Genomic DNA, 107,297 nt, shown 5'->3' with positions numbered 1-107,297 from the left:
GGGAAATCCGTGAGGATGTGAACCACAAGCCCCTCCTCATACAGGCTTGTGGTTTGACCTCACACTATCCACACAGTTCAGAAAACCACCCCAGAGCAGAGGCTCTGAAGTGGTACCCAGGGGCCGAACAGAAATGACTGCAGCCCTCTCTGGGAGAGCCTGCCTTCAATTAAGTAAGTTGCATCCCAGCTTTAGAGATGCTAACGGAATGAGCAGCAGAGAATCAGTCAAGTAGGATGGCTCTAATTTATAAAGCGTTGGAAAGCAATAAAATGTACCGAAGATTAAAACTGCTTGAGCGTGTCTGACTGAGTCAGATGGTCAAGCAGCCCCTGTCGGTCTCCCAGGGCCATCAGTGCCCTTACGACCAGCAGTGGAGAGCAGTGCAGGCCAGAAGCAGAGAAAATAGTTTTCCTTTTGAATAGATGTAACCAAGGGAATTCCTCTCTCTGTTTGATTTCCATCCAGAGGCTGGCAGAGGAGAGAAAAAGCAAATGGCACAAAGAAAATACAAATACTGAGAACTATTGAATAGGGAGAGAGGGGTGGGGTGCGATACGAATACTGAGAACTATTGAATAGGGAGAGAGGGGTGGGGTGCGGGGGGTGGAAAGTGGAACCATCAAATCCATGGCATATCCTGCCCACCCCAGGACTTCTAAAAGGGGCTCCTCTGCGTCTCATATAGGTAGGGGAATGAAGCTCCCCAGAGGGATCATATCTGTCTGGGAACCCATAGACAAAGCTCCAAAATGATTAAATGCAAGATGGTAGAGAATTGTAAGCCACCTGGTCTGGTCTAAGAGAGTCGGAGAAAAGAGAGTCCCAGTTACGCTCAGAACTAAGGAAGGGTTGCCCTCCCCGTCTCCTCCTCCTTCTTCCTTCTCCTTCTTCCTCTTCCTGTTCTTTTCTCAAAAAGAGTTTGCATACAGGAGGTGAACTCTGAGGCGGGCCTCAAAGGTCTCTGATGCCCACGGTCATTAATCTTTACTTCCTGCTTGGTATGCTGTGCCCAAGACTGCAGGCTTCTCGTCCCAGCCCTCCACAGCACCCTCGCTCCACGCAAGGGCTCACTGTGAGCCTGGCCACACTGCTTCCTGGTGGCCCCTCTGCAGAGAGGTGTGGGTCTCAGTGGCACCCCCTCCAGGTGCCAGCCCCGGGGAGCACCAGGGCAGGAGGCGGAAGCACAGAACACACAGGTCAGGTAATGGAAGCCCAGTGCCCACAGCGGGCACAGGCCCCTCAAGAAGCCAGCTCTGTGCTCCCCCCTGGGGCTCTTTCTCCAACAATGAATCCTAGTCCTCCAAGTCCCAAACATCTGCCAGGCCTCATTCCCAGATACTTAATGACCATCTTCAAGTAACAATAAAAACCAGAAGGGGGGCGATTATCAGTAACATTCCTATGAGTTAAGTTCATTCTAAAGGAAGAAAAAATAAACAGTGTACACAGATGCAGAGGCTATGAGTGACCAGGAGGGCCATGTCAGAGACCCCCTTCAGGGTCCACACGGAATTCCATCGTTGGAAGCCTGGAAGGCCTGACCCCCACCCTACATGGAACCCTGAGACCCAGAGAAGGAAATGGTTTGCCCAAGATCATGGCTCCCATCAACAGCTAAGCTGGCGAAGAGCAGCTGCCCTGGCTTGCAGGCTGTAGGCAGGGTGGTCTCTCCAGGCACTGGATGCTATTCCAGAGGTCAAGCCCCTTGCAGGGGTGGTATTTTATTTTTTTCCCTTGGTGTTTTATAAATTCTCAACGCTAATCTGCTGACCTCCCAGAATGCCTTTTACAGCTGAGCAAAATAAGCTGAAATATAGCCCCGGGTGTTCCTAAAAGGAATCTACAGAGACCTCACTCCTAAAACCTCCCCAGACTTTCCTCCCCAAAAGCTCCACTCCTGGGTACCCTTCTCTCAAAACATCCTGACTCAGACTTGTGGCCTTAAGAACTGTCAAAGGTCTGTCTACTTCTGCACAATCCTGACCCCGCTCCTCCCAGAAAAGTCAGCCTGATTTCTGTCAAGCGGCAGGAGAACCTAAGCTTATGTAGGTTTCTCTTTGTGGTGGCTAGCTCAGGGTATGTCACATTCACGTCACCTGGGGGTGCCTTGCACCACTGAGCTAGTAGCCCCCAGCCCCACCAGGCTCCGGGGCCCCCCTGCATCCCGAGGCCATCCCTTGGAGGCCGAGGCGGGAGCCAGGGCAATCTGCCATCTGTGAGGACAGAACAGGACGAGAAACTCTGGGTCTTAGGTCTGCTTGTGGAGGTGGGGGAGGAAGACATGCAGAGAAAAGGGGCTGCGGAGGGGGCTGGCAGGGCAGGGAGGGGGAGGGAGGGGAGGAGACCAGCGGGGCAGTGAGAAGGCCACACCACCCCCACAGGACTCGTGCCAGGGGAGCCAGCAGAGATTGGCCTCCACCATTCACCCCGGAAACCCGAGCCACCCTGAGGGGCTCCGGACCCAGCACAGAGCGGGCGGGGGTGGCGCCGAGCCGCAGCCAGGGCCTCCCGAGCCTCCTTACACCCTGCCCGCCCAGCTACCTGGCTGCCCAGCCTTGGGTTTCCTCAGAATGCCGTGGCCTCCATCTCCTCCTGGTGGCAGCCGCTTTCCATGCCCACCCTAGTCCCCAGCCAGCACCCTGGAGCTTCACCGTCCCGGCGCTTCTGGCCTCAAACAACCAGAGAAACCTGAGAGCAAACCAAGAGAGGCCCCCAGCGGCCCACTCTCAGGGGTGCTCTCAACTCCTGCCTCCCTTGACCCACGAGGGGCTGAGAGTAAGCCAAGAGAGCAACCCCCAGCGGCCCAACCTCAGGGGTGCTCTCAACTCCTGCCTCCCTTGACCCACGAGGGGCTCCTGAGAGTAAGCCAAGAGAGGCCCCCAGCGGCCCAACCTCAGGGGTGCTCTCAACTCCCGCCTCCCTTGACCCATGAGGGGCTCCCACCTTTGACCCACGGGGTCAAGTTTTCACCCTCAAAATAATGGCACAGCTGGAACTGGAATGCTGACCTCCTGAAGCCCCTTCCCCGGCTTTGGGTGACCCTGACGCCCACCGGGGCTGTCTTCTTGGGCTTCCACCGTCTCTGCTGCTTGTGTGATGTTCTCGGGACTCACCCACTATGTGGCCTATTGGTCCAGCCCCAGCGGGGCTGCAGTGATGCTGTGACGAATCTGCTGTCTGCCCCGGTGCCTGTACGCACACCGAGGACCGGTTTAGAAGCCCAGCGGCCTTAATCCGAGGATTTTTTCTCACGGGAGATTTCCGGACGTGTGGATGGCAGCGTTTTGGTCAACGGAGCCTTGGGGCCCCTTCAGATCCTCCTCGCCCAGCTCAGGGTTGCGCCAGCTTCCAGAAGCCGCAAGAGCAGCAGCGCCTCTCACCTCTCTTCTGGTGTCCTTCTCCATGGGCCACTGGTCAACAGGACAGGGAAGAGCCCCGTGGTGTGAGTGTGTGTGTGTTTGAGTGAGAGAGTGTATGTGTGAGAGTGTGTGTGTGTGTGTGTGTGAGACAGTGTGTGTATGTGTGAGCATGTGTGTGTGAATGTGTGAGAAAGAGAGTGTGTGTATGTGTGAGTCTGTGTGTGCATGAATGTGTGTGTGTGTGTGTGAGTGTTTTTATGTGTGAGTGTGTGTGTGTGGGTGTGTGTGAATGTGTGTGTATGTGTACATGAGTGTGTGTGTGTGTGTATTGTGAGAGTGTGAGTATGTGTGTGTGAGACTGTATGTGAGTGTGTGTGTGCGTGCATGTGTGTGTGTATGTGTGAGAGTGTGTGAGTCTGTGTGTGTGAATGTGTGAGGCTGTATGTTGTGTGTGTGTGTGTGTGTGTGTGTGTGTAGGGAGCCAGGGCTGAAGCCTGCCAGCCTGCCCGGGGAGGCTGCTCCATCTCCCCTGCCCCGCTCATATCAGGCAGCCTGTGAGAAACTCTTTCAACAAAATACTTGCTTCTTAGGAAGCGACAGACCTGAAGCGTGAGGCCTCAGGAGCGGGGCAGCGGGAGCTCGAGAAGAGCTGGAAGTAGCTGGAGCCTGGCACTTGCTTCCCAACCACGTCGTGCCCTGGTTTCTACAGTGGTCCCTCCCTCAACTGCTCCACGCGGGCCGACTCCAGAATGCCAGGGAGGAGGCGGCTGCTCTAAAGGTGGGAGAGAAAGAAAAAAAGGGTTTGCAGGAAAACAATAGCTGTCATTTCTTGATGACTTCCTCTCAGGCCCTCGGAGCTCCTCCCACCACCGGCTGGGGCAGAAACTATGGTTATCATTATCCCCCATTTCAGATAAAGAACAAGAGACACAGAGAGTGGAGGGTGGAGGGGACTTGCCCAAACTCACAGAGCTCTTTGGTCGTGGAGGCAGGTCTTGAACAGGAGGCCAGACTGACCACCAGACCAGCTGCCATTGCCACCAGAGCCTTGCACCTTGGGCCCCTCACCCTTCAGCCCCGTGCCTGTCCTGGATGGACTGTCTACTAGAGGACTCCAAATCCTCCTGAGTGGGACATAGATGGGCCCCAGACTGAGCCGCTGGAGTTCATCCCCTGTGGACAGATATTCCAAAGTAGTAGGAGAAAAGGGAAGCTGAGCTCTGGCCAGAGAGGAGAAAAAAGACCACATATTCCTCACTGTTGAAGTAAAGGAGACCTTCCCAATTGTATACATGCAGAAAGCCTCCTGGAAGGTCAAAAAGGGACACCACCCCATAGTAGGTGATGTCAACCTACCCAGAGGCCTCTACACTAGAATCCGTCTTGGCTAAGAGATGCCCATGTAAACATTGGAAGGACGCCGAGATATACCAAGTACAACTCAGAACCAGGCAAAGCAAGATGATTGGCCAAAGGAAACTCGGAAGAAATGCCCCATAAAAGTGATTCAAATGACCACAAGGATGTGGCTGTTTCCGAGCCCACCCGTGTATCTATCCATGTGTACTGTAGTCCTTGCCTCCTAATAAACACTCTACTTGCTTCACTACTTTCCGTCTCTATGCGGAAACCCATTACTACACAGCGGTTGGGCCAGGGCCTTGTCACTGGCTCCTGGTCCCTGGTGGCCTGGTGGCTAGGATTCAGCATTCTCATTGCTGTAGCCTGACTTAGCTCCATGGCCTGGGAACCCGCTTCAAGCTGGCCAAGGCTGCCGAGATCATTCCCCTCATCCCAAGTGCCTCCCTGCCCCCAGACGCAGCTCCACACGGTTAATGTGAAGGTCAGTTCTGTCTCTGGCCAGACTGTAAGCTCCTTACGGCTGGAGGCATCGCATGCTTGCTGAGACCCGGAGGCCTGCATTTCCCAGACAAGTTTAATCCCGAATAATCTGGGCCGATGTCAAATCCCGTACTTGTAGCTGGTCCCCACACAGAAGAAAAGAATAAGGCCAGGCTTTTGGACAGTCCGGAAGTGAAATGATCCCTTGGGAAGGGTTGAGTGGATTTTAATGAAACTATGGGTGGTGTAGGGGTGGGGGAAGCTGTGGACATATGGGCTGAATGCCATCTGGCTCCCGAAGAGTAAGAAAATGCTGTCCGTGATAAAGTTGCAGGAGGCCTTCACATCCGTTTATCTGATCCTCACACGAGCTCTGTGTGGTGATGAGCCTTCACAGATGCTCCCCCACCCCTGCAGCATCCTTGGGCTGAAATACCGGCTGGGGTTTCCTAACCAAGTAAGTTTGGGGAATACCAAGTTAGAGGTGTAGGTTTCTTAACTGTGGGGTTTCTCAGGGCCTTTAAAAAGATAAATGCTCACTGGTCATTTGTAAGAGGATAAGGTAATATGAGAAATTCTCTGGTGGCTCAGATGGCAAAGAAGCTGCCTGCAAAGCAGGAGACGAGGGTTCCATCACTGGGTCAGGAAGATCCCCTGGAAAAGGGAATGGCAACCCACTCCAGTTTTCTTGCCTGAAGAATCCCATGGACAGAGGAGTGTGGTGGGCTACATACAGCCCATGGGGTCACAAAGAGTCGGACACGACTGAGTGGCTAACACTTTCACTTTCAAGGTAGTACGAATCTTCCCAGGTGGCTTAGTGGTAAAGAATCTGCCTGGCATTGCAGGAGATGCAGGAGATACGGCTTTAATCCCTGGGTCGGGAAGATCCCCTGGAGGAGGAAATGGCAACCCACTCCAGCTTTCTTGCCTGAAAAATTCCATGGACAGAGGAGACTAGCGGGCTACAGTCAATGGGGTCTCAAAGAGTCGGACACGGCTGAGCAGGCATGCACTGTCCATTCAATGACAGTGACATGAAGGCAGTCTGAAGATTCAGAAGGTTCCCAAAGGGATGTGACCAGGGAGCAAGCCCGTTATTGCTGAGTATCTCAAGGGAACCCACTTAGAGAAACACTTCCTAGAGCACCATAATTAGTCCTGATCCTACACGGAGGCTCCCTAAACCATCAACCCTGTGCAGCAGCGGACGGGGTCCCTGCAAGGAAGGCACAGACTTCCTGAAGCTTCATATCCTCACGTCCCCAGCACATTCAACCCAATCCCCCCACCCCACCCAACTTTGTCCCCTGGCTTTAGTCCATCCTTGAGCTTGTTTACAATCTGGGGGCAAGTTTACTTTCCAGAGTCACCCCAGATGAGCCAGTGGAAGAAAAGAACAAGGCCAGGCTTCTGGACAGTCCAGAAGTGAAATGATCCCTTGGGAAGGGTTGAGTGGATTTTAATGAAACTAGGGGTGGTGTGGGGGTGGGGGAAGCTGTGGACATATGGGCTGAATGCTGTCTGGCTCCCGAAGAGTAAGAAAATGCTGTCCGTGATAAAGTTGCAGGAGGCCTTCACATTTGTTTATCTAATCCTCACACGAGCTCTGTGTGGTGATGAGGACAAATATTACTGCCATTTGCTGGTTCTAGAAACTGAGGCTCCGAGAGAGTCATGGTCCCTGCAGGGTCACACAGCATTTGTGGAAATATCCAGAAGCACCTTGAAGCTGGGACCGTTGCGCCTTCATTGGCCCCACTTCCAGCTTGTTTGTTGTGCTGTTTCCTTCAAGGGGGTCTAAGCAAACGTGCTCTTGCTGAGGGTGGGGACTGTGAGGAGTGCTCATTCAGGCACAAGAGTGCCCCCTTGCACCCACTGCCTGAGCAGGAAGATCTGTCTGGAAGCCACAGGTGCGAGCTCCCTCTCCAGGAGCTGCCCGCTAAGCCACGTGAGGCCACGGAACCCCCAGCTGCCCGCAGTTTCTACGTTAGCCAAACCTTCTGCCTGCCCAGGCGCCCGGGAGCACTCTGGGTCCCAGTGTTTGAGAGCCCAGGTTTGACTGCCCTCCAGCCCTGCCAGAGCCACTGCCTTGCTCTCTGAATCTCCACCCTCTGAGCCAGGTAAGTGACCTCACCCTGCCTGCTCGGCGGCCCAGAGACTGCACAGGGCTGCCCGGGGCTCCTGAAGTGTCCTCTTTGCTGCTGCTGCCCTGGGGCCCTGGGTCTCAGGACAGCTGACTCCCGGCTTCTCAGAGAACGCAGTTCCATCTATCAGATGTCTCAGAACCAGCGAGGGCAGGCCCACGGGACTCTGAGCCGCTTTTCCCTAAGGGTGGACGTGGAACCAAGCCCTGGATGAGGAACGGAGACCAGCTGGATGGCGGGGACTAACTGTTCCAAGGAGCCTCTTCTCTGGGTCCTCACACGCCACCAGATGGGGCCCAAAGGGGCTTAAGGGGACGAATGTGGACACCGTGCAGAAATCAGAGGCCGGCAGGCAGGGCTCAGCCCTCAGCTGCCCCAGCCAGCTCACGCAGTCCACCCCGAGGACCCCATGGCCCCCAAGTCCACTGGCACCTGCGCTTGCTTCCTGGACCCGCGCGTGCGGGTCTTAACGATCTGAACGCGCAGAGCCCAGGTCCTGACTGCCCTTGAAGGGCACCCTGCTCCCCAGCATGTCTATCTGCACAATTTAGATTTCTTCGGAGGTGGGGGCTCCTGCTCAAGGCGATGTAGAGACAGAGTCCGAGATGGCCTCAAGCTGAGTCTCCAGCCTCCCTCAGCCCAAGTGGGCCTGAGAGAAGCTGGTGCAGATGGAAGCTGATGGAGCTTTCTCCAAGAAACCCCGAGGGGCTGGAGCTGCAGGGCTGACATGACAGCTTCAGGGTGCACAGAGCCACGGCTCCCCTCCGCACTCGAGCCGTCGGCCGGGCTCTCTCCTCTCGCCTGGGGGAGCGGGCGTGGTTTGGGGGACCATCTCTCCCCTCCAGCCTGCCTCCACCCTGTCTCAGGCTTGACTGTTGGTGCAGTGGTGGGTTAGCTCAGTGTTCCTGAGCGTTGTCGGCAGGGCCGCAAGGCCTTCAGGAGGCTAATTATGTGGTTGATAGGAGGGGTTCTGTGGTGAACTGAGTTTGGGAAACAGGCAAATTTGTTACAGAACTTCTCAGAGCCTGTGTGTTCAGCAGAGTACTATTACTAGCGCAGGATCCCAGGTTCGTTTCTTCTGCTATGAAGCTTCCAAGGAAGGGAGGGAAATTTGAGGAGGCCAGCAGAGTCCTGCAGGGCAGGAGCGAGAACACAGACGGTCCGGGAGTGTCGCAGACTTGGCTGAGGACGGTGCAGACGGCGGTGTGGCCAGTGCATTGCTCTGCGGGCTGAATCTGCAAGGCACAGATGGAGGGTCTCCCTGGATTCTGCTCACTGTCTACTGCCGCCTGCCCACCACCCACAAGACCCCTTCACCATCCCTCCATATCCTACCCAAGGCTGACCTCTTCTCTCCCCTCTGCTGGCACTGTAGTCCAAGCCACCTGGACACACAGTAGCCCCCAAAGTGGTCTCCTGGCTTCCGCTCCTGCGGCCCTGGAGGTCAAGTCAAACCCCTGCTCCAGACTCTGTCAAATCCAGAGAAATATCACAAGTCCTTCCCTGGCTCAAAACGCTCTGCTGGCCACATGCCTTCCCGGCTCCTCCCCACTGCTGCTTGTCAGCCACGTGGGTCTTTCTTTCCAGCCACCAAGCACACCGAGTTCATCCCAGCCCAGAGTATCAGCCAGGCTGCCCCCTTGCCCAGCAAGCTCCCCCTTTTCTTCCAGCTGCTTCTCTCTATTCTCATCTCAGCTGGAAGGTCAAGACCATCCTTGACTCACCCACCAGCCACCAAACACTCCTCACCCTGAGTGAGCGGTCTCTATGACGTTTATCCTGATGCCAGTTTTCCTCTTATTTGCATTTGAGTGTGTTTGTCCCCATCCTGTGCTGAAATCAGTGCCTGGCAGACAGTGGACACTTGTCAGAGGGACACTGGTCAGTGACCTCTCCTGACCTTACTTCCTCCCCTGAAAAGTGGGTCCCCAGAGGATCTCCAAGTCTCCTGTCTGTCCACCGGCTCATCCAGACCCCATATTTGCCAAACGCCAGCTTGACCTTGTTCCCAAAGGCTTTATTTCACTTTTGCAGCAGTTCAGGGGAGAGGGGAGGGGAGGTTGGGGAGGGGGGAAGGGGTCCCCAGAAAATGCCCAAGTGGCAAAGCTCTCGGAAAGGAAGACCTTCTGAGTCCAGGAGCCAGTGTGTCCTTTCCTGAGCCAGCTCTCACGCAAACTGCAGGCCAGAGTCAGACCACCCCTGTGCTGAGCCCCTCACGGCTGCTCAGTGACACACGGCAGCAGGCTGGGGGAAGCTGGGCCCACCCAGTTCTTTCCATGAGGGACAGGAAGCTCAGAGAAATCAGACCCTGTACATCTGCCCAGCCAGGACTGAAGGTGGGACAAACCTCCCTCCCATTCAAGGCTGCCCTTGGCTGCCTTCTTCCTCCCTCCGGGTGGCCTTTGATAACCCTTCCACCTAGGGTGACTGTATTGTTTAAACAGGAACGCTTTGATCAGAGCTATTAATAATCATGCCAGGACCACAGGCATACATCAGACCTGCTCCTGGCAAACTAGAGCATGATGTGTATGTGTGCTCAATCGTGTCCAACTCTTTGCGACCCCAAGGACTGTAGCCTGCAGGCTCCTCCGTCCATGGGATCTCCCAGGCAAGAATACTGGAGTGGGTTGCCATTTCCTTCTCCAGGGGATCTTCCTGACCCAGGGATCAAACTCGTACCTCTTGTGTCCCCTGTATTGGCAGGTGGATTTTTTACCACTGACAATTTTTTACCTGGGTGGATTTTTTATTCGGGTGGATTTGTGCTTCCCTGGTGGCTCAGATGGTACAGAATCTGACTGCAATGCAGGACACTTGGGTTTGACTCCTTGGTTGGGAAGATTCACCTGGAGGAGCGCATGGCAACCCACTCTGGTATTCTTGCCTGGGAAACCCCTTCGACAGAGGAGCCTGGTGGGGCTGCAAAGAGTTGGACCCAACTGAGCAACTAACACTTTCACCTGGGTAGAGTCACACTGTTTTTAACCCCATTTCACCAGATTAAAAGTCCCAAAATAAAAGGCAAGGGCAAAGGGCCCAGTATGTGCCTGCTGCTGCTGCTAAGTCGCTTCAGTCGTGTCCAACTCTGTGCGACCCCATAGACGGCAGCCCACCACCCGCCGTCCCTGGGATTCTCCAGGCAAGAACACTGGAGTGGGTTGCCATTTCCTCCTCCAATGCATGAAAGTGAAAAGTGAAAGTGAAGTTGCTCAGTCGTGTCCTACTCTTAGCGACCCCATGGACTGCAGCCACCAGGCTCCTCCGACCATGGGATTTTCCAGGCTGGAAAATTTTCCAGTACTGGAGTGGGGTGCCATTGCAGTATGTGCCTAGATTCTGCAAATCATCAGCAGTGGGGGAGGGGAAGGGAGATTGGGGACTCAGGTTACAGAGGCCAGGCCTGGGCGGCAGTGAGGCCAGGCGGGGTACAGGGGCCCTGGGCACCCCCACCTCCTCCACCCTCAGCGAGGGGTGGCTCAGAGGGCAGACTACAAAGAGCAGGAGGGCTCTGAGGGGTGGGCAGCCAGCAGCCCCGCTGCGCCTCCCTCACTACAGTTGCTTAGTATTTGTCAGGGAGGCGCCGTCCGTAAAACAGAGCCTGCCGCAAGAGCCCCGGAGAGCCTGGAGCTGAATGCCCTTGACACAGGCACGCACGCCCACCCCAGCCCCAGGCCCCAGCCTCATGGCGTCCGCAGAGTGTTCTGGGAAACACTCCTGAAAGGCATTCTTCTGGCTCAGATGACCCTTGACCTGGAAGCTGAATTACAGCCATTATGTTTATATTTGATTTGAATTTTATTTTATTTTAACGTTTCTTTCTCCCACCAAAGGACCCCAGTTTCTCTCAGGATGACCTCAAGACCGCCTGACGTGACCTCTTGTTTTTCCACTGGCTTACTTGATTTTACTGGTTTTTCTATGGTTTGACTGTCTGCACTTTGACTGTGATTGTTCTGATAGAAATCTCGGAGTTTTCTGAGTGTTTTCACAGAGGGGGCATGTCTAGCATAGGCGCAGCTCCAACCCCCCCTGGGCTCTGAAGTGGAGCCTGTCAGGGGCTGGTCATAGTTCTTTCCAAGAAGCTCATTCCTGGGTCCCCTGTGCACCCTGTGTTAGAGAGCCTCCACGGGACCCGTAGACCTCAGAACCCCCGAGGTGTTTAAGAGGAAATGAGATTCATGGGGGCCATGATCTGGTCGTTATGGAGACTGACCCATTCCATGGTGCTCAGTGATCGTAGTCCTGGTGGTCTCACTGTTACTCCCCAACAGCACATACTTATCGCGATCCTGCAGTGTCGGGCCCTGTTCTAGGCACGGGAGCAACAGAGAACAAATGCAGCTGGGTGCCTGCCCCTGTGGACCTTACATTCTAATGTGGGAAGTAGGCATTCACTGCTGCTGCTGCTGCTGCTAAGTCGCTTCAGTCGTGTCCGACTCTGTGCGACCCCATAGACGGCAGCCCACCAGGCTCCCCCGTCCCTGGAATTCTCCAGGAAAGAATTCTGGAGTGGGTTGCCATTTCCTTCTCCAATGCATGAAAGTGAAAAGTGAAAGTGAAGTCGCTCAGTCGTATCCGACTCTTAGCAACCCCATGGACTGCAGCCCACCAGGCTCCTCCCGTCCATGGGATTTGCCAGGCAAGAGTACTGGAGTGGGGTGCCATTGCCTTCTCCGTAGGCATTCACAGATAAGTATAAAGTATATAAAGGCAGGAGGAGAAGGGGATGACAGAGGGTGAGATGGGTGGATGGCATCACTGACTCGATGGACATGAGTTTGAGCAAGCTCCAGGAGTTGGTGATGGACAGGGGAGCCTGGCGTGCTGCAGTCCACAGGGTCACAAAGAGTCGGACACGACTGAGTGCCTGCACAGCAATATACTACAGGGCAAGGCAGTGGGAAATTTAGTACAGAAAAGTAAAGCTGAGTGAGGAGGTGGGGAGTGGCTGCAAGTCCAGGGACAGCACTGGTTCAGCGATGGAGTCAGGAGAGATTCTTTGAGCAAAGACCAGTGAGAGGGCCAGACACAAGCACCCCTGGGGGGCAGAGTCCCCGGAGGGAGGAAGGGCAGGGGAGAGGTCGGGGACGGGCAAACCTGCCTGACATTCTCAACACAGGGGAGGCTCTGAAGCTTGGGAGAGAGGAGGCAGAGGGTGAAAGGGACTGAAGGCAGCCAGGCAGCAGCCAGTGGCCAGTGGCCAGTCACAGACCTCACTGGCTGCGGGCAAGGGCTTCAAGCTCCCAGCCAAGCTAATGTGTGCCCGAGGCCTTGCACAAGGCTGGCACACGATAGACAACAAGCAGAGGGTGATGCCAGCGACAACAAGCATGTATGCTTGGCAAATGTTCCCTCTCTTCTTATCTGCATGTTGGCTGGGAGCCGGCCAGGATACCAGGGGTGAGACATCCTGCCAGGACTCTCTTCAATACTTGTGCAAACTTGGGACCTCCCTGGTGACCCAGTGGTTAGAACTTCGAGCTGCCAATGTAGGGGGCTCAGGTTCAATCCCTGGTTGGGTAACTAAGATCTCACACGCTGGGCGGTGTGGCCAAAAATTTTAGAAAGGAACACATGTATACCTGTGGCGGATTCATTTTGATATTTGGCAAAACTAATACAATTTTGTAAAGTTTAAAAATAAAATAAAATTTAAAAAAATTAAAAAAATAAAATTGAATACCAAAATAAATAAATAAATAAAATACAAAAATAAATAAATAAATAAAAATATGGAAGTCAAAACAAACAAACAAAAAATGAAAGCACTTAAAAAAAAATAGTTGTGTAAACTCTGCTCGGGGCACTTTCCCATCTGTGTTCTCATCTTGCCTTTAGGGCAACCCTGTGCGGTCAGTGGGCAGGGTGTTGTGATGCCACTTACGCTTGTTACTTAACTTTCACAAGCCTCAGTTTCATCATCTGTAAAATGGGGAGAATACCCACTCCCAGAGAAGGACCTTGTGGACTGGATGATTTAAAATGGGAGGGGAAGGCATAGGGAAACTCTAACCAAATCTAAGCTGAAACAATCTCCATTTCACAGATGATGAAACTGACACTTGAGCTCAAGTGCCCGCAGTTGCTTCTGTTTCACTCACCTTCCATGAATAGATCCGTTTTGATCCAGATGTCTGAGTCAGTGGCTACAAGTAGATAAGCCTTGTGTTTGGTGATAAAAGCAAAGTTCTGTCTTCCTCTGAGATCATGAACTGAGAGGTAGTGGAGTGAGTTTGCCAATAGTTATAAGTCAGTGATTTTCTAAGTATCAGAAAGCTAGAGAAAAGCTTCATGGGTCCTTGCCTAGAGAGTGCGTGTAGACTTCACCACAGGCCCAGCGTCTACACAGGTCTTCTCTACCTCTTCTAAAGACACTCTCAGGAGAGGGTCTGAAACTCACCTGAAACATCAGTAGCGTGTATGAGCACGTGCCCTGGGAAAGTCGTGCTTCACAAAACTGAAAGACTGGACTGCTGCTGCTGAGTCGCCTCAGTCGTGTCCAACCCTGTGCGACCCCACAGACGCAGCCCACCAGGCTCCCCCGTCCCTGGGGTTCTCCAGGCAAGAACACCGGAGTGGGTTGCCATTTCCTTCTCCAATGCATGAAAGTGAAAAGTGAAAGTGAAGTCGCTCAGTCGTGTCCGACCCTCAGCGACCCCATGGACTGCAGCCCACCAGGCTCCTCCATCCATGGGATTTTCCAGGCAGGAGTACTGGAGTGGGGTGCCATTGCCTTCTCCGAAAGAGTGGATTAGGACTCTCTAAAAATATGTATTGAACAAACACAAACAGTTAAAAACTATTTTTAAAAGATATCTTTTTAGAAATTAGACAAGTGGTTGTCTCTGGGACAGGTGGAAATAGACCAATAAAGGACATGAGGCAAGCTTTGGGGGAATTAACGAAATGTTCTACATTTTATTAGAGGTGGTAGTTATTACACGTCTAAGTGTAACCGTTGAAACTCATCAAACTGTACAACTAAAGTCTATATATGTAGTATACATAACCTTCCTCAATAAAAAAGAATATTGAAAAAAAGGTTACTTTTTCCCATAGCAACAAAAATGTAAAGAATAAATAAATCTGAGGATGTGTGAATTTTTAATGGCGAACAATATAAAACAATATTAAGAGCATTGGAAGAAATTAAACAGAGAGAGATGCCAAGCTCACGGATTGTTGTTGTTGTTTAGTCACTAAGCTGTATCTGATTCTTTGCAACCCCATGGACTCTAGTCCACCAGGCTCCTCTGTCCATGGGATTCTCCAGGCAAGAATACTGGAGTGGGTTGCCATTTCCTTCTCCAGGGGATCTTCCCGACCCAGGGATTGAACCTGAGCCTCCTGCACTGGCCTGGAGATTCTTTACCCCTGAATTCCCAGGGAAGCCCAAGTTCATGGACAGGATGATCCAATATTATAAAAATGTCAATTCTGCCTAATTAATCTATGAGTTTAGTGTTCATCAAAGTCCTGACTTGATACACTATCACTACAATGTGTATGTAGAGCAAAGGGCCAAGATAAGCCAAGACAGTTTTGAAGAACAGTTTGCCCTATTGCCTCTCAAGAACTATTGAAAAGCTATGGCAAGTGGGACAGGGTGGCATTGAGACTTAGTGACAGCATCAGGAAAGAGATGGGTCAGTAGCACTGGGCAGTCCATGCTGTCCTGAGGTTTGGCTGGGAGCCTGCACCTGGGCAGCACCGTGTCCTTCAAACGACTCACTTCCTCCCTGAGCCCCTGCTGCCAATGGACGAGTAAGCACTAACACAAACAGAGTGAGCAGGCCAGCATTTCAGACATTGGCTCTCCAAGTGAACTGATGCCTGGGAGCAGTCCAAAGCAGAACTCCACCACCAGTGAAGTCAGCTCCGGAGGCTTCATCTTGTCTTCCTGTCTTTGACTCCCTGCGGGGTCAGGCATCCACAGACCAGGCAGCCAATGAAACATCCAGTGTCCTGGCTCTGTTTCCCCCCAGGGACCCCTTGTCTGGCCGGGGGCAGACCACTTCACCTCTCTGTTTCTCCATCTGCCTTTCTGTATCCACCCCCATCACAGTTATGAGTGGGGAGGGGCATTGATGTGCCAGTGGGCAGAAAAGCTCCTGCCTGAGTGTAAAGCCCTCTTCAACCATGGGAGGGCGTGGCCAAGAATCAAAGCCTTGACTTAAGGATGTAGTTTTTGAAGGAGAATTGGGGAGCATCAGCTAATAGGCAGGAGAATTCTCTAGGGGCAGAGAGGACAAGAGGCTCTGGCAGGGCCTCTTGAAATTATACCAGCGGGATCTACCCATCAAAAGCCTAGTCAAGCTCTACTGAGTGAAGTAAATCAGACAGAGAAGGAGAAATATAATATGACATCCCTTATATGCAGAATCTAAAAAAAGATGATACAAATGAACTTATGTACAAAACAGAAACAGACTCCCAGACTTAGAGAATGAATTTATGGTCGCCGGGGCAATGATGAGGGGGAAGCAATAGTTAGGGAGTTTAGGATCAAGATGTACACCCTGATATATTTAAAATGGATAAGCAGCAAGATCTTACTATATAGCACAGGGAACTCTTAATATTATATGGCAGCCTGGATGGGAGGAGAGTTTGGGGGAGAATGGATACAAGTATACATATGGCTGAGTCCCTTTGCTGTCCACCTGAAACTATCACAACTTTGTTAATCGGCTCTACCCCAATACAGAATAAAAAGTTAACAAAAAAGGTCTAGTCATGCTCAGTGCATAACTGCTTGGGGTTGAACAAAGCTCAACATTGCCATTACTAGTGGGGGATTGATTGTTTAGCAGGATTGAACCCAGTCAGATGAGACCAGCTTCCACCTTATTATCCAAGACAAAACCTGTTATTTAATGTTATTTGTTGTCACACACACACACGTGCATATGCATGTATTAGTCATTTATAAGTGTTTGATTTTTTTAAATGTTGTAATCAAATTATGAGACTTTGTACTTCTCTTTTTTGTCTTACTTGTGTGTGTGTCTTGTGTAGAAGGCCTTTTCTTCCCCAAGATCATCTGTATGTTACATTTTCTCCTAAAGTATTTATAGCATTCTAAAATGCTATTTTAGATCTTTTTTTTTTCATAGTTCTTCAAGAATACATAGAAGAACTATACAAAAAAGATTTTAATGACCCAGATAACTATGATGGCGTGATCTCTCACCTAGGGCCAAACAACCTGGAGTGCGAAGTCAAGTGGGCCTTAGGAAGAATCACTATGAACAAAGCTAGTGGAGGTGATGGAATTCCAGCTGAGCTATTTCAAATCCTGAAAGATGATGCTGTGAAAGTGCTAAACTCAATATGCCAACAAATTTGGAAAACTCAGCAGTGGGCACAGGACTAGAAAAGGTCAGTTTTCATTCCAATACCAAAGAAGGGCAATGCCAAAGAATGCTCAAACTACTGCACAATTGTGCTCATTGCACATATGTCATGCTCAAAATCCTCCAAGATAGGCTTCAACAATAGGTGATCTGAGAACTTCCATATTTGCAAGACGGATTTAGAAAAGGCAGAGGAACCAGAGATCAAATTGCCAACATCCGTTGGATCATCGAAAAAGCAAGACAATTCCAGAAAAACGCCTACCTCTGCTTCAACAACTATACTCAAGCCTTTGTGTGGATCACAACAAATTGTGGAAAATTCTTAGAGAGATGGGAATTCTAGATCACCTTACCTGCCTCCTAAGAAATCTGTATGCAGGTCATGAAGCAACAGTTAGAACCAGACATGAAACAATGGATTGGTTTAAAATTGAGAAAGGAGTGCGTCAAGGCTATATATTGTCACCTTTTTATTTAACTTATAAGCAGAGTACATCATGCGAAATTCCAGCTGGATGAAGCACAAGCTGGAATCTAGATTGCCAGGAGAAATATCAATAACCTCAGAGATGCAGACGACACCACCCTTATGGCAGAAAGTGAAGAAGAACTAAAGAACTTCTTAATGAAAGTGAGAGAAGAGTGAAAAAGCTGGCTTAAAACTCAACATTCAAAAAACTAAGATCAGGGCATCCAGTCCCATTACTTCATGGCAAAAAGAGGGGGAAACAATGGAAATAGTGACAGACTTTACTTTCTTGGGCTACAAAATCACTGCAGATGGTTACTGCAGCCATGAAATTAAAAGATGCTTGCTCCTTGGAAGAAAAGCTATGACAAACCCAGACAGCATATTAAAAAGAAGAGACATTACTTTGCAAACAAAGGTCCATCTAATCAAAACTATGGTTTTTCCAATAGTCATGTGTGGGTGTCAGAGTTGGACTATAAAGAAAGCTTAATGTTGAAGAATTAATACTTTCCAACTGTGATGTTGGAGAAGACTCTTGAGAGTCCTTTGGACTGCAAGGAGATCCAACGAGTCAATCCTAAAGGAAATCAACCCTTAATATTCATTGGAAGGACTGATGCTGAAGCTGAAGCTCCAATACTTTGGCCACCTGATACGAAGAGCCAACTCACTGGAAAAGGCCCTGATGCTGGGAAAGATTAAAGGCAGAAGGAGATGGGGGGTACAGAGGATGATAAGATGGCTGGATTGCATCACTGACTCAACGGACATGAGTTTGGGCAAACTCTGGGAGATAGTGAAGGACAGGGAAGCCTGGCGTGCTGCAGTCCGTGGGGTTGCAAAGAGTCAGACACAAAGCAAACAACAAAACTGATTTTGGTCTTTAATTCAACTCCCATTTATTTTTGTGATCAATATGAGATAGGGTTATAACTCTCCCCCACCCCCACCATTGGATAACCAACTATCCCCACACAGAATCATTTTTCCCTACTTACTGACTTGAAATATTTTTAGCAAGCATTAAATTCCCATAAGTACATGAGTTTGTTTCTAGAGTTTGTATTCTGTCCTGTTGATCCAATTGTCTTTTCCTGAACTAATAAAAGTCTTTTCTTTTATATTTTAATGTCTTCGTGGCTCACTATCCTTTCTTTAAATTGACTCTGCTATTACCAAGCATTCGTGTTTTCACAAGACTCAGAATAAACTTATCATGATACAGAATTTTGAAACAAGCATCCCAAAATTGAGTACCCCGTGTGTTTTTTCCCCATAATAGATAACACATTTTTTCTTTTTTTCCCTAATAGCAGCACTTCTGCTAAGAGCCATTTAACAACTGCCATTCGGGGAGTATCTTGCCCGTTGGCTTCTACAGTCTGTGAAAATATTCCTTCAGTATTATTCATTTTTACAAACAAAACAAAAACATGTTGCTACTCCGCTTAAAAATCAGGCCCCTCTCCAAATGGGGCCGGAAGGCCGGGAGCCTGGGGACTGCACTGGGGGGCGGGGTAGGGGGGTGATAACCCAGGTGCTGCTGATCAGGCTCAGAGCAGTGGGGGGAGGTGGGGGCTCGGAGGAGGGGGGATCGAAAGACACATGGAAAGGTGAATTCAGCTGAGGACAGACTGAATGAGGGAATGTGCTCCTTACGCCGCGTCTGCCCCTTCCCGATCCAACCCTCATCCACCCCTCATCTTTCTAATTACCTCACATGCCTGCCTCCTGGGGCTCCAGCTATGTGTTCTGGCCCTGGCTCAGTGTCCTGGGACCCGAGTCTCACTGCCGAATCAGGCCATGGGGTCCCTGCCCTCTGGGACCGGTATTTGCACTGCGCCCCCACGAGGTCTGTCTTCCTCAGCTTAGTTACTAGTCTGCTCGGGCTGCCCCAACAAAGAGCCCAGACTGGGTGGGAAAACCACTGACTTATTTTCTCACAGCTCTTGAGGCTGGAAATCCAAGATCAAGGTGCCGGCAGGGTTAGTATCTTCTGGGGCCTCTTCCCGTGACTGCATACAGCCGTCGTCTCCCAGGGTCTTCACAGGATCGTCCCACTGCATGTGTCTGTGTCCCAATCTCTTCCTTCTGTTAGGACACCACTGGGTGCTATGCTCAGTCACTTCAGTTGTGTCCGACTCTTTTCGACCCTATGGACTGTAGCTTGCCAGGCTCCTCTGTCCATGGGATTCTCCAGGCAAGAATACTGGAGTGGATTGCCATGCCCTCCTCCAGGGGATCTTTCCAACCCAGGGATCAAACTTGAGTCTCCTGCATTACAGGTGGATCCTTAATTGCTGAACCACCAGGTAAGATGCATTGCATGAGGGCCTACCCCAATGACCTCATTTTAATTTAATTCCCTTTTTAAAGGCCTTATCGCCAAATATAGGCACATTCTGAGGAACTGGGGGTGCATGTGAGCGTGCTCACTCAGCCGTGTCCAACTCTTTGAGACCCCATGGATTGTACAGCCTGCCAGGCTCCCCTGTCCATGGATTTTTCCTGGCCAGAATACTGGAGTAGGTTGCTATCTCCTCTTCCAGGGGATCATCTCGACCCAGGGATAGAACCCCCATCTCCTGCATCTCCTGCTTTGGCAGGCGGATTCTTTACCACTGAGCCACCTGGGAAGCCCCTTACTAGGGGTGATGATGTCAATACATGAAATTACAGTTTAGCCCATAACATGTAGCAGAATCCTACTTAGACTTGAGGCCCTCTTCATCATGTCGACACTTCCCAGCTCATCCCCTCATTCCAGCTGGCTCTTTCCCAGGGACAAAATGAACGCCTCCCTTTTCTGTTCAGCTGTGGGGTGACTCCTATCCCTCTTGCAACATCTATCACAAGGCCCTGTAATGAGCTGTTCCTGGGCCTGTGTTCCCTGCTATTTGTGAGCTACTTACACAAGCCGGTCCTCTTCCGCTCCTGGCTCCTGTCTGATATTAAACACGTGATCCCCCCTCTTCGGGTCTCAGATCTTCCACATAAATGAGAAAAACAAGGCTCAGACTTGGCAAGGCTCTCATCCACGCCTGCTCTCTGCCTCAGAGCGCCTGGCATAGGGTGAAGACTATGCCGGTGTTTGCTAGTCCCTAATCTTTGTCCAAAGTGGGGCGTGTGAGTGCTACAGAGATGTGAAATCACACACGGCTGGGCTGAGATTGGTGGGAAGAGAAAGGACAGGTGGTGTGTGTCAGAGAGATGGGCCTTATTCCGGAAGAGGTGGCACAGTCATCACTGGAAAGGGAGCAGCCTGAGGCTGGCCTCTCCACGGTGCCACGTTCACAGGTAAGACAGAGGACAGTGGACTTCGGCTGCTGAGACATCTTTTCTGTGCATGCTGGGAAGGAGAGTGGCATGACTGTCCTAGAAAGCCGGCGGCAGTGACGCTAAGCCCAGCCTACCCTATGATGCTGGTTCTACTTCCTCCCCTGCCAACCAATCCCTGCACAATTTGCCACCCAGGGGTCTTCCCTCCTCTCCTGGTGGCACTGAGGTCATCAAATCGAACCTGCAATACATTCTGCGGACTCCAGATCGCTGCCTTTAGGAAAACCTCAAGTCCAGTTTCCTTGAGTAAGGGGACTTCCCTGGCCATTCTGTGGTTAAGACTCCAAGCTTCCAATGCAGGGGGCACGGGTTTGAGCCCTGGTCAGGAAGCTAAGATTACACATGCCACATGGTTCAGCCTAAAAAAAAAAAAAAATTCACTCGAGTCAGATGTATGAAAATATGCAGCCATCCAAATGAGAGGAACAGACAGTGAAGACTCCAGAAGGACAGTTCCCTCCTTTCTCTGGGCTAACTTCACTCCTCAGAGTGGACAGCTCCTGCTAGCCCTCTACCCTTCCTTCTCCTGGAGGCAGACTTTCCTTCGTTCAGCTACCACCGCCCCACATCCACCCACCCGTGTGGTTCCAGTGGAGCTGCCCACTAGGTTCCCCATCCCCTTGACCACAGCGATGAGCAGGTGACTCGAACCGGGCCAATCAGACTTCTTCCCTGAAGTTATTCAGGTTGGAGTCAAGGCGAGAGGCTCAGTTCCGTAACCTTAATGGTGGTAATAATAACACCAGCAGGATTAACAATTAACACTCTAAAATGCCAGCACTGTGTTGTACTGTCTCCTTTAAGTCATATAAAGTAGATTATATGATTGGGGCTTCCCTGGTAGCTCAGCTGGTAAGGAATCCGCCTGCAATGCAGGAGACCCTGGCTCAATTCCTGGGTTGGGAAGATCCCCTGGAGAAGGGATAGGCTACCCACTCCAGTATTCTTGGGCTTCTCTGGTGGCTCAGATGGTAAAGAATCTGCTGCAATGCAGGAGACCTGGGTTTTGCTCCCTGGGTCAGGAAGATCCCCTGGAGGAGGGCATGGCAACCCGCTCCAGTATTCTTGCCTGGAGAATCCCATGGACAGAGGGGCCTGGCGGGCTACAGTCCATGGGATCGGACTGCAGAGTCAGACACGACTGAGCAGCTAAGCACAGCACAGATTCTATGATTATCCCATTTTTCTGAGAAGAAATCTGAGACTCAGAAAGTTACATAATTTGCCAAAATAAATGGCAGAGCAAGGATTCATGCCCCAGTCTGACTCCAGAAACAGCTTTCTCCGGTCCCTCCCCTTCCAGCTTCTCTGACAGTGAAACTGTGAACACGTGGCCTGCAGAGGCTGGCAGCCATGCTCCCATGTGGGCCAGCCTGCAGAGAGAAGCAGGTATGAAAGATGGCAACAATAGCTTGGCAACATTTGAGTTCTGAACTCTGCTTCCTTGGCCTCTTTCCCTGATCTTTTGTTTCAACTTCACGAGGCAATAAATGATCTGTTTCCCTGTGATGGTCCAAAATGAGTCTTGGTTGCTTGCACTCTGCCTTGTGATCCCAGTTCCCACCGCCTACCTTTCTATCATTGCAACACTTCTCCCTTTTATCTTCCACTTCTCCTTTCCCTGACCCCTTTCATGAGTCTACTAATAGTTCTGAAGCAGTACTAATAGCACTCTGCCTAAAATAAACATCTCCTCTATACTGCTAAGTCTTGAACAGTTTCATCTTTCCCTCTCCCTCCATACCGTCCTGGAAAGAGCCATCACACATGTTTCATCATATATTTGTTTCTTTCCCCTTTGCACCAGGCTCCTGCCCTTACCTTCCCGTGGAGTCCACTCAAGACCAACTGCAATGGTCTTTTCTCAGTCTTCATCCTCTTTAACTTCCGTGGAAGGTTTGGCCCCATTGAGTCCCTCCTCCTTGAATTCCTCTTACTGTGGCTTTCTTTACATTCCTTGATATTTTCCCTGCCTCCTCAACACCCCCTTCCCCTCTTTCCTTCTTTGCATTCCCTAAGAGAATAAACTTCCCAAGGTTTGGGTCTTCACTCACACTGGCATTGACATGTTCTTTCCTGTGTTAAAATTAAATAAAATAGAGATTGGACTTGAAAATTCCCTGAGCAGACAAAACCATTTAAGCTGCATAAGTAAATTTTGAGCTTCCCAGGTGTCACTAGTGGTAAAGAACTCACCTGCCATTGCAGGAGACACGAGTTTGATCCCTGAGTCGAGCAGATCCTTTGGAGGAGGGCACGGCAACCCACTCCAGTATTCTCGCCTGGAGAATTCCATGGATGGAGAAACCTGATGGGCTACAGTTCACAGGGTCACCGCAAAGAGTCAGACATGGCTGAAGTGACTTAGCACAGCATAGCACACAGCAAGTAAATTTTACTTTAGTTTATTCTACAAAACAAGGAAAACTTGGGCCACTTCTTATAAATGCCTGATGATCACAAAAGAAAACTATCATCTTCCTTAAAATATGAGATAATCACTTTTAACCCATCCCCTGGAAACCCTCATTGTAATAAGCAATCACTGTAAAGATTAAACAACTTCCCACTTTTCCTTTATAAGCCATCCTGTAAGGTCATGCCCCTGAGTTTCATATCAGTCTTTGAATTTAAAATCTCCTGGTCCATGAACTGCTCTTATATGCATAACAAATTCTTACTAAACACTATTTTTGATTTGGTGGGTTTAATTTTGCTATTTCTGGATTTTTGACAGTTTCTGGTATCAGGGGAAAAAAGTGAAAGTCGCACAGTCGTGTTTGACTCTTTGCAATCCCATGGACTGTAGCCTGCCCGGTTCCTCTGTCCATGGGATTCTCCAGGCAAGAGTACTGGAGTGGGTTGCCATTTCCTTCTCCAGGGGATCTTCCCGACCCAGGGATCGAACCCAGGTCTCCTGCATTACAGGCAGATTCTTTATGAACTGAGCCAATAGGGAAGCCGGAGGTAGGACCCAAAGAAGTCCCCACCCTAGCCCTAGCAACTCTGAGGTCGGTGAGCAAACCAGGTGCTGTATCCATTGAACCATTATCCGCTGAACCCTTTGAGCTCACTGATTTTTCAGCAACAATGGAGTTCATGGGTAGGTCGCTCCTGGATCTGAGCTCTGCTCCCTTTTTGCATTTTGAGCTCTTTGACTTAATTGTGCATGCCTCTATTTTGTTTGTTGAAGCTTTTAAGTTACCCTAACCTGTTCCAAAGGTTTGGGGTTCTTTCGATTTCCTGGGTTTTGGAACAGCTAATGAAGAAAAAAGGCCCCTCGTAGATAAGTGATCTAAAGGCAAAGACGGGTTCTACTTGGTCTAAAGCTCTTTCTCCACCCTCGGAAACTCCTGCTTCCTATGTGTATACACTCTATAAACCAGGATCTTGTGTCTTTTCAGAAAATAGGTGAAATTTTGGATAATTTGGAATTACAGTGGCCACTTTGAGGAAACTTTGATTAAGATAATCCACCCTTGAGATGAGAGGATCCCAAACCTCTCAGAAACACTAGAACTCATTCTTTGATAGGTGTGAAGAAGCTTCTGATAGACATCATGACTCCAAACACATCTTCTCTAAAAGAATTCTTATAGTACAGAAATTTAAAATGTTTCATAAGGTACTTTGGCCATCTGAGCAGGTAATCTTAGCCCACCTGCCAGAAATAAAATTTGGATACAACTATTCTCTTGAGTTTTGCATTATTGTACCTGAGACATAGCTAAAATTTTCAGATGAAAACTATAAGATTTCTGTTTGTGTCTGTCTATATGTTTTTGTATATGTGTGTATGTGCATGAAAATTTTTTAAGAATTCTATTAAATTGGCTTAAAGAAAAACACGAGCTTATATGAATCAACTACTGCAAAAACTTACAATTTTAGAAACTAGCAGAAATGTTTTTCAGGTTCATATAATCTGAAATAATATCTGACAAAAATTAATTTAAGTTTATTGATTTAATAAAATGGGCATGTCTTCAGAATTGTCAGCATTAAATATAAAGCAAACATGCAACTCTTTCTACACGTATTTACAGACAAGTTCACACTGTTAGAAAATTAATCAACGAGGAAAATAACTTCAGATGATTACCTGTCTAACATTTAATCCAAGCACAATTGTTAAAAACAAGTAATTTAAATAGGTGCAAATGAGATAAAAGTTTGTACTGTTTAAATAATGGATATTCATTGAATATCTAGATAACTTCCAAATAGAGTAATAAATTGAAACATTCATTGCTAAGCATAAATTTATCTATTTTTGGCTTCTTGACTTTGTACAAATATATTTAGAGCCATTAATAAATATGTCTTTGCCACCTTAAAAATTGGACTATAAAAATTCTTTGTCTTGTAAAAAAACCTGTGAGTTCTTGTAATTGTTTTTATAAATTTGCTAATTTACTATAGGATACTAATACACAACAGACACGTCACAAAAGCATGTCTCCTCATTTGCACTGGAAAGTAAAGTTTACTGAGATTTGAAATTTATAATCAGTATGTAAAACTAAAACTGCTAGAAACAAAGAGTGAAGGGAAATGGATGTGAGAGTTGGATCACAAAAAGGCTGCGTGCCGAAGGACTGGTGCTTTCTAACTGTGCTGCTGGAGAAGACTCTTGAGAGTCCTTGGACTGTAAGGAGATCCAACCAGTCAATCCTAAGGGAAATCAACGCTGAATATTCATTAGAAGGACAAATGCTGAAGTTGACGCTCCAATACTTTGGCCACTTGATGCGAAGAGCTGACTTATTGGAAAAGACCCTGATGCTGGAAAAGATTGAAGGCAAAAGGAGAAGGGGATGACAGAGGATGAGATGGTTGGATGGCATCACTGACTCAATACACAGGAATTTGAGTGAACTCCAGGAGTCAGTGATGGACAGGGGAGCCTGATGTACTGCAGTCCATGGGGTTGCAAAGAGTCAGACAGGACTTAGCAACTGAACAACAACAAGAAATAAAAACAGTGAAGGGAAACAACTCTGGGAATAAAATGAGATGCGTTTTTGTACGAAGACTATTCAAGAATTATAGGATGTATTTTTTTACAGAAAAAAGAGAGTAATTTTATCTTAAAATAAAATGACTAGTTTTTCCAGAATAAGAAAAGGAAAAGAATAAGATAAAACCTAAGAGTATATAAAATTGCAGAACGTTTGAGGAAAATAAATTTTATGTTGTGAGATCAAAACTGCTAAAAGTGAATAAGTTTATTTAAAAGAATTTTTCAAATGAGCTGACCAATGTACTGATGCAAAACCAGAGTTTAATTTTCTCTCTGTTAAAATAACAAAATAGATTATTGATCAAAGTAAAAGATTATAAAAAGTTTTTCTTTACTTTTCATGTAATCTGCCTAAGAAACAAAGATTTGTGTCCTATGAAAATACTTCCTGCACTTCACACTGTGTTTATCAAGTCTTTGGTTACTTAGAAAAACTGAGTTTTTTCAATATTAAAAGAGCTAAGGGTTTTTGTTTTTACAACTATGTAATTTTATGTATTTGCCTTTAAAATTTTTTAATGATCACTTTGGCTGAATGAATAACCAAGTATTGTTTTACAATGACTTATGTTCCTATTTGATCCAGTGCTTCTGACATTTTTGATAAACTGTCCAAAATCAAATTGTAAATGAAGTCTTTTTACCTCGAAGTAACTTTGGGATTTTCCACAGGGCCCTAGAAGGTCTACAAAGGTCCGTCTAGTCAAGGCTATGGTTTTTCCAGTGGTCATGTATGGATGTGAGAGTTGGACTCTAAAGAAAGTTGAGCACTGAAGAATTGATGCTTTTGACCTGTGGTGTTAGAGGAGACTCTTGAGAGTCCCTTGGACTGCAAGGAGATCCAATCAGTCAATCCTAAAGGAGATCAGTCCTGAGTGTTCATTGGAAGGACGTCAATCCTAAAGGAGATCAGTCCTGAGTGTTCATTGGAAGGACTGATGTTGAAGCTGAAACTCCAATACTTTGGGCACCTGATGCGAAGAGCTGACTCATTTGAAAAGACCCTCATGCTGGGAAAGATTGAAGGTGGGAGAAGAAGGACACGACAGAGGATGAGATGGTTGGATGGCATCACTGACTCAATGGACATGAGTTTGAGTGAACTCCAGGAGTTGGTGATGGACAGGGAGGCCTCGAGTGCTGCAGTCCATGGGGTCGCAGAGTCGGACACGACTGAGCGACTGAACTGAACTGAACTAGAAGGTCTGAAAAGATGTGCTCTCTCTACTTTTGAAAAGAGAAATGTTAATTTTTTAAGCTTATTCAAAATATTAAATTGCATGGAAAATATTATCAAGTAAAAAGTGATGTTAAAGGAAAAAGGGAATTCCCTGGTGGTCCATTGGTTGGGATCCAGCGCTCTCACTGCTGTGGGCCTGGGCTAGATCCTTCACCGGGAACCAAGATCCCACAAGCCATGTGGCACAGCTGAAAAAAAAGTAATATTCAAACTTCTTAGATTATATTTACAAGGGCATATAAGTAGTTCAAAAATTACATGAAATTTCCAAAATTCTGCTTTATCCTGGTATAAATAATCCTGTTATCAATCATAATTCCAGCTATTATATTGAAATACTGTATGTCACACAATCAAATTTACTTGTCAATTGCATAATTTTTAAAAATAATTTCTCACTAGATCTTTAACCAGGGCTATTTTTAATCTTGTGTCATTCACAGACAGTTATTTTTTACTCTTGATTCTTTTACATTTATAGTCAACTACAGGCAAAACTGTTTTATCTTCAAAGAGATTCATGGAAATGACCCTAACAGGCATTCTAGAATACAGGTTTCTCATAATTCTAAAATCACAACGCTAAACTGGGTAAATATTTCTGAAAATTCTAATCAAGACTGATTCATAAAACTGCTAACCCAAAGTCAAGCAAGATGAAAATGAATATAATTTTGATGACATAATTTAAAACATTGCTGGTTCTTTCATGTTTTATTTTCAAGAATTAAAGAACCCCTTTTTCTTTTATTTTTGAAGCTGTTTATAACTTCCTGCAATTTGGTGCAGTATACTTTCATAAACAGAAGTTGAAACATTTATCTTTTTCACCCTGCCTGATTCCCTCCAGAATTCAGAAATTCTTATCAAATATGCTCATTTTTCAGGACAATATGTGTATTTATATAAGTCCAAAAAGAATCTATTCTCCTTGTAACAGGACACAATTGTACAAGTCTTTAGCTGGTTTCTTATCCTCAAGAGATTTTTCAAGGTCTAATATGAGATTCCTTATTACCAGACAATTTTAGGGAATTAGGATTTTCTGTATGGAACCATCAAAACCCATTGGCTATTAACAAAGCTTTGACTAGGGTGTCATTTGAGAATATACATAGAATTACTATTCTTTCTACAATTGTATAAATAATCAAGCCAAATTTAATGAGGTTAGACTTATTTTACAAACATATTAATTTCACTGTAATTACCTTTGATAAAAACGGGGTGATTATTAAAAAAGCTGGTGTTTCAGTAGAAAACTATAGTGTACTTGTTATCGGATTCTAGTCCTGTTGGTTGTCTTTGATATTTTGTCATCTACCTGTAAACCTCAGAGAAACCACCACAATGGGTCATGTATGGACAATCTTATGCTTGTTGCTGTGTGGGCCACTCAAGAGAATTCACCAGACCACCCAATAACATCAAAGACAGTCAAACTACAAACCAGGACAATTCATCAGATTGAAAATACCATCTTCATTGAATTATTTAAAGATGATCCTAGCTCAAATCTGCTGCTGCTGCTGCTGCTAAGTCGCTTCAGTCGTGTCTGACTCTGTGCGACCCCATAGACGGCAGCCCACCAGGCTCCCCCGTCCCTGGGATTCTCCAGGCAAGAACACTGGAGTGGGTTGCCATTTCCGTCTCCAATGTGTGAAAGTGAAAAGTGGAAGTGAAGTCGCTCAGTCATGTCAGACTCTTTGCAACCCCATGAACCGAAGCCTACCAGGCTCCTCCATCCATGGGATTCTCCAGGCAAGAGTACTGGAGTGGGTTGCCATTGCCTTCTCCAAACTCAAGTCTAGAAATTTTCTCAACTGCTGCTTTCCAAACTCAGAATCTGCATTTATAATTTGCTTGAACTATTAACCTTTGTTTTTCTTTTGTTTCCATAGAAATGCTTCTTATTAAATTTCCTGATTATTTACTTCATGTAAAGGGCTAATTTAGGTGGAAGCTGACTTGTAACTCTCTCCTGAAATAAACTTCCTCGTGTTCATCCTGTCCCAAGTAATCGTGAGGACTTGTGACTGCTCACACATCATGTGTTCCTATGTAAATAACTCAGGGAAAAAAAATGGAAACCCAATTATAAAAAAATGGAAACCCAATTATACATTATCAAAAGGAAATGTCAATTGACTTTGATGGAAAAGGAAATGGCAACCCACTCCAGTACTCTTGCCTGGAAAATCCCACGGACAGAAGAGCCTGGTAGGCTACAGTCCATGAGGTCACAAAGAGTTGGACACGACTGATCGACTTGACTCACTTCAGATAAAATCTGAATCAGGTTATAACTTTTCAATTTATTCAGTTGGTTCAATCTTGATTCTTGGGAATCTCTGCTCTGGGGAACTTTTCAATCCTTGGCCATTATTTCCTTATAGTCATCATACGAACCTCTCTAGTGCACTGTGTTCTCTCAAGAGTTTTAAACACATTTTGGCAGCCATTTACATCCTAAATGGAATCCCTCAGGGTCAGACAACTGGAGGAGCTCAATGATCTGACCTCTGTGTCTGCGATAGCTATGCAGCAGTGACTCATGACCATCTGTCCTGAAGACTCAAGCAACACACACAGTGACGGGGTGATTCTTCCTCCTTGTCTTCATTGACAGCTGTTAAGTGAAAGTAACGCTACACATTGTTCATACTCAGCCTACTGAAAGAAGGACCAAAGGAGGGAAATGTTCAAATTAAATACACAGTGGAGACTGAACTTGAAAATTCCCCAACCAGACACAACCACTGAACCCACATGAGTGAAACTTAATTTACTTTATTCAGCATAACAAGTGAAACTTAACTTGGGCCACTTCTTGTAAATGTCTGAGAATCATAAAGAAAACTTAAGCCAACTTTCCAAAAATGAGAGCAGATAATCACTGTTAACCAATCCCATGCCATCTGGAAACCCTCTTGGTAATAACCAGTCATTGTAAAAATTAAACAATTTACTTTCACTTTATTAGCCATCCTATAATGTCATACCCTGAACTCTGTTTACATCTTTGAATTTAAAAGCTTTTATAAACACAATAAATTTTTACAAACTCTTTATTGGGCGCTTCTATGGTGGCTCAGTGGTTAAAAAATTCACCTGCTAATGCAGGAGATACGAGTTCAATCCTTGGGTTGGGAAGATCCTCTGGAGGAGGAAATGGCAACCCATTCCAATACTCTTGCCTGGGAAATCCCATGGACAGAGGAGCCTAGCAGGTTATCATCCATGAGGTTGCACATCCATGCACATCCATGAGGACACACAAGATGTGTCCGATCTTACAACCAAGCTGCCACTACCACCATCACTGTTTCTTGATTTGGTGTGTTTAATTTAGTCATTTCTGGATTTTGACACCATTTGTCTCCTTGCTTGCACATCCCCACTATGATCCTCAAACCATTATCTCTGTCCCTGACCCCTCCCCTTCCAGCCTCTTTGGCCCATAGACAGTGTTATCTGCGTGCTCCATTAACACTTAGATTCAATACCCAAATACCTGGATGGTCTTTCAGAGAAAGATAACATTGGGCCCATCCCTCATGCCATACATCAGAATAAATTCCAAATGGATTACAGATTTATATTTAAAATGTGAACTCATATAAGTATTAGAATAAAGACTAAATCTGCAAAGTTGAAAACATATACAATTTAGTAGGAGAAATCTATAATAACCTTCAGACAAATTCTGGCTAAACTATTAAACTTAGAAAAGAAAAATATATTTCACATCCAGGACAGAAAGAAATTCACTTACAGAGACAAAAATAGGTCAGGTCTCAGATGTCTTTCCAGCAGCGATTGGTGCCAACACAAAGAAATGTCTACAAGGAAAAAGAATATGATCCAAGTGAACTCTACTCAGCCCAGGTGGAGCTTAAGTATAAAGGCAAGAGCTCACATTTTCAGACACGAAAGGACTCAGAAAATACAGCATCTATGAGCCATTTTGAGAAATCTACTTGATGGTGAAATCTCACTAAAGGATGAATTGCAATAAAATGCCCTGTTATTCTGAAGTCATAGAAATGGGTCAGGTGGGAAGCAGAGAATCCACTCAGATACAGGAACACTGCTAAACATCTGAGATAATTATGGCTTCAGAATACAGAAGCAATTGTAACTCTGATAAAACTGACAAAGTTAAAATAATAAAAGTATCAAAATTGGGAGGAAGGAGAGACCATGTGGAAGGACATTGTTGCTCATTCCCTAAGTCGTGTCTGACTCTGCCACCCCATAGACTGCAGCATGCCAGGCTAGTTGTTAATCCCTTACCTTCCCTAGCAAATCATCAATCAATCCTGTCTATGTGGAAACCATCTTTCATCTCTTAAAAGCCTGCAATGACTTCAATGTCTTAAAATTTCTTACCCTTAGTGGCATCTTTTAGGAACCTATTTCCCTTATAGGGAAGAAAAAATTATCTGAAGTAGTCGAGCTAAGCATTTGTTTCTATTAAATTCATTAAAAATTGAATGCAGTATTTATTTTTTGAAATATGTCACGTGTGGAATGCTATCATCCTTACACAATTGTTTCCATCTCCCTACCTCTGCCTCTGTCTTTTTCTCCATCGAGGTCCTTCTTCCTACGTACAGACACAGAGCTGTCTGGAACGAAGTCAACCAAATGTTATGTTTCTTTTTTAATGTTTATTGGAGTATAGTGGCTTTACAGTGTTGTGTTATTTTCTGTATAGCACAGTGAATCAGCTACACATATACATGAACGTGAAAGTCGCCCAGTCATGTCCGATTCTTTGCAACGCCATGGGCTGTAGCCTGTCAGGCTCCTCTGCCATGGAATTCTCCAGGCAAGAATACTGGAGTGGGTAGCCTATTCCTCTCCAGGGGAACTTCCTAACCCAGGAGTTGAACTGGGGTCTCCTGCATTGCAGGCAATTCTTTACCAGCTGAGCCACCAGGGAAGCCCATATATATACACATGTCCCCTCTGTTTTGGATTTCCTTCACATTTAGATCATCACAGAGCATTGAGTAGAGTTCTCTGTGCTATACGGTAGGTTCTCAGTTATCTAGTTTACACCTAGTAGTGTACATATGTCAATCCCAACCTCCCAGTTCATCCCACCCTCTTTTGTCCCCCTTGGTGTCCATACGTTTTTCTCTAGATGTGTGTCCCCTTTTCTGCTTTGTAAGTAGGTTCAGCTGAACTATTTTTCTAGATTCCACATGTATGCATTAACATATGATATTTGTTTTTCTCTTTCTGACTTCATTCTCTATGACAATCTGTAGGTCCATTTGTCTCTGCAAATGGCACAGTTTTGTTCCATTTAATGACTGGGTAATATTCCACTGTATATATGTGTCACATCTTCTTTATTCATTCCTCTGTTGATGGACAATTAGGTTGCTTCTGTGTCCTGGCTATTGTAAGTCATGCTGCAATAAACACTGGGATGCAAGCATCTTTTGAAATTATGGTTTTCTCTGTATATGCCCAGGAATGGATTGCTGGGTCATATGGTAGTTCTATTTGTAGTTTTCTAAGGAACTTCCATACTGTTCTCCCTAGTGGTTGTACCAGTTTGCATTCCCACCAGCCCCGTAAGAGGGTTCCCTTTTCCCCACACCCTCTCCAGCACTTATTGTTTGTAGATTTTTTGGTGATGGCCATTCTGATGGGTGCAAGGTGGTACCTCATGGTAGTTTTGATTTGCATTTCTCTAATAATCAGTGATGATGAGCATCTTTTCATGCCTCTTGGCCATCTTGGAGAAATGTCTATTTAGGTCTTCTACCCATCTTTTTTTACTGCATTGTTTGTTTTTTGATATTGAGCTGCGTGAGCTGTTTGTATGTTTAGGCGATGAATCCCTTATCAGTTGCTTCATTTACAAATATTTTTTCCCATTCTGAAGGTTCTCTTCATCTTGTTTATGGTTTCTTTTGCCATGTAAAACCTTTTAATTTTATCATCAGTTATTTTTAGATAACTATTCCCAGGTGGTGCTCACCAGTAGTAAAGAAGCTGCCTGCTAATGCAAGAGACGCAGAGGCATGGGTTAGGTACCTGGGTAGGAAAGATCTTCTGGAGAAGAAAATGGCAACCCACTCCAGAATTCTTGCCTGGAAAAGCCCATGGACAGTGGAGCCTGGTGGCTACAGTCCACGGACACGACCAAGCAACGGAGCTCACATGCACATTTGTTTCTTCCTTATAGTTTCCTGTATTTTTTATATTTTTATTAAGAAGCATGTGTGGGTTATATTAAAATATGACATGCTGCTGCTGCTAAATCACTTCAGTCGTGTCCAACTCTGTGTGACCCCATAGACGGCACCCCACCAGGCTTCCCTGTCCCTGGGATTCTCCAAGCAAGAACACTGGAGTGGATTGCCATTTCCTTCTCCAATGCATGAAAGTGAAAAGTGAAAGTGAAGTCGCTCAGTCGTGTCCGACTCCTAGCGACCCCATGGACTGCAGCCTACCAGGCTCCTCCATCCATGGGATTTTCCAGGCAAGAGTACTGGAGTGGGGTGCCATTGCCTTACCTAAAGAAAATAAAGGGTTGAACAAAGAGATACCAGAGACATTCAAAAAGAAAGCAGATAGACACAGATACTAACATCAGACAAAGTAGAATTTAAATCAAATCAAAAGTATTCGAGTTATGAGAAACGTTATATGTGGTAAAAGGTACAGTGTGAAGACAAAAAACCAACTATAAGTTGATGTTCCTAACAGTACAGTTGCAAGATACATAAAACAAAAACTACCAGAATATGAGGACTTAATTTAAATCACATACGCACACTATGTGTGCACATTGAAATCCTTGAATACACTTCTTCTGAATTTGACAGATCTAGTAAAACAAAAAAATTACATAATCTGAATATTACAATCAACAAGTCGAACCTGGTATATACATGGACTTCAGTGTCCTACTAATAAACAATAAGTATTATTTTATTTGGCTCTTGGAATCTTTTTAAAAGTTGATCATGCATTTGACTCCAAAGAAAACCTATCAATGAAATATAAAAAGTGGAAATTTACAAGACAAATTTCCTTCCAAAGTCTTCCAAAGTCTTAAGTACTTAGAATTAAGAAGCACTCTTCCTGAATAGGGCTTCCCTTGTTGCTCAGCTGGTAAAGAATCCACCTGCAAAGCAGGAGACCCCGGTTCTATTTCTGGTGGGAAAGATCCCCTGGAGAAGGGATAGGCTACCCACTCTAGTATCCTTGCCTGGGAAATCCCATGGACAGAGGAGCCTGGTGGGCTACGGTCTACGGGGTTGCAAAGAGTCGGACACGACTGAGTGACTAAGCACACACACACACTTCCTGAATGGAAGAATTCAAACTTTAAATTGTCTAGAAAGCAATGGAAAGAAGAAATACTTGGATGAATGAATAAGTACTTGAAAGAACTAGGAAGAAAGGAAGGAGAAAGAGAGAAAAGAAGAGGGGAAGAGAAGAACTCACAGAACTAAATATGTTTGGTTATTTAAAAGAGCCATCAGTTTAATGCCAGTGAATAAAATCACACAGGAGACAGTAGGTCTAGATTCTAGTATCATCCTGGAAAGTCCCTTCTTTCTCTGAACCTCAGGCTTCTAAATCAAGACTCATGGATTCAACACGATGATCTCTAGGGTTTCTCCTGCTCTGTTTCATTTGGCTCGTAAATATGTTTACATACTGGGACTTTGACATGAAAATCCAATTTCTGCCTTTAAAAAAAAAAAAAAGCAGAACCAGAGGACTCGCTGACACTCTGGCTCTGGCTTGAAGCCAACCCTTTAGAAGGGGGCCACTTGGTCCACCAGGTCCCCAGGATCAGCCTTCCCCTCTCGCTTCAGGATTTCCACCCCAGTGCAGAAGGAAGAGCTGCAGATTATCAGTTGTCACCCTCTCCAGAGAAATCCCAAGATGCACATGCTTTTTCCTCTTTCATCTCTCCCTTAGAGTGAATATTGGGCCCGGGGGAAAGCAAAATCTAAAAGTGATTTTCAAAAGTAAATTCACATCTTCAGTCTTTGTAAGAATTTCCATCCAGACATGGTTTACATAAAGCCTGTTTCCAAGAAAACAGGATGAAAAGCTGGAGAAACTCTCCCCGCCCCCAGATGCATAAGTTCTGGTTACAGGCACCCACTTTCTCCTTGCTGGTCTGAGTCACCAGCGGGAAACACCATCTGGAAGGGGGACTTCGTGGTTTGACTGAGCTGCATGTGTAAAACTTTCTGAAGGAAAAAAAAAAAAACAGGGGAGAGGAGTGGGAGGTATAGACAAATGCTCCAAAAAACGATACTGAAAATTCACATAAGCAACTATATGTGGTCTTGTCAGGGCAGTCTCATTCAGAAAGCCTCTTCCAGATTCAAAGCGGGTTGTTCCTCAGTATTTAAATGCCTTACTTTTCCTTTCTTCTCTAGGTAGGCCAAAATTTTCTTGGCATTCCCAACTCCCAAGGCCTCCTTTCCACGTGGCTATGCCCCAGGCATCCAGTTCAGCCAGGGGCCTGGTAGGGGAGCCAAGGACCTGGGGCTATGGCCATAAAGGTATGTGAAGATGGGTTGGGAGCGAGCTGGTCTCTCAGACTTGATAAGTGAGAAAATCCCACCATCCAGAAAACTACCGTGACCATCTTCCTAAAACTTTCTGTCAGCCCATATACTGTAGAGGTAGAACTGTACGCTTTCTGCAATCATCCATCTCCAGGAGGCAGTCTGAGATAAAGGATCTTGCTGCCTTCCACTCAGCAATATCTGGTGACTATGTCTCAATAAAAAGAATATGTAGATAAAGATCTGCCTAAACGGTGGCCCAGAACACGGGCACAATTTAAATAATTGGCTTCCTGTTAAGGTGTATCCGATTAAAATCCCAGGCCTTGCCCGGTGGCTCAGTGGTAAAGTACCTGCCTGCCAATGCAGGAGATGCAGGAGACATGGGTTCAAGCCCAGGGTTGGGAAGATCCCTACAAAAGGAAATGGCAACCCACTCCAGTATTCTTGCCTGGAAAATGCCATCGACAGAGGGGCCCGGCAGGCCACAGTCCCAGGGATCGCAGAGTCGAGCACACACACACAGAATCCTAACAACAGGGTATAAAGTTGCCCAACTTTTCTAAACCTTGACCACACTAGGCTTTATTGTTCTGTTTAATCTTTGCCAACCTAAAACTGACAAAATAAACTGTAAAATTGAAGTTGAAATTAGATTTGCCTTTCTCTGATTAATAGTAACAATTAACTATCATTATCTTTTCATAGTACTAGTCAATTACATCTCTTCTTCCATGATTTACATGACTTAATCCTCTATCAGTTTTCCTAATGGGGTGTTGTGACATTGATTCATAATAAGAAATATAGGTCTTTTCCTGGTGGTCCACTGGTTAAGAATTCGCCTTCCAATACAGGGACTACAGGTTTGATTTCTAATCTGGTAACTAAGATCCCACGTCACCTGGGCAACTAAACCCATGTACTGCAACTAGAGAAAGGCGCTTGCTCCTTGGAAGAAAAGCTTTGACAAATCTAGACACTATATTAAAAAGAAGAGACATTACTTTACAAACAAAGGTCCGTCTAGTCAAAGCTATGGTTTTTCCAGTAGTCATGTATGGATGTGAGAGTTGGACTATAAAGAAAGCTGAGCACTGAAGAATTGATGCTTTTGAACTGTGGTGTTGGAGAAGACTCTTGAGAGTCCCTTGACCTGCAAGGAGATCCAACCAGTCCATCCCAAAGGAAATCAGTCCTGAATATTCATTGGAAGGACTGATACTGAAGCTGAAGCTCCAATACTTTGGCCACCTGATGCAAAGAACTGACATTTGAAAAGCCCCTGATGCTAGGAAAGATTGAAGGCAGGAGGAGAAAGGGACAACAGAGGATAAGATGGTTGGATGGCATCACCAAGTCCATGGACATGAGTTTCAGCAAGCTCTGGGAGTTGGTGATGGACAGGGAAGCCTGGCATGCTGCAGTCCATGGGGTCACAAAGAGTTGGACATGACTAAGGGACTGAACTGAACTGAATTAGTGAGTAAATGCTCTTCCGAATTCTGTAAACTGCTCTAGCAAATTAGTTGAGCCCAAGGAGGGAGTCATTGGAGCTTCCAATCTGTATCAACTTGGTCAGAAGGACAAGGGACAACCTAGACTTATGACTTGCCTCTGAAGTGTGTTGGAGGTGGGGTGGAGAGCCTCTTGTAGAACTGAGCCTTTAACCTGTGGGGTCTGCCACCATCTCCAGGCAGATAGTGTCAGAATCAAGTTAACTTGTAGGATACACGGCTGCAGTTGAAGAACTGCTTGTGGGGACCACATCTATATTCACACATGTCGACACTGGTGACCAGACCTTCAGTTGGTGTCAGAGAAGTAGAATCTGCTAGAATCGCCTTGACTCATGGACATATGTGGTTTGGAAAGTGAAAGGGCAAGGGATGAAGAACTTTTGACTCCTGCGTGGCCACATGGTCACCAGTGGTACGGAGTAGCAGCTGTGCTGCAGTTACTCTAAATTCCTAAATGATACTGAAAGCGCTGAGTCAGACCCTCATGCCAGACCAAGCTCAGATTTCAGTCAGTCTGAGTTTTGGCCACTAACTTTGTCCTCTGAGGTAAAAACTCGGTAGGGACAACAGAAAGGACCTCGAAGACCTCCGGTCTCTAAGAAGGTAGTCAGTGGTGGGGAAGCAGGGGTAAAACCCAAAAAACTGTTGAAACCTGGGGGTGTAGGGCTGTTGATGGAAAAAAAAATTAATCACCTTATTTATCTAAAAAGAAATGGAAATTTTTATTCAGGCCAAACAGAAGTTTATAACCTGGGAGCATCTTCTCAGAAAGCTCCAAGAACTGTTCTGCCTGTTAGAGGTCAAAGCACAGTTACATAAGTTTTTGAGAGAGAGGTTTGAACATTAAATGACTATATATCACCGACAATTTACACAATCTAGATCTAAATGTACAAAGTGAGGAGTGGGTCATGAGTCATCGCAGTCCCTTACAAGATTAAGAAGGAAGATTACCTCCTGGGGAGTTGTGAGGAAGTTTATCTCCTAAGGATGTCTGGTTTAATACAGATGCACAGCACATACTAAAAGGGGAGAGAGAAGGCCCAAATGAGCAAGGAAAATTTTATGTTTAAATATTTCTTGTCTTGCCATAAAACAGGAATTTTATTTCAGCAGTGTGAAAGAGTTGAACCATTGATGATCAGTATCATTAGCTTCCTAAAGAATTGTTACTGAAATGATTGTGGGAGTAACTCCTTTGGGGTCTGTGTCTTTGGTTCTAATGCTGCGGAGGGGAGGAGCATGTTTGGGTTGATTCAGGACCCACAGGGCGCTAGAGCAAACCCAGAGAGTGATATGTGATCCAGACAAACAGGAGGTTATCTTCAAGGAAACAGCCAGCCTGGCGGGCTGGATGAAAACCACTGTGAGGTCTGTTTATCCTGAAAAGGTAAGCTATCTGTCTCCCCCTGTGAATACCAAGGTAGGACACATGAGGCAGCTGATATGCAAGCCTCCTCGAACTGGCTTTGTAATGATCGGGATGTTCATTCACTGAACATGCCCTTTACCCAGCTGGAGTTGTGTCAGTTGCTCAGTCGTGTCTGACTCCTTGCAACCCTGTGGACTGTAGCCTGCCAGGCTCCTCTGTCCATGGGATTCTCCAGGCAAGAATACTGGAGTAGGTTGCCATTTCCTCCTCCAGAGGATATTCCTGATCCAGGGATCAAACCAGCATCTCCTGTGTCTCCTGCATTGCAGGTGGATTCTTTACCTTCTGAGCCGAAGAATACGCTCTCTACCCAGCTCATAGTGAAACCATGTAACTCAGATTAGGACTTGAGCCCATGGTCTTTTAAAATCACACACTTGATTTCAAGACTTAATGAAGCTCAGTGTTTTTTTAAAAAATATTTTAATTATTTTTTTTGACATTTTAAAAAAATTTACTTATTTTTTAATTGAAGAATAATTGCATTACAAAATTGTGTTGGTTTCTGCCTAACATCAACATGAGTCAGCCATAGATATAAAAAATTATTTGTTATTTATTCTTTATCTTTTTAAAAAATGTATTTGTTTTAATTGAAGGATAATTGCTTTACAGAATTGTGTTGGTTTCTGCCAAACATCAACATGAATCATCCATAGGTATAAAAATTTTATTTTTAATTGGAGGATATTTGCTTTACAATGTTGTGTTGGTTTCTGCCATACATCAGCATGAAATCAGGCATAGATATACACACATCCCCTCCCTCCCTCCCATCCCTCTAGGTTGTCATAGAGCACCAAGTTGAGGTTGATGTCTCATTGCAGAAAGAATTCAGTGATAGACAAAGTGATAGATAAGAAGTGGATTTATTTAGAGAGAAACACACTCCACAGACAGAGTGTGGGCCATCTGGGAAGACGAGACTGGCCCCGGGGATGGGGTTATCACTTCAGATAGGGGTGGGTAATTTGATAGGCTAATGAGTGGGAGGAGTATTCCAGCTATTTTCGGAAAGGATGTGGAGGTCGACTCATCTGCCATCTTGGACCTATTTGGTTCTAACCAGTTTTTGTCATGTCTTATGCTTATGTCATTCTTTTAAAAGTTGTCCCCTGCCTGCTTCCCTCCTGTTTCAACAGTAAACACTGTTGTGGTTAAGGAGACCCTTCACATGGGCACCCCATTGTAACCTTAGAGTTGCAGAACAGTAACAGTCCAGGAAGCCTTATCAAATTTACTGCCTCAACTTCCTCTCATGGGTCATACAAATGTTATTGAGAACAGCTTAATTAACAAGAGAATGAAGGGGACAGTCAGGAGAATCTTCCCCACAAGGTGGAAACTTTTAAACAGTTATTAAGAAATAAAGAGAATTAAACAACTTCTGATAGGAATGAAACAAAAACAGAGTGTCGTGGGACTCATTCCAGCAGCATGGGAGACTTTGAGTTCGGTTCAGTCGCTCAGTTGTGTCCGACTCTTTGTGACCCCACGAACCGCAGCACACCAGGCCTCCCTGTCCATCACCATCTCCCGGAGTCCACCCAAACCCATGTCTATTGAGTTGGTGAGGCCATCCAACCATCTCATCCTCTGCTGTCCCCTTCTCCTCCTGCCCTCAATCTTTCCCAGCATCAGGGTCTTTTCCAATGAGTCAGCTCTTCGCATCAGGTGGCCAAAGTATTGGAGTTTCAGCTTCAACATCAGTCGCTCCAATGAACACCCAGGACTGGTCTCCTTTAGGATGGACTGGTTGGATCTCCTTGCAGTCCAGGGGACTCTCAAGAGTCTTCTCCAACACCACAGTTCAAAAGCATCAATTCTTCAGCGCTCAGCTTTCTTTATAGTCCAACTCTCACATACATACATGACTACTGGAAAAACCATAGCCTTGACTAGACAGACCTTTGTTGACAAAGTAACGTCTCTGCTTTTTAATATGCTGTCTAGGTTGGTCATAACTTTACTTCCAAGGAGCAAGCGTCTTTTAATTTCATGGCTGCAATCACCATCTACCATGATTTTGGAGCCCCCAAAAATAAAGTCAGCCACTGTTTCCACTGTTTCCCCATCTATTTGCCATGCAGTGATGGGACCGGATGCCATGATCTGTTTTCTGAATGTTGACCTTTAAGCCAACTTTTTCACTCTCCTCTTTCACTTTCATCAAGAGGCTCTTTAGTTCTTCTTCACTTTCTGCATAAGGATGGTGTCATCTGCGTATCTGAGGTTATTACTATTTTCCTGGCAATCTTGATTCCAGCTTGTGCTTCTTTCAGCCCAGTGTTTCTCATGATGTACTTCTGCATATAAGTTAAATAAGCAGGGGGACAATATACAGCCTTGACATACTCCTTTTCCTATTTGGGACCAGTCTGTTGTTCCATGCCCAGTTCTAACTGTTGCTTCCTTGCGGGGGAGCGAGCTCCGCCCCTGGCAAAGGTCATGAGGAAGGAGGCTTGGCATACTAAAGGTGGGATCAAGCCTCAGGAGTCTCCCTGGAAATTCTCGAGCAATCTACCCCCAAAACCAGAGTCTGCCTACTTTCTGCTTTGTGCTTTCACCTACACCTCTGACTTTACGGGGGGCTGTCCCCCACTACCTCTCTCTGAAAAAAGAGTTAGCTTACAGCTCCAGTTAATAATTCCTGGGTGTGACAGTGTTTCAACCTACAAACTCCTTTGGAAGTCCTCTAGCCTGCCTGAATAGGTTTTTTCCAGCAACATATGATTGTTCAGAGTCTCCCAACTGTGAGAGGCAGGAGATGTTCTAAACTGTCTAAACATAGATTCCTTTGAGTAGTTAAAAGATTGATTAGAAATTGTATTGGTGAAGGGTTTTTCACTTTTTGGGCCAATGTTTGCTGCTAAGTCTCCATATCCCTTACCTACTGTGTCCTTGGCGGTGTATTGATTGATATAATGGGTGTATAGAAATGTAAGCAGTTGCCTCAATGTTTGTAATCTTGGACCCTTGAGTTAATTCTTTTCTTGATTGAGCCCACCTCACCTTTGCCCTATAGGAATGCAACTTTCTCCAATGCTTTTTGGAGGCTGGCGCCTGACTTTAGAATAATCACCTTTAGAGAAAAATAAGTTTCTTAAAATGTTAACAGGCTTCCTGGCCAGAAGATGATGTAAATCACCTAAACTTTTGCATATGATAAGTTTGAAAGCCTGGCTTCGATAAGGATCAGGAACTGCTGTCTTTGCATGACTCTACCCCTTCCCCCATTATCCTCTATGCACAACTTAAGGTATAAAACTACTCTGGAAAATAAAGTATGTCCTTTTGTTCACCGAAATTTGGTCTCCCCATGTCGTTCTTTCTTTCACCTTCTAGCTGAACTTTTCCTCTGAGGCAGGGAAGCTCGCCAAGCCTACTAATTTTGCCTGGGCTTCTAAGATCTGACCGGGGAGGCCTTAGTGTCTCCTCTCCTTCGGGAGAACGGGAGGACGCCTGCGGCCATCGTAGGTGACGTAAATTCCCTGCTTTGGAATTTTATTCAGCCTCTTTTCTTCACTGAATTTCTTCGCTGAGCTATCCTTATTTCACCACTCTTTATATCCTTAATAAACGTTTAATTAAGCAGTTGTTTCCTGATCCTCACCAACGTCGTCCCTGCTTCAAATTCCCTGGATCAGCCGGGGTTGGTCCCCGGCACTTCCTGACCTGCATACAGGTTTCTCAAGAGGCAGGTCAGGTGGTCTGGTATTCCCATCTCTTTCAGAATTTTCCACAGTTTATTGTGATCCACACAGTCAAAGGCTTTGGCATAGTCAATAAAGCAGAAATAGATGTTTTTCTGGAGCTCTCTTGCTTTTTCAATGATCTAGCGGATGTTGGCAATTTGGTCTCTTGTTCCTCTGCCTTTTCTAAAACCAATGAGAACATCTGGAAGTTCACAGTTCACATATTGCTGAAGCCTGGCTTGGAGAATTTTGAGCATTACTTTACTAGCGTGTGAGATGAGTGCAATTGTGTGGTAGTTTGAGCATTCTTTGGCATTACCTTTCTTTGGGATGGGAGACTTTATAGGGTTATAAAGAAATGGGAAGAATGAAACAGGCATTAACGGGATTAAAGCAAAGCTTTAATACAGCACTACCAAAGAGATGCCCTTCAGGTCCCCCAATTTTAAAGGGCCCCAAACAATAAATAGTAAATAGTCTGCTCTGTTTACAATGAAATTTGAAAATCCAGAAGGCACAGATTACAGGGAAAAACCTAGCTAGCAATTGCCTGGGGCAGCAGTTAATCCAAGTAATCAAGATACAGATTGATGAGAGGGCCTGGGTCCCTTAACTCAATCCCTCACAGGGGATCCAAAGCCTTTCACACAAAAGTAGGTAAAATGGTCAGTGGATAAAAAAGAGACATTTTCAAGGACTTCTTGATACAGAAACCCCAGACACTATAGTAGCAAAACCCATTGGGGAAGCCCAGGCTCAGCCTACAATTATATTGAAAAAACATAAAAATGTAAGGATAGAAACATAAGAGTTGATGGAATTAAAGTAAAGGGTTGGGAGCTTTGGGAGTGCAGAGTCTTAACCACAGGACCACCAGGGGAGACTGCCACTGGGCATTATTAACTGAAACCACTCCTATGACTGAAGGACAGAAAATGATCTTGACATCTGAGATACCCACAGTGCCTAGGGTGATGCTGGAGAAATGCCCAGATGGGGCTGGCAATGCCCAGAAGAGTTTTGTAATAGTATGTAAATGGTTAATACAAGATCATGCTGTCTAGGGAAGGCAGAGAGGAGATACAATCAAGGAGACTCTTCCTCTAGGACTGACTTTGGAGCCACCTGAGGAGCTGCTGGAACCGACTGCCATGTGGACAGAGCCCTGTGAGTTGCTATGGAGCAAGAGCCAGTGGTTTATGGATAGTTCCAGGGTAATTGGACAACATCCAATTAGATGGCCACGACTCTGGAGAATTCAGCTCAATGGGATGAATGGCAGGCTGTCTTCCCAGCAGTGGTAAGAACCAAACACTGTTAACAACCCCAGTGTTTGGGTTTTTACTGACTCATGGGCAGTGGCCAGTGGCCTGGCCATATGGTCAGGCAGAAGGGCAGTGGAAACCTGGCCTGTTAAAGGGATGTCCATATGCTGCATAGCTCTGTGGCAATCACTAAAGAAATTTGAGGGGTACATTAAAGAAGAGCATGTTGGCCCCCAGATCTGGAAGGGAACTGGAGCCGATGAGAAGAATCTCCCCATGTGCTCACTTAAGGTGGCCACCTGCACCCATGCAAGCAGGTGGTGGGTGCTTCAGCAATGCAGGGATGGGCTGAATCTGGACGCCATCCTCCCTTACCATCTGAGGCACACAATGTCAGTGAGAACCGTTCTGTCTGCCAACAAGAGAGCGCAAGTGAAAGAAGAGAGAATGTTTTGCTCACCATCCAAGTCTACAGAGATTAAGTCACTGACCCGCAGTGCACTCTGTGCTCTAGAGAGAAGAGATTAATGTGATAATGGGATGAAGAGCTCTGTGCTTCAGACAGAGGAAATTAAGGGCAGGATGCTCTGTGCTTTGGACAAACAGGCCCCTTGGAGAGTCATATGTATCTCAGGAAGAATTTTAATGAACCCAGCTTCTTGTAGTTTCCCACACATGCAAAAGCACTGTAGTCATTGTCTTGACTATCTGTTCTTTGTGACTAGCCGTCATCTCTTACCAAGATGTATGCTTGACTGCATGTGCTTTGTAGCCCATCTCCCCCCACTTTTTAAAAAATTGTATATAAGCAACCCCCACAACCTGCCCCAACTTCTTGGGAGCAGTTTCTCAGAGCTACTGAGAGGCCAACCCCAGGCTATGATCCTCAGAAAGACCCGTAATAAAGCTTGACTTTGGCCACCTGATGTGAAGAACTGACTCTCTGGAAAAGACCCTGATGCTGGGCAAGACTGAAGGCAGGAGGAGAAGGGGACGACAGAGGATGAGGTGGTGGGATGGCATCACCGACTCGATGGACATGAGTTTGAGCAAGTTTTGGGAGTCGGCGATGGACAAGGAAGCCTGGTGTGCTGCAGTCCATGGGGTCACAAAGAGTCAGACATGACTGAGTGACTGAACTGAAAGCTTAACTTATGCCTCTCAAATTGTGTTTCCTTTCAGTTGACAAGAGACAGACTGCAAACGGCTACATGGCAGATATCTTTGGTGGGAAGGCTCTGAACGCAGCTGACAAGTGAGACTGATGCTGGCGGCCTGGGTGAGGTGGGATGGGGTAGGGAGTTGAGGGTAGGGGTTGAAATGGGTTCATACAGTAATAGACACCAACTCGAGACTGAGCTTTTCTTACCCAGTGGAGATGCAAACACTCAGGAACCTATAAAAGAAACCAGAACAGGAAATACTGAGTCAAGGTGGACAGCTGAACATCATTTTTTCAGACCAAGGGACACATGTACATTATATTCATATACTTCCATTATATCCATAATATCCAAACATTATATTCCATATTATCCAACAATGAACAGAGAGCCTCCTCTGAGTACTAGTTAGCTAGAAAATTGGAACAGGCAGTTAAACCATTGGTTATCTAAAGTGGGAAGGTTAAAGCACGAAGGGCTGGTTTATACACCTTCACGAGCATGTGCTCACACTCAGTGTGACACGAGTGGGGCTAAAGGAGTGTCTGTTTTCAGGCAGAGTAAGGAGGGATGTGGGTATTCTTTCTCCCCGCTCCCCGCCACCTCAACTTTTTCTTTCCTTTTTTCCTTCTGTGGTGACAGGAACAGGGCTACACCTACAAGGGCCTCAGCAAGAATAAACTGTAAGTATGTTTTCATTTTGTTTTTTCTGCAAAACGCTTTATTGCTTCCATTCGGTCCAAGGCTTGGGAGAGGGCTCCAGGGTGGTTAGAAAGCTGCCTAGTGGCTGCAGAGAGGGGCTTCAGGCAGAAGCTTGGGCATTACGGGAGCTCCTGAAAGGCTCAGCTCCAGAGGCTCCGAGCCATGCTTGAGGGTGAGCCTTTCAAAGAAATATTCTCCCAACCCAGCCCGGGGCCAGCCAGCCTGCAGACGTTGTTGGTCAGGCGGTCTCCCGTCTTCTAGGACGTGGCTGTCTGTGAGTCACAGAGGTGGGGGTCTGTGTGGGCAGAACTCAGAACATCCAGGCCCAAAAGGGCTGGTTCCAGTTCTTCTCCATGAGAAGGGCGGCTTCCAGAGCTTCCTGGATTTTCCCGACTTCTCTTGAGACACTTCCGCCCGTCCTGAAAGAGGGCGTGGCCTCTGCAATGGCTTCGTGTTTACCAGAGGTGCTCCTGCACCCTCGCGCTTCTCCTCGGCCAATTTGCGGCAAAAGTGGCCCACATCCTGCAGAGCCACATGTTTGTGGTAGAAATAGAAGCCCAGAGAGAGGTAATGGTAGGAGGCCAACAGATGTGTGCTGACCAGGCAGTTGACTGCGGCCTCCACCTGGGCGGAATAATTCTGATGAATCTGGGAGCTCACGGTTGATCTGCAATAAGAAGCTAAGCTCAGAAAGTGATGTTGGCTGGTCGTGGGAGCTGAGTATAGCTGAGTGGCTGATTCCAGGGTTGCAACTGGAAAAAATGTTGGAGGGTGGTCGGAGGCTCATGCAAGGGGCATCCCAGGGTCTGTTCCACAGGAACAGAAGCAAGAGACAAATCCGCAGGACCACTGAGCGCACTGCAGTGTGTTCTTAACCTTTATGTCAGACAGAAATCCTGAAGGCCTGATGGGGTGTGAGGTGCAAAATTGGGTTGAACAGTGAAGGCAATTATATTGCCAGATGGTAAAGGGAGCTCCCTGGTTCTGATCCCGTGTAACGGGGTGGGCGGGGGTGAAGGAGAGCGGGAAGGGGCCACTTGCTAAACTAGTATTACTGCCCGCAGTGTAGCTGACAAGGTAGAAATAGAAGCCTGCAAACCTGAGTGGCCTTGCCCTGGGAGACACTTTCGTATGATATGATGACAAACTGCATAGTTATTAACGACTGAAAGAAGTTCTAGTGATGTGCCAATGTCTTTTGACCTGTGTGATTGCTTTGCTATAAGGGAAGAAGGTGTGAAGAGCAGGGAATGGACTGGGATATTGTGATTTATAATAAGAAATATGTATTTGGTCTTCATTCCCATTTCTAGCACAGAACTTCTAAAACCCTTGGAATTGCCTAAGTGGTGAGACAGATCAAGATGTCTTTTATTAATGAATTATATTTTGATTGTCCCCAGGTCACCTAAGGATGGGGCTGGTTGCCAGGGGAACCAACACTGTGATTGGAGGGTTCAAAGTTTCAGTCCCCGCTTAGACCTCATGGGAGGAGAGAAGGGATAGAGGTTGAATCTGTAGCCCATGGCCAGTGATTTGATCACTGCCTATGAACAAACCTCCACAAACCCCCAGAGTGATGGGATTTGGAGATCTGCTGGGTTGGTTAACACATGGAGTTGCTGGGAGAGTCGTGTCCTTGGAGAGGGCAAGGAAGCTCCACATCCCTTCCACATAACTTGTCCTGTGCATTTCTTACTTCTAGCTGTTTCTGAGTTGTATCCTTTTATAATAAACTGGTGATCTAGTAAGTAAAATGTTTCTCTGATTTCTGTGAGTTGCTCTGGAAAAGCAATTGAACCCAAGGAGAAAGTCACTGAAATCCCCAACCTATAGCCTGTTGGTCAGAAGAACAGACGGCAGCCTGGAGTTGCCACTAGCCTCTGCAGTGGGGTGGGGATGAGAGGACAGGGACATTCTTGTAGGACTGAGCCCTTCACCTGTGGGGTCTGATGCTTCTTCTGAGCAGATAGTATCAAAATTAAGTTAAATTGTAGGCTGGAATCCATTAAAAAGAATGAAATAATACCATTTGCAACAACATGGATGGACCTATGCTAAGTCACTTCAGTTGTGTCCGACTCTGTGCAATCCCATAAATGGAAGCCAACCAGGCTCCCCCATCCCTGGGATTCTCCAGGCAAGAACACTGGAGTGGGTTGCCATTTCCTTCACCAATGCATGAAATGAAAAGTGAAAGTGAAGTCACTCAGCCGTGTCTGACTCTTAGCGACCCCATGGACTGCAGCCTACCAGATTCCGCCAGCCATGGGATTTTCCAGGCTAGAGTACTGCAGTGGGGTGCCATTGCCTTCTCCGATGGATGGACCTAGAGGTTGTCAAAATGAGAGAAGTAAGTCAGATAGAGAAAAGGATTTCCTATAACAACCCTTATATGTGGAATCTAAAGAGAAATGATACAAATGAACTGAACAAAACAGAAACTCACAGACTTAGAGAATGAACGTATGGTTGCCTGTACACACTGCTGTATTTAAATGGGTCACCAACAAGGACCTCTGCAGGCCCCTGTGCTATGTATAGCACATAGAACCTTGCTCAGTACTACCTGGCAGCCTGGATGGGATGGGAGTTTGGGAGAGAACGCATACATGTACATGTATGGCTGAGTCCCTTCGCTGTTCACCCCAAAATGTCACAACATTGTTCATCGGCTATACCTCAATACGAAATAAAAAGTTTTTTAAAAAAGGAAAAGAAAATTGTAGGCCGGTTTCAGAGAACTGCTTATTGGCGTGGCACAAAAGACAAAAACTACAAATAGCTTCAGGTAAACAAGCTCTCTTTTTACCATGAAAAAATGTTTTGAAATATCACTGGGCAAAAAGGCCCAAAAAAATCTAATTTGCTATCCTCAATCATCTATTCTTCTAGAAATTTCAGAGGAAGGCATATATTTTGAATGTCAAATGAAAACAGGGAAGGATGACAAATAACCGGAATACCAGGAAACAAGCTTCTCTACTGTGAAGGCCAAAATTGTCTCTAAGTACAATGACTGTGCTCCCAGTGAGGACAGCCAATTTATCTCCAGGTCAATGGAATCTGGAATGAATGCTCCATACAAGGTATTTCTAGAGACTCGAAGACGAATAAAAGGTCATGAAACTCAGCAGAACAGTATGTTTGGAGCTGTTTCATTTTTTGAGTGTTTTTTATGTGGAAGACCTTGTTAGGTTAGGATACATTTACTGGAGGGAAAAGTACCCAAGAAAAGTAGATGGGCCACATGGGAAAACCTTAACTTCATTAGCCCCAGACACCAAGTACCAGAGCCACCTTACAATTTGGAGCCTGTTCTTGGGAGCTGGCCCTTTCCCAGATGTTTTCTTTTGTGGTATAATAATTACCACAAACAGCATTTAAAATGACACTGAGATTTATTATATTACAGTTTCTGTGGGTCATAAATTAGTAGAAGCATATATCAGAGCTATTTGGGATTTGATTCCAGATTACCGCAATAATGCAAGTATCTTGATAAATTGAGTCCCATAAATTTCTTGGTTTCCCAGATCATATAAAAGTTATTTACACTATGCTATAGTCTATTAAGTATGCGATGGTGAAACAGAGTAGGTTCCTATGGTCATTCCCCTCACATCCTCTGCCTGCCTTCTGTCTGTGAAAAACTCAAGTCAAAGACTAAGTTTAATCAGAGACATGAGAACATACGAAAAAAAAAAAAAAGGAAAACCGTCAAGGGAGACCAAATAATAATAATGTAGTCATTAGGCATAGTCAAGGTCCTTAAGTTCCTTTTCAAGAACTATAGATAATATTCTGAGCCAAATCCTGTGAGCTGTCTTATAGACACTGAAACTCCAGGTGGGAGCCGTTAACCACGTGATGACCAGGCTGTACCCACGACATAAGCTGCCACAATTTCAAGAATTGTCCTCAAGGAAATGGGAACAAGTGGACCCTGGAACTGAAGATAACTGCACCTCAGACAACCGAGATGATGCTGGTCAGACCACTGATGACCAGTTTGATGTTGACGGTCACAGCTGATTGTACTGTTTCTGCATGTAACCCCCTCCCTCAGCCTACAAAAGCTCTTGCCCCACGGGTTGCCAGTGGGGGGTGTTTGGGGGGAGTTGGCCTTTGGACTGATGTCTGCCCTCCATCCCCACCTGCTACTTCCCCTTCCACCCCACCGCCCACCCTCATCACCATCATCTGAAATTAAAGCAAACTTTCTTCTCCACCAACCTGGCCTGTTTATTTGGCTGTTGAGTGATGAGCAGCCAGACCCCACACTCCTTTCGGTAACAATAGCATTATATCTAAAAACAAATGTAGGGCTTCCCTGGTGGCTCAGTGGTAAAGAATCTGCCTGACGATGCAGGAGACACAGGTTCCATCCCTGGGCGGGGAAGATCCCAAATGCCATGGGGCAACTAAGCCCATGTGCCTCAACTATTGAGCCTGTGCTCTAGAGCCTGGGAACCGCAACCCCTGAGCACATGCACCGAAGCCCCGAAGCACAGGCACCCTAGAGCCTGTGCCCTGCAACGAGAGGAGCCCCCACAAAGAGAAGACAGCACTCCGCAACTAGAGAGTAGCCCCCGCTCTCTGCAACTAGAGAAAAACCCTCACAGCAACAAAGACCCAGGACAGCCAAAAATAAATAAATACAATTATTTTAAAAAATGAATAAAAACAAATGTACAAGGACTTCCATGATGGTCCAGTGGCTAAGCCTACACGCTCCCAATGCAAGGGTCTGAGGTTCAATCCCTGGTCAGGGAACTAGATCCCACATTCCCCAATTAAGAGTTTGCATGTCGCAACTGAAATATCCCACATGACGCAACTAAGACCTGGTGAAGCCAAATAAATATTTTTTAAAAAGCAAACATTAAAAATAAATTTAAAACAAATATATATATATATAGTTTAATTTAAAAATACTTCAATGCACCAAAATACTAACCATCATCTGATAAAGCAAGGTTGCCATAAATCTTCAATTTGTAAAAAATACAGTATCTGAAAAGCACAGTAAACTGAGGTACAGTCTAGCTCTTCTGCTCAGGATCTCACAAGGCTATAGTAACATTGCCTGAGGCCAGGGGTTCTCTGCCAAGTCCACACGGTTGTTTGCAGACTTCAGTTCCTTGTGGTTGTAGGACTGAGCCCCTTAGCTATCAGAGGCCACTAGAGGTCTTACCTTGTGATCCTCTCCATAGGCAGTTTATTGCATGACAGCTTACTTAAGATCAGCGACAGAATCTACCTATCATCTATCTATTATCTGTCATCTATTTATCTAATTAAAACATAATCTTTGAAGTGATATCCCATCACCTTTGCCATATTCTATTGCTTAGAAGCAAGTCAGAGGTCCTGCCTACACTCAAAGTGAGGAAATTTAGCAGGACATGAACACGGGAGCTATCCTGGGGTCTGTCTGTCATACCAAGTTTGTGATCCCCTAGCTCAGAGTTTCCTAAAGGGTATACCTAAAACACTAGTTCCACAAAAATTGTTTTTTGAAAAAATCATACCTCAGTTTTACAAGTTTAGAATTGCTATATATTTTCTCCCCTTCTTAGAGATTCAAAATACACACAAGCATATTAAATATACTGAGAAGTCTTGGTTATCAGTTATGATGACATTCACCTGCAAAAGCAGAAAACTCAACTTCTTTTTTAAAATAAGGCTTAAAAAAAAAAAAAGACAAGAAGCCTGGAGAAGACTTGATTCAGTGAACTAGTTGTGCCAGAGCAGATGTCACTGCAATTTTCTTCGTCTTCCCTCACAATGATGTGATGGCTGCTGTAGTTCCAGCCATCACATTTGCATTTACAGTGGGTAGGAGGAGGAAGGAAAAATCCCAGGTTGGCCCTCTGTTTTGTTTATTATGAAAATATAAACTTTCTCAGAATCCTCTAACTTCTTCTAACCTCTTGTGTGCTACAGACTATATTCTGCAAGACTTCTCTGTCCATGGGATTCTCCAGGCAAGAATACTGTAGTGGGTTGGTATGCCGTCCTCCAGAGGATCTTCCCAACCTAGGGGTGGAACCCACATCTCTTATGTTTCTTGTGTTGGCAGGCTAGTTCTTTACCACTAGCACTGTTAGGCTTCCCTTTGTATCCCATGAGTTAGAACAGGGTCATATGCTCACCCTATCTGCAAGGAAGACTGTGAAAGTGAAAATGTAAAAAATTTTAGCCTTGATAGTGAGAAATGACAAGGCAGAAGGGGATTCGGAGAGACTCTGGGGGTAGCGAGCTCACAGAGTCTGCCACACGTTGCCTAAAAGAAATGTGCTCAGCTTTTCCACTGGAATTCTAACACCTAACCACAGAAAATGTCTCCAAAAGTACTGCTGAAGCCAAAATCTCTTGGGGTAATGGAACCAGGAAAATTAAACTCCTAAAATTTTTGGCATAGACATCTGACACTGAAATCTTCTCTATTTCTCCCCATTCTGGAGAACAGCTTCTGGTCTCAACCACAGGGTGAAGAGCAGGCTTTCTGAAACTTAGCATGTGTTAGCTGCCACCGCCGTACTCTAAAATCTTCTTTCCAGGGAAGCCAACCTTCTTTTTCCACCAACTGGAAAGTCTTGAAGAAGGTCAGGTGGAAATAGAGGTTCATAACTTCTGCCCCCTTAACATTAAAGCATACGGACCCCAAACCCATAGCCCAGCAGCTCGTTCTCCTCTACTTCAGCTACGCAAGACTTTCCAGCCAAGAGCCATACCCTGTTGCTGGGAATGACGCAAAGCTACAAGCAGGAAATGGCCCCGATCCACTTCTAATAATAACCTCTTTTCAAACTCCTTTCCTTCACTTCATTTCCTAGTTTCTCTCTCACTTCTTCTAACCCAAAATAGGTGCCAACAAGTCTCACCAGTCTCTTTCTTGGTTTTACATTTCCAATGAAATCAGCTCCCCTTTATCTATCCCGCCCCCCAAGTTATGGCCCCAGATTTCAGTTGGCAACTGCAGTCATCTCTCTGGTGTACACTCAGCATATTAAATGTCTACAGCCCTCCAAGCATCATTCGTGGGATGGGACAGTGTGGTCTTGTAGAAAGAGAACTGGACGGGTATCCAACTCTACCCTAACTAGCATGGGATGCTGGGCAAGTTGGCACAAAGAGCCTTTGCATTAAGAAGGAACTGGAGTGGGGGTCCCTGATCCTCCAGGCTGACCAAGGTTCTAATGGGAATCATTAGACCGAAAGAACATTTTAAGAGCTCTTGCAGCAGACTTCACTTGGGGAAACTTGTCCCTCTAAGGAGGTTCGGTGTTCTTAGAATCCACATTTTTGAGCCTGAACACAGGTGTTCATTGTTCTCATATTTCAAGTGAGAAAGAAGAGACTTTCAAAGCCCATAGTTAGAATAATCAGAACTCAGTGGGGTTTTTTAATTTCCAGTCTCCATCCACGGGAAGAGCTCATCCATTCATTTCTGTACTCACTGACTCATTTGACATAAATTTATTGAATATCTTCTGTAAGCCAGGTCATGTGCTAGGTATATTAACGCATATATATGGAATTTAGAAAAATGGTACCAATGAACCAATTTGTAGGGTAGGGATAGAGACAAAGCTGTAGAGAATAGATTTGTGGCTACAGAGAGGGAAGAAGAGGGTGGGATGAACTTAAGGAGTACAATCGAAATATATACAGTGTGTAAAATAGATACCTAGTGGGAAGTTGTTAAACAGCACAGGGAGCTCAGCCTGGTGCTCTGTGATAACCCAGAGGGGTGGGTTGGAAGGTAGGAGAGAGGCTCAAGAGGGAGAGGATATGTGTATATTTACGGCTGGTTCACATTGTACGGCAGTACCAGTACAACATTGCAAGGCAACTGTTGTTCAGTCACTCAGTCATGCCTGACTCTTTGCAACTTCATGGACAGTGGCACGCTAGGCTTCCCTGTCCTTCACTATCCCCCATGAGTTTGCTGAAACTCATGTCCATCAAGTCAGTGATGCCATCCAACCATCTCGTCCTCTGATGCCCCCTTCTCCTCCTGCCCTCAGTCTTTCCCAGCATCAGGGTCTTTTCCAGTGAGTCAGCTCTTCACATCAGGTAGCTAAGGTATTGGAGCTTGAATTTTAGCATCAGTCCTTACAATGAATATTCAGGGTTGATTTCCTTTAGGATTGACTGGTTTGATCTCCTTGCAGTCCAAGGGACTCTCTAGAGTCTTCTCCAGCACCAGAGTTCAAAATCATCAGTTCTTCGGAGCTCAGTCTTTTTTACGGTCCAACTCTCACATGCGTACATGACTACTAGAAAAATCTATACGTACCTTTGTTGGCAAAGTGATGTCTCTGCTTTTTAATATGCTGTCTAGATTTGTAAAACAACTATCTTCCAACTAAAAATTAAAAAAAGGAAATCCACAGCTCCTGTTCTGAAGACTGTCTAACCCAGAGAGAAGACATCTCTGCCACCAATAACAACACGATCCAAGGACAACCGTGCTGTTGAGGGAGCTGGAGGCTTGTGGGTGGTTTTAGCAGTTGGACAGGGGTGGTCCAGCTGGACTAGATTCTTCCAGAAGGGCCTTGATGGCATTTCAGGGCACAGGTGATGTCATTCTAAACAGAACTCCCAGTGGGTAACAGGGCTGACTGCTGTGGACCTGGGCCCTCACTGGCAGCAGAGAAAAGAAAGACCTGTCCGACTGAACGTCACTGGCCTGGGCCCTGCAGAGCTTCCTGTTTCTGTTTCACACTTTGCTGTCTTGAGGTCTCTCACCCTCTTCCCCTCCCTCCACAGAGTGTGTATAAAGGATGTGACAGATGCAGGGAGAAAACAAGGGTCTCCCAGGAACAGGTGGGAAGGTTCTAGGTGAGATGCAGGGGATGGGGAGGCCCTGTGTGGGTGAATAAGAAGCAGGTCTTCCTGGAAGAGGAAGATGTGGAGGGATGAGGATCTGTGTATCCTGGGAACAAGAAGTAGCTCAGTGTTTCTCGAGCTACCTGTGTGTTCCGTACAGGCAGAGGAGAGGAGTGGGTACAGGAATGGCAGGAAGAAAGGCTAGACAGGTCATCCAGGGTCTTAGAGTCTCATAAAGTCTGCCCTGATGCTGGGAAAGACCAAAAGCAAAAGGAGAAGGGAGCGGCGGAAGATGAGATGGTTAGACGGCATCACTGACTCAATGGACATGAATCTGAGCAAACTCTGGGAGACAGTGGAGGACAGAGGAGCCTGGTGTGCTGCAGTCCATGGGGTCCCAAAGAGTTGGACACAACTGAGTGGTCTGAACAACAACAGCAAAGTCTGCCCAGATTGGTCCTATCTCAGTTTTCTAAGACCTCACAAAAATAAATGCAATGCTTCCTTATTCTCCATATATCCCCACGTATATAAACATAAACAGCAAAGTATACATTTGAAAACACTCATCTCTTCTCCAACCTGAGAACCCCAGAGTAGCCCATATGAGCAGAAGGCCCTTAGCTCATCCCCTGAAGAACTTGATCTAAACTTCTGTCCAGAAGGCATCACACATTGCAAAGAATTAGTCTTGGGGGAGGGGTGCCAATGACCCACAACCACCTGAAAGCAGGCCAACTGAGGTTGGGGCAAAGTCGTCCTCACCCAAGAGGCCCTTGCTTCCAAGCCACTCTCACTTTATAACTCAGTGTCCCAGCCTCATCTCCCCACACTGAACTCCTTCTTCCTAGGCACTTTCTGCATCTTACTTAGGATTTGAGCATCCCAAGAGCGCTAGTGGTAAAGAACCTGCCTGCCAGTGCAGGAGACAGAAGAGATGCAGGTTCGATCCCTGGGTTGGGAAGATCCCCTGGAGAAGGAAATGGCCACCCACTCCAGTATCCTTGCCTGGAGAATCCCATGGAGAGAGGAGCCTAGCGGGGCTACAGTCCATGGGGTTGCAAAGAGCCAGACATGACTGAAGTGACTTAATACTCAAGTGTTAAGTGTGTTGTGGTTCATTTAAAAATATGTTCTGAGTCTATAAATTCCTTGAAAGCAGGAACTGTGTCCTAATGATGATCCTTGTTTCTCTCCCAGAGCATAAAACAGGGCCTGGGATACAGCAGAAGTCCAGCAAATGTTTGTCAAATGAAGCTGAGCTTTGAGAGCATCACAAGAGGTAATGGCAGGAGGTGCATCCGTATCAGTGATCCAAAGGACCACAACAGGGGAATGATGGTGGAAAATAACCACAAGGAGATGGCAGGTTTGCCACTCTAGTGTATCCTGCAAATGACAGAAAATCTGATTCAAATTTGTTATGTAGGAAAGGGATATTCCAGGTCTTCCATGACTGAAATGCCCTGGGAGGACTTCAGGTGAGGCTTGACCCAGGAGCTCAAACAGTGTTACCAGGATTCAATCTCTGTCTCCTTTGTTCCCTGAGCTGTCTTCATTCCCAGTCTCTACTTGAGGAAAGGGATCCGTGTCAGATCTAGACCCACACTGCCCAGGGTTCTTTGTAGCTAGACAGGACACATACTGGCTGACAAAGTTCACACACTGAACCAGGCTCTGGCTGGGAAATGAGATACCCTGATTTTACAGCTGTCAGATAAAGTGAACAGCCAGTCTTCAGGTACCCGTTCTCATAGCACATCATGTAAGTAGCTTGCTGGTACAAATTGACCCTGTGCATGTTTAAGTAGGGTATTATGGTTGACAAGTAATGGATTAGGCTACCTAGCTCTGCCAGTAATGAGTATGTGACCAAGAAAGTCACTTCACATAACTTCCCAGGCTTAAAATGTCCTTATCTGTAAAATTAAGTTGTGCTTGATCTCCACCAGAGATCCCTCCATGCTCACTCTTCAGTGATTTCTCCTGGGTAAAATTACCTGCCAAGTTCCAACCTTATGGCAACAGCATCCTGGGACCCTGTCCACCTTGATCCTACCCCAGGTGCAAAGCTGGTGGATTCTGCAGCTGTCCCCACCTCTAGGCACGTGTGTCTGACCACGAGTTACCTTACAAACCTGATACCTGGAGTGCTAGGTTTGGGGTTTGCCCTTCTGTTTCCAGGAGCTGCTACCCCCAACCCAAAGTTTCATGTGGAGAACTTTCAGACTTAGGACGCTTACTGATGTTTGTATCAGCACCTAAGCTGAGCCACTGGGAAAATGTCTGTTTTCTGATTCATGTGGAGGCTGAGTGAGTATGATAAATTCAAGGACTTTAGGGTTGATACCCTGAATATTCAGGGCTTCCCCTCCCGTGGCTCAGCCATAAAGAATCCACCTGCAATGCAGGAGTTGCAGGAGATGCAGGTTTGATCCCTGAGTCAGGAAGATTCCCTGGAGGAGGGCATGGCAACCCAATCCAGTGTTCTTGCCTGGAGAATCCCATGGACAGAGGAGCCTGGGGGGCTACAGTCCAGAGGGTCTCAAGAGACGTGACTGAAGCCACCCAGTGCACACGCACCCCTGAATATACATTGGAAGGACTGATGCCGAAGCTGAAGCTTCAATAATTTGCCCACCTGATGGGAAGAGTTCACTCATTGGAAAAGACCCTCATGCTGGGGAAGATTGAAGGAGAGAGGAGAAGGGGATGACAGAGGATGAATGGTTGGATGGCATCACCAACTCAACGGACATGAGTTTGAGCAAGCTCTGGGAGATGGTGAAGGACAGGAAAGCCTGTTGTGCTGAAGTCCATGGGGTCCCAAAGAGTAGGACATGACTTAGCGACTGAACAGCAACAACAACAAGCATTGATGAAGGAAGAGACAGAACCATGGGGGGCAGTCACACACAAGCTTTATTGGGTGATACTAGGGCAGTAAGTGGCGAAGACCTCCCAGCAAGAGACCTTCCAGATAATCTGGCAAAGGCCACCCCTTGAAGGGGGTTGGGCAAGAGAACTCCAGGATGGGGCAGAGGTGGGGAGCAGAGAGCGTGCTTACATATCTAGGCAGTGTTGCTTAAAGCAAGGTCAGGGTGGGGGAGCTCCTAAAAGCACAGTGATGTGGGATCTTTCATAACTACAGGGTCTGTCTTATCTCTGGTTGGCAGATGTTCAGTGTGGTTTCATGGGGGTATGCACACGCAGGTAGGCTCTAAAGAGCTAAAAATGTTTCTTTGGATGATATTTAAGGTAGCTAGATGTGTAACAATTAGAGTGGCATTGGCAGGCTTTGGGCTGACTGGCCCTAGCCGGCTGTGAATCAATAAACATGGCAACATTTTAGGCCAATACTCTAAAGCCACATTTGGCGGCTTTTCAGAACAGTGAGATCCAGCCGCAATCTCTCCAGGGTGAGCGTTTGGCAGGCTGCGCCAGGTGTGAAAGTCCCACTGGAGGGTGTTGAAACTCCTCTCAGTAAACTCAGCCCTCACGGAGTGGAGAATGTTCTCACTGTGATTTTCTTTCAAGGAATTAAGCAAACAATAATCCGTTAAGTATGAGTGGAACTTTATCCTTCAAAGCTCTTTCCTATTTGATTCTTACAACACCCTCAGAAGAATCAGAATAGGCGTTGCTAGTGGCTTTCATCCCCCGCCACCAGCACTGAATGTGGGGGGACATGGACATGGGAGCAGAGCTCGGTAATAGCCAGGACAGAGATCCGGTCTCCTCGAGTCCTGCCCGTTCTATCTGCCGGTCGGGCAGCTGGAGGTCAAGACCATTCTTTCCTGCCTGGAGTTCTGCCTTGAGCAGATGCTGCTGCTGCTGCTGCTAAGCCGCTTCAGTCGTGTCCAACTCTGTGCGACCCCAGAGACGGCAGCCCACCAGGTTCCCCTGTCCCTGGGATTCTCCAGGCAAGAACACTGGAGTGGGTTGCCATTTCCTTCTCCAATGCATGAAAGTGAAAAGTGAAAATGAAGTCGCTCAGTCGTGTCCGACTCCTAGAAACACCATAGACTGCAGCCCACCAGGCTCCTCCGTCCATGGGATTTTCCAGGCAAGAGTACTGGAGTGGGTTGCCATTGCACAGACTGATAAAGTTTCACCGTATGTCCTTGGACCATTTTTGCTCTTTTTTTTTTTTTTTATAGTATAGGTCAGTTATTGCAGAGGATGGAAAGAGTAGCAAGCTTAATTTCTAGTTTATCTTTTCAAATTTCTCGGCTGGATGGGTTCTTAGGTGCCAGGCGTTTCACAGATGGGGGAACTGAGGACCGCGGGAGGAAGCATCCTGCCCGCAGCCGCACAGCGCAGGGCCCACGGTGCCTTTTCCTCAGCGGGCCGCACTTCAGCCTTTGAGCCCTAGGGGGCGCCAGCTAGCTTCACCTTTCCCAGAATCCAGCGATGAGAACAAAGCCTCCGGGGGATGTTACCCACCCAAAGTCCAGGGGCTGTAAGGAGTCAGGTAGCCTCCCTCTTTCCAAGGCGTGGCTCCCTCAACTCTCTATAACTCCACCGTCCGGGCCCCTCAACAGCAGGGGCTGAGTTTTCTGCCCTGTGGGAGTTTAGGGTCACAGCTTCTTTCCCCAGTGAAAGTGAAAGTTGTTAGTCGCTCAGTTGTGTCCGACTCTTTGCGACCCCATGGACTGTAGCCTGCCAGGCTCCTCTGTCCGTGGAATCCTGCAGGCAAGAATACTGGAGTGGGTAGCCATTCCCTTCTCCAGGGGATCTTCCCAACCCAGGGATCGAACCGAGGTCTCCTGCGTTGCAGGTGGATTCTTCACCATCTGAGCCACCAGGGACGTCTTCATTGCTCCAGATTCTGTCCTCTTCACTGGGCAATGACTCTGCAAAGCTGGCTTCAGGCTCTGGGACTGGAAATGCCCTCAGTTCTCTTCTGGGAACAATTTCTTGCCCTGTTGAGGCCCAAGTTCCCCCCTGATAGTCACTGCCTTCAGCCACGGGTGGATCCAGGCTTTGATGGACCTTGAAGCTTATCAGTGTGGGGACTTCTTTAAGAAAAACAATGCAAAGGCACACATACAAAATGCCCCCAAGCTCCCAGGAGAGACCCTGGCAATGAGAAGCCTATGCCCCAGGTCCAAGCAGACTGGGGTTCGCCCTGCAGCTGCCTCTCTCTGGGGAGTGGCTGGTGGGGTTCCTGGCGGAGGGAGCAGAGCAGCTGAGGGCATCCCAGAGTCTCAGCAGACAGTGGGGCGACCCTTGTGTCCTCCAATAGTTGCTGTGATCACTCTTAGTTAAGTCACCTGATTTCAAGCCTCATGCAACAGAGTAAGGTGGCTGCTTTCCTCCTGGCCAGAGAGGGAAGACTTCTGCCAATTAGCTGGGCAAATCCCCAGCCACCTCACTGTTGGCACCCACGTGAGTGCCACCCAGGGTCCCCTCCCTCCAAATGCCCAGAGATCCCCTAGGATATTCACTCTGACCTAGACTTGCTGCCATCCAGGACTGTCCTGGTTTTAGGACTGAAAATTCCACATCCCAGGAAAACCCCTCAGTCCTCAACAAATCAAGATATTGGTAACCAGATAGCCACCCCCTCACTCACAGTGGTCAGTCCGCTCTGGGCCAGATCTCAGCCCAGTTCTCAGAACCCAACCTTGGGTTTGGATGACTACTCCAAACAACACCTCAGGTGACGGAGTTCCCTGTTGGTCTAGTGGTTTGGGTTTCGGCTTTTACCGCCACGGCCTGGGATTTGATCCCTGATGGGGGAACTGAAATCCCACAAGCCTGGTAGTACAGCCAAGATTGAAAGACAAGCAAACAACAACAACAAAAACCAAGAAAGGGATGGGAGGGAAGTTCACGAGGGAGGAGATATATGCATGCTTGTGGCTGATTCACATTGTTGTATTGCAGAAGCCAACACGACTTTTAAAGCAATCATCCTCCAATTAATAAATTTAAGAAAAAACAACAACAGAGCAGGTGACAGGAAGGATCTACAAGGGCCTGCCCTGTTGCCAACCGTATCTCTGTTCAATCAAGGACACAAGGCTTACTTCTTATCTCAGCAGACAAGAAGGAACTAGTAACAGAGGACAGTACCACTGCCAGGTAAATAGTAATAGTTATAGTTGCATGACTCAGTCCTAACAAGTGAAAGGGTGAACGCGGGGGTGTCATGTTCATGATTGCATTTACTCTTCACTCCAAACAGGTGGGGATTTTCCATGCTGATTCTGCAGAGGGGGACTTGGTGTGCAGAGATGCTGATCAGCCCAAGGTGACTTGTCAGCCCAAGCTCTTCCAACCATCCCACCCTGGCCCAGGGGACAGGATACCTGATTCGCATCCTAGATCATTTGTTAACTCATTGTGTGAACTCAAGCAAGTGCATTAGACCTGGGAACCTCAGCCTTGTTGAAAAGTAAACTCTATTCAGACAGGTGCTTTCAAGGCCTTTCAGGGGTCTGGGCTCAGTCAAGGCTGAACATGGTCAACTCTGCCACTTATAACATATGTGGCCTTGGACAAGTTGCTGGACCCACTTCCACCTGTAAAACTGTGGCATTATCTGGGGCAATTTGTGGGAAAGGTTTAATGGAACAGTTCATGGAAGTTCAGCACCAAGACTGGGGTGTATTGACTTGAAAACAAGACAGTGATTACTATTCCTGCTGTGGTTTCTCTAAATCCTTTTCACTCAGACTGTAGAACTTCAGTATTGTCCCAGATACATTGTATGCAAAGATATTAGCACCAATTTACGCTGGTTAGCAACGACTTCTTTCTCAAATATGTTTCCAGAAAATGGGGAAAAGTTGTGTCCATGGTAACCAGACAGAGGTGGCCAGCAGAGCTGGAGGAGAGAGGAGTTGGCTCAGTCAGACCTGGCCCTGAAAACGGGAGCCTGTGGTGACAGCAGCCAGCCCCTTCTAGACAGTGGTCATGGGCAAACCCAAGAATTGCACCTTCTAGGATTTCGGAGAACCACAGGTCTTCACACAGGTCTGCTCTCATTGGGCTGCTTTGGGGACCCACCTGCCAGGCACAAGTCTTAACACACAAACCAGGAAGGCGTTGCTACTATGGAAAATAAAATTTTTCTTTTAGGATGGAATTAAGAAGCCATCACACTTTCACTCACATCAGGATTGATACCCCCAGGACTGAACAGTCAGTTCATTTAAATGAGGTGGGGGTGTAGTGGCCAGAGTTTCAGGGCCAGATGCTCACACCCAGATTTTGCTGGCCTTTGTGTGACCGTCTTTATCATTTTTCCAACATCTCCCAAACTCCGCAGACTGTTTTGGGAAGCTGCGCATCCTACCAGGAGAAGCTGGGAGGCCACGGAGGTGGCAGAGTGCTCCAAGCCTTGCCCGAGCCAAGGCGCGGCTGGCGGCCCGGGACTTTTCCCTTCCAATAGCAGAAAGACCAGTTTTCCTCCAGCATCAGGAGATCTTCTCAGCCAATGCGAGACCAGACCCCGGTGACTCACCCTGCAGCATGTGGTTTCTCAAGCAGATGTTCCCAGACCACATGAAAGGCTGGCAGAGTATTACTGTAGGGCTTACTATTCCTTCTTTGTTAAAATTCCTAATATAAGGAAGTGGGCTTGGGGATTGAAGGAAGCATTGGTTTACAGCCCCACCCCCTCTCCCTGGCAGCTTGGCAGGAGACAGAAGGGCATCTCAGGAGCCCGTCTAGGGGCGCCCCCCTTCTCCTTATTTCTCCATCCATGGTGTTAATTTTACTGGAACTCCTTTCTGTACAGACAGTGAGGAGGAGGGGAATAAGTCCAGGACAGCTGGTTTGTACCCTTCTGGGACCCCTGGGAGGCCTCCTGGGGGCACCCAGTGCTCTGTCAAGACGTGGGGACCCAGACCCGTCTCTGGTACCCCTGGAAGGAGACTGAGCCAGGAAAGGTGGACTAAGTCAGGAGGTAGAATGAACCTTCTTGCCTCTACTTCAAGACACACTTTTAACGGTTTTCAAATTATTTTTTTTTTTCTTGTTAAAATGCCAAACATTTAAAAAGTAGACTAATACAGTGAATCTCCATCAATGCAGCAATAATAATTATCCACACAGAACATATCTCAAATTGGGATACATTTATTGTCGGTGGCTATATTTAATATATTTAACCAGTCCATTCTGAAGGAGATCAACCCTGGGATTTCTTTGGAAGGAATGATGCAAAAGCTGAAACTCCAGTACTTTGGCCACCTCATGCGAAGAGTTGACTCATTGGAAAAGACTCTGATGCTGGGAGGGATTGGGGGCAGGAGGAGAAGGGGACGACAGAGGATGAGGTGGCTGGATGGCATCACTGACTCAGTGGACGTGAGTTTGAGTGAACTCCGGGAGTTGGTGATGGACAGGGAAGCCTGGCGTGCTACGATTCATGGGGTCGCAAAGAGTCAGACACGACTGAGCTGATCTGATCTGATCTGATATCTAATACAGTGTTTCTTCCCCTGGCAAAACTATCATTAAATGAACAAGGTGTCTAACAACTGGTTAAGGAGGAGCAGATTGAAACAGATGAACAAGGAAGAAAATCAAGCAGGAAACAACTTTGCCCTCGAGCAATTTTCTTTACATTTTTATCACCTAAGATCCTTTCTGCTACTTTCTGCCAACTGGCCTTAGGTTTTGAAGGTTTTTATCTACCAAATTCCATTTATTATTAGCTTCTACCCTTTTAAAAATAAAAAATAATAGAAATTTGTGCACCAAAGGTAATTAGCAGCATTATACACATAGCCAAAAGGTAGAAGCAGCTAAGTGTCCACTGAGGGATGAATGGATAAACTGAATGTGGTTTAGCTTATAGTCCATGCAGTGGAATATTACTCAGTCTTAAAAAGCAAGGATGTTCTGACACAGGCTACAGCATGGATGAACCTTGAAGACACTGTGCTAAATGAAATAAGCCAGACACAAATACCATATGATTTCACTTAGATGAGGTTCCTAGAAAAATAGTCAACTTCGTAGAGATAGAAGGTTATATACAGGTTACCAGGGGCTGGAGGCAAGAAAGGATGGGAAGTCATCGGATGCAGAGTTTCTGTTTGGGGTGATGGAAAAGTTCTGGAAATGGATAGTGGCAATAATTATACAACATTATGAATGTACTTAAAGCAGAAATAGATGTTTTTCTGGAACTCTCTTGCTTTTTCGATGATCCAGTGGATGCTGGCAATTTGATCTCTGGTTCCTCTGCCTTTTCTAAAACCAGCTTGAACATCTGGAAGTTCACGGTTCATGTATTGCTGAAGCCTGGCTTGGAGAATTTTGAGCATACCCCACTCCAGTACTCTTGCCTGGAAAATCCCATGGACGGAGGAGCCTGGTGGGCTGCAGTCCATGGGGTCGCTGAGGGTCGGACACAACTGAGTGACTTCACTTTCACTTTCACTTTATTAGCATGTGAGATGAATGCATTTGTGCAGTAGTTTGAGCATTCTTTGGCATTGCCTTTCTTTGGGATTGGAATGAAAACTGACCTTTTCCAGTCCTGTGGCTACTGCTGAGTTTTCCAAATTTGCTCTCATACTGAATGCAGCACTTTCACAGCATCATCTTTCAGGATTTGAAATAGCTCAGCTGGAATTCCATCACCTCCACTAGCTTTGTTCGTAGTGATGCTTCCTAAGGCCCACTTGACTTCACATTCCAGGATGTCTGGCTCTAGGTGAGTGATCACACCATCATGATTATCTTGGTCGTGAAGATCTTTTTGTACAGTTCTTCTGTGTATTCTTGCCACCTCTTCTTAATATCTTCTGCTTCTGTTAGGTCCATACCATTTCTGTCCTTTATCGAACCCATCTTTGCATGAAATGTTCCCTTGGTATCTCTAATTTTCTTGAAGAGATCTCTAGTCTTTCCCATTCTGTTGTTTTCCTCTATTTCTTTGCATTGATTGCTGAGGAAGGCTTTCTTATCTCTCCTTGCTATTCTGTGGAACTCTGCATTCAGATGCTTATCTTTCCTTTTCGCCTTTGCTTCTCTTCTTCTCACAGCTATTTATTAGGCCTTCTCAGACAGCCATCTTGCTTTTTTGCATTTCTTTTCCATGGGAAAAAAGTTTCCTCTTGAGAAACCTATATGCAGGTCAGGAAGAAACAGTTAGAACCGGACATGGAACAACAGACTGGTTCTAAATAGAAAAAGGAGTATGCCAAGGCTGTATATTGTCACCCTGCTTATTTAACTTATATGCAGAGTACATCATGAGAAGTGCTGGGCTGGAAGAAGCACAAGCTGGAATCAAGATTGCCAGGAGAAATATCAATAACCTCAGATATGAAGATGATACCACCCTTATGGCAGAAAGTGAAGAGGAATTAAAAAGCCTCTTGATGAAAGTGAAAGAGGAGAGTGAAAAAGTTGGCTTAAAGCTCAACATTCAGAAAACTAAGGTCATGGCATTTGGCCCCATCACTTCATGGGAAATAGATGGGAAAACAGTGGACACAGTGGTTGACTTTATTTTTCTGGGCTCCAAAATCACTGCAGATGGTGATTGCAGCCATGAAATTAAAAGACGCTTACTCCTTGGAAGGAAAGTTATGACCAACTCAGATAGCATATTAAAAAACAGAGACATTACTTTGCCAACAAAGGTCCATCTAGTCAAGGCTATGGTTTTTCCAGTGGTCATGTATGGATGTGAGAGTTGGACTGTGAAGAAAGCTGAGCGCCAAAGAATTGATGCTTTTGAAATGTGGTGTTGGAGAAGACTCTTGAGAGTTCCTTGGACTGCAAGGAGATCCAACCAGTCCACTATAAAGGAGATCAGTCCTGGGTGTTCATCAGAAGGATTGATGCTAAAGCTGAAACTCCAATACTTTGGCCATCTGATGAGAAGAGTTGACTCATTTGAAAAGACCCTGATGCTGGGAAGGATTGGGGGCAGGAGGAGAAAGAGATGACAGAGGATGAGATGGCTGGATGGCATCACCGACTCGATGGACATGAGTTTGAGTGAACTCTGGAAGTTGGTGATGGACAGGGAGGCCTGGCATGCTGTGATTCATGGGGTCTCAAAGAGTCGGATATGACTGAGCGACTGAACTGAACTGAACTGAACTGATGAATGTACTTAGTGCTACTGAACTCCAAATTCTATGTTATGAATATTTTCCACCATAAATTTTTTAAAGGTAAAATTATTGAGGATTTCAAGATGGTGACAGAGTCTTAAACCAAGCGTGGGCCTGTCTCCTGCTGTACATCTTGTTTGTCCTCCAGTGAGAGTGGTGCCTTTTACCTGTCTTATCTTGCTTCCCTTTAATGCAGGAGTCAAATGAGAAAATGCCACATCCTGGTTCCTAGAGGAGCATCAGGGCGATACAAATGGGAGCCGCTGAGATAAGGAGACAAATGGAACAGGGAGGTGGCCCTTGTGCTGCTGCCCTTTCCAGGTGCTAACTGCTCTGGACTGAGTGTCGCAGGTGGGTGAGTCAGAGCGGAAATACTGATAAGGAGCAACGATCGCAGATCAACCACCGCCTCACTCCTGGAAAGGGTCCAGGGTTTCTCCTCTGTGAATCACTCTAAGAGAGGAAGGGCCTCTCAACTTTCGGACTTTTTTTCGGTCTCTACTTTCCGACTGCCATGTTACCTTCGTCAGGTCTCATGCTGCTCTCCTGCCAGCGTCCCTCCATCTGTGTGGGAGGGACGTTCTACCAGTGTCCCTCAGAGCACCAACCTGGACCACACACGAGGCAGCAGAAACAGCCATGGCCGTGAGGAAGGTCAGAGTCCATTTGCGCATGCCCAGCTTGCAGGCAGTGAAACCTCTTTGCTTTGATTTATTTTCCTCCTTTGACTTTCCCCAGATTTTTTGTGTGTTCAGTTTTTCCTTGAAACCATCAGAAAAATTCACCATGTAAATAAAAATAAAAAAGCCAACAAAAGTCAAGAGCAAGACAACGATAGCTCTTGTCTTAAGTGAGTAAATGCAGAAATACACAAATTCTCAACAGAACGTAGGCATTGTTCAAGAGTCAGAACAATCTAAAGCGATTGATCTAGGAGTTACCGGTCAAGTAACTTTAATCTGGTCATGTGGCCTTTGGAGCCTAGTTTTTTTTTCTTATTAAAAACAAAGATGGCTTCCCTGGTAGCTCAGATGGTAAAGTGTCTGCCTGCAATGCGGGAGACCTGGGTTTGATCCCCAGGTCAGGAAAATCCCCTGGAGAAGGAAATGGCAACCCACTCCAGTACTCTTGCCTGGAAAATTCCATGGGTGGAGGAGCCTGGTAGGCTACAGTTCATGGATCACAAAGAGTTCGACACGACTGAGCAACTTCACTGGTTCACTGGATGTTTACTGCTGCCCAGAGGTGCTGTGGAGATCAATTGGAATTGCCTTTAGAAAGTCCGTAAGCCCCACACAGATGGAGCTCACAAGGATCTGCCCCTCGCATGATGCTGGGCACAGAGAGATCCCTGGCCTTTGCTTATCTCACCCCACACAAGGCCACCGGTTGGTAGTATGCAGCAAGCTGGGAGGGCTTTCAGCAAAGCTACATTCTACTTTGGAGTTATGCGTACATCTGTCATCCTTCCAGACCTTTCAGCAAATCTTTATCCTGTGGGTTTGTGTACTTGGCCCTCTGGTTTGAGAAACACTACCTTAAAAGTGACAGCAGGATTGAAGTCACTGTCATATGCATTGGAATGTATTTATGATATGCTGATATGGACAGTAGAATGCATTTATGTGAAAATCAACATATACTTCTTTCCTGAGAGTAGGTAATATATTCACGTGCTTAAAGAAAAAAAACCAAAGCTTCCCTGGTGGCTCAGATGGTAAAGAGTCTGCTTACAATGCACGAGACCCGGGTGCGATCTCTGAGTCAGGAGGATTCCCTGTAGAAAGAAATGGCCGCCAACTCCAGTATTCTTGCCTGGAGAATCCCATGGACAGAAAAGCCTGGTGAGCCAGTCATGGGGTCGCAAAGAGTCAACACGACTGAGGGACTATCAGACTTCATATGGTTAAAAAAAATCAAAGTAAGGACTTGCCTGATGGTTCAGTGGTTAAGACTCTGGGCTTCCAACACAGAGGGTGCGGGTTTGATCTCTGGTTGGGGAACTAAGATCCCACATGCTGCAGGGCACATCCCCACTCCCAAAATTTAAAGTATAAAATGTATCTTGCTTCCATTTCTACTCTCATCAGCCCGATTTCCAATCTCCTTTCCCACCCTTACCTATCCCCAGAGCAAATTTAGTCTTTTCTTGTACACTCTTCCAGAGATTCTTTCTGCAGTTTTTAATATAAGCAAATATGAGTTCTCCTTCCCCTCCACCTCCAGGTACACAAAATGAAGCAAGTTCTTGCCTCCACAGCTGCACCTTGCTCACGTCACTGAATCCTACATCCTGGAGGTCTCTCCTCGCCAGTTCCCAGAGAGCTTCTAAATGTCTTCATTTCAGCAGCAGAGGGTTTCATTGCAGGAGGGTCCCGTGTTTTATTTAAGGAATCCCATGCTGGTAGACATTTTGGCTGCTTCCGGTTGTCAGCTGACTTTAATGCACATCCTAGGAGTGGCCGGTTAGCATTTGAAGCATTTGAAGCAGTCCACATTCCAGGGCTTCCCTTGTCGTTCAGTTGGTAAAGAATCTGCATGCAATGCAGGAGATATGGGTTCAATTCCTGGGTTAGGAATATCCCCTGGAGAAGGAAATGGCAACCCACTCCAGTAATCTTGCCTGGAGAATCCCACGGACAGAGGAGCCTGTTAGTTTCCCAGTCCATGTGTCGCCAGAGTCAGACATGACTTAATGACTAAACCACCACCACCACATTCCAGAGGTGGTGAAAGCAAGGTTCAAGAATCTCAGCAGTCTAAATGGTTCAGTAATTAACATATGAGATATTAGAAATAATTTTTTATTGGGAAAATGAATGTGACTAGCTAGAAAAATGTTACAATACCCACCACCCTTGTAAGACCAGACCTAACCCTTCTGGAGTGCACCTTAGTCTTTGAGCAACATTTGCAAGATAACAGCAGCTCAGCAGCTTTGGTTAAAGATTTTTTTCTTTTTCTAAATTTACTTGAATTTAAAGAACCAAGTTTCTTTCTCTCCCTCTCTCTTTTTGCATTTGAAACTTGGATTTAACTGCTATTATTGTTTTCATCTTTTGTCTGACTTCTTTTTAAATTAATTAATTAATTTGGCTGTGCCAGATCTTAGCTGTGGCATGTGAATTCTTAGTTGAGGCATGTGGGATCTAGTTCCCTGACCAGGGATCAAAATCGGGCCCCCAGCACTGGGAGCATGGAGTCTTAGCCACTGGACCACGAGGCAAGTGCCTTATCTAACTTCTTTGTATATCTTTCCTATATTTATAGTTTTCAAGAATGATTAAAATAATGCAATCGTACTGCAGAAAGTTGGAAAACAGAGAAAAGAGATAAGGTCGTTGACTCAGAATCCCATCATTGTAACACAGCTGTTCGGGTGCATTCCCTCCGGGTTCTCTGCCTCTGCTTAGCTAACATCAGAGTGGAGGTAAAATCCTATGTGCTCCACTGTGGTTTATTCCCCCCTCACACTGTGCCATCAACAGAGGTTCTTTGGAAGTCTATGGTCTTTCTAGTGTTGATAGAATATTAAAGGATGGAATTTCTTTAACACTGTTTCTTACTTTTACTTTCAGGAGAGCTGTTCTTTAAAAGGGGCTTCCCAGGTGGTGCTAGGGGTAAAGAACCTGTTTGCCAATGAAGGAGATGTCAGAGATGCGGGTTCGGTCCCTGGGTCCGGAAGATCCCCTGGAGGAGGAAATGGCAACCCACTCCAGTATTCTTGCCTGGAAAATCCCATGGACATAGAAGCCTGGCGGGCTACAGTCTATAGGGTCACAAAGAGTTGTACATGACTGAAGCAACACCTTCTTTAAAAAAAAAAACAAATAAGTGTTGGTTTTCTCTCCCTGTGCCCAGCTCTGAAGGTCCCATCTAGCTGTCTTCATCCTGGCTTTTGCTATCTATGTCCCTAGGTCTTCAGGGCTCCTCCTTGTAGCTACACAGGGAATGCGTAGACATTGTTCCTAAGCACATTTAACTTACTGGAATTTAAACCTAACCTCTAGACATCACTCCTCATGCATAACTCATGGCTGATAGCAGTGGATGCCATCGGGTCTGAAACAGTGCTGGCAAGGCCTGGGCAATGAACATGTGTGTCATTTAAAGTGGTTCCTGACCAGTGGCCAAGACAGCGGAACCCACCTGCAAGGGGCCAAGCAGATAGGTTGATGGTTTTGCCAAGGTTCTTGAAAAATAATAAATTAAAGATCCTAGAGATGCCTTGACTGTCACTGTTATGGCAGGAACTAACAGGTTATACACACAAAACCATGGATGATGTCATTGTGGGGAAATTTAAGGGATTTTCAAAGATAATTTTTTTTTTCTTCTTTTCACTCTGATGTTAGGATAGCTATGACTCCATAATTCGCTGGAATGACCTAAGCTAATTTGGTTGGTCTTCCAGCATAATCTCTCAGTAAGCTTTAAGAATGAGAAGTAGATAGGGGCCATTGGTCCCGTCCCCTAATTTCTCCCTGTAGTGGCATGTTACAAGTGAGTCTTAAACCAAATTCTGCCAAGAGCAAGCCTGCATAAAAGCCATCTACACAACCTGTTCTTGTAAAGTCAGGATGTCTCCACTTACAGGCACGTGTCTAGCACCTTGCATGAGATGTTCACTTGGAGGTGGGAAAGCTGACATTCTGATGGTAGGATGAGCTGACTGTAGTGAGTCAGGCAACAGGCTGAAGGTTCATGCTATCTAAACAGGCTGAGCAGGGGGCAGGAGCCGGCAGGCATCCCATAAGTGGCTGATTCCCGGGCTTGCCTTCCCCTCTGTGATCTGAGCAGAGAGGGAACCTACATATCAGCCTCCCAGCAGCCCCTTGCTTGTCTCCAGCCCTTTTCTGGCCCTGGCACCAGGGAGCCCCTGTTTCCCCAGAGTCAGGAAACCCCCAGGAAGTGCAGAGACTGGTTCTGGTCCAGAAAAGCTTGGCAAGATGCTGTTCTGGGGTCAGATTTCTGGGAAAGCGCCTGAAACTATAGCTGTGGTTTTTCTCAATAGAAAACCCTCTTCCCCATTCTGACTATGGCAAGCGAAAGGAGCTGACTGTGCAAGCAGCATCCTGTGAGGACTGGACGCAGAGATACCATGAATCCCAGCAGCCGTCTTGCTGGTGGCCTCTTCCCAAGTCTCCTGTCCCCAGGAAAACCAAGATTAAAAAAAAAAAAATGTGGAACCTGGTCCAGCCTGGTTCCTACCCAATCTGAGATCCCGGCATGAACTCTTCACAGATTTCTGAAGATCTGTTATGCGCCTGACACTTTGCAAGGTTCTAGGCTGGTGGGAGGAAGGGATTGTCTCCACGGGAACTGACTTGGATGTTCTAAGTGCCCTCTAGGTGCTTGCCTGAGTCTGGAGGAGGGACTTCCGAACTCCTGGACTCTCTCAGGAGCTGAGAGAGGCTTTACAAAGGAGATGATGCCTGAGCCAGATCTTTTATTTTTTTCCTGCACTGGGTCTTCGTGGCTGTGTGCAGGCTTTCTCTAGTTGCGGCTAGCAGGGGCTATTCCCCAGTTGCGGTGTGCAGGCTTCTCATTGCGGTGGTTCTCTTGTAGAGGAGCACCGGCTCTTGGGCTCACAGGCCTCATAGTTGTTTGTTGCGGCTCGTGGGCTCCAGAACGCGAGCTGAGCCAGGTCTTGAAGGCCAGATTTGCCAGGTAGAAAAGATGACAGTCCCCTCAGGAGGAAAAGTGGGCTCTTCAAGCTTCTTGAATGGAATTGCAATTGTATCAAGATTTTGAGTAAATGACTTGGAGGTCACTTTCCCCAACTGGAAATCTCCCAGTGCAGTAACATGCTCTTTTTGGGAACTTAAAGGGGATTTTATTTATTTTTAAACTAATAAACACTGTGTCACCCCAGGAAGCTGAATTTCAAAAACAGTGAGACAAAAAAGCGTGCTGGTGGGAGTTTTCCAGTTCAACTTTCTGTTGGAACAAAATTAGTCAAGAATGTGTTTTTATCAAGAGAGAGTCATTTTACTGAAATGCCTTGAGCTTTTGATCTCAAAGACAGCAAACATCAGCCAAGAAATCTTAGTTCTGCTTCAGACTTTGGCTGCATCTTACATAGGGCGGCTCCTCACTGGATCAGAAACCTGGTAACAGAGCTGACTGGAGATGGGGTGAGTGGGCACGGAAAAAAAGCTATTGAATTCACTCTGCTAATGGAAAGCTCAGTAAAGTGAAGACAGCCAGACTGCTCACACCCCTGTTACAATGTCTCTTTAAACTCTATGGGTTAATTAACAGCCATTTAGGGGCATTTCTAGAAATGGGCCCAGAGCCAAGCAAGTCTGGACCCATCCTAAAACTGTGTCCTCCCCACTACTTGGAAACAAGCAGGCCCCTCACCTGCAAACTGCCCTTAACCTGGGCAGAGGCTGTGGGGAAGGGGTTGTAACGTCCTTGTTTAACATGTTAATTGATGGGACTTTCCTTCTCTCTCATGGCTCCTCTACCTTTTCACATGCTGGAAGCGCAAACCAAAACCATAATGAGGTAGCACTTCTCATCTATTAGGATGGCTGTTATCCAAAAAAGTAAAGAGAAAATAAGAAGTGTTGGCTAGGAACTGGAGGGATTGAAACCCTTGTGCATGGTTGGTGGGTAAAATGCTGCAGCTTCTGTGAAAAAAAGTATGGTGTTTCCTTGAAAAATAAACATAGATTATCATATGATTCAGCAGTTCCCTTTCTGGATACGTTGCAGGAAGGGGAACCCCTTCCAAGCCCGAAACTGGGCTCTTGTCTAACACTCGGAAATGAATTGTCTGAGGAGACACATGTGCTAACAAAGCAAGAGATGTTATTGGGAAAGGGCGCCCGGGTGGAGAGCAGTAGGGTAAGGGAACCCAGGACAACTGCTCTGCCACGTGGCTTGTAGTCTCGGGTTTTATGGTGATGGGGTTAGTTTCCAGGTTGTCTTTAGCCAATTATTCTGACTCAGAGTCCTTCCTGGTGCTGCACGCCTTGTTCAGCCAAGATGGATGCCAGAAAGAAGGATTCTGGGAGGTGGTCAGACATCTGGTGTCTCCTTTTGACCTTTCCCGAATTCTTCCAGTTGGTGGTGGCTTATTAGTTCCGTGTTCCTTAGCAGGACCTCCTGTCGTAAAACAACTCATGCAAATGGTTACTATGGTGCCTGGCCAGGGTGGGTGGTTTCAATCAGTATGCTTTCCCTAACAGGTATATCCCCACAAGAATTGAAAGCAAGGTCTTGAAGAGCTATTTGTACACCAATGTTCATAATAGCATTATCCACAATAGCCAAAAGGTAGCAACAACCCAAATGCCCATGGGTGGATGAATAGGAAACAAAATATGTTATTTATACAATAGAATATTATAGAATATTATTCCATCTGAAAAGGAAATGAAATTCTGGCATATGGCACAACATGGGTGAACCTTGAAAATATTATGCCAAGTGAAATAAACCAGACACAAAAGAACAGAGGATTGTATAATTCTGTGTATATGAGGTACCAGGAGCAGTCAGACTCAAAGAGACAGGAAATGGAATGGTGGTTATGATAGCTTATGGTGAACAATGTTGGATTCATGATCTACGAAGAAGATTTAGCTTTGGGACCAGGGACCAGGCTTGATCACTCAAGAGCTTTTGTGTAGCAGAGTTTTATTAAAGTATAAAAAGGGACAGAGAAAGCCTCTGACATAGACATCAGAAGGGAGACAGAGTGCCCCCCTCACTAGTCTTAGCAAGAGAGTTATATAATTTTTCAATTGGTTATTACAGTAAATCAAAAGAATGTCTCAAGGTTGTAGGTCTTACCAGACCCACTCCCATAAGATACATTTCAAGATGACAGGATTAGTCAAAAGGATCTCAAGAAGGAGAAACATGTCCTCAAGCAGGATACATTGTTGTTATCAGCCCTGGGGTTTCTTTGGAAGGAATGATGCTAAAGCTGAAACTCCAGTACTTTGGCCACCTCATGCAAAGAGTTGACTCATTGGAAAAGACTCTGGTGCTGGGAGGGATTGGGGGCAGGAGGAGAAGGGGACGACAGAGGATGAGATAGCTGGATGGCATCACTGACTCGATGGATGTGAGTCTGAGTGAACTCCGAGAGTTGGTGATGGACAGGGAGGCCTGGCGTGCTGCGATTCATGGGGTTGCAAAGAGTTGGACATGACTGAGTGACTGAACTGAACTGAACTGAACAGAGTTTTAAGGAAAAACATATCCTTGAGCAAGATGAGTTGTTTTGTTGTACAAAAACCAGCTCTGGGCTCAAGGGGGGAAAAAAAAAAAACGTTTCTCTTTCTCTCCTCCTTGATAACTCCTTGGAAGTGGTCAAATAGGAGATGGCAAGAGTGAACGTCAACATTCTAGGAATCAGCAAACTAAAATGGACTGGAATGGGTGAATTTAACTCAGATGATGATTATATCTACTACTGTGGGCAAGAATCCCTTAAAAGAAATGGAGTAGCCATCATAGTCAACAAAAGAGTCTGAAACGCAGTACTTGGATGCAATCTCAAAAATGACAGAATGATCTCTGTTTGTTTCCAAGGCAAACCATTCAATATCACAGTAATCCAAGTCTATGCCCCAACCTGTAATGCTGAAGAAGCTGAAGTTGAATGGCTCTATGAAGACCTACAAGATCTTCTAGAACTAATACCCCAAAAAGATTTCATTTTCATTATAGGGGACTGGATTGCAAAAGTAGGAAGTCAGGAAATACCTGGAGTAACAGGCAAATTTGGCCTTGGAGTACAGAATGAAGCAGGGCAAAGGCTAATAGAGTTTTGCCAAGAGAATCCATTAGTCATAGCAAACACCCTCTTCCAACAACACAAGAGAAGACTCTACACATGAACATCACCAGATGGTTAATACCAAAATCAGATTGATTATATTCCTTGCAGCCAAAGAAGGAGAAGCTCTATACAGTCAGTAAAAACAAGACTGGGAGCTGACTGTGGCTCAGATCATGAACTCCTTATTGCCAAATTCAGACTTAAATTGAAGAAAGTGGGGGAAACCACTAGACCATTCAGGTATGACCTAAATCAAATCCCTCATGACTATACAGTGGAACTGACAAATAGATTCAAGGGATTAGATCTGATAGAATGCCTGAAGAACTATGGACAGAGATTCGTGACATTGTACAGGAGGCAGTGATCAAGACCATCCCCAAGAAAAAAGAAAAGCAAAAAAGGCAACATGATTGTCTGAGGAGGCCTTATGAACAGCTATGAAAAGAAGAGAAGCAAAAAGCAAAGGAGAAAAGGAAAGATATATCCATTTGAATGCAGAGTTCCAAAGAATAGCAAGGAGAGATAAGAAAATCTTCCTCAGTGATCAATGTAAAGACATAGAGGAAAACAATGGAATGGGGAAAACTAGAGATCTCTTCCAGAAAATTAGGGATACCAAGAGAACTTTTCATGCAAAGATGGGCACAATAAAGGGCAGAAATTGTATGGACCTAACAGAAGCAGAAGATATTAAGAAGTGGTGGCAAAAATACACAGAACTATACAAAAAAGGTCTTGATTACCCAGATAAACATGATGGTGTGATCATTCACCTAGAGCCAGACATCCTGGAATTTGAAGTGGGCCTTAGGAAGCATCACTATGAACAAAGCTAGTGGAGGTGATGGAATTCTAGTTGAGCTGTTTCAAATCCTAAAAGATGATGCTGTGGAAGTGCTGCACTCAATATGCCAGCAAGTTTGGAAAACTCAACAATGGCCACAGGACTGAAAAGGTCAGTTTTCATTCCAATCTCAAAGGTAATGCCAAAGAATGCTCAAACTACCGCTCAATTACACTCATCTCACACTCTGGTAAAGTAATGCTCAAAATTCTCCAAGCCAGGCTTCAGCAATACGTGAACCATGAACTTCCAGATGTTCAAGCTGGATTTAGAAAAGGCAGAGGAACCAGAGATCAAATTGCCAACATCAAAAAAGCAAGAGAGTTCCAGAAAAACATCTATTTCTGCTTTCTTGACTATGCCAAAGCCTTTGACTGTGTGGATCACAATAAACTGTGGAAAATTGTCAAATACCAGACCTTCAGTGGAGTGACTGAACTGAAGTGACTGAGATGGAAATACCAGACCACCTGACCTACCTCTTGAGAAATCTGTATACAGGTCAGGAAGCAACAGTTAGAACAGAACTTGGAACAACAGACTGGTTCCAAATCGGGAAAGGAGTACATCAAGGCTGTATATTGTCACTCTGCTTATTTAATTTATATGCAGAGTACATCATGAGAAATGCTGGGCTGGAGGAAGCACAAGCTGGAATCAAGATTGCTGGAAGAAATTTCAATAACCTCAGATATGCAGATGACACCACCCTTATGGCAGAAAGTGAAGAAGAACTAAAGAGCCCCTTGATGAAAGTGAAAGAGGAGAGTGAAAATGTTGGCTTAAAGCTCAACATTCAGAAAACTAAGATCATGGCATCTGGTCCCATCACTTCATGGCAAATAGATGGGAAAACAGTGGAAACAGTGACAGACTTTATTTTATTGGGCTCCAAAATCATGGCAGATGGTGACTACAGCCATGAAATTAAGTGATGCTTGCTCCTTGGAAGAAAAGTATTGACCAACCTTGACACCTTTTTAAAAAGCAGAAACAGGGGAGAGGAGCCAAGATGGCGGAGGAGTAGGACAGGGAGAACACTTTCTCCCCCACAAATTCATCAAAAGAGCATTTAAACGTCGAGTAAATTCCACAAAACAACTTCTGAATGCCGGCAGAGGACGTCAGGCACCCAGAAAAGCAATCCAACTCTTCAAAAGGAGGTAGGAAAAAATATAAAAGACAAAAAAAGAGACAAAAGAGGGAGGGACAGAGTTCCGTCCCCCGGAAGGGAGTCTTAAAAAGAGAGAAGTTTCCAAACACCAGGAAACCTTCTCACTGCCGAATCTGTGCCGAGCTTTGGAAGCACAGGGGGCAACATAACAGGAAGAAAAAATAAATAAACAATTAAAACTCGAAGATTGCAAGTCCTACGGTAACTCCCCCAGCGGAGAAGCAGCGAGACGCCTGCACGCGCCATTAACAAGCGGGGGCTGGGCAGGGAGGCGCAGCGCGGGCTGCATCGCTGAGAGTAAGAATCTGGCCTGAATACCCTGAGCACTATCTGAGCGAAATAATTTGGGCTAGCAAACCAGACTGTGGGATATCTACCACGCGAAAAGCCAGCCCCAACTTAAGACACCGCCTGGCCCGCGCACGGAACAAAGAATTGAACAGAGATAGCCGGCTGCAGACCTTCCCCCTCCGGTGACAGACAGCCAGAGCCGGAAGGGGGCAATCGCAGCCCCAGAGAGACATTATCTATAAAACTGTAAGCAGGCTTCTTTGCTAACTAAAACTTCTTGGGGGTCTGGACGGTTAACATCTGCCTGAGAAGGTGCGCCGGTTTTACGCCCAGATAACCGAGTGGCGGGGAGGCGATAAGTCGCAGCATTGGCGCTCGCCAAACACCTCATCACTTGAGCTGCTCGGACCTGGGAAGAGCACAAAACTCAGGCCCAACTGAGTCTGCGCCTCTGAGGACTACCCGAGTGCCTGAACCTGAGCGGCTTGGACCTGGGAGGTACATGCAACCCAGGGCCAGCCTCGGATTGTTCCCGGCGGAACAACCTAGAGCCCGAGCAGTGTGGGCAGGGAAGCTACACGCGCCGTGAGCGGGGGCAGACCCAGTGTGGCTGAGGCACTGCGAGCGCACGCCAGTGTTATTTGTTTGCAGCATCCCTCCCTCCCTCCCCACAGCGCGACTGAACAAAGAGAAGAAATACAGCTCCACCCATCAGAACACCGACACAAGCTTCCCTAACCAGGAAACCTTGACAAGCCGCCTGTACAAACCCACACACAGCGAGGAAAAGCCACAATAAAGAGAACTACACCCCAAACTCAGCAATTTAAACAAGATGAAGAGACAGAGGAATAGCCAGCAGATAAAGGAACAAGATAAATGCCCATCAAACCAAACAAAAGAGGAAGAGATAGGGAATCTACCTGATAAAGAATTCCGAATAATGATAGTGAAATTGATCCAAAATCTTGAAATTAAAGTGGAATCACAGATAAATAGCTTGGAGACAAGGATTGAGAAGATGCAAGAAAGGTTTAACAAGGACCTAGAAGAAATAAAAAAGAGTCAATATATAATGAATAATGCAATAAATGAAATTAAAAACACTCTGGAGGCAACAAATAGTAGAATAACAGAGGCAGAAGATAGGATTAGTGAATTAGAAGATAGAATGGTAGAAATAAGTGAATCAGAGAGAATAAAAGAAAAACGAATTAAAAGAAATGAGGACAATCTCAGAGACCTCCAGGACAATATTAAACGCTACAACATTCAATCATAGGGGTTCCAGAAGAAGAAGACAAAAAAAGAAAGACCATGAGAAAATACTTGAGGAGATAATAGTTGAAAACTTCCCTAAACTGGGGAAGGAAATAATCACCCAAGTCCAAGAAACCCAGAGAATCCCAAACAGGATAAACCCAAGGCGAAACACCCCAAGACACATATTAATCAAATTAACAAAGATCAAACACAAAGAACAAATATTAAAAGCAGCAAGGGAAAAACGACAAATAACACACAAGGGAAATCCCATAAGGATAACAGCTGATCTTTCAATAGAAACTCTTCAAGCCAGGAGGGAATGGCAAGACATACTTAAAATGATGAAAGAAAATAACTTACAGCCCAGATTATTGTACCCAGCAAGGATCTCATTCAAGTATGAAGGAGAAATCAAAAGCTTCTCAGACAAGCAAAAGCTGAGAGAATTCTGCACCACCAAACCAGCTCTATAACAAATACTAAAGGATATTCTCTAGACAGGAAACACAAAAATGGTGTATAAATTCGAACCCCAAACAATAAAGTAAATGGCAACGGGATCATACTTATCAGTAATTACCTTAAACGTAAAACGCATATATATGGAATTTAGAAAGATGGTAATGATAACCCTGTATACGAGACAGCAAAAGAGACACTGATGTATAGAACAGTCTTATGGACTCTGTGGGAGAGGGAGAGGGTGGGAAGATTTGGGAGAATGGCATTGAAACATGTGAAATGTCATGTATGAAACGAGATGCCAGTCCAGGTTCAGTGCACGATGCTGGATGCTTGGGGCTGGTGCGCTGGGACGGCCCAGGGGGTGGTATGGGGAGGGGGAGGGAGGAGGGTTCAGGATGGGGAGCACGTGTATACCTGAAATTTTTTTAATTTTAAAAAATAAAAAAAAAATAAATGTTGATAAAAAAAAAAAAAAAAAAGAAAGGACACATGATACTCTGGGAAGTTTAGTTCCAATATGTTAATTATTCTCCAGAGGAACCTGAAGAATCTCCAAAAAAATAAATAAATAAATAAAAAGCAGAAACATTACTTTGCCAACAAAGGTCAAAGTTTTGGTTTTTCCAGTAATCATGTACGGATGTGAGAGTTGGACGATAAAGAAAGTTGAGCACCGAAGAATTGATGCTTTTGAACTGTGGTGGTGGAGAAGACTCTTGAGAGTCCCTTGGACTGCAAGGAGATCCAGCCAGTCCATCCTAAAGGAAATCAGTCCTGAATATTCATTGGAAGGACTGATGCTGAAGCTGCAACTCCAATACTTTGGCCACCTGATGCAAAGAGCTGACTCATTTGAAAATCCCCTGATGCTGGGAAAGATTGAAGGCAGGAGAAGGGGAAGACAGAGGATGAGATGATTGGATGGCGTCACTGACTCAATGGACATGAGTTTGAGCAAGCTCCAGGAGTTGGTGATGGACAGGGAGTCCTGGTGTGCTGTAGTCCATGGGGTCACAAAGAGTCAGACAGGACTGAGTGACTGAACTGAAGTAACTGAGAACTCCCGACCCCTATCTCCTCCTTGGGGACCCCAGACTTCTTGTCAACCTGCCTAGGAATTGACTCAGTTACCAGGGCTAGGATATGTAATTGTTTAATTTTTGTACAGAATTTCTATTTGGGATGATGAAAAAGTTTGGGAGGTGGTTGGTGATGATGGTAGTATAACAATGTGATCATACTTAATGCTAATGAGCTGTACACATACAAATAGTTATAGGAGTAAATTTTATGTTATGTATACTTATCATAATTTAAAAGTTGAAAAATACATGATAAAAGAAAATTTCACAGAAGTCTTCAAAAGACTTAATTATAAAATATTTAAACAATATACATAAAGTCCTCCTTGATTATGCCATGACCTCATCAGATACTATCCTTGTTTTCAATTTGAGGAATTTCCCTGTAGACAGTTTATGTATATTTCTGGTGGGATATGTTTACATATAGAATTAGTGTATTTCTGGTTTTATATTTTTTCAATTTTTATATAATTATTGTCACACTCAACTTTTCTTACTATACTTATTTCTGCCTTTATCTTTGGACTTTCTTACCATTACTTCCTCTTCTTTGTGTTTTCTAAGGCTTAACCATTTCCTCCTTGCCTGATGATTCTAGGCCAATGGGTTCCCCCTTTTTTAATTCCAAACATTTTAGAGGTATAAAGACACTTAGAACATATTTGGTGTGGCCTTGAATTCGCACGTGACTGCCCTGCCCCTTACCCATCCTTCCTTACACCAGATCTTGTTTCTAATCAGATCATCACCTCACTCAACCATGAGGTTCCTGTCCAGCGCCCAGCAGAGCAGTAGGCTCTAACAGGTACCGAGAAAGAATTCAAAATCAAAAATGAAAGCAATCAAACCAAAATCTTATTGTGTACTTTCCTAGTGAACCTCTGAGTCCTGCCAGGAACCTGGAGGCAGTTAGCAGAAAAGGAAGTAATGTCTGCTTTCCTTCTCCGTTTTCCACCTGGCAGCACAAGAGTGTTTTTCCATTTCATTCCATTGTTTGGAAAATTCTTGAGCCAGCACCCAGCTCTGTCTGCTGACTGCATGGTGACCCCTTTTCTGGAGAAGCGGCTCCAGGGGACAGGTCCTCTAATATCATCTTCAGCGAGTCCCAGGTGGGAACAAGTCCTTCCGAGAAGACAATTTAAACATTAATCAGAAAAAAAAAATTGATGAGGATGAAGGTGGGAGTTGGATATTTTTTGAAAGGCTCATTAATGGGAGCAAGACCAGGCCTGCTGGTGATGACACACCAGACTAGACCATGGGACTCTCACTTGCAGTCACTTGCAAATGGAAAAGTGTGGGTTCTGATGCTATTTGCCAGCAGAAGGGCAGCAAGGTTTTCTCTGGGAGCCTCCTGCATACTTTGCAGGCTCCTGCCCGCTGGGTCATTGAGCGCCAGCAGACAGGGGTCAGGCCCAACATTACCACACGACTGCTGGGAACAAGGCCCCAGCACCAGCTTTGGTGAGAACTTGATGAGGTTTTTGTGCTTTTTAAGTTAGCACTCCAAGATAGAACAATCTCCTGGCCTTTTTTATAATTTATTTTTTACAACTTTATTGATGTATAATTAACATGCAATAAATTTAAAGCCTGATATGTTTTGGTATGTGTATATACACTTATAAACTGTCACCTTAATCATGATATGAAATATTTCTAACACCCTTAAAGTTTCCAAGTGCTCCTCGGAATCATCCTCTTCCTTTCCTGGCAACCACCAATCTGCTTTTAGTCACTACGGGTCAGTTTGCGTTTCCTAGAGTTTCATACAAATGGAGTCGTATGGCAGACACTTTTGTTGGTTTGGCCTCCTTCAACTCAGCATCATGATTTCAGATCCATTCATGTCATTGCATATATCAATTGTTCATTCACTCTTTTTGTTGCCTAGCAGTATTCCATTGTACAAATACATAATTTGTTTATTTGTTCACCAGTTGATGGACATCATGGTTGCTTCCAGTTTGAGGTTATTACCAAAAAAGGCTGTGATGAACATTTGTATACAACTTTTTGCTCATTTTTCTTTGGTTAATACTCAGAATGGCTGGGTCATATTGATGGGTTTTTAAACAGAGCCCAAAGGAGCCATGGGGTTTCTGCTTAGGCTAAGAAAGAAGTATGAGGAAAAAGATCCCATTTTCCATTTCAAACACAGCAGAAGCTCCAAGGGTATCCTCACTTGGTTGGCTTCTTCTGCCAGCATTTCACTGAAGAAAGGTTTTCTTCCTCATGGCCAAGAAGAAAAAAGTTTGAGAATCCAACTCTCCTTCTAACTACTCCACCCCATTATTTTACAGATAAAGAAAACAGCTTGCAACAAGCCCATGGCCAAGGTTGGTAGACTAGATGTCTCTATAACTTCCTAGGCCTAGGACTCTAGGTCAGGGACTTTGGCTTCTTCTCATGCATGACTTCCACCTCCCTGAGGAGTTTTGAAGCTGCCACTAGTATCAGGTTGGCATCAGATAGAATCATATCCCAAATATGTGGACATTTCCTTTAGAAGCCCATGAAGCCGGATATAGCAGACAATTTAGGCCAAGGGGTCAGGAAGGACTGTGGGGACTTTCCATAGCTGCAAAGCACTCTTCCAGGGAGTTATTCTTAGAGGTCCTTGAGTCAGTATGAGCCAGACAGTATCAGAAGGGAAGGGGTTATTGTTCCTATGTGTCTAACCCCTTCCAAGAGGAGAGAAAAGAGGCATCTCTAAGGGCTCATCTTTTTTTTTTTTTAATTTTTAATTTAATTTTTATTTTATATTGGGGTATAGTTGATTTACAATGCTGCATTAGTTTCAGACGTATAGCAAAGTGATTCAGGTATGCATATGTATGTTAGTTGCTCAGCTGTGTCTGACTCTTTGCAACTATGGACTGTATGTAGCCCACCAAGCTCCATTGTCCGTGGGATCCTCCAGGCAAGAACACTGGAGTGGGTCGCCATTCCCTTCTCTAGGCTTCCCAACCCAGGGATCGAACCCAGGTCTCCTGCCTTGCAGGCAGATTCTTTATCATCTGAGCCATCAGGGAAATGCATACACAGATATATCCATTCTTTTTTTGATTTTTTTCCTTTATAGGTTATTATAGAACACTGAGTAGAGTTCCCTGTGTATACAGTAGTCTTGTTGATTTCTTTACTTCATTCCTCCTGCAAGGAAAATGAAAGGCCTTTCCTCCAGGCCACTCCAGTGGTCCAGTCTGGCAGCCCCAAAATCCCCAAGTGCAGGGGATGAGGGCTGAGCCGTTTCACCTCTGCTTGCCCAGCTATTTGAGCTGATTCACACACAGTGTGTCTTCCTCTGGTCCCTACTCTTGAGCAGTTTACAGACAAGGCAGGAAAGAAGTCAGATCATGCAGAATCTTAAAGACAGGTTCAGACTTTCCAATGCCAAGGGAGGCCACAGAGGGCTTTCACAAGATAGGCCTGGTCATCTTTCAACATTGCTGGGCTCACCTGGGATGTAGAGAGAAGAGTGATAAGCCAGCTCTCCAGGAGCGGCCTCTGGTGAGCAAGACCGAAGGAGGTCAAGTACAGAGCAGAGGTACAAGCCATTTGAAGTGAAAGCCTCTACGTTAGCTCATTGCTCACCCCAACTGGAGGATTCAGAGCAGGCTTCCTGGAGGAGGTGACACATAAGCAGGGCCTTGAAGGGTGTGGTAGTTTGATGGGTAGAGGGGAGGGAAGGGAGGCTTAGAGGTCTGGAAGTGGAAAGCCTGCCTTAGAAACAGATGGCCCATCAGGGTAGATGGCCTACTGGCTAAGGGAGGCAGAGAGGCAGGTTAGGACACACCAGCACAGTGTATTAAATAGGACGCTGAGGAGCTGTGGCTTTTTGTGTAGGGAGAGGTGGTCTTGAGAGCAGGGACCTGGGGCCAGGCCAGCTGCTCAGGAAACACAGGGCATCACTCATCTGCGGGGTGTTCTGGAAAACGGAGCCTCACTTATGTCTCCCACCTAGGTTGTAACTTGGGGCCATCTCTGAGGGGAGCAGAGAACTAAGGGCCACTCAGCCGCGTGTCTCCCCACCCCCATGCCTACACTCCTATCTTCCCAGGTGACTCAGTGGTAAAGAATCTGCCTGCAATGCAGGAGATGTGGGTTTAATCCCTGGGTCTGGAAGATCCCCTGGAGAAGGAAATGGCAACCCACTCCAGTATTCTTGCCTGGAGAATCCCATGGAGGAGGAGCCTGACAGGCTACAGTCCATGTGGTCACAAAGAGTCAGATACGACTGAGCTACTAAATACATATACACACAATCTCTGTATTCAAGGAGATCAGCTCACAGGGTATGGGGCTTGGAAATAATGAATGTCTCAGTTTGGTTCAGTCACTCCGTCGTGTCATGCTTTTAAAATGGTCTATATAAAATTTTTTTTAAAAAATAAAAAATAAACTTATTTAAAAATTTCCCCAAATTCTGTTTTGACTATTCTACCAAATATTTTAGGCTTCCCTTGGAGGTCTGGCTTCGATCCCTGGGTTGGGAGGATCCCCTGGAGGAGGGCATGGCAACCCACTCCAGTATTCTTGCCTGGAGAATCCCATGGACAAGAAGGCTGGCGGGCTACAGTCCATGGGGTTGCAAAGAGTCAGATGTGACTGAGCGAGTAAGCACACACACACACCCAACATTTCAGTGGCCAAGCCTCCTCATTTCCCTCCATCACCTGAGGAATTACATCCTTTCTGTGAGCACCGACCCTTTCATGCAAGGGCCAGACAGAAAGCCGTCTCTTAGGGCACTTTGGCAGATGAGGGTCAACAAAGGAGAGAGCAGCCAGGAATAAGGGGAAGTGTGTTCCATGGTGTGAATTCTGTGAAACTGCCAGTAGATAGGCACTATTTTTAATCTTGAAATAAATGTGCTTTCCGCCCCGAGTGACAGTCTTTGCTAACAACCACAGCGCACTGTGGACAGACCCTCGGTGCAGGTTAACTTGCTTGTTTCTGGGGACGCCCAGGGTCCCAGACAAGAAGCAGAGGATTTGGAAGCGAAGGTGTGAGTTAGGGTGGAGAATAGCAGACTTGTCTAAAGCGTTTCTGACAGCACCGAGCTGTGTAATAATCTCCAAAAGAAATTCGCTTCCAGACGGTGCAAGCTTTTTCTAAATTTAGACCTGCAGTCTTTGATTGACACAGGTGAGTGATTCCAGCCCTATGGTAACCATTGGAGACAAATACTTAGTCTCTTCGATTTTTACAAAGCAGACACATGAGACATACTCAGCAGACCTTGGCCCTAGATCAGACCATTGTGAAAGCCAATCGCAAAGCTAGATATTAAATGGGATACCCAGAAGTTCTTAGCCATCACGTTCCTCCTCAAGGAACATATAATCTAGCTAAGAAAAGAGATATGTGTGTATAAAAGGATAACATGGCATCAGTGTTTATATAACTGAGATTAGTTCAGCTGCAACTAAATATCTCACAAGGAAATAGAAAGTCCACAGATGGGTGTTCTCGGGCTGGTGGGACTCAAGGCCTTTCCTCTGAGCCTTCCGCCATCTCTAGGGTGCGACTCTCCGCCTCTTGGTCCAAAGCACAGATGCATTTCAGGCAGCAAAAGGGAGGAAGAAACCAGGAAGGGCCATCACCAGAGAGACAAGAAATAACAAGTGCTGGCGAGGCTGTGGAACAGCGTGTACACTCCCTCGCACACTATGGGGGTGCCTCTCACTGCAGTGACTGTGCAAACAGTATGGAGGCTATTCGACAAGTGAAACTGGAGGTGCCACGTGCTCTAGAAGTTCTACTCCTGGGCATTTATCCAGAGGAAACAAATCACTAACTCAAGAAGGTATCTGTACCCCAATTTACAGGGCCCTTTATTTACAGTGACCAAGAAATGGAAATAATCTGTGTCCATTGATGGAAAATGGATGTAGGAAACTTGGACACAGATACACAGAAATCCTGCTGTTTGTGACACATGAATGAACCTTGAGGGCATTATGTTTAGTGAAATTAAGTCAAACCGAGAAAGACAAATATTGTATGGTTACACTTACATGTAGAATCTTTAAATACCAAACATAGAAACAGAGACCTGATGGTTGCCAGAGGTGGAGGCTGAGAGTCATCCGATGGTGCAAACTCCCAGTTACAGGTCCCAGGGATGCAGTGTACAGCATGCTGACTACACTCGATAGCATGGTCCTGTGGCTCTAACAGTTGCTAAGAGAGTAAATCTTTAAAGTCCTCATCACAAGGAAAAAAAACGTGTAACTATGTGTGGTGATGGATGTTAACTGGACTTTTTGCGGTGATCATTTAGTAATATATATGTTGTTTTGCACTTGAAACTAATACCTTGTATGTCAATTACATCTCAATTAAAAATGATGTACAGTATTTAATTGCATTGAAACATGCTGGTAGTACTCTTGAAAAAAGAAATATAAGACCCCAAAAAAGAGTCTGAAATAATTTTCGCTGAATATTTTGAAATTAGTCTACAATTATTGCTATAGTTTACTTTCCTGGACCTTAATCAAGATGGATATACTATAAGCTATTTGTAACTAATGATAAAGAACTACTTATGTTGGACATTTTCTTTTACAAAACTAGAGAGGATTCATGTTATTCCTCTATGGATGTCACTGGTTAATTTTATTCAACATCCTTTTTTCGATACTGGTGAATGTGTAAGTCATATCACCTGTGCAGTAGACAGCATGCCTTATGGGCTTCCCAACTTCCTCTCAGTATTATAATGATACTTACAAGTCCGTTTGTGCTTTCTTTTCTGTCATTGCTATGACTGTAGGTTGGATTTTCCAACAGTATGAAGCTGTATATTCAAGAAATATTTCCTGAGCTTCTACTATGTAGGGTGATGATGGTCTAATGATGAATAAAAATGGCGTAGACCTGGCTTCATAAAATTTAACTTATTGCAAGAGTGATGGACATTTAAGAAAGGTTAATATCTATGAGACACTGACTGCATGTGCTTCTGTAGTAGTCATCACAGAAGCCAGACCCTTCTGTGGGCTAACGCTCTGAGAGCGACAGAAGAATAACATGTAACTTAAAATACGCCACAGCAGAAACCAGCTGCCACACATCTGATGGACAAGTAGCTGCTGCTTGTGTGTTCTTCACTTTGGACACAAAGCAGAATTTCAGAAGTGGAGAGAAATTCAGACCAGAGGATTCTTCCTCTTGGGTGTAACTTTAAAATTTTTAGAACGGCCCTGACTAATACCATGACTCTCCTGATTTTGGTGAATTTCCTGACTCAGTTCAAGCTACTGATTCAGCAGATATTTGGCGCCATGTCAGACCATCGTGGAAACCAACATGTGAGGTCGGGTGCCAAGCAATTTCCTACATTCAGTAAGGATTTGTACAAGAGATGAATGCATGAATAGTCACACTAAACAATTCTCTTTCCGTCTTTACCTCTTTTCCCCCCTTGCTTTACTTTCTTCCTTTCTCTCTTCTTCTTGCTTCTTTCCTTCCTCTTTCTTTCCTTCTGTTTTCCCTCTCAGACTCTTTCAATTCCTTCCCCACTCATGCTCCAGTACTTCTCTCAGGCACGTGGGATTTTTATGGTCCCTTGGGTTGGAAGATTACTGACCCATCAAAGTCCAATGACGTGGAATCAGAAGATCTATTTCTTTCCCCTACCTTTTAAAGAAGTGTGTTGTAATTTCTGCAGCAGGAGTAAAGGATTAGCAGCTACTCAAATGGTTGCAGGGCACAGGATTTTTTGAAGGTCTGAGAGTAAACCTTAGCCTTAGTTCTGACCACTCAGTGGATGGAAATGAAAGCTGTGTTCAAGGAAACGTTGTCATTGATTAGAGGTCTCTCATCAAGCAGGGTGCCAGGAAAAAAAATGTTCCTAACTTGTCTACAGACATATCTCATTTTATTGTGTTTCACCTTTTATGTGTTTTGCAGATTGAACGTTTGTAGCAACCTTGTGTCAAGAAGGTCTATCGGTGCCATTTTTCCAATAGCTTTTGTTCACTTTAGGTCTGTCTGTCAGTTCAGCTCAATTCAGTCTCTCAGTCGTGTCCAACTCTTTGCGACCCCATGGACTGCAGCACGCCAGGCCTCCCTGTCCATCACCAACTCCTGGAGCTTACTCAAACTCATGTCCATTGAGTCAGTGATGCCATCCAGCCATCTCATCTTCTGTCATCCCCTTCTCCTCCTGCCCCCAATCCCTCCCAGCATCAGGGTCTTTTCAAATGAGTCAGTTCTTCACATCAGGTGGCCAAAGTATTGGAGTTTCAGCTTCAGCATCAGTTCTTCCAATGAGTTTTCAGAACTTATTTCCTTTAGGGTGGACTGGTTGCCTCTCCTTGCCACATTCCAGGATGTCTGGCTCTAGGTGAGTGATCACACCATCATGATTATCTGGGTCGTGAAGATCTTTTTTGTACAGTTCTGTGTATTCTTGCCACCTCTTCTTATTATCTTCTGCTTCTGTTAGGTCCATACCATTTCTGTCCTTTATCGAGCCCATCTTTGCATGAAATATTCCCTTGGTATCTCTCATTTTCTTGAAGAGATCTCTAGTCTTTTCCATTCTGTTGTGTTCCTCTATTTCTTTGCACAGATCACTGAGGAAAGCTTTCTTATCTCTCCTTGCTCTCTGGAACTCTGCATTCAAATGGGTATATCTTTCCTTTTCTCCTTTACTTTTCACATTTCTCTGTCACATTTTGGTAATTCTCATAGTATTTCCAACTTTTTCGTGATTGTTATATTTGTGATGGTGATTGTGATCTGTGATCTTTGACATTACTATTGTAACTGTTTGGGGGAACCACAAACCACACTCATATAAGATGGTCAACTTAATCAAACGTTGTGTATGTTCTGCCTATTCCTCTGTCTCACTCCCTCCCCTTGGGCTTCCCTATCCCTTGAGACACAACAGTATTGAAATTAAGGACCCTACAGTGGCCTCTAAGTGTTCAAGTGAAAGGAAGCCACACACCCCTCAAAAGCCAGAAATCACCAGGCTTAGTGAGGAAGGCATGTCAAGAGCAAAGACAGGCTGAAAGCTAGACCTCTTGTGCTAAACAATGAGCCAAGCTGTGAATGCAGAGGGAAAGTTCTTGAAGGAAATAAAAAAGTCCTGGAAGTCCTGGAGTAGCAGTGGTTGAGAATCTGCCTGCAGGGGACATGGATTTGATCCCTGGCCCAGGAAGATGCCCAGTGCTGTGGGACAGCAAAGCCCATGTGCCACAATTACCAAGCCCGCGCTCTAGAGCCTGAGATCCGCAGCTACTGAAGTTTGCGGCTCTAGAGCCGGTGCTCTACAGCAAGAGAAGCTACCACAGTGAGAAGCCCGCAGACTCCAGCTAGAGAGTAACCCCTGCTCGCCACAGCTAGAGAAAGCCCAGGTGCAGCAACGAAGACCCAGTGCAGCCAGAATTTTTTTTTTTTTTAAGTAAAAAACAAGGTGCTGCTCCAGTGAACACACAATGATAAGAAAGCCCAACAGCTTATTGCTGACATCAAGAAAGTTTTCATGGTCTATCTGGATAGGAGATCAAACCTGCTCCAAAGTTTCCTTAAGCCAAAGCTTAACGCAGAGAAAGGCCCTAACTCTTTTCAATTCTGTGAAGGCTGGGAGAGGTGAGAAAGCTGCAGAAGAAAAGTTTGGAGATAGCATAGGTTGGCTCCTGGGGATTAAGGGAAGAAGTCATCTCCATAACATCCAAGTGAAAGGTGAAGCAGTAAATGCTGATATGAAAGCTGCAGCAAGTCATCCAGAAAACCTAGCTAAGATAACTGAGACAGGAGGCTACCCTGAACAACAGATTTTCAATGAGGACAAAACAGCCTTCTACTGGAAGAAGATACCATCCAGGACTTTCATAGCTGAAGAGGAGAAGACAATGTCTGGCTTCAAAGCTTCAGAGACAGGCTGAATCCCTTGTTGGAGACTAATGAAGCTGGTGACTCTAAGTTGAAGCCAGTGCTCATTTACCATTCTGAAAATCCTAGAGCCCTTAAGACTTATGCCAAATCTACTCTGCCTATGCTCTATAAACAGAAAAATGAGCCTGGATGACAACTTACAACATGATACACTGAATATCGCAAGCCCATTGTTGAGACCTCCTGCTCAGAAAAAAATATTTCTTTCAAAATATGATTACTCATTGACAATACACCCGGCCACCCAAGAGCTCTTATGGAGATAAATGACAGGATTTATGTTGCTTTCATGCTGCTAACACAACCTCCATTCTGTACCCCTGGATCGAGGAGTAATTTTGACTTTCAAGTCTTATAATTTAAAAATACACTTCTTTCTTTAGAAAAATCACTGTAGTATCTAAGGACCTTTATAAGAGGAAAAAATGAAAAATGCTTATGTTTTACTATCACTGGCATCAAACTCTAATTTTCTACATTTCCTAATTCTCTGATTATGGCACCAATGTCTCCAAAAAATGAATTGTGGCTCTTTGGCTCATGCAGCAAATTACTTTGAGACACTGACTGCAGAGCAATAGTCTATAAGGAAAAACTACAAGGTACTGCTTTGGGTCTGATCTGCTTGCTGGGCACCGTGGGTCTAACTGCAGCTGTGACGGCCCACGGAGAACTCACGCTTGGCAGTTCGTCTGTCAGTTTCAGCAGCAACTATGTACCTAACACACGTTACTCTAGGTAAACAGCTAGGTCCCATGTTAGAAAAAACACGAGTTGTTTAATCTGTAAATATTTGATTCTCTGTAATCTTTAAAATGTTCCTAATGTTTTAAAACAGATCAAAACTCCACCATGATGTATGTCAAACATGAAAATCCTTCCCACAAGAATACTTATTTCAGAGAATTGATAAACTTAGTAACTGCTAAAGGCACATTGGAAAGTATCAACTATATTTTAAGTATTAAAAAAATAAAGATATCTAGTGCAGAAGTCAAACCTTTATGTTAAACTAGGTTATTTAAATTAAAAGTCATTATTGATTTCATGAAGCTGGAAAACAAATTGAACTGACTTTTTAAAAAATGCAAAGAGTAAAAATGCTAACAAAAGATTGATTATTAAAGATGCTTCTAGTCTACAAATGTTAAGTAAAATAGGGCAGACCTGAACATTAAGTAACTACTGTATTGCTTTATTCCTAGTGTCTATAAAAGTGAAGTGAAAGTCACTCAGTCATGTCCAACTCTTTTGCAGTCCCGTGGACCATACAGTCTATGGAATTCTCCAGGCCAGAATACTGGAGTGGGTAGCCTACCCCTTCTCCAGCAGATCTTCCCAACCCAGGAATCAAACTGGGGTCTCCTACATTGCAGGCAGATTCTTTACCAGCTGAGCTACCAGGGAAGTCAATGTTTTTCTCAAGTTTATATAGGTTAAGTACAATTCCAGTGAAATACCTGTATCTTTGGAAGAGGAGAACTAAACTTGCCACTTCTTAGGCTAAGTAGAGGACAGTTCATTAGGTCCCCCCTTCCCCACTGATTCTCCTTGCCAAGCCACTGCCAGTCGGGGGAGGCCTTATCACCTCTCAGCGGTATGTGGCTCCTCCACTCTTAGACTCACTTCCACTCGCATCTCTGACCTCTCTTCCTCTGGGTGAAATCCCTCCCTTCGTTGCTCAGTCTCAAAGGTACTCTCTGTTTCTCTTTTCCTTTTGCAGCCATTTCTATGGCCCATTAAACTCTAAATCAGGATAATGGAATGGAAAAAAAATAATTTCCTTCCCTTGAGCACAAGGAGCTATTAATCTTCCAATTTTTCATGGATGTGAAAGTTAATTATACTCCAGTTTTCCAGTGTTGCAGAGAAAAATAAACCAAAGTAGTGAACTTTCCACCCACCTGTGGATTTGTCTATCTCTCCCATTCTACCAGTTCTATCATATGTTTTGAAATTCTGTTGTTTATATACACATTTAGGATGGATCCTCCTGGGCAGACCTCTAGTTCCCCCTCTTTTGTCAATAATACCCCTTTCTCATGAATTCTCTCTGTTGTTTGGGTGAGTCTAATCCCTCCCCCTGACTACCAGGTTGGTCCATGACACAGGCATCACCGAGGAGAGTACCACTGCCCCACCACTCCCATCCCCGTGGCAATGGTTGACTTAGGAGTATATTCATCACACCGAGTGGGCTACTCAGAGCCAGTAAGCACATCCCAGGGAGTTTCACTGGGCCCCTAACCAAGTCTGAATATCTTTGGGCATGAGACATCTCACCTGCCTTAGGTGATTCATATGATGTTAAGATTTAAATGCAAATCATTACATGATTAGTAGTAGAACCAATAGCTTCCAAACAGTAGAGTAATAAAAAGAGGGGCCGAGGGCGGAGACCTATACAGTTCTATCCAACTCAACATATAGCACTGACAAAGGGAAAGGAAAGAAAAAAAGGGAAAATTCATGGCAAATAGAAAGCAAAAATAAGATGGTTTTCAATAAATATAGTGGATATGAGTCACTTATTTAAAGATGGATTTATCACACTGAATGAAAAAAAGAAAAGAAAATCCAGCTACATGCTATAACCAAGACACTGTGCTGAAGCAAATTCATTCAGACAAATTGAAAAGAATGAAATGGGAAAAATATACCATGCAAATGCTGATCAAAAAATGGTATAGCAATATTAATGTAGAATTAATATTGGAAAATCAAGTGGAATTACAGAAAAATAGTCTGTTTTGTAGCAAATAAGATCCTCTTTTCTATAGTTATTTCTATATTTTTAAAAGTAATTAATTTTTTCTTTCCTTTTTTTTAATTGAAGGATAATTGCTTTACAGAATTTTGTTGTTTTCTGTCAAATATCACCATGAATCAGCCATAGGCATACATATGTCCCCTCCCTCTTGAATCTAAATTAAGTTATTTTTAGTTGAAGGATAATTGCTTTAAATAATGTGTTGATTTCTTCCATATATCAACATGAATCAGCCACAGGTATACATGTGTACCTATGGGAGGTCTCCCCTCTTAAACCTCCCCCTCATCTCCCACCCCATCCCATCCCTCTGGGTGGTCACAGAGCACGTGATTTGAGCTCCCTGCGTCACACAGCAAAGTTTCCACTGGCTATATATTTACACACGGTACTATGTACGTTTCCATGCTTCTCTCTCAATGGTCCCAACTTCTCTTTCCCCCACTGTGTTGACAACTTTGTTCCTATGTCTGTGTCTCCACTGATGCCCTGAAAATAGATTCATCGGTACCATCTTTCTAGATTTCATCTATATACATTAATATACAATATATTTTTTTCTCTTTCCAACTTACTTTACTCTATATAACAGGCTCTAGGCTCATCTACCTCATTAGGACTGACTCAAAAGTGTTCTTTTTTATGGTCGAGTAATATTCCATTGTATATATGTACCACAACTTCTTTATCCATTCACCTGTTGATGGACATCTAGGTTGCTTCCATGTCCTAGCTATTGTAAATAGTGCTGTGATAAAAATTTGGGTACACGCATCTCTTTCAATTATGGTTTTCTCACGGCATATGCCCAATAATGGGATTGTTGGGTCATATGGTAGTTCTATTCCTAGTTTTTTAAGGAATCTCTATATTGTTCTCCATAGTGGCTATATCAATAATATATATATTGATATAGTGCAACAGTGCAAGAGGGTATTCTTTTTTCCACACCCTCTCCAGTAATTATTGTTTGTAGATTTTTTGATGATGGCTATTGTGACAGTGTGAGGTGATAACTCATTGTACTTTTGATTTGCATCTCTCTAATAATGAGCGATGTTGGGCATCTTTTCATGTCTTTATTAACCATCTTATGTCTTCTTTGGAGAAATGTCTGTTTAGGTCTTCTGTCCATTTTTTGATTGCTTTCCTGATTATTGATATTTTTAGCAGGACATGTGGGCATCCAGAACAAACACTCTTTTCCAGTCTCTTGGGCATGATCTACGTTTGGACCAGTAGGATGTGAGCAAAAGTATTGTGTAGTTGCTTCTTGTGTCGTGTGTGTTCTTGGGGAGGGACAGTTCTGGAGGTCACTGCTATTAATATCAACCTAGCCACATAATGCATCTCTCACTTCCTCAGGCTGTGAAGTGCTGAAACTGAGCTCATTTGCAATCTAAATACGTGTGTATGGTGGTACTCAGAACACTGAATTAATTTGTGTATGAACGAAAGGTATGTTATTTTATTCATCTTCAGATTGCTTATAAACTGTGCACCCTTACATAAGGCCTCCTATGGCTATGGTGTCGCTGCCCTTGACCCTACAGATTAAGGCTTTGCCCCCACAGTAGAGTAGGGACTGGGGAGAAACATCTGGGCAGGGGTGGGAGGACAATGTCCCTCCTGTGGTGGCAGATGCTCACTTCCCCTGGGCCTGGATCACAAGAGGTGCTTCCTCAAGGACTCTCCCTAACCTTGTGGTCTGGAGAGAAAAAAAATCCCCCCTTGGGCGTCACACTTCCTGTCTTTACTGGTCTCTTAAGCATTCCCACTGAAATCTTGCCGCAGTCTAGCGATGTCGGCCAGTGCTCACTCCTTGTCTCTCCCTGTGGGCACTTGTTTCTTCTTGGATTTTATTCTAGTTGTTTGTACTCAGTTCTCCCACGGGTTCAATAAAAGTTGTCAACTTGTCATTTTTCCAGCTTAAAAAAAAAAATCTTAGCCGTGGTGGGAGTAATATGCTTTCCCAGTTGCCACATCTAAGACAGGAACTGGAAGACAGAATTAAGTTACTTTTTTAAAGGAAAAGAAAATATATCATTTTGCTCACTCAGTTTGTGGACTGAATAGTAATCATTTTTTCATATAGTAAATTGCTGTTTGGTTCTTTAGTTAAAGTTTTTCTCCATTAAAAAAAAAATTGAAGTATGGCTTATTCATAACGTTTCAGGTGTGTAGCAAAGTGATTCGGTTATACATACATACATATGTGTGTGTTTTCTTTTCCAGATTCTTTTCCATTATAGGTTATTACAAGATCTTGAATATAGCTCCCTGTGCTATACAGTAGGTCCTTGTTGTTCATCTATTTTATATATACTGCTGCTGCTGCTGCTAAGTAGCTTCAGTCGTGTCTGACTCTTTGCGACCCCATAGACGTCAGCCCACCAGGCTCCACCATCCTTGGGATTCTCCAGGCAAGAACACTGGAGTGGGTTGCCATTTCCTCCTCCAATGCATGAAAGTGAAAAGTGAAAGTGAAGTCGCTCAGTCGTGTCCGACTCTTTGAGACCCCATGGACTGCAGCCAACCAGGCCCCTCCGTCCATGGGATTTTCCAGGCAAGAGTACTGGAGTGGGGTGCCATCACCTTCTCTGTTTATATATACTAGTGTGCATCTATTAATCCCAAACTGCTATTTTATTCCTCCTTCCCCCTTTCCCCTTTCATTACATAAGTTTGTTTTCTATGTCTAATGAATCTGTTTCTGTTTAGTGAATAAGTTCATTTGTATCATTTTTTTTAGATTCCACATATAAGTGATATCATAAGATATTCATCTTTCCTGTCTGACTTTCCTTCACTTAGTATGATCATCTCTAGATATATCCATGTTGCTGCAAATGGCGTTATTTCATGCTTTTTATGGCTTAGTAATAGTTCATTGTGTATATTTACTACATCTTCTTTATGCATTCAACTGTCAATGGACATTTAGGTTGCTTCCATATCCTGCCTCTTGTAAACAGTGCTGCTGAGAACACTGGGGTGTATCTTTTTGAATTAGAGTTTTCTCTGAATATATGTCCAAAAGTGGGATTGCAGGATCATTTAGTAGTTCTAGTCTTTTAAAGAATCTCCATACTGTTTCCAGAGTGGCTCCACCAGTTTACATTCCCACCAACAGTGTAGAAGAGTTAGTTCCCTTTCCTCACATTTATTATTTGGTATTTATTATTTGGCCATTTGATTCTTATAATTCCATAAGGTAAGCGATTGCTACTCCCATTTACAGATGAGGTTTGGAGAGGACGCGGGAAGGAGTGGGGATTTCCTTTGATCCTGCCTGATTGCCTGGGCACCTCGGCTCTGTGCTGCCTTCTGAGATCACGGGGTGTGAGTGTGAGATTAGGGAGGGAGCTGGGGAGGAGGCAGGCCACCTGTGGCCTTAGCCAGTGCTCGGAGGAGCTTTAAGGCCTGAGCTGGGGAATGACAAAGGTGTTCAGGGTGAGGAGAGAGGATGGCATGGTTTGTAGTGTGCTTCGTATGTGGACTCCGGAGCTTCTGTTTTTCTGCATCCTGTCCAGGGAGGCCCAGCTCACTCTTAAAGCCCTCTTGCCTCCAAGCTGTCCGGGTGCCCTCTTCAGTGTCCACCCTGGACGCCCACTCTGGACAGTGCCTGGGCTCGTCTGACCTCCTTAATGCCTTCTCCCACTGAAACTGATCTATTAGGAGAAGAGGTAATGCAGCCACTTCATAAGTCTTAAAGTATCGCTCACCCACCATACATCCACTCACCACTGATCCAGCGGAACAAAGCCAGAAGGTGGAATTTCAGGGCCTCTGATGAACCTTGTAGCTTTTGACCTGGAGTGCCTGGGCCCAAGGCTGGTGGACCTGACTTGTCTTAAGAGATGGACTTGGGGATGCACCTGCCTGCAGGAGCAAATCAGAGGTGCTCCTCAGGTTGGAGCCCATTTAATGGTCCAGTCACTGGCATTTTTTTCCCAGTGGAGTTCCTGGTCAGTTTCCTAGAGGTCCTCACCCCAGATAAGACACTGACACCCTCTGTTTGTATGACCATAGAGCCACTGGCAAAGGGGTATGTAATTCTGACCATGCTAAAAGGCTCGTGCGCTCCCTAACCTCTGTATCCCTCAAAGAGACCCTTGGCCAGCTTGGAGCAGGCCTCTCTTCCCTCTCCTCCAACCCTTCATCATCAACCCTGCCAGACCTCCTTCGCACAGAACCTCTGCAGAAGGCAGAAGGAACCCTGCCAGGCTTCTGTGAGCTGGTGCAGACACCCCTAGATTTCATTCAAGGTCCTTTTGGTCTTCTGTCCCCACTATTCCTCCCATTCACCAGTTTTTCCCTCACTTAATCCCCAACTCTAGCTGCTGCTGCTGCTGCTGCTGCTGCTAAGTCGCTTCAGTCGTGTCCGACTCTGTGCGACCCCATAGACTGCAGCCCATAAGGCTCCCCTGTCCCTGGGATCCTCCAGGCAAGAACACTGGAGTGGGTTGCCATTTCCTCCTCCAATGCATGAAAGTGAAAAGTGAAAGTGAAGTCTCTCAGTCGTGTCCAATTCTTAGCGACCCCATGGACTGTAGCCCACCAGGCTCCTGGGATTTTCCAGGCAAGAGTACTGGAGTGGGGTGCCATTGCCTTCTCTGCCCACTCTAGCTACAGCCAGCTAATTATGACAAAGCTGCTTCCTGTGTGATATATAGAGCAGATTTACGGGGGGTGGGGGTCGGGAGGAGTAATTATTTACTAGAATATCAGGAAGCAGGGGGCAGTTACACAAGAGGTTTTGGGAAACCAAGCTGATTCATATGACTCAGATAGGATTCATTTCTTCTCATTCCAATGCCTTTAGCTTTCTAAGGCACCGGGGCCTTGGAATGCAGAAGCAATTTCTCTATATTGATCTCTGAAGAACTTGCATTGACAGGAGATGCGGGTTTGATCCCTGAGTCGGAAAGATCACTCCAGTATTCTTGCCTGGGAAATCCCAAGGACAGAGGAGCCTGATGGGCTACAGTCCATGGGGCCGCAAAGAGTCCATGAGGCTGCAAAGAGCTGGACACGACTGAAGCGACAGAGCGCACACACCAAAGAAGTTAAACCAATAGGCACTTTTATTTTTGCTTCCAGACTTTTAATTTTGCTTTCCTTTAGAGTTTTTTCCTTGCTGGAGAGTGAAAATGTTTAATACATAATTGCATTTTGACTATGTCTTCTAGGATTGAGTACATAGAGGGTGCAACCTGGACAAACAATACAAAAATGAATTGTGTGCAGTGACTCAGCAAAGAGGAGTTTGGGAAGCCATGGGGGATTTGTGTTTATTTGACTTTGGATCTTTGACACAGGAAATACACAGATGGTCTTTAAAAAAAAAAATTAAGCAATTTTAGATTATGAAAAAAATGTAAAAATAATATAGATGTCCATATAGTGGTCTCCCAACTTCCCCTGATGTTAAATTTTACATAACACAAACATTCAAATTATCAAAAGCAGTAAATTAACACTAATGCAACCCTATTAACTAAACTACAGATCTTAGTGGAATTCCAAAGTTCTCCCACCAATGTCCTTTTCCCCGTCCAGGATCCATTCCAGAATTCCACCCCATATTTAGTCATCATGTCTGCTTAGTCTCTTCTGGTTTGTGAAAGTTTATCCGTTTGAAGGTTTATCTGATGTTGTCTTGTGAATAGACTGAGATGATGCATTTTGGCAAGAATGCCACAGAAATGGTGTCACGCCTTTCTCTGTGCGTCACATCAGGGGTGCGTGATGTCTGTGTGTGTTATCACTGGTAACGTTAATCCTGGCCGCTTGGTTCAGATGGTAAGTTGCTCCGTTATAAACTTACCATTTTTTCCTCTGTAATTAAGGGACACTTTATGGGGAGATAGTTTGAGACTCTGCAAACAGGGTGTTTGCCCTCGCACTTTTGCTCACTGATTTTAGCAGCCATCAGCGGTTCTTTTCTTGCTTCTAACAACTCTTAGTGTGATTTTGCCCAAAGCCAGGCTTCTGTTTGCTTCATTCTCTCTACGTTTATTGACTGGAATTCTGTAGGACAGAACTGTCCCTTCTCCAGTATTTTATTTAGTTATTTATTTATAACAGTATGAACTAAAGGATATTCATTTTATTCCAGGGTTATACTATATTACTATCATTATTTACGTGGTCACTAAACTTCTTCCGCCTTTGGCATTAGGAGCACCTTCAGGCTGGCACTTATGTCCTTTGTTCCTAAATTTGGTTTTTAGTACTTCTTTCCTTCCTGGCACCATAAGATGCTTCAGTCTAATTTTATATATTTTTTTCAGCCTCATCCCTGGAATCAACCATTTCTGCAATGAGTTCTGGTTTCTTTTATTTGAGAATGGTGTTTAGAAACTAAGACCTGGACACCTGGTGTTCTCACTGCTAATGAGCTATCCTTTCTCCTAGGGCCTCTCAGCAGATAGACCCAGGAAACCACACACACACATTCCTGAATCCTTCAGTGTGGGTGTGTATTTCATTCTAACCTTCCACCTTTCCTTATTTATTACTCTTCTTGAGCAGTAAAAAAACAAAAACACAAAAAAGTGTCTTTCATTATCCACAATATTTTCACTTTGTTCAATCTTAGTATAGCCATAAAGATAGCATATTAAAAATCAGAGACATTACTTTGCCAACAAAGGTCCATCTGTGGTTTTTCCAATAGTCATGTATGGATGTGAGAGTTGGACTGTGAAGACAGTTGAGCGCCAAAGAATTGATGCTTTTGAACTGTGGTGTTGGAGAAGACTCTTGAGAGTCCCTTGGATTGCAAGGAGAGCCAACCAGTCCATTCTAAAGGAGATCAGTCCTGGGTGTTCTTTGGAAGGACTGATGCTAAAGCTGAAACTCCAGTACTTTGGCCACCTCATGCAAAGAGTTGACTCATTGGAAAAGACTCTGATGCTGGGAGGGATTGGGGGCAGGAGGAGAAGGGGACGACAGAGGATGAGATGGCTGGATGGCATCACCAACTCGATGGATGTGAGTTTGAGTGAACTCCGGAAGTTGGTGATGGACAGGGAGGCCTGGCGTGCTGAGATTCATGGGGTCGAAAAGAGTTGGACACGACTGAGCAACTGAACTGAACTGAAAGTAGTTTCAGGATTGCTATCTTATACCCCATGGAAAACAAATTTGCTAGCTAGAGTACAGCATTTGCATATATATATATATATATATATATATATATTTTGCAACTTTTCCCTAATTTTTTAAAGATTTTTGGTTCTTTGTTCCTTAGGAGTTCTTCGAGTATTAGGAGGGATTCCCAGATGGTGCTAGTGGTAGAAAACCCGCCTACCAACACTAGAGACGTAAGAGACTTGGGTTTGATCCCTGAGTTGGGAAGATTCCCTGGAGGAGGGCATGGCAACCCCCTCCAGATTTCTTGCCTATAGAATCCAATGGACAGAGGAGCCTGGAAGGCTGCAGTCCAGGGTCACAAAGAGTCAGACACGACTGAAGTGGCTTAGCATGCAAGCACACACAGGGATTAGGAACATTGACGTGTTGTCTATGGTATATGGTGCAACTATTTTCTCCCCCTATTAGTTACTTTTACAGCTGTTTATAATTTTTTGCCTTGTGCTTCACTGGGTTTTTTGTTCACTTGATTTGTTTCAATTTAGTCAGATTGATCCATGTTTTCTTTTGTTCTGACTGGGCTTTGAGGCAGAGTTAACTGAGTTAACCTCTTAACTGAGATTAAGAGGAATTCAGCCATGTTTCTTTTCCAGTACTTTTATGGTTTAGATTGCTAATCCATTTGGAATTTACTCTCGCATATGGGGTGAGGTATAGATCTAATTTTATCTTTTTCCAGTTGTTTCAGCACCATTTATTAGAAAATATCATCTTGTAATTTGAGACGCTGCCTCTCTCATATACTAAATTTCCATGAGTATTTGGGTCTGTTCTATTCTCTTTCACTAGTCTTTTTGTCTGTTCCAGCACCAACACCATGATGTTTTCATTATGGTCATTTTGTGATATGTTTTAATGCCCAGTAGAGCTACTTCCCTCAGGAGTTTTTAATGTCTCCCTGTTTGCTCTTGTATGTTTCTTTTTCTATATGAATTTTACTTATCAACTTGTCTAATTCCATAAAGAGCTTGTTGGTGTTTTTGTTGGGGTTTCATTAAATTTTAAAAAGTAACAAAAAAGGGAGAACTGACATAACATTTATAACATTATCCTATTCAACAACAACAAATGTTATTTCCATTTGTTAAAGTCTATATTTGTGTTTTTCAAGAGTATTTTTATATTTTCCTCATTTAGATTTTGCATGTTTTTCACTAGAATAAACTTAGTAAAGTTTGTCCCAAAGTATGTCATTCTCCCCAAGCTATTATAAGTGAAGTTTCTAGCATTGCTGCCTGCATACACTCTGCATACTTGACTCTATCCTGCCTTGCATCATTCTCTCTATAAAAATGGAACACCTCAGTAAGATCTTAGTTGTCTCATGAGCAGGGACCTAAATGTATATGTTCCTCCTCTGTGTCCCCTCCTTATTTGGTTGAAATTTTTGCTATGAATAATTGGTGAAATGACATGAAGCCTCTGTGTCTGACCCTGAATCTTACTCCACAGACATGTCTTAGAAACAAAAGGGTATTTCCTGTTTATCTTTCCAAATTCATGCCCCTGTTGCTTTAACTGCAGGCAGTCAGTCTAGGTGTGGAGACAGCTCTTTCTGCCTAACGTGATCAAGCCTTCCGTGACCAAGTCTTCCTAGAAGTGGCTTGGTTATATCCTGATTATATTTTGCTCTCTGCCCATACATCTCTTCCTGGAGTTGAGCCAATGTCCAGAATCTAAATATTCTGAACCTCTCATTTCACAATTTTATCCAGGGTCAGCCTGGTAACTATTGAAGTTTACAAGAACCAGAGTCCATGGCCTGTGGGTAAATGACCATCTGATAAGGCCTCTGGGACATGTGGGAACAGCCAATCTTGAACTTACCCATGGCGGCTGCCACCATCATGGCTACAGCAGTGCTGGGTATACTCAGTGGGTGCTTAACAAATATCTTATGGATGTCAGATGGATGGATGGATATATTGACAGTGGACTGACTAATGGATGGACAGGTGGATATATGGATGATTTTTAAATTTCATCAATAGTCCCTTAGGTTAGTAGTGAGTGTTTAGAGTATACATATCCACAAGCAATCTTTCTCCTCAAACAACCAATATCCGAAAAAGCTACATAGCACAGCCAGTTCAGTTCAGTCACTCAGTCCTGTCCGACTCTTTGCAATCCCATGAATCACAGCACACCAGGCCTCCCTGTCCATCACCAACTCCTGGAGTTCACTCAAACTCATGTCCATCAAGTTGGTGATGCCATCCAGCCATCTCATCCTCTGTCGTCCCCTTCTCCTCCTGCCCCCAATCCTTCCCAGCATCAGGGTCTTTTCCAATGAGTCAACTATTCACATGAGGTGGCCAAAGTATTGGAGTTTCAGCTTCAGCATCAGTCCTTCCAATGAACACCCAGGACTGATCTCCTTTAGGATAGACTGGTTGGATCTCCTTGCATTCCAAGGGTCTCTCAAGAAAAAGGGAAAAAAAGCCTTTCGGGAATTCCTTGGCAATCCAGTGGTGAGGACTTGGTACTTTCATTGCCAGTTGCATAACATGGCCAAAACAAAAAAATAAATATTTTTTCTAAAAAACTTGTTTAAGAAAAATTAATTAGGAAGTTGTTAATTAAGGCACTGTCATATTCACCATTACCATCATCAGTATCACCTTAAAATTATAATAGAATAGATATTATGTAATGAAACAAGAATCTCAAGGAGAAAAACATTTGGGAATTAATTCAAAATGTGTGATAACATCAATCAACATGCTATCACACTTTCTAAAACTACCATGCATGCACTAAATACACAGTCATTTAGTAGGAGAAAAGGAGTTTGATGTTTCCTCAAAATGGATAAGAGTATATCTTGGAAATCAAATTAATGTACACAGCAAAATAGCAAAATAAATTTGATCAACTCTAAATTGTTGGATCCAAAGGAGAAAGGAGAGCATGACCATTTTCAAGTCATAAGTTACCCCCAAGCTTTATTTCAGGCCAGAAGCTTACTAACCTTTTACAAGAGCACAATTCTGTCCTTGGTCAAAATTTCATACCCCAACCCTTTCCTCTGTCTCCCCTCTCCCTTACTAGCTCTCCTTACCTCCTCTCTCTTCTCCCCAGCTGTTAATCTCTTATTCCAAAAAGGAGCTGACAAACTCATTAACTTGAAATGTATGTGACTCATACTAGTGTCTGGGATTATGGCTTCCAAGGGGATTCAAGCTTTAATGGGAGCCAAGAACCACATTGCTTTTAACATAGTACAGTGCTTTTCAAAAATTAAAGTATGATTGATTTACAATGGTATATTAATTTCATGTGTGTATCACAGAGATTCAATATTTTGATAGATTACCATCTATTTGAAGTTATTACAAAATAATGGCTCTACATAAAAAAGAATGACATAATGCTGTTTGCACCAACATGGACGCTGCTGGACATTATCATACTAAGTGAAGGAAGTCAGAAAGAGGAAGACAAACGTCATATGATGTCACTTACATGTGGAATCTAACATATGACACAAATGACCTATCCATGAAACAGAAACGAACCATGGACACAGAAAACAGACCGGCGGTTGCCAAGGGAGGGGACTGGGGAGAAGGAGTGGTCAGCTGGGGTTAGCAGGTATAAGCTTCTACACATAGGATGGATAAACAAGGTCCTTCCACACAGCATGGAGAACTGTGTTCAATACCCTATCGTAGACCATAATGGAAAAGAATATGTATACGGCTGAGTCACTCTGCTGTACAGCAGAAATTTATAAAATTATAAATTAACTATACTTGAATTTTTTTTAATTGACAAAAATAATGACTCTATTACCTCATGCTGTACCATATATCCTTGTCTCTAAGAACCATGTTTGTAAGTGAGAATTTTCAAAGTATATCAAGTCAGGAAGGAGACCCACACTGGGGGTACATATTACCCTGCATCCTTGAAATCATTCCTCCCAACTCACAGTCTTCTCTGGGGTTCCCAGCCTCCCAGGGGGAGCAGCACTAGCCAGGACCTGAGACCAAGCTGCCCCAGTGTCCTGCCCTGGAGACTGGCAGGCAGTGATTTCTGATCTTTAACCTACTTCCTCCAGTGCCTAGGGATCTAGGTTCCAATCAGACCATCCTCCTCCACGCTGTAAAGCTTTCAGGAAAGACAACAAACCTTTGACTTGAGAAGTGGCTCTTGGCGAGAGCTATCAGGCCTTATCTCTGCCCAGAGCTAATCATCAAGAAGTGGGCAGAACATCAAAATGAACGCAAGAGCCATCCACCCACCTGGGTTACTGGTACTTACTCTTTTCCAAGCATTTCTCCATCATTTCCTCACTTGCTCCGAACAGCTGCAAGACAAGTATCATAAGCCCCAGTGCAGAGAAGAACACTGGCCCAGAGAGGTTATATAACTAGCTTTACATAGCACGTTGTAGACTCTGGCAGAGATTCTGGGTAAGACTCGGACTATCTGCCTGGCAGCCTTCCTGCTCTGTTGGATGGTTCCAAATGAGAAAGGCACCTACATCTGGAAAATTCTAATCAGGTCAATAGCCCAGGAATTTGCACATCTGGTTTATAAAGGTTGCCCCAGCCTGGGACATGGTGAATATCTATACACACAGGCACATCTCAGAAGTGGATGGTTGACAACATGAATCCAGGCACAAACCAGCACACAGCACTGTCTTACCTGGGGGTTTTGAATTTCAAGTGGTTATTGTTCTTTGAGCCCATAGAAATCGACATTGTTACTTTTTAGATAAGGTTTGAGCATGATTCTGGGACAACTCAGCTAAAGGTTAACTCGGTAGGGCTTGCCCAGACTGGCTCTTCTTTTTTCCCATCTGAAGGCTCCTGCTAAAAATGATTTTACCTCATCAAAGTTTAAGCAAACAAGCAGGTGGGTAGAGATCGTGGGACCCAGTGTAGGTAAGCCACATGGAACCTACCCTTGAGAAGATCTGAATTCTAACCCTAGTCCTGCCTTGAAACCACTTTGGGAAAGTCTTTCCTTTCCCCAGGCTTCAATCTTCCCAAGAATGAAATGATAAAACTGGAATTGATCAGCCCTGAATTTCCTTCTGGCTCAGACATTTCGTGGTTCTGAGATCTGATAAGGAGGTATGCTGTAACCCGGCACACTGGAAACACATCCTGAACGCTAGGTGAGAGACATGGTGAGTTCATTCACTGACTTGTAGTTGCTTTAGGCATGTTCCCTTCTCCCTGGTAATGTCATCATCTGACCCAAATACAAATGCCATCATAGGGAAAACCTCATCTCAGACTCCTGGGATTCCCCCCAGAGATCTGAGAAGCAGGAAATAAATGGGCCTTCTCCAGACTAAGTAAATATCAGAGCTGAGGAAATTCCCTGCTAAGTTTCCCTGTGAAGAAAGCATCTGAGGGGTTAACACATCCCCGTGAATCTGCAGATCAGTCAGGAGCTGTATTCAGGGCTGGAGAAAACAGACCAAACTAGAAGATTCGAGATGATATGGAGGCCACAGCTTGATTAGAAAGAGGAAAATGACCTCCACTCACTTTCCGGGGAGACTTCATCAGTAAAACTGCAGCAGCTATAGCTGTTGAGAAGCTGTTGCATATGGGGAATGACCTTCGGGCTAACTGGGTCTACCAGATAGCTGAGGGGGCGGCCCCACACTTCACATACTGTGGAGCTCACAGTGGGCCTTCAGTGATGTCTATGGAGTGAATGCATAAATAAACCCTTGAGGAAATATTATTTTAATACAGACTTTTCTATAGTGATACTTCTTTGCACATATATTTTTGTAATATTTCTTTCTTTATTTGGCTGTACCAGGTTTTAGTTCCGGCATGTGGGCTCTAGTTCCCAGACCAGGGATTGAACCCGGGCCCCTTGCATTGGGAACATAGGGTCTAAGCCATTGGACCGCTAGGGAAGTTCCAGATGGGGTTTTATATAAGATCTGACAATGAAAAACACAGTAGTTGTTAGTCTATGACCTTATGCAAGGTGCGTGACTTCCTCTGCAAAACAATGATGTAATAATCTATACCTTACAAGATTGTAATGAGAAGGAAATGAGGCAATTATGCAGAAGTTTTTGCCAACGGTAAAGTACCGTGTACAGGTTGCCATCTGATCCTCCTCTAATCTGGATCGACACAGAGCACTATCTCTTCCTGATCATTTAAGACCATTATTGTAAGCATCAGCCGTCACAGTGTTCTTTAGCCACAGCTGCTGGTGGACACATGGACACTGTCCTGTGCAGCAGGAATGCCCTAACCCCAGTCCCATTAACTCCACAGAGATTCCGTGGATCAGTGGGTTGGGGCACAACCCGAGCATCATCTTGCTAAAACACCCTGGGTGATTCTGATGTTTCCTGGAAGCTGTACTTAATGCACCAAAATCAAACATATTCTCTCCTTTCCCAGGTGAGGGACAGCAAGGGCAACTGTCCATCCCCTTTCTCTCCAAATCAGTGGAGTCATGATGTTCTTTGTTTAATGATCACCATGATCACCATCAACTTCACTTGGGACCATTGGCTGCTCGCCACCAGAGCTCCTGGCCCCTTGCTGGTTTGGTTTATGATCACAATTGCTCTCATCCCTCAGTGTCCCCACCTTTGCCCCAGTCTCTTTTTCTCTAGGTCCTGTGGCTTTTCCTTCACTCTATGACATTTGTAAGTGAGGACTGGCCTTTGGTAGATCTCACCAACCCACCTCAATGCCCTTCTGCTTCTGTCTGCTGAGCAGCCCCATCTCAGCCTGGGCCAGTCTGGTTCAATGGATCTCCTTCTGGTACCTGGAGGTGAGGGGTTGCTCTCTCATGTTATGGTCTGAATGTTTGTGTCCTGTGAAAATTCATATGTTGAAATCCTAACCATTGATGTGATCCTATCAGCCAATGGGGCTTTGGGAGGCAATTACATCATGAGGGTGGAGCCATCATGAATGGGATTAGTGCCCTTATGAAAGGGACCTCAGGCCTCTCTCTCAGCCCTTCTGCAGTCTGCCACCTGGAAGCAGCTTCTCACCAGAGCTCAACTGTGCTGGCTCGCTGACCTCAGATGCCCAGCCCCTGTCCTCGGTAAGCTGCCTCGTCGGTGATGTTCTGTGACAGCAGTGCGGATAGACCAAGGCTATTTTCTGGCTGGTTTTTTTCTAGAAGGCTTTGACACCAGCAGTGCCTGTTTCTGGATGCCTGAGAGACCCAGAGGAAAGAACAGTGATATCTGTAGGGGCTCATCGAGGGAGAGGTGGGATAGGGCTTCTATAGATGGCGCTTAAGCGGTCGGCCTAACAAATGCGGCCCCATTGCCTTCAGGAAAAACACAGGACTCCCAGTTGATGTTGTCAACTCTCCACTAATTCATGGTAAGATCAGACGAGTCAGGTTTATAGACCCAAAGTTTCTTTTTTTCATAACTTAGCTCTCTTCTTTCTTCCCAGTTTTTGCTGGAGAGATAAACAGCCCATAGCAGACAGAGGCTGTGGTTACAGGCGGCACGGTCCCAGAGAGCAAAGGTGTGAAGCACTCAGAGACAGGACAGAAGGAAGGCTCCCCCGGACACACTGCCCTGTCGCCCGCTCTGGGTTTCTCGGCAGGGCTCCTACTGAGGACGGGGCGCTGTGCCCTCTCGGCGCTGCCGCTGGGGGCTTCATTGCGGAGCTTTCTTGTATGCTCTTTGGATGCTTTGGTCTTGCAGGTTTAGGCCAGTTACTGGTTCATGTGGAAAAGAGCAGCTGCTTTGCTTTCTTGATGTACTGGTTTGCCAGAGCTGTCGTTTCAAAGCATCACAAACTGGGTGCTTTGGTCTTATGGTTCTGGAAGCTGCAAGTCTGAGATCAGGGTACCGGCAGGGTTGGTTCCTTCTGAGAGGAGGAGGGGAAATTCTGCTCCACGCCTCTGCTCTAGCTTCTGGTGGTTTGCTGGCATTCCTTGGCTACTTGTCTGCTTCAACTTGACTTGGCTCAGTGATGCTCAGAGAGCTGATAAAACATTATTTCTGGGTATTTCCAGATGAGATAAGTGTTTGAATCAGTGAGTAAAGCAAGTTGGCCCTCACCAACACAGGTGAGCATCACCAGTCTGTTGAGGGCTCAAATGGAACACAAAGGTGAAGGAGGGGTGCATTTGCATTTTGCCTGAGCTGTGACATCCATCTTCTCCTGTTCTTTGGCGTCAGTGCATCTGGTTCTTGAGTTTTGGGGATCAGACTGGGACTCACACCATCTGCCTCCCAGTTCTCAGGCCTTCAGACTCATACTGAATTACACCACCAGCTTTCCCCATTCTCCAGCTTGCTTGTAGACTGCAGACTGTGGGATTGCTCGCCTCCATAACCACATGAGCCAGTTTCTGTAATAGACCTCATCTTATGTCTCTCTCTCTCTGTATCCTATTGGCTGTGTTTCTCTGGAGAACCCTGACTCATAGAAGGGGGTACATAACATCCATAGCACCAGTGATATCAACCCTAACAACC

General features: G+C 45.1%; 1 pseudogene; it reads right to left on the bottom strand.

The window, feature by feature from the left end:
• Positions 1 to 45,203: 45,203 nt before the first annotated feature.
• On the bottom strand, positions 45,204 to 103,557 carry LOC102269862 (ferritin light chain pseudogene; annotated as a pseudogene).
• Positions 103,558 to 107,297: the final 3,740 nt, after the last annotated feature.

Source organism: Bos mutus, chromosome 24, assembly GCF_027580195.1.
Source record: "Bos mutus isolate GX-2022 chromosome 24, NWIPB_WYAK_1.1, whole genome shotgun sequence".
Lineage (NCBI taxonomy): Eukaryota > Metazoa > Chordata > Mammalia > Artiodactyla > Bovidae > Bos > Bos mutus.
Note: the sequence above shows the minus strand (reverse complement) of the source record. Positions and strands in the feature narration are given on the sequence as shown.